At 36.7% G+C, this 144179-nt stretch overlaps 1 protein-coding gene across 2 annotated transcripts; it reads right to left on the reverse strand.

The window, feature by feature from the left end:
* Positions 1-29197: 29197 nt before the first annotated feature.
* Positions 29198-107902, reverse strand: Slc7a11 (solute carrier family 7 member 11). 2 transcript variants are annotated; one of them, XM_063260773.1, is made up of 13 exons: positions 107133-107902; positions 103320-103406; positions 99406-99532; positions 95831-95946; positions 87480-87605; positions 84208-84307; positions 78488-78532; positions 48012-48135; positions 46127-46230; positions 45211-45307; positions 43589-43738; positions 42228-42405; positions 29198-36282 (listed from the first exon to the last, which is right to left on the reverse strand). In XM_063260773.1, the coding sequence occupies exons 1-13, from the start codon at positions 107419-107421 to the stop codon at positions 36215-36217; spliced, it is 1611 nt and encodes a 536-aa protein (XP_063116843.1). In that variant the 5' UTR covers positions 107422-107902; the 3' UTR covers positions 29198-36214. The 2 variants fall into 2 exon arrangements, with proteins under 2 accessions (XP_063116843.1, XP_003476846.1); XM_003476798.5 differs by lacking the exon at positions 103320-103406 and having other exon boundaries at positions 107133-107897.
* Positions 107903-144179: the final 36277 nt, after the last annotated feature.

The following is a 144179-nucleotide window of genomic DNA, read 5'->3' on the forward strand; positions in this document are numbered from 1 at the left end:
CTGTAATACTGAGCTATATCTCCAGCCCTTTTTTCATTTCTCAAATTTTTGTTTGAAACAGAGTCTTGCTAAATTATCTACTGATAGGTTTCTTTGTTGCAACCCCCTTGACTCAGCCTCCTGGGATTACTGGCAAAGGACCCTGTGCTCAAATTCTTATCTTATCCTAATTATTTTTACAAGTCAAAAGTTTTTAAAAAGTCTTAAAGTTTATAGATTTATAAAGTACAAAAGTTACAATACTCTAAGGTTAGTTCAACATTGAAGAAATAGCATTTTTTTTTTCAGTTTACAGTTGTCTATGTCTCCAGGACTTATAAAGTCCACAACAGCTGCAGCAGCAGCAGGGTAGGAACACACTGGGTTGTCACATTCATCACTCACTGACTCCCCCAGAGCAAGTTGCAGTCCTGAGAGCTCCATTCCTGGTGAGTGCCCCGTACAGACCATGTTTTATCTTTTATTCCATGTTTTATCTTTCATATTTTACCTGTGCATTTTTCTCAAGTTTCTATCATCATGTTACATTTTGCCTGCAATATTCAGACAGTAATCCACTGGACAAGTTAATAAATTATGAAGCATACCACAGCTATTAGGTGTATAGTATTCCAGAACACCTAAATTTGTGTACAGACATTCTATGACGTTTACACAACTGACATCTCCTAACAATACCTTTCTGGGAATGCAGCCTGTTGTAAAGTAACAAATGACTGTGTCAGTAGCTGATCAGAGTTGTTGACAATTACAGGAACACAGACAATAGTGGGAAAAGGTGAGAAGTTAAACAAAGACTCTCAGCTTTTGTGATGATCTACGATCACCTGGCTTGCCCATTTACTCATGAATCATGTGCATTCAAACTCTTTCATAGCCATCGCTTCAAAATAAAGTTATTTTGATAGTAATCTTCTTGAGTTTTTTTTAATGTAGCCCTTGAGTCCCAATTATACATGAAGCATTATGATGTTTTATTATAAAATTTTGAAAAGAATGGATTGGCATTTTCAAGGAATTCAGGAGTTAATCCTTTATGAAAGTAATACACTTTAGAAGAGAGCCCAAATGAGCCCTCCCTGCTCCCAGAGGACCTTGGTGGGCTCATGAGGGAGCCAATGACCACTTCTCCCACCCAAAGAAGCTCTGCAGGCTAGTGAGAGAGCTGGTACACTTTTCTCCCACCAAGAGGACACTGGTGCATAGGCAAGAAGATGGATGAGTCCTCCCTCCACACCTGGAAGATTAAAGTCAGCCAGAAACAGTACAGGTGAGCCTTTCCTCCACCCAGAGAACTCTGGGCATAGCTGATAGACTCCCAGTAACACAGTAGGGCCCCAGGTGGGATACACACCATGGACAGGAAGGTCTGGAAGCCTGGAAAACTCTGAAGCAACAGTAACAATATGATCCAACATTATGATTCACATTAATACTTCTAGGTGAGTCAGCCCAGAAAGACTAGGACTCCTCCACAGTTTCTAGAAGAGAAATTCAGCTCACTGGACCCTTCTCTACATTGTGGGACCTGGAAAATGGGTGAACACCAATCACACAGTAGGATATTGACTAAAACACACACAATAGACAGGCAAGACTAGCAAAATTGAAAAGATGGAAATATAAACCAAGCGATGAAAATTACAACACAAAAAAGCAAAATACAATGTCAGATCTCTAGCACACCTAGCAAGTAGAGAAGACACCAACATAGAAGACATTGTAAGACACACACCTAAAATTTCTGAAAAGATAGCAAGTGAAGGAAAGCCTACAGAGGAAATTGTATCAGAAATAATCTCTCTAGTAAAAAAAAAAAAGAAGTAACAATGAAGGAATTGCTCATAGATTGAAAAGTATAGGAACATATAAAATGATGGAAATAATGAATAAACAATATAGGAGAGAAATAGAATGCATGAAACAGATTTAAAGAGATATTCATGAAATTAAAAATCCCATTGAAAGCTGACAAAACTGCTTAAATGAAGCTGAAGTAGACTTTCAGACCTAAAGATAGTATCATGGCTAGCAATCGCAAAAGGAAAGATCTTTTAAAAACAATAAGGGAGTGTAAAATAGCATTCAACAGATCCAAGTTGATGCAAAGAAAAACAATATGATTGATAGATGTCAATGAAAAATCAGGATTTGACACAAATGTCATAAAGAAAAAACTACATGAAGAAGTAATTATCAGAAAATTTGACAAGCATGGGAATAGAATCTAACATACAGATGAGCAAGGCACATAGGATACCAGATAGTCATATCAAAATAAATCTACATCCAGGCATATAGTAATCAACATCACAGAAATTCAGCACAAAAACAGAACACTAAAAGCTATTAAAGAAAAAACAGATTACCTATAAAGCAAAACCCATTGGAATCATAGTTAGCCTCTCAAAACCAGCCCTCAAGTCAAGATTGGAGTCAAGTATTTCAAACTCTAGAAGAAAAAAACTTCCAATCCAGACTGACTTAAACTGAAAAAAAGTCTTTTAAAATTAATGAAGAAATAAGATATTTCCATGCAAAGAACAACTAAAGAAATTTATGTCCACCAAACTAACCCTAAAAGAGTAGTGAAAGATATTCTAGATAGAGATAGAAAAGACCACAATCCCCCAAACAAAAACAACAGGCAGGGCAAGCAGTTAAACAGAGTGGGAAAGCAGGGAGCCAGCAACAACAACAACAAAGATAACATAACAACAATAAGCCAAAACACATCAGATATAACCATCAATGTATATGGCCTCAATTCACCAATCAAAAGAAACAGATTGGCAGAATGAATCAAAGAGTTGATTCTTTGAAAAAATAAACAAAATTGATAAACCCCAAGCCAACTTTACCATGAAAAGGGAAAAAGAAAATTCAAATCAATGCAATGAGAAATGAAAAGCGTAAAGTCACTATAGATCTTGTGATAATCTGTAGTGATCTTGTGGAAGATCATCAATCCCTACTTCAAAAATCTTTATTTTATAGGATGGAAAACAAAGAAAAAATGGACAGATTCCTAGAAATGTATGAATTATCAAGGCTGAATCAAGAAGATATAAATCTTCTGACTATCCCAATATCAGTTAATGAAATTGAAAACATAATTAAAAACTTGCTGACAAATAAAATCCCAGGTCCTGATGGATTCACAACTGAATTCATCAAGAAATTTAGAGATTTAGTGCCAACACTCCTCAACTAATTCCTTTAGGCAATTCCTTTAGGCAACTCCTTAACTAATTCCTTTAGGCAAGTATTACTCTGATAGTAAAACCACAGAAAGACTCAACTAAAAAACAGAACTATAGGCCAATCTCCCTAATGAACACAGATGCAAAAATTCACAGTAAAATACTAGCAAACAGAATGCAGCAAATCATCAAGAAGATTATATACCAAGATCAAGGGGATTCATTTCAGGAATACAGGGATAATTCAATATACACACATCCATAAATATAATACACTGTATCAACAGAGCTAAATACAAAAATCTCAATAGATGTAGACAATGCTTTTGATATAGTCCAACACTCATTCATGTTACAAATCCTAGAGAAAACTGAGATAAAAGGGCTCTACCACAATCTGATAAAAGTCATCTATGACAAACCAATGGCCAACATCATAATAAATGGACAAAAACTGACAGTTTTCATTCTAAAATCAGGAACAAAACAAAGATGTGCACTATCACCACTTCTATTCAATATAGTTCTGGCAATTTTAACCAGAGAAATTAGACAAGAGACAGAAATTAAAAATAAGGATAGGAAAGGAACAAGTTAAACTACATTATTTGCGGATGACACGATATTCTTCATATAAGACACTAAAAACTCCACCAATGGAGTTGATAAGCAAATTTAGCAGTGTAGCTGAATACAAAGTCAATACTCAGAAATCAACACCATTCCTTTACACAAACAACAAACTCCTTGAAAAAGAAAGTAAGGAAACAACACCTTTCACAACAGCATCAAAAAAAAATGGAATTCTCAGTAATCAACCTAACAAAGGATATAATAGACTCTCAGCCACCTTATTTTGGATAAAAGGGCCAAACATATTCACGGGAAGAAAGATAGTTTCTTTAACAAATGGTGATGGAAAACTGGCTTTCTGCATGCCGGAGACTAAAACTAGGTACATGTCTATCACCATGCTCTAACTAAAATTGAAATGGATCAAAATTCTAAATATTAAAATAGAAACACTAAATCTACTAGAAGGCAAGGTAGGTAGAAATCTTGATGTAATATAATGGCAGGAAGAAGGTGTGTCTTGCTCTCTTTGCTGGTTCCTGTTTGCTGTTTGCAGCTGCCATGAACTGCGGCCCTGCCATGCCACACTGCCTTGGGGCCAACTGAGTGTGGACTCAAACCTCCAAAAACTGTAAGAAATAAACCTTTCCTTTCCCAACTTTGGTCATCAGATATTTTGTCTCAGCGACAAGCATAAAGTAACTAAGACAGTAAATAAGATCCAAAATGTACAATAGCTATTGTGAAAGTAAAAGGGTAAGAAACTGCTCAAAAGGAAACAACTTGAACAGCGAAATAGAGAAAAGAAAGGGAAAATTGTATGTATGTATATATATATGTATATATATATATATATATATATATATGTATGTATGTATAACATAATTATACTGCTAATCTGTTAGCTCATCAAGAAGAATGTTTTTGCTTTCATTTACTCATCATTTTTTCATGCCTATATCATGTAATCTGAGCAACTACTTTAAAGATAACAATACAAAATATATCAACCATGGCTAATCACCTATTGTGGGTTTTTTTGAAAACCTGTATCATCATTTTAATTCCTTTGTTTTAAAATAAAAAAGTACACTTAAAGCTCAAAAAAGTGTACACACCACCACAAACAACAAAAAAGTAATATACTTGAATTGTCGATACTGGTAGTAAGATAAAAGTGTGATAAGAAAGACAAATATGGGCCAGGGATGTAGCTCAGTGGCGTAAGCACCTGCCGGGCAAGTGTGAAGTCATGAGTTCGATCCCAGGTACCAAAATAATAAATAAAAATAAAGACAAATATGTCTAAGAAGACGTGGGATAGAAAGGTAAACCAGCAGGAGAAACAGAAAAGACTGCAGAAAAGAAGTGGCATTAGAAAGGACCTTAAAAACTCACGAGTGAACCCACTTCTGGTTATACAACCAAAGGAATTGAAATGGACCTCTCAGAGATACCTGCATTCCCATGTTTATTATTCACCATTGCCAAGACAAGGAAGAAACATAAGTGTTCATCAGCAACAGCTAGATGTTAAGGAAAATGTGGCATCTATACTCAATAGGATATTAATCATCTTTTAAGAACAAGAAGGAAATTTGATAACTTGCAACCATATAGGTAGAACTGGAGAAAATTATGCAAAATGAAACAAGTCAAACACAGAAAGACAAATAAAATTTATGTTATTTGATGTTTCAGCAGTGTACTCATAGAGCAAAACATCACATTGTACTCCATCAATACACAGTTACTGTTTGTCAATTTAAAAATGAATGACGTTTTGAAAATTGTGAGCACAAAATACGTGAATCTGACTTACAAGACCCTGTAAATTGCTGCCTTTGCCTTATCACCTGAGGTACCATGATGAAATTTGGAGTTCATGTTTCTATTCTACACGTGGTGAGCTGTTAGCTAGACTCTTTGTCCCAAGACATACATTATGTCTGATGTTCTTCCATTTCTTTAAAACAAATGACTCAATTTCTGGGAACATACTTTCTTAAAGTTTATATATCCTTATCATTCCATTATCTTTTAGTCCCTTCCAGGACCATTTAGAAGTTTTCTAAGTTCAGTGAAATGCATGCTCTTGACAGGGTGCAGATATAAGACTTAGGGAAAATCAAAATTCACTCCACTTCTCCTCTATGCTGTCTAGTTGAAATAAACATTGAGAAAAGTTATGAGACAAGTAAACAGACAAGACCTCAGCTTGGTGAGAGAACTGTTACCAGGAAAGAGTGAGGACTTTGGCCACATGCGTCTCTGCCACCTTCTCTCCCTTGGGTTCACAATGTCTACAGACACAGCCAAACCTTGGCATGCATCTAGATAGAAAACACAGAGCTGAAGATTTAGCTCAGTGGCTTTAGCACCTGCCTGCCAGGTCTGAGGTCATGAGTTTGATCTCTAGTACAGGAAAAAAAAAGAAGAAGAAGAAGCTGTGAGGTTGGCAAGAGTCTCACTACACATAGAACAGACTGCAAATTCTATCTTCACTCATCACACACTCACCCGCTTCTCCCCCATGGTTCACCAGCTCTCCTACAACAACACCACAGGACTTTAGGCTGTGCCACTTCTGTTTGTTCTGTTCTCATTTGCCCAAGTGGACTTTTGTTTTTAATCCTCCTCTGGCTTAAAAAAAAAATAAAATAAAAACACAGAGTCATGGAAAGTTTAGTAGACTCCGTCTTCAGATGCTTATTGAAAGATTGACAATAATTATTCCTACAAAACTCTTCCAAGGTGTCAGAGAAGAAACATTCTACCACCCAGAAGTAGAAACAAAAGCAATTTTCTTGTGATTTCAAATGCAAGAAAGGAAAACTGTTTATTGCAGCATTGGCAGGAAACTATACAAACAATAAGTTGTTTTGAAGATTGATTACACTCCCAAGAGTTGCTGTGACTATTAATCAATGCCATCAGCAACTTACTACTTTACATGTCATAAACAAAATAATTGTAAAAAATCCACACACAACTAAATTTGCTTGTAATTTGTTCAGGCAGTCTTAGAAAAACCCATGGAAATTGAAAGCAAAGCAGGTATTCGATGGTATAGAAATCTACGTTCTGATTTTTAATATTGCCACACCAGCAGAGTTTCATTTCAAACTGCAAAATGTTATGATAGATTTTGACTCATAATGTGTTCCAGTTTTAAAATACAAAGTTTGTTATGTGAAAAAGTAGCCTACAATTGCTGTAAAATTTTCCATCTTTATGTATCTTTGGGAAAATATACTTTATTTCACCGCTCTTCACACTCGTTATTTTTCTGCCTCCTAGAATAAATTTGAGCTGAATGTTTAACCTCCCTACTTTAGTAAGCAAACATCATTAAAAAGCTAATGTGAAGATAGCTGAATCTGACCTGTGAAAACATAATGGAACTAAAGAATTACTAAAATTTATGCCAATCTAAAGCAGAGGTCATCCTACTTTTCCTGGTGTTTCCTTCTTTAATACATGGCATCTAGTACATTTTCAGAATTTCTGGGTATAATTCAATAAAGGTGAACATTTTTATGTTTTGTGGATATATTAAACTGTATTTGTCACTTGCTTCTTACATCATGATCTCTAGGAAAGCAAGAAGCCATCTTGGCTCTCAGAACTAAGCTTTCAAAAGTAGAATTGGTAAGGTAAATGTCAATAAGGCTAGTTGCAGGATCAAAGAATGTTAAAGTGTGAGAACTTCTGGGTAGTTTAAATCCAAGTGTTCAAAGAGGAATGAATAGGAGCGGGAAAACACTAGAATGGGAGTTATCCGCTAGAATTCTAATATTACATTGTGTCGCACAATCGTATTTACATGAAGTCAATTGAATGAATTTTTAGGCCTCAATTTACTCATCTGTAAAGTGAAACAGATTGAAATCCAAAAATGTTCTACTCATATCAGACTGAATTTTACTAACCTATTGCTTTTCAACTAGTAAACAAATAAACATGGGAAATACAACAAAACCTTCCAAAATTAATCCTTAATAATTATTTAGTAGGTACAATTGAAATAAAATCATAGTGAAATAGGACATCTTAATTCACTTATTCACCAAGCCCTTATCTTTCTCCAATGCCTGTTTTTTCTGCTTTCTCATGTTGTTAGAATATGCTTGCATGTGAGTGAATGGGTGTGCATATGTATGAGTGTACGTATGTATGGGTGTGCAATCTCACTTAAGCTACTGGCCTGCTTGGCTTCTTGAATTTCCCCCACCAGACTGCAATATTTCATGATCTCTTAATGATGATTTCTCCAATCTTTTAATATCCTTCATTTGCTTGGCTTCCTCAACAAGACCCTATATTATAACTCATTGAAATTCTTGCACGGATTTGGATAAATCCCTTATCACCATGGAATTGTTAGGGGCTCATTCTTTTTAATCAAAACCAGTGTGTTCTATGGCATTAGGTAATATATTGAGCATCAATTACAGTCTAAATTTTTAACATTGTGTTTAGCCCTCACGTTTACTTTGAACTTTTCTGAAATACTGAATAAATACAGAACTTCTACAGATACATATAGCTGTTCTTTACCTGGCAGAAAAAAGTCTTAAAGATCACTTTTTCATAAAAAGAATTCTTTATTCTATGAATAAGGAAAGAAACAGAAGTGTTTCCAGGCAGTTTTCACTATAAGGCCATTTGTAAAACTAATCTTGAGGAAAGGATAAAGGAGTAAAAATGATTATTGGGTGGAACTCCATCAGTTGCCCCTGAGATATCTACATATTTTAAAATCCATCCTTTCTCTTCTAAGGAAAATTTGCATAAAACACAAAGAGAAATAGAAAATTGAAAAGCACGTGTGAGGGAAATATTTTGTCCCATGAAACTGTATAAATATACCTACAGTATATTTAAAATAAAAAGAAAATTGTATTTAGATTGACAAGTAGATTTAAAGTTGTTGAATTACATGGGAAACATGACCACTGGTGGATGTGTGGGAAGACATGATGCTTACTATGTACTTTGAAATGCACTCCCTGACTCCTTTGTCCTACTGTTTTTTGAGTCCATTTCAAAATGGTAATGGTCTATCAAATGTTCAAATGCAAAAGCTCGAGCTCAAATAATTGTCAGCACTCATCTAGACTCTTTTTCAATCCCTCTTACGTTTTTAAATCACATTTATTTCATAACGTTAAACTCAAGCTAGATGAAATCCCTTGACAAAAGAATCGAACAAGTCCAAATTGATCTCTTAAGTGGATCAATAGAAACTTAACTGAAATGGATTGGGGATTTTATCAAACTTGATGTAGTAGAACACTAATAAGATCACTTCCAATTCACACATATAGAACTAAATTTTCAGCACAAATTGATCTGATTACTAAGGATGAATGGTCACCTTTAATAATGGATTAAGGCAGTAAAGAATTCTTTTTTTTTATACATAAATCCTTGAGGGTTTTTTTTTTTTTTCTTTTAAAACTCATGTAAAAGGCTCTAACTTTTTTTCTAATACTGAATTTTATTTACTTCTCACTTGGTCAAGTTTGACTTTAGACTTGTTCTAATTTTCATAATTTGACCTTACTTCTATTTTTAAAAGTCAGATATATATTTTAAAGTGTTTCAAAGGGGAATTTTGTAGCAAAGAATCCATGATGATACAAATATATTGCTCCAGTAAAGTGTGATATCCCTAAGAGCCACTTGTAAAATAATGCAAATAGTAGTAGTTGACCTGACAGAGGATTTACTGAGGTGCTTGCTTTATTCATTTTGTGACTATGAATTTTATAATTCATATACATGTTTCTTAGACAATCTAGTTCTGTTAAATTTGTTAATATTATTTTTAAAATTTTTGCATGAAAATTTGCTGAAAAATCAAACATTAAGTCAAGTTAAAAATTTAACACAGTGATAAATGATGACCAAGTGTCACTAACCTCAATAAACAAACCCTAATCTACATTTGAAAGATTAGAAGATTCAGCCAATCCAATATCCTCCTTTGTAACGCGGCATGACTAACTCCAATTAATTCGTTTGGCTACTGAATGCTCACAACAAACTTCCCATCTGCAACATAGAACACACAGCAATGAAGTTTGCAGAACCTGGATCCTGATTCATGGTTAATGAATCTGTGTGAATGCATACTAATCTTTTCTCCCTAGCAGTAGTATCTCTCTCTCTCTCTCTCTCTCTCTCTCTCTCTCTCTCTCTCTCTCTCTCTCTCTCTCTCTCTCTCTCTCTCTCTCTCTCTCTCTCTCTCTCTCTCCTTCTGTCTGTCTCTCTCTTAATCACTACTTTTTGAGACTGACTCTACTGACATCTCTCTCCACCTTACCTCTGTTAAGTAAATTGACCCCCAAACAGAAAACTTTTGTGCACCTAAGAAAACATTCAAAATGACCAATTAAGATTTGTAGAGTATCTTATTTCTGTGCTCTCTTCTGCTTATTGGTAGGTGTGCGCTGAGTTAGAAATCCTTAAATATATTTGTATTTCACTACAGGATTAACAAGATAAGGCACACAGACTCTTTTGCTTCTAGTTCTCAGGTGTACTTCATCCAAAATTTTCTATTCTGTGTAAAATGTTCTGATTGTTCATATCTCAGAGTAATTCCAAGAGTTGTTGTCTGGAATATGAGCCTAAGATCTTGGGAATTCAGGCAATGTCTTTTCCTTTATGTTACCTTTTCTGTTCATATTTGCTGAAAACTGCAGGAAGCAATGACTTCTCTAATATCTATTTGGAGATATTTGTGGATCACTAGAACTAAACCAGCACAAACACAGTCATGTTAACACCTTTCAACACGAGGGCTGTGAGAAATATAAAATGAGCAAAGCATTATACAGACTATCAAATGGGATGAAATTATTCCTCACTTCCCTGAAACCAGTCTATCCTACTCAATGTCTTTACTCTTCCTTTGCTAACTTTCTTAAAATAATTGTGGTTTTATCCTAAAACTCATTTGGAACTAGAATAGTCCTAGAATATCAAGAGCAATTATGGGCAACAAAGGAAAGGCAGAGTTACTGTGATAAAAACAGCATGGTGCGGTGGGGAAAAACACACCTGAAGATCAATGGCACAGGTCAGAAGATGCAGAAACAACTTCAAATACACTCTGCCACCTTATCTTTGACAAAGGGAACAAACACCTTCACTGGAAGAAAGATGGTCTCTTTAATAAATGGTGCTGGAAAAACTGGTTTTCCACACACTGAAGATTGAAGCTTGGCACATATCCTTCACCATATACTAAACTAAAATTGAACTGGATCAAAGATCTAAATATTAAAATAAAAGTGCTAAGTCTACTGAAAGTATAGGCAAAATTCAGAAGGATTTTATGAACAAAACATCAACCACACAGGAAATATTACAAAGAATCAACAACTAGGTCTCTTCTTCTGTACAATAAAAGAACCATAAACAGAATAAAGAGACAACCCACATAATATAAAAAAAAAAAAACTTTACTGTTTTTCATACAGAGGACTGTTATCTGGAATATATGAAGAACTAAAAAAATTAGATTTTCTGAGTGTGGTGGCATATGCCTATAATACCAGCATTCATGAGGCTGAGTCAAGAGGATCACCATGAACTCGAGTCCAATTGGGCTACATAGTAATTTCAAAGCTAGCATGAAGTATATAGTGCTAACATGTCTCAGAAAACTAAGCAAAACAGAATCAGACTTCCTGATAACAAATAGATGCTTCTCAGATGAAGAAGTACAAACAGCAGATACATGAAAAGATGTTCAACATCACTGGTCACTTGAAAAATATAAATTAAAACAATATTGAAATTCCATCTCATTCTAGAAATAATGACTATTATCAAGAAATCGACCAATAACAGTGTTGGCAGGGCTGTGGGGAAAAAGAAACCCTTCTCCACTGTTTATGGGAGTACAAATTGGTAAAACCAATATGGAAATCAGTATAGGTATTCCTTAAGAAGCTGAAACTAGAGGTGCCATTTGACCCAGCTATTCTTCTTTGTATCTTTCTGAAAGAGTTAAGAGCATCATATCATAGCAGTATATGCATACCCATGATTATAGCAGCAGTTTGAAGTAACTAAATCCTGGAAATAGCCCAATGCCCATCAACAGATGACTGGATAAACAAGATGTGGTTTTTATATAGTATAGCACTAGTCTGCCATAAAGAAGGATAAACTTGAGACATTTTTAGGTAAAGCAATGTACCCTGAGGTCATATTCTTAAGTGAAATAAATTAGACAAGCATATTTGAATATGTAAGTTTATCTTGTATGAGAAACCAAACAGTAAATAAGGGCCTGACGGAAGACAGGCATTGGGAAGTAAAAACAAAATATTCAGATGGGAAGGGGAGCTAGGCAGGGCAGAAAGGAAAGAGAAAAGGAAAAAAATTAAAATGGAAAAAAATAGAAACATGGCTTTTGTAAATAAAGACAGAAAACCTGGTTGAAGAGAGGGGAAGAGACTAGGGGAAAAAGAATAATAAAGATATACAACGCATGTGTACAAGTTCCATAGGATGAATATGATCATTATGTACAAAAGTATACCAATGAAATTAATTTTAAATAAGAAAAACATAAACAATTGTGTTTTATTTCTCTGATTAAAAAGGTAGTATCTTCATTGTAAAATATTTAGAAAATTATAAAAATAAAATAAATAGTAATTTGCATGCAATTCCATGAGTTATATAAAAACTTGTAAGTATCATTTATTTTAAAAAGAAACTACTTTATGTTGAAGGTTAAAAATTTTTGAACTGAAGACGAATTTTTTTCAACTTCTAGTTCAAAGCCCAAATAATGGTCAAATATATTTGCCTATTCATGTAAAGAAAGAACCACTACCTCAAAATTAAAAAAGCACAGGAGAGAATATTCAAGACACAAAAGAAAATGAATGTTTATTTCAATTTTTATTGAGATAAGCGATCCTATTCTAATGCTACTTGGATATGTGGGAAAGGTTAGAAATGGAGAGAGATATTAAGTATAAATGACTCCAACACCTAAAAGAAGGATGATGCTCAAAGCACCAACAGTACCAGACCAAGCCAGCTCAGACTGAGAAAGTCATTTTCAAGTGGATGATAATGTGTCTTTGAATTTGGGCAGCACATCTGCTAGAGAAAGGAAGGAGTCAGGAGGTTGTACAGGGAAAACATAAACTCTTTTGAGAAGTCAGCACCATAGTACAAGATATGACATGGGTATGAATAAAGAGGAAAGAGCAATGGCAGAAATTATGTAATGTACAATAGTGGAGAAAATAAGAAATGAAGGTGGTTGTCTCTTTTTAAATCAAATATTTTTACTTCTTTTCTTACAGTGTTCTTTCAGGGATGTTTTTACCCTGCTGTCTAACCTGGTAACTCTGTTGAGTTTGGGAGTTGATCTGTGGCTTATTTTAGCCTAAGAAATGTTCATGAAATGATGTGAGGTGATAAAAGCCAGATGCTTTAAGAGTCTTTGTGATATCTTCTGTGTTTCTTTCTACAGTGACAATGCCCCAGAGACAGATGGTTGCATTGCTCTGTGTACGACATACTATACAACAAGGCAAGAGCTCACAAGTGACGACATTAACACCAAAGACAAATGAACACTGTCATCACTAGTCAGTGGTATTTTTGAGTCATCCGTTCTGCCGTGTGGTATACCCTGTTCTGATGGAGATAAGCCAGGTGCCAAAGTTTTACAAACTGGCAATTGTTACAAGAGATGACACCAACAAAATGTGTTCGAAAGCTGTATGTGTTAGTACATACAGCTGAGAGAACTATGATACAAGGGAGACTAGGTTTTTAATGTAATCTTCTTTGACTCTTACAGAAGTCAGAGGATGGAATAATTTTGAACAAATATTTACAATGTAGTAACCTAACTACAACAAGCATTTCCATGGCACTTATAGGAAGGCTGAGTGTAACATCTGAACTGGGTTGATTCTTTTATTTAAATGGTCAGGCTCTCAGCAGAGTTCTTTAAAAGACTGCATAAGGAAAAATGTAAAAAATCTAGTATTTTGGTTTATTCAGATATTATTTCCTTTCTCCTGAGGAAGGAAAAACTGTTAAATACCATAAGATTTTACAACATCAAGACTGATGGACCCAGATGTGAAACATAAATATCGGAAATGAAAGAAAAACTATTATGTATGTATATCTGAAGATGATACACAATTCTGTGACGATCTATGTAATTCTAAAAAAAAGTAAAGGCAGTGACCCTAGCATCATTTACATTATCATATGTGCTACACAACTAGATTTTTAACTCACCAAATGTAGTGTTAGTACAAAAGTTTGGGGAATGATTGAGAAAGACAGACAAAGTTCTCCCTTGTACAAGTTGTTAATGTAATTCTCTTCGGAGAAAAAAACAAGTGGAGAGACTGAATTGAAGGGAAAACTCTTATATAAACATGAACTGTGAAAATTATCAGACTGGGTTGTTTAATATGTAGATATGTGTTTATCCATTCATTAAGTGTGATAATTTCCCACACTTAACAACCTGTTTGGTGTAGTATCTAATCCTTTTTATTAGCTAGTTATATTCTGTGATTTAAATTTACAAGAAACAGAAAAGCAGTGGAGAAATGGGAAAATATTTTACCAAGGCAGTAAACTAGTGAAAATAAATGCTTACAAAATGATACGCTTTAACTCATTTGGAGTAAGTGCTGGCCATTAAATATAGTCAAAACAGATATCATGCTGTGAATTACAGGGTCTTAAACATCCCTTTAACTGATATTTGACTTAGAGTGTAATGGTGGGTGGAGAGAGGAGTATCACAGTAAATAATAGAAGACAAATTCTAGGCCTGTCAGCAATGATTTCTTATGTGTTATTTTCACTTAAACATTGAAGGAAATGACAAAGGCATAAATAGAATGAAAGCCAACTTAATGAAGTCTTTTTTATATAGTTCAACAACACTGCATCTAAACCAGTTTCTAGAAAAGATAATTCTGGCATGTACATCAGACTTCAGGACTGGTTTTCTGGAATTAAAACACAGGTGAACTTCTAGAACTATTTTTGCTAGATGAGTCAAAAGGTCATGTCATCTATTCTTGCATTATTTTTTTTCAATTTGATAGTGTTGTAAAAATCTTTCTAAACTTAAAATATTTATTCTGTGCTTGAACAAGATACGTTATAGATTAATGTCCACTTAGTCACTTTGGATTTTTGAATGTAGCGATAAATCTAAAGTAAACAAGTATAATGTAGCCAAACTAAAATAGCCTAGTTCTGTTCCTAAGTTTCCGGAGATTTCATTCCCAACAATCAGTAGATTGCATAGGTGCTCCCTGCCAGGCCAGGTATGCCTTTCAAAATATCCCATAGATAAAACTCTGCAACTTCTAAATACTGTAATTTAAATGTTTATATTACTGATAAGACTTTACTGGGTCACCGTTCTTTCTTCTTGGAGGTATTTTACAGGAAAAGGGAAGAATAGATTAAAGACTTGATGTTTAATTTCTTCTTACTGTATGCTCGCTAGTGCTACAGTGATTCATCCAGCAATTAGGTAGCTATGTTACTGGTTAAGAATCTTCAAGGGGAAGATCTTTATTTGATCTAAGTTTTTCAACCCCACATGACCACTCAAATATACAAGCTTGCCTGGGCATGGTATTGCATGTTTGTAATCTCAGGAGGCTGAGGCAAGAGGATCATTGCAAAAGCAAGGCCAGTCAGGACTACATAGTAAGTTCAAGTTCAGCCTGAACTATGGAGCAAGACCCTATCTTGAAACACCTTAAAAGAAAAGAAAATATTAATATTGAACACAAGGGTTAGGGATCTACAATGGAGAAATCTAGACTTTTAGTATTGTAAGGCAGATCCTTTAATGGCCTTAGTAACCCTACATCCTCTGCCCTTGCAGTAGATCTTGGAATAACTGTAAGAAATGTGGAAACCAACATCCTGAGACAAAAAGGGGTGGACTGAAATAGCCTAGTTCTATTCATATAACCTTAAACAGGAAACCTGTAATGCATCTGCTTAGTGAATCTCAGAGCCCCTCGGAGTGTCCTTCAGGGTCACTCAAGAATGATGTCACATGAGGGAAACACAGGAGATCCTCCAGTCACCATAGACAGCTTTCTGGAGCCTGGAAACACTGATTCTCCATAAATCCTAGGCTTCTAGTGTCTCTTGCTGCTCATCAGGAGTAATAAAGTTGCTTTGCTTAATTTGTGTCAGGGGTACATCTCACTGGACTCATGAGCATGGAGCAATACCCATGTGTGGTACTGGTCAGGTGTTCACCCCATACTAGGACATGGTTTGCCTACTGTACACATGTCCAGTATGGTGGCCACTTAATGCATGTGGCTATGAAATGCTCGAAATGTGGCCAGTCCACATTGAGAAGCATTGTAAGCATAAATTACATACCTGATTCTGAAGACCTAGCCTAAAAAAGGAATGTCAAATATTTTATTGACAATTTCTGTGTTGATTATATGCTATGATGATGGTTAGGATATACTGTAATTTGAAAAGATTATTAAAAGTAATTGTACCTGTTTGTTTTTACTTTTTAGTGTGTCTTTTGAATATTCTAAATTATATACAGGGTCTGTGTTTTGTTTCTCATATTAGATTTTTCCTGGGTACAACTGGTCTAAAAATTCTTATTTCAAACACTTTTCACCTATGAAGGTTGAAAGCCTCTTATGATCTCTTCAGATTCCAGAGTACTACATTCCCGGGGTATTTTCTTCAAATATCTATTCTTTACACACAATCTATTTTTCTCTATATGAACTCAACTAAAAGTTCAGACCCTCTGCAGGTTATTACTTCAAAGAAGAGAATTTGCATTTGAAGAAACACTACATACAATTTGTGAGTCACACAATTGCATCATAAAATAAGCCTCTTTTGTTACCTTTTTTATCCCTTTATTCTTTATTTTTTCTATCCCTCCTCTTTCTTCTCAGGTACAAAACAACTTACCGCTTTCCTCAGGTGTGGTAGTTTAGCAAGCATATTTTGAGGCTTCTGTTGATATCTGTCTCTCATTTCGGAAGACATGCAGTTTTCTCCTTAATGAGAAGCCTAGTGAATAAAATTTTCCTTATCTTCTTACTCCTGCAATACAAAGATGAAAGTCACTGGAGAGATTTTTCATGTGTTCACAATCTAGACAGAGATGCAAAGAGGTGAAAACAAGAAATGAAAATAGAATATGAAAATACCCTCCAATAGAGCAATATAGAGATGCTATGGAAAGACCAGGAGAGCTGGTGTTCATCCTTAACTGTGGGAACTGATCCACATAGTCAGTGGCTACAGCCTTTTAAACGTATTCATGCTGGGCCCCAAGAAAGAAACTGGGTGATTTTCATTATCCCCTTTATATCAAATTGCTTACTCAAGAGGTTTTCAAATTTTAAATATAGATTTAATCACAAATCCTGTAGTTAAATAAAATTCTATAAAACTATAAAAGGATAGCTCAAATAAAGGCATAGTTACACTGATATTAGTGAGAGGTGTGGAATCACATGCCCTGCCATTAGAAAATGTGTTAACTCAAAGGGAGACTTTGGGGAACATGTAAAAAGCACTGCTGTGTTTCCTCAGCTCCCGTGTAGTCTACACTCTCAGTTTTCCATTTTGGACAAGTCTTCTTGAGTCAGTGTTCAGGGCATGCTCACTCACAATGGCTGACTTCCTGTTGCTCTTCTCTTTCTGTGTTTTCCTGATTGTTTGTTTGTTTGTTTGTTTGTTTGTTTTTGTGCAACATGATTTCAACTCTAGCACACCCACAGGAAAGCCTCCAACACGATTTTCATGTAGGTGTCAGGTTCAGAGAGCAGCACAACTGCTCGATGGCTCCTGCTGTTGAGGTGATGGTTAAGATTAAAGGCGATCTCTACGTGCCCAAACAGTGTATTCCTCATCCCTAAAGGAGTCTTCCTCCAGGGGACCTCATATCAGCTGATGACATTCATTTTTAAAATCAACTAAATTAAATTCCTGGGAGTTCTTGTTTTTTTTCTTATCATCCCACACCATGTTCATAAATGTTCAAGCTCTCCCAAATATTTTTGCATTCTGTCTTCTGTGATGGCCATAATAATGGCCTATTAAAGGTCTCCAACATCTGGATTCCTCCAAAGCTGTATGTTACCTTAGCAGATGTGATGACATGGAACTCTAGTGATAAGGAGATTATCCTGAGTCATTTGGGTGAGTGAAACCCAATATAATCCAAAGATCTTCATATAAGAGAGGCAAAAGGGTCAGAGAAGATCTGACAACATAAACCAGGGCCAGAGTGAGGGAGGGAAGAGGCCATGAGCCCAGGCTTGCAGGAAGTTGAAAAACAGAGGCAATGAATGAGTTTTCCCCTAGAGCAGAAAAACGCAACCCAGCTCTGCTGACTGGATTTTAGTCCCATAGGCCTAGACAGTAAGTTTGAACTCTATTTAATCACTAAATAGAAGGGTAATTGAAACCCATGGTGAATGTTATAAAAAAGCAGAATTATTGCAGACACATTACCAAGAATGAATGGATAAGGGTGTTATGAGAGAGGACCAGGTTGAGTATTTTGAGGCGGACAAATAGCAATGTGCTTTTTAGTATAATAGCTTTCTTAATTTAAACATTGGCCATATTTTGTAATCGGAGCTTATTGATCAACCTTTGATGGCACTTTCCCTCAAATTAAAACCCTGCCTATTAAAACCTCATTTACCTTACTCACCCACCAATATGGCATGTGGTGACTTTTGTGTTTTCCACAATGTCAAAATGATCACACAAGCTATCTGCTTAGAATCAGTTCAGGACATCCAGACAGCTGCCACAGTACAAGCCAAGGTACTCATGAAAGTGGACTTCCTGCATGGTTTCAAAAAGTGGCAAGAATGTGGGCTAAGTGTGCTAGAAGTAAAGGGGAGCACTTTTAAGGGGAACAGCTAACAGAGTCTTTTACTATGTCATTTTTTAAAAAATGTATACATTCATTGTACTTTTCAATCACAACTTTTTACCATAATTTGTTACAGCAGCAATAGGAAATCACTACATTCCTTTATCTTGGTCTTTATGTCCATAGCCTTGGTTTGGGTCTTAGCATATTTCCCTAAAACAACTGCTACAACTCTTTATTGAACCGTTCTTACATATTGATTTTCTATAATCTATTCTCAACTCAAATAGGGTTTTCTGAGCACTTTGCCTTGCTTACTACTCAAAGCAATTGCACCACAAGCCCTCACTGAGGACTATGTGGTCTCTCATGAACTGCTCTTCACCCACACTAGCAGTCTGTGTCTTCCCTTCTTATCTGAATTGCTGCTTGGGGGTCCTCGTGTATTCAGTGTGACCTCTTCCTTGACTTTACTGATGTTGTACCTGCCAGCTAGAATGCTCCCCATAACCCCAATCCTCTCATAGCCTTTTGCCTGGTGAGACTTTAACACTTAGTTGTTGAGTCCATCACACTGGAATCTCAGGTCTGCGTCTCTTAGATGGATGAGATGTTAACCATTAAATGCTTCCAGAATGTTCCATATGGGTATCCACCAGACATGCAAAATGCTGCATAAACTATCATTACATTTGTATGACACATCTGTTCATGTATATTTCTGTCATCAGACTTTAATTACTTGAAAAAATGTGTGCTTTATGTTTGCATGTATAGCACTCAACTGGGCACATAGGAGTTGCCTATATTTTGTTGAATGAGTATTGAACTAAACTATATAGTATTATGTGTCTATAAAATCAGTTTCTAGCAAAGGGAAGGTATTATTTAACAGTAAATTGAAATAATATTGAGAAGCTATGATAAAAATGTGTCTTACAGTGAAAAAATTTTAATGCTTGCTATAAAACATCACAACTCATTCAGTTTCTTACAACCTGGAAAATGCATCTGTGATAGGAAATATTCTACAAAGCAAATCAGGATTGCAATGGTAGATTTCCAGTTTAAAAGTGTAAATTATCATTGCATTTGTATGGTAGATAAGGCTCATGTTTGCTAAATGAAGAGAAAAGATTCTATAGGATAAAGCAGTAATTTAAAATCCATATTCCTATTGGAACTCAGTGAAAATCTCTGTAATGATCTTATAGCGCTACATTCATCATGTGTGGCTAAAAGGTTAATAGGCCCATCTTAAAGCTTCTTTTTGTTGCTTCATTTACTGTAAAGCTAAAGGTAAATTGTGGAAAATATCTTACTTGAAAATTACACTACCTGGACAGTGTAGATTATTAGGTAATAGATTCTACCAGAGAAGCTGAAAGTCTGCTCTATATGGCTTTTTCTCTAAAACATAAAAGAAGAAAAAGCCCTGTGCGGTGAATGACTAAAATGATTACAGTACATTATAACCTATATTGACAATGTTTTCTTTAGTATGTGCATTTATGAACCAGTCTAGCTTGCAGTTAAATAATTCCCTTTTCTTTCTAAAAATCGACTTTAATGGTATATGTTATAATTGCATTGAATTCATTCCAAAATATTGACTTTTAAAAATATTAGTAACCAGTTCATCAGTTTGTGAACTTCACCTTGACCTACTCGTAGCCTTTCTGTGGATTTATTGTTGCTACTCTTGCTTTTCCCCATTCCCATACCTTCATTATCCTTGCCATCTAAATTTCCCTCTATGAATCTCTTCAGTTGTTGCCTGACAATGCTGGCTTGGTGTCTGCATCATTATCGTCTATCTCTAAGTACATTATGATTGTCTTCCTAACCAGGAGTTTCTTAAACTTCATTTTTGTTTCAGTTATTGTGAATTTGAAAAACTATTTGGAAGGCAGGGCAGGAAGATTTCAAGTTTGAGTACAGTGTGGACAACTTAACATGATCCCATTCAAAAAAATAATATTAATATTTGCTTTTAAAGAATTGGAGATATAACTCAATGCAAAGATCCTGGACTCAATCCCAAGTACCAAAAATAAACAAACAAAAAAATAGCTACTCTTGTATTTAATTTCTAATTTTTCTGTATGATTGCCAAAACTCCCATGATATTGAATCCTTGGGATTTAACTGATTTTCATTGCGTATAGTTTATGAGCATTCAAAATTGTGTTTGTTTTTTAGTCAATAATTTTATATTCTATATATTAATATGCTTAATTATATATCTACTACTGAACCATTATTATATATTTTCATGTGTCGTCAGTTTGATCTACGCAAATTCTCAGAATGTTTAAGCCTCCAAATAGCGTTCGCAGTTCATCCTGTTGCTCTGCCTGCTGCTCATTTCCTTTTACTCTTACCAGCACAGAAACTTCTGGAACCAAGAAATTAAAGGGAGTATTGAATTAATCAAGTTACTTGTTAATTAGAAGTAAAATAATTTTTCCTAGCTATCATGGCAGGCCTCATGGCAAGACTGTAGAAATGAAGCCTACACTTTGATTTCAATTACTTTACTGCCTGCTTGATTTTCCCATGGTGAGAAAACCTCTTGTTTATAACTTCAACCTTAACATCGCTCCATGGCTAATTAAAGCAGTGTCCTCATAGACACTAGTGTGTCCTGTGACAGACAGATACTCCACATACCAGGGAAATACTATCTCTAATCTGCCAGTGGTGAAAATTTCCTCTGCTTTGGCAAATCAATAAATAAGTATTTTTTAAAATCCAATAGTTATGAATAGACTAGCTATAAAACATTCAATGGTCAGAGAAGACAAACATTTTTCAGATGCTTTTGTTCTAAGACATTTAGGATGTTCCAGACACTGTGCATCTTTAGACAAACTATTTAACTACATCTTTCCTCAGATTCTTGATTAGAGGTTATACCTCATACATCAACATATGGACTAAAAGAGATTTTAATTATATATCAAATTAGAATATAGTTAGTCTTTCAAATGGTGCTAAAAGCACATACTGTGCTTTTGATAAGTATTAGCTATTTATTTTTCATTGCTAATTACATTAAATTTTTGTATGTTTTCCAATTTCTTGATTTCTGTGCGTGTGCTTGTGTGGATACAGAAAACCTTTTAGTTTCTCACCTAATCAAAACAATTCACTTACCTACCTGTGCAATGACCTTTGGCCACTATTGAACTCCAGTTGGTCTTATAATTGAGTGCCTGTAATTATGGCTGCATGATTTGAAACTTTGGGTTCTTCCCTTGACTACAAGAGATTTATAGCCTAAGGCATTGCATACAGGAGCCAGAGTGTGGAAGAATAGAAGTATAACAGAGTCACATAAAGACCCAGATAGGAAACTGAGAGAGAGTTTTCTAGTTTCCTATCACTTTTCATTTCCAGCTTTGGGTTCATTTCTAAAACCAGACTGCATTTCTGACAGTTTTTCAAAATATAACTACAGTAGCCTTATCATATACTTCCTCTTTTGCTTCAGTTACTTGGGTTTGTTTCTATTGTTTGCATTGAACTAAACAATATCACACAATATAACACAGGCTTGTTAAAAGTGACAATTGTATCTCAGACTGCTTCTGGGATCAGAAGATAGTGCAGTAATCATTGTTTGACATCTTTTCACTTAGCACTTGCCTGACCCACAAAGCCAGGATGGCTGCCATTCACCCGACTGGAACAAAATACGAAAAAGAAAGATGACTTCAGCGGAAGTGTTTTGAAGGTACAATAAACTTTGTCACCATCTAAAATAGACATTCAACTCAGAACCAAAGATTTTCAGTGCATACCAGTGCACTTTGCCTTTTAACTCTTTTGCCTCATCCATCTCTCGTCCAGCTCATGGGAATTTACTTTTAATCCTGTTATTTTCTAAAATACTGCTTCCAACCAGAAGCCATCCATTTATATAAGTTTTAACTGTCACTTTCATCTACCCACATAATCAAAATCTATGTATTGAGAATCTAATATCTTCTAGGCACCATGTTGGAGTTAGATTGCAGATACAAAGTACTGAAGATTGTGGATAGGAAATACTAAAGTTGTTTAAACCCAAGAGTCTTCTCTATGCAGGACACTCCTAACTGGGATGGGAGAGAAAGAGATGGTTGTTTCCTGACCCTGCTTCTACTTCCCTTTACAATGAAATACATCAGAGAAACACTTGATCTAACTTAAGAAAAGTAGTATCATATTTATGAGTTTGGGAGGAAAAAAAAGCCATTGCCTGCCTTTTCTCCTTGGGAGCCAGCATAACTACTCCATGCCCTGTTTTATAGGCCACACCTCTGAGGGAAGAGGCTTAATGACAGGGTGTCTGTGATAGAATAAGCAAATCTTTCTAACCCTGGAGTTCAGTACTAGAAAGCCTCCTTGCCCAGAGTTATGAGTTACATTCTCTTATGTCAGCTGTTATCAGCTGTAAGTGTGATACATTGTTTTCCTACCTGCCTTTCAGTTTTGATATATGTAATAACTGATTTTTAGTTAAATTGGGGAAGACAGTGTACTTAAAGCCTGCTTAAGAGTGTTAACAATGTATATTTCAAATTCTGTGCTCTCACCTGAGCCCTCGCCCTGTGATCTAGTGATCAAGAAACGCATCCAGACCAAATTTTTACCGTCTCAAACTCATCACTTCAGAAATAAGAATATGACCCAATGCATAATTATAGCACAAGGAAAATTGGAAGTTTATTTGCAAATATTCCCTTTTCAGCTACATACTTCCTTATTCAGCCCCTTCCAGCTGGAAACCCCTCAATGACAGCTTTAACTGCATCCTCCATGGTAAGCCAGGCACAAACTCCATTGTTTTGTCTCCAAATTTTTCATCTACCTGATCTTTTATTTTTTATCCCAAATTAGACTTCTTTAAGACTTTTTTCTTTGCAAAAACTCATCAACTAGATTTTTCAATTTTCAGAGTTTCTTTATAAGCCCTCTGACATAGCTAAGATGCTAACTTTCCACTCTGAGCTCGTCATCTCCTTCAGAAATGTCTACAGTCGTATCTATCTCAGATCAAAGTTCCTTTACCCAATATGATGCCTCTCTCATGAGTAGACCAACTTCTCTATGTGTGTTGCATACTGAATTAGTTTATCAACGAAAAACATACTCAGATGAGAAGCATGCATGACACCATCATTCAAAATCGGATTCTGTTCATCTAATTCTTCCAGATATTTAAGATTAATGGAAAGACCAACATCCCCTATATTTTAATGGATTTGAAACTATGACTCAATGACACAATTAATTACACATTGTATTGATGTTCCTGTGGTTTATCATAGGTTCATCATGATAAACAGAAGCACCATGAGTTCTTATGGATGGAGAACTGTGATACATTTCTTGTATCATGAGATCCATTATTAATCATATAGCAGATAATAAGCACTTTAATGGCTAAGCAACTTATAAATAAAATAAAGTAATTGTCTTCTTCCAGGAGCTTCAATTCAATTTAATACAAAAGTCTGAAATTTAGAGTGATTTGATCATCAGAATTCTATTCTGGTCTCTTTGACTTTCTCTGTTGCTCCAGGAAAGTCATTTTAGTGATTTGGGATTAATTTTCTTCATCCAAAAGTGGAAATTAGCCTCTATAAGTGGATAGCTGCCATCTGTTTTATTCTCTGAAAGTGGGAGGAGCATCCTAGTCAACTTCAAGCACAGGCTTAATACAAAGTTTAATAAAAATGATAAATGACATCAATTATGAATTTGAACCAGTGTTCAATTCCTTTTGCCCTTTCTTCTTTTGATTCAGTAGTCTCTCACTGAAACCTGAAAACTTTTAATTTGAGAAAGTATTTTACTAATAATCATAGATTTTATTCATTAAGCTTTTCTTACCATTTGGTACACTTGGATGATATCAGATTACTCTTTTAAAGAAACTGATGTATCACTCCAAATTCAGAGAAAAATATCTGACAATAGGACCTCAGGTTTAGGAAATTTGAGTGCAAAAGTATTATATGCGAGAACCCTCTTTTCTGTGGAATACCTCTCATGTATCCTCAAATAATATCTTCTTTATTTCTCTAATCCTTAGGCAAAATTCTTAAATTCATCTTACTAGAAGAGCTAATTGCCTTTCACTGCGAATTATGGAGTGGAAAAATGAAAAGATCTTTTTTCATATTTCTAAGAAAGCAGGAAAACCTTGAAATAATTTTATTGTAGTGAAAATGTTCATAATGGAGTACTAGAATCTAATGAATAATATCTTCTTGTGATGACATGTTGTGTGAGGTAGGTTTGTTTAATATTTTGGGTTGGGCCCAAAAAAAGAAATTGTGAAAGTTAAGATTAAACGATTAGGTACAAGAAGAATAATTCTGAAAAAAATCACAAACCATCCTGGAGATGATGGTTGGTGTCTGCTCCATAGACAAAATATAATCTAATTTGCAAGGAAGAATAGAAACATACTAGCAACAGACAACTGCAAAATTCTTGGAAGCAAGATTTCCCACATTTTTGATTCTATGATTCTTCCAATTACTTTCTTTTCAAGATAAATATCTTAAAGCCTGTTGCAGTTTACAAACAATTTTGGGAGTGTGAACTAATTAGGTAAAATATAAGAATAATTTTTAAAAACAAATGGCTTTACTACTTGAAAAATTCTATTAGGGATGTCAGGAGAGGGAACAATTTGAAATTTTACTGAAGTTCAGTGTTAGACTATGTGTGGGAATCATTTGTCTGCACCATCTCTGTTATACTGAGTATGGACCAAAGTCTAGAAAGTTCCCACTGAACTCCTCACCTCTGCTCCTCTTGAGAGATGTGATCCTGCATTGTCCCAGTGCTTCGGCCGCACTGCCCCCTCGCTTATTTTTGTAGATAAACCTTGCTTTTTCTGGCATAGGGCCTTTCATTCTCCTTCTAACATTCACTATGCTGCCTCTTTTCACCTGGGTAATTGCATCTATTCTTTAATATCAACTCAGATTATATCCTTAGAAAAATCCTTCCCCATAACCCAGGTCAAATAACATCCATTTGGTGACACGGTTATTTTAAGACACCTAAGAATTACCCTAATTTGCAAAACACATTTGAGTGATTTAGCAAAGTAAATCAAAGTAAATTTGGTAAATTCATGAAATAGACTATACGTAAATTATTAGCCACATATCCATAGCACTCACTGCATTAAATAACACAGTGGAGGTACTTAGTATGAAAACAGTATGACAATGATGGAATAAGAAGTAAACATAGCTGAGTTTAAGGCAGACTTCAGAACATGAAATAAATTTTCTATAGGCTTTAGATTTTTAAGAAATGGAATATGTGATAATAATGACATTTCATATAGTTACAGCGCAAATTAGTATGGCAAAAGTAAAATTAATATCTTTAATTTTTAAGAGCAAATTTCAGTGAGAGGAAAATAACTGACTTTCCACATATTTCTTAGGTTTATATGCAATTATATTAAGCTATTTTATTATAGCTAGAGGGGATTTCAATCTTTGTGAAGTTTAGCCTGCATTAACAAATTTTGTTTCATGCCTTTCAAGAGGTTACTAAACCTTAGAAGCTAACATTTTAAAGGACAGTGAGTCTTAATTATCTTTTATTTCTGAATTCTTTCAAAACATCAAACATTTCTTAGATCATAGTTTCAGCCAAAGCCCACCAGTGACCAGATGTTCTTAAGCTTAACACCATAAAAACAATAATAGGACTGTGAAGGCCTGCCCCTCAAGGTCAGATCTTTAGAGGGTCTGCAAATATAATTTTTAGAACATATGGAGGCAAAATCAAAAGCTCGCTTACCCACCTCACCCCTGGCTGACCCACCGCATCACAGTATACCTTATCATTTCAAAACTCAACCACTTCTTGAAACGTGCATGTGTAAACATCATAATGTCTCAGTAAAAAACTGAAATGTAAATAAGATCCAAAACATACAATAGATAATGTGAAAGTGAAAGAGGAATAAACTGCTCAAAGGGAAATAATAATTGGGATGGAGAAAAGGAGAAAAGACAGAAGGGAAAAGATTACATATGTATATATGCACAAGATAGATAATACTATTAGTTTATCCAAAAGAATGGTTTGTACTTTCATTGTTTGGTCATTGTTTCATGCCTATGTCTGTTAATCTAAGCAACTACATTGAAGATAACAATATGCAATATATTAACCATTGTTAATCTCCTATTGTTTTGAAATTCTGTATTGTTTTTATTCTATGTTCATTTCAAAATTTAAAAAAAGCTCAAGCACTTTGATATAGGCCAACAAATTCAAGTACAAAGTTTTTCTGTATATTCTGGTGACAACAATTTTTGTGAATTGGAACCAGCATGTTTAAAAGCCCAATGACAGACAGTTCCAAAAGAAATCACTAGATATTTTTATGAAACACATATTCAGTCATATTCATTAATTTTAAAATAAGTATAGCTATATAGCACATCATCTGTATTTCTTTTTAAAACTGTCCCAGGTTTACATGTGCCAGAAGTTATTAGTTTCCTTTGTCATTACTTATCCAAAACATACACAAGAAAAAAATTTCAACTTAATCTCCCATTTCTGTTTCAAGACGTGAGATTTATTCACCAAAAAGTTAGGCTTTCTTTTGCTCTAAATTTCAGATTATAAAGTTTTTCAGGACATTAATATAGAGCCTTAAAAGTGTTATTTACAGAAAAGACCCATAACAAGTTTACTCTTACTGATGGAAGGAAAGACAGAGAGCAAGAGAGTGAGAGAGAGAGAGAGAGAGAGAGAGAGAGAGAGAGACAGAGAGACAGAGAGACAGAGAGAGAGAGAGAGAGAGAGAGAGAGAGAACTTTCCAATCAGCTCACTTCTGTTCTGAAGAGGTATCACAGAAGTTTTCTTTCCATGGAGTCTAAAGGGTAACGTGATCTAGAAGGCCCCTGAAACTCTTCTGTGCTCAAAGGTGGAACTTTTGGAAGGTGATTGGTTCATGGAAGTGTTATGCTGTTCAGTGGATTCATCTACTAATGCATCTAGTAGCCACATGTGCTAGTACTAGATGGGTCACTGTGCAATGGTGAACAGTAATACCAAATGCTGTCTAGGATTTGGAGGCAGATTTATTTACGTTGCCAGGCACAGACTGAGATCATTCCTAAAATATCAGACCTGATCTCTGGTGGTCTAGAGCTTATATGGGATAAGCGAGCAGGAAGTACAGAAGCAAAATGGCTTGTCAATTGGGGATTGCTTCTTACAATATGCATCACATGACCAGCCATTTCTAAGAAACAAAAATAGCAGCAACTGGAACAGGAACTGTTACCTGGGCAACTAACAGACTCAGGTATGCTGGGGGGGGGAGGGCATCTTCTCCTGCAACTGAGGACATGACTTTCCTCCCAACACCTCCCTTCACTCCTTTCTTCCTGGTCACCATCGCATGAGTGGCTTTCCTCCACCAAGCTATTTTCACCACATCCTTACTACTTTGGAGCCTGCTGATTATGAACTGAATCCTTTGAAACTATGAATCAAAATAAACCTGTCCTCTTTTAAATTGCAGGTGTCAGGTATTGTGCCCCAGGGATTTGGGAAGTGATTAAGACAGGTTGCTTGAATTTGGAAGTCACAAGAACTGCCTCTACAAAGATCATAAAAAACCTTTCAAATTCATCCATTGAACTTAGGAACGTAATAAACAACGAGTACCCACTGTGCTTCTGTCTGTAGCACTGAGAAAGTCCGCAAAACAAGCAGAGACTTGGGACCACTCAATCAAATATAGCATTGTATGCTGAGGTATACGAGGATGAGCCCTAGATGGAGAAAGAGGTCAGGGATCAGGTCCTGAACCAACCTGGGGAAAGCCAGGAGTACTAAGCTTTGGACTTGGTTGCATGGTACAAGTCTGCCACATCTGGTGTAAGGAGATGGGAGTGAAAAAGGAAATACAGCTCTGATAAGAATCTGGAATGCAAAAGAAGTAATAATAATGGCATCTGCACTGAACTATTGAAAAGACATTTAATATGGTTACAGAGAGAAAAGGGGCACTTCTACTAAAAAGGAATTAGGGTTTCATCTAGAAATAAAAAAAGGATTAAGTAAGTATGAAACTGCTGAATTTTGTGCTAACTTCGTTTGTGTCAGGATGATCATTTTAAGGGAGCATGCAAAGGTTGAATTACAGGAGACAAGATTCCTATTAAAGGTAAAAAATGGAAAGATTCTGTAAAATAGCGCAGGTGAAAAGAGAAATGAACTTAGATATCTCAGGCCAGAGGATGGATGAATGCGGGCTGTAAGGAAGAGGAGTGAACACAGGACACTGAATTTGCTAACTCTTCCCTTTTCAGTGCACAAAACTGGACTATGAGGGATGCATCAGCAAATTTACAGAATCTGTGATAGATAAACCCAACCGTTCAAACCAAGACCTTCAATTTAAGGGAATATGCAGTTTTAAAAAGACAATAAAGCACTACATTTGTTCTGTAAACTATCAAATGTTTATTTAAATGTCAATGAAATATTTTCAAGTAAAAATATGTACAAAAACCGATATACAAAGTAGAGGCACCTAGAAGCATGAACAGGTATTCATATACATAAGTACAACTACAATTAAATTCAACGCAGATTGGAGTGAAATCATATTGCACCAAAATTCATTCCATACCAAAGCGCGTGCGTTGCGTTCCCATCAGACAAAAGCTCACTTGTTTCATAGCGTCTTACCACTTACACAAATAGCCCATAAACACCATCTGGCAGAGTGACTGCTGCACCAGGGCTCTCCCCAGAGGGAATGCGTTTCGCTGTAGAAAGATCTATTTTATTTCACAGAGCACATATTGGTACAGACCTCAGTGCCAAAGAACCCTAAAAAAACAACACAATCCACCAAGGAAATTCTCCTTGCACCACTTAAGTCCTCATAGTTTAATACCTCTGTATTCCTAAGGCAGTTGGAATATAGATGCAGAAAAGCAATTTTGCTCTTTAAGCATATCTTGGTCAATATAAGACACTGAATTACATTTGTACAAAGTGCAGACCATCGTCTTTACCGTGTTTCATTATCACAGTGTCAGAATGAAGAAATAACAGCCAGGATGAGGCCCACGCAAGGTACTGAGTGTTATTTTTTTCTCTGCTGGGTCTTTCTAGTCCTGCATTTTAGATCTCTAGGCCAAACCCATCATGCTGTCACAGTTTGGGGAATGGCACAAGGTCATGACAAACACAGTGCAGATCAAACGTCAGGGCTTAGCTGTTCTGTCAATTATAATTGAAACACAGATCAAAGGGAAGACTTCCAACATAAATAAACCTTAAGAGTAAGCAATCACTTTCTCATTGAGTTAAATTGATTCCATTGATGCAAATTATTGCCAAAGACAAAAAAAGGTATTTAAATATATTTATACATAGTACCTAACAATGTTAATATGAACATATACAACATGTTTCTATCCCTTTACAAGTAAAAAAAGGCCATTAACTGGGTCAAATTTTAGATAAATACAACCCATGTTTTATAAAGTAAATCCAGATACACTCACAATAAAAATACATAAAAGATTCATCATGAGATGAACTATGAACTAATAACTAAAAATCATCTACCAGTGCATTACTACCATGTAATCCATTCTGTGATAAGCGAGCACCAGGCTCTATGAAATTTAGACTTAAATCCTTGTCAGAAAGGTAAGACAGATGAAGATCACCACACATCAGTACAAGAGGTCATTTGTCTTGACTCTTCTGGCACATGCTTACTATAAAACCATAGGTAGTCAACACTTAGCATCTGTAAAATACAGCTACACATTTATTCACTGGTTTGGCATAGGAAAAAAAAAACATCTGATCCTTATATTTGCAAAGTTTCTAATGTTGAGAAGTATTGTATTCTGAAAACATTACTAGTGAACTGCAGTCCATCTGTAGAGAGGGAGAAATTCGGGGCCAATGTCTGTGCCCTAAATAAGCAAAATTTTAAAGCAAAGTATATCTTACTATTGCCATGGATTCTAGAATCTTTTAAATAGTGAACATGGATAACATAAAAAAAAAAACCCCACCAGGGTACAGTGCTGCACACATGTGACCCCAGTCACTTAGGGAAGAGGCTGACACAGAGTATCACACATTCAAGCTCAATGTATGCCACTTAACAATACTATCTAGAAAATAAAAATTAACAGAGGGTCTGGGGACATTGCTCAATATTCCTTGAACTTAATACTCCAACCAAAAGAAGAAAGAGGAGGAGGAGGGAAAAAAACAAGTTTTCAATAGGTTTTAAAATTTTAGTTCTAGATTTATGGCAGCAGTAGTAAGATTCACAAGGAAAACTATTAAATAAATTTTTTTCAATGAAAGGATCAGATTACTTAGAATTGTTAGAGGGTTCTGTAAAACCATGGGTGTGTGTGTGTGTGTGGTTGTTGTTCCTGTGTTTGCATTGTTTGCTTTCAAGTACTTTTTTATAAACACATAATCATTTGAAACAAGTTTAATTTCTCTGAAGTATTTTGCTACATTAATATATTTTCACATTGTATTAGTGAGTAAGTAGAATTTACAGTAAGGGAGAAATTCTAGGAAAAAAATTAATTTAGAAATCCTTTGAAATAAGACAGTTCAAGCCACAGGCCAGGAAAGAACATTGCATTGTATTTCAGTGTGCTATGTAGGTATTTCCTAGCATGCTTCTAATAAGGTTCATTAGTAGCAGTATGTGAGGTCTAACTTCACAATCACATTAAAGTCTGACCACTCACTTCCCAATTATATAGCTGTAACATCCAAAGACCTAACACATTTTCACACAAGACTCTGTGTAAAATACCCTGTCACAAAAAATATTCAAAATATAGCAACCACTGCAAAAGAAATAATTACACTATTCTCTTATCTCTTCCCCTCTGTCTTTCATCACGGTCTTTTAGAAGTTTCAACAAGAGGTAAAAAGGACTTAACAAGGAAGTCTTCTAACCAATAAAGTAGGTAGTGTAGATATTGAGAGCAGAAAAAAAAAGTTCACTTTCAAATTCCTGCAGCAGATCATAATCCCAGCACTCAGTAGGCTGATGCAGGAGGATTTTTGAGAGTTCAAGCCCAGTCTGAGCTACAAAGTGAGTTTAAGGCCAGTCTGAAATTCATAGGGAGACTTTGTCTCAAAAAGACAAATAACAAACAAACAAACAAAAAAATCAAATCTCTGCATCTGTTTGCATGTTTCTCAGATGCCTCATGCACCCTAATTTCTTGAGAGAATCTTCATCTATAAAATCGCAAAGGACATTATTGATACAATAAGTGTACCCTGAAATGAGCAAACATATGCACATAGAGAAACTTGGTATTTGGAGTCTGTAACAATACTCTGTGTGTTTTAACCAAATGGTAACAAAGAAGAGTGTAGAAAAATCTCTCAAGAAAGTAAACCTGTGTGGTAGATTCCAACTAAGAAAATCTAGATAACTGAATTTATACAAATTAAAACTCATTTCCTAACTTAAGGGTATAACACAAAAAAATGAAATAAAGGGCATCATTAATTTATACAAATAAACCAAAACTAGTTCAAAAATACCAAGTTAATATTGGTATAAGATTATAAGGAAGATATCTCACAACATAAGGAAAATTGGCATTTTCTGTTAAGACCATGATTCGTGATTTTTTAATTTGTATGTATGGTAAAAATACATATAACATTTAGTTTTAGATGTAAACTAACTTGAAAATGCAATAAAAGAAGGAAAGGATAACTTTCAAAAATTTATGGTTAAATTGTTTTTAAGTACAGTTCTAACAAACTGTGGCCTAGAAACAGGTGGCATTTTTAGATAGTTACATATATTGAGATAAATTTTAAAATACTGTTTTGGGGGAAATTAAACTAAAGTACACATATAGGTAATCCTTTATCTACGTTTAAGTAATGTAAACAGAAGCTACAAAAACTGACCCTTTCTCTATTTTAATTTACATCCACTATGAGCTTCTTCCTAGTTCCACAATACCGTGATTTAATTGCTGATTTCAAATGGTTTGGAAAATAAGAAGTAACTGGAAACAATATCAGCACCAATATACTGCTTATTATGTAGAGTAAAATGAAGCACTATTATATTCAAGTAAAATCATCTGTATTAAAATTCCAACTATTTTTTCTAAACTAAGAAAAAGAGCTACAATTTAAATTCCATTCATTGTGTTTCTTTTCTTCAAAAATCAACTATTTTCTTATCACATATGACACTACCAATTAATAATTAGATATAAATACATCAGTTAATGGATAAGGTTAATACCTAAAATATATATTAAATATTCCATCAAGGAAATTATTTTACTATACAATGACAGATGTGGATTTCATGGGGCCAGAAATATATAATTTTACTTTAAGAAAATGAATATAAAATTCTTAATCCAAAGTTAGGTACAGAATATTGGAAGGAACTTAAGTAAGAGGCACTGAAACACATTTAATTAGCTTCTTAGGATATCTGCTTATACATTGCAGACAAATCCAGTTATCTAATCTATAACACCAAAATACACACTTCATCACATACTGCCTTTCATTTTCTGTTATTTCGGCCTTCAGTTTTCTATCCTTTTATGACATGCCTGAATTATAAGTGATCAATATTAACAAAGGTCAGAGTTGCTCCCTTTCTTAGCATCACATTCATCTGCAACCTGAGATAGAATAATGAGTTTCTTGAAGGTTGATCACAGTTCACAGGGAATTCTGTTATGTGATTATACTCATGGCGACCATCTGTTGATATATCAAATATCAACTGACGTAACAGTTTCGATAGGCACATAAGACAATCTGGAAATCAGTTTTGACATCCACAGTGTTAGTGAAAACACCATTCATTACTAGTATAACCTAATAAAGTGTTCTAATTTTGTACTACCAGAGCGGGCGAGTATTAGGAAAGGTGCATGCTTCTTTATGTTTGGAACAACCGTCTCCCATCTTTCTAAGACAAATCTTTACGTTCCCATACAGAGAAAAGAATAGGCTGACTTCCAGCTAACAAATTCACCATTTATAAGTGTTTAATTTTTTTCCACCTAAGGATAACGAAACTACTTGTGATTAAGGAGAATCATTCTTTACGTAAAAAAAGTTGTACTTCAATTTAGAAGTCTTTACTTGATCTTTTGAAATCATAATCAAATGCTTTGACTCCCTGCACTAAAAAAGAATTTTTGAAGCTAGTACACTAGTTATAATGCGTGGCATTTATACTTTTAGTGTTATAATAAATCCATAATGTTTATGTAAACATTTGTCTATGTACTCCAGATCAAATATAATACATGTAACAGTAAATACATGTGAGTCTATGCATATATATCAGTCTAAAAAAAGGACTTTCCTCTGTAGGAAAAAATGCAAACATAAAGTTTTTGAGCTGGAATCTTCTTTATATGCTACCATTTTAATAAGAATTATGAATATTAATTCACTAATTAAAGCCTGTGCTTTTTCATGATGTGGCCTAAAAATAAACTGAAACACAAATTAATCATCATCACTTTTTAAAAAGTCTACTGGCACCGAGTGTTTAGATCTTATGGACCTAGAGATTGTAAAAATAGATGTGTAAAGGAATTTTACTTCTAGAAAGAGACAGTGGTAAGAGATGTGACAAATCAAAAATTGACAAAATAAATCAGAAAAAGGTTCTACAGAACAAAATTTGAATACTTTATGCCATGAATAAACAGAAGGCATTATAATGAATTTACTTAAGAGACTTAAGCAGTTAAGTTGGGCAAAAAATCAATCTTGCATGCATATTAAATGTTATTAGTGAACTGGAATTGCTCCAAATTATAAATCATTTCTACTTCATCAATTGTCTATGAGTTCCATGCCTGTTTTAATGTTTTAATCAGTGTAATTCTTTGAACATTTCTTATTTTACAATGGGAAAAACCTAAAGAATGAAACGTTCTAGATTCTGACCATTTTATCTTAGAGATATTCAAATAATAATTGAAATTTCCCATCACTCTATTACTCTTACTTCAAAATTCTGCAATAGTTCCAAATTCCAGCATAATTAATAACACTTGTCAAAACATACACTCGTGCAGTTTCTCTTTCTCTCAATAAACTTGTGATCAGTTTTTGGTTTTTTTTTTTTTTTTTTTTTTTTTTTGCAAGTAGACAAAGAGAAATCACTGACAAAGGCTGGATTTACAAGTTGAAATTTTTAGAAACATGTTTTAAATCTTATTTAGCAGTATCATTTCTTCCTCAATTTCTACATAAATATATGTCCTTTCCTAGTCATTCTGGACTGTTTTATTTGTATAGATATTTTAACAGAATATAAAATATATAAAGAAATTCATAAATTGTCAAAATTTATCATCATACAAAAATACCATAGAATTTTTTAAATGTTCAGAATTATTACCATTTCATATCGACATACAAAAATGGGCTGGATATTCTGAGTATTTTCTTTATTGATGATGTTTTTCACCTCAGTAGTGGAATGTGAAGTTTTAAATGGGTAAATTGGGGCTGGGGATTTAGATCAGTGGCACAAGTGCCTGTGGGGCAAGTGTAAGGTCAGGAGTTCAATCCTTGGTACCAAAAAAATTTACATGGGTAATTATAGACATATTTCTCAAGGGGTAAGTTTTAGTGAAAGAGATGATGATTCTTAATTTGAATACCAAGGCAGACATAACTACTTCATAAAGTGACCTGGCATGAAACAGCATGGCACATTAACACTGGAATATCTAATAATAACTGAGAAAATCTCTAACATAAACTATGGCAGACTTTAATAAGATAATTCCTGGATTTACTTCATAAAGAATGGAAGTAGTGGAGAATAGAAGTTCTCCTCTTATGTATTCAACAGAATTATGTATCGGCTTTACTTTTGTTCAAATGCTCTTTGTATAATGCAGTAAACAATGATATTCAAGGGGAAGCAATGCAATACCAAAAATATCAATATAAAACTTCTTTCCTCTTTGTCATAATAATGACACATTATTTTTTCAGAAGAATAAAAACTACTTTTCACAGTTTAATCATCTACAGTATCTAAAACATGTTCACAAAACCCATATATACAGAAAACATGTTTACTCTATGATTTGAAGGTTCTTTGTCATAAGATATATCATAGAGAATGACTACCCGACTAGTGGTCTATCTCCACAGTCATTTCCCTTACCCTCAACAGTTAGGTATTAGAAACCTAAGACAATGTAAATTTATGGTTCAATCTGCGCATCAGCTTTCTACAAAGACATAGTATTATCACTGTTCCTCAGATATTAGTGTGACTACACTAGAAGATGTGAACAGAAATGCATGATTCATTTAGTCCATCACCAAAGTTGCAATTCTCTGGATTTGAAGAAAATGGAGTAAAAATCCATACTATATTTCTGTGTTTCAGCAGATTGTCAAAACAATGCATTAACTTATAATTTCTGACAATCTTCTTCTGGTACAACTTCCAGTATTATCTGTAATGTTCTGGTTATCATGTCTGCAAAGAAATTCAGAAACAAAATTAAAAATGCATAGAAATCAGAAATGCACAAATCACTAAAATTTGAATTATTTCAGTCTGAGTACTAAAAATACACAACCACTCTTTTATGCATCGCTTTCAAGAATTAGTTACTTCCTTAGAACCCTATCATGTTGAACTAACTTACTAGTCACTTTTACAACTTCACAATGGTCTTCTCTCAGCAAGAATGCATTAATATTTTACATTCAAAGGAAGAGTTTTAGCCATGAACCAGGAGACTGAAAATACTGTGAGATAATCTGACAAAGATATAAATAAATGTTCAAAAATATGCTTTATATTCAATTGAAAATTGGATTGGTCTTTTTGCACCTGTGAGACCACAATCAATTATTCAGAAGAATCCAATATATTTTCCAGTCTCTAATGTGAAATGTATATTGAGCAAATCATCTCATCTGCCAGAACCTAATTTGTCTCAGAGGTAGAATGTGATACTAGAACTAAATTACTGGTTCTTAGGGTGCGCGTCTACATGAACCAACCACATGAAGCAGCAGCATCAGAGAAAAGTGAGTTCAGTTCTAGACTTACTGAGAGTTGGACCCGCAACCAGTGATTTTGATACAAGCTAAAATGTAAGAACTTCATCTTAATAGTCTTAAAAACTTGTGACTCCAATTTGAAGAGACTTTGAGTTTGTTTTCCTCTTTGTCTTAAACCCGCATAGAACCTGTTCATATTTCACATAAGCCAGGAGCAGTCTAGAGTCCATTCTTCTGATGAATCTTTTATCTGGATATACTGTCTTTCTTCTCATCTAAGCCTTGTTACTTATAATAACTTCTTGAAACCACTACTTAATGATATTAAGAAAGATACTTCTTTCCTTTGCTTTCAAATTTTGTTCCCCAAAATTGTTTTCTTCAGTGTACTACTCCTTAGTCCACATTAGTTATACATGGTCTAGTACAATGCTGGAAAGTGATAAACTCTCTGAAAATGTTTCTTAAGTAACTGCATTTTGTTACAGCCCACTCTACATGGAGAGCATAATACAGTACTCAAGAGCTGTTCACCAAAAAGCATATTCACAGAAAAGGGAAATGGTAAATTTATCCTACAAAAATAGACTTTAGTGAGAAAAGTAAGTTTATCGATAGTAACAGAGATGTGGCTTTTGTAAGCAGATAAGGGACTGAGGCTCTCTGATAGCAGGTTTTTAAGAAAGTAAGATGTCTTAGGCATTTACAATGGGCAAAAAGCAGGGACATTAAGGAAACATCCTCTGAGCCAGCTCCTCCTCCTTGGAGAAGTCCTGCCCTTGGCTCCTGAGTTAATCCCTGCACAGCTGCCTTTCTTCCTCAACTTCCATTCCTCTATACCCAACGTCAAATCTTTTCCAAAAGAGGTAGCCTATATTCTAGGACTCCCAGCCCTTTGCTTTGCAGACATCTTGCTTCCTACATCTGAACACTGCATCTGTCCCAGACAAACAGGGAGCAACTTGGACCCAACCTCTCTAACAATGGATATCATTCTGTTTCTTTCAAAACATAATTTGGATTCTTCGTTCAGCACAGCAGCACAGAGAAGGCCAAAGAATCTTTTCTCTTCTGCCTGTCCTCCATGTTCAATCAGTTCTGTTCATTCATCCTGCCTCTTTTCACGCTGTCTCTTGGGATCTCAAAAGTTGAATAATTATCATCATAATGGAGCACGATGCAGAGTGATTGATTTTAGCCTGGACAATTTTTCTTCCTTGATTTTCTTGTAACGGTGGGGTCAGACAGGGATGCTCAACAGAGCCAGCTAAGCCTCTGGGAAGCTTCCTGCTTGCCCAGCAAAGCTGCAGCATATGTGGCACTCCAGGGTCATGTTCACATGCATGCTCACGACAAGGATTGTGGGTCTGGAACAATCAATCCCATGTTACCACTTCTGTAAGGAGAGCCAAGGAGTCTACATTTGGAGCTTTCGGTAACTGCAATTTGCAGGGCCCAATAGCATTTGTAATATTTTTAGCTGTACCGTTCATGTTCAGTTGTTTTCCTTGAAATAATTTGAAACACAACCAACTTGCAAAAATTTGATTTACTGAACCACACCTGGTACCAGGATGGGAGCTACAGCCAAAATCAAGTCTTTGAATTAGCACAAGGCCAACATGTCCAGGAAGTTAGTTAAGAATAATAGTGTTTTTAAAAAAAAAAGAGTAACAGTGTTTTTAAAGCCTTCTAAATCTTTTTTCACTACAATGAGGATCATTTGGGCCCCTGAGAATGTAGGCAAACTTAGTGAACTTAAAAAGTTACACTTCAGACTGTGGGAAGTCTGCAAATACTTTAACAAGCTTCCAACCATATGTCAGAAAGGAAGCTGACTTGACACAATGTGGGCAGTTAATGTTTTGAGAACCCTAGAGTTGCAAAGCCTTTGTCCACGAATATGTTCCTTTGTTGGCATTGTTCGGAATGATTTTTTATTACAAATAACTTTGTACAAAGCAGGCTGTCCTCCCTATCTAGACTAGAATGGCCACACTTTCAGTGGTGATGATATGGCTTAGCTGATAAATAGAAGCAGCCATTCGAAACCATGATGCAGTCCCTGGCCAGGTCCTGCAATCTCTGTGTATCCATGTATGTCAGTAAGGTATCTGCCCCTTTTTCTTTGCGTGAGAAGCTTGTGTGTCTATAATTAAGTGAATAACATCAACGGCCAACCAGAAGAATTAACCACTCTGCTCCAGATGGTAGGAAAAAAGCTTTTTATTTATCTGACTATCCCCTTAAGAGTGCATTTTCTTCCCACCCTGGAAATGCTCTCACACAAAAAGTGGTTCAATACTGGCATCCTGTGGCCAAATAGATTCATCCGATCTCTGAAATCTCAGCTGCTCAGGTTCTGAATATCCCTGGCTTTCTGTACCTAGCAGCCTTTCACTCTTTCCTGAATGTCGTTTGGTTGCCTAGCATTCTTCATGGAAATAGCCAGGTAAGATGTATTTTGATGAACTCTCATTCTCCTTTCAGGCTGATTGACTCACATATATTAGAGCAAAGCACAAATGATGGCATAAAAGCTAAAGAATTTTGCCAAACAAAACAATGTAATATTAAATCACTGAACACAATGCTCCAAGCATAGGCTCTCTGGATCTCTAAGTTCACTGCCGTTTCTCTCTAACAAAATGTACATCTTTGGGAAAGGATCTGGTAGCAGTTTAGGACTTCATTGTTTTGTGTCTGTGTGTTTTGTTTTGGCCAAAGGCTAAGAAAATATTTGCTATTGCAAGCAATAAATATTATGAATTTCCTTTATTTTACTACAAGAATGCTGCCTAAGAGGGAAATCAAACAAAATTACAGAGGATTGTTGCTTTCTGCTACTCTCTTTCAAGGCAGCTATAAAGATAAAGAGTTACAATAATCACAGTTTAAAGGCAGGATGGCCATGCTCCCTAGTAAGACTTAATGGCATTTTTAAGCATCAAATAGCCATTCTGGGACTACTCCATGGCTGCAAGTTTCACCAATGGCTACCACTAAAATAAAAGCAATCTCCCAAATTACATGAGCATAGATAGACAACAAAGAATCAGCAAAGAATGATCAATTGTGAAGACTGTATGTTGGTATATAAATGACAAAGAGTTGGCATGGAATACACACATGTCAACAGAGGAAAGAACTCAGGAGTTGGCTGACTGCAAACAAGGACACAATGCCTACAGAGTAGGACTGGGTAAGAAATTTGCTCTTTCATATGCTTCTCCAGCTTCTCCTTCAGTTTAAGGGGTGGAGCTCTTTCTTTCTACGTGTTATTTTTCCACAGTGCTGAGAAGTGATCACTGTCTTACACATGGATCTCACAGTGGTAAGCACCATCCTGTCTTAATCATTATTGAATAATAAGTTATGCAATCTTAATGATAAATGGTCCCCATGATTTTCCCCACCTCACTGCAAAATAGGCTGAATATTGAGTATCTTCAACAGAGAAATCTGACCTAAAACTATTCAAAAAACTAATACAATTTAACAAGAAACAGAAATTAAACATTTAAATCAATCAGTGCGCTTGTGTTCGCCTTGAAAAACACCTAACTTGCACAGTGATGTTGCTTTGGAGAATAGTGTGGCAAGCTAGATTATAAATCCAGGAAGAAACAGTGGTCTAACGATATTCCAATTAAAAACTAATAAGATGTAGTAGCAAAGCTGTGTTTTAGGTGATTGGCTTCCAGATGAGTTTGAGTAACGTGTTAGAGACTCTAAGTCTACACTTCACAGAGATAAGCACTGATCTGTTTGCTGTCTCTCACTGTTCATGGAAACACCCAGGTTTTCTTGTTTGTTTTTCTTTAAGCACTTCTATTATTTATTAACAATTGTGTCAGAAATCTCCCTGGATTTTAGCTGGGATTTTAAAAATTAATGATGATAAACTAAGTACATTAAAACAAAGAACTACAAAACCAAAAGGAGGCCGTTTTCCAAGTTCACCAAATTTAGGAGCCAGGCCACAGGAGAGGGGTTCCCCTCTGTCTACATTTTGTCCTTCCCAACCCCTAATTTTCTCTAACACCAAGCACCTAACTTAGAAAAAGCATGAACTTTGAAGCCCAGCAAGCATGGGTTCAAATCCTAGCAGTTAAAAATGGGTGCAATAAAAAATAAACCCCATCTCCCTGGGCTCTGGCGTCCCCTCTGGACACAAGAGGCTTGTTGAGAACTCAGATGGTGACACAGGGAAAGGCATGAGGATGCTCACCACCCTTCTACCCGGTGATCTATTACATTTCCTGTGCTCACTTTAGCGGGTCTCAAGTCCTACTGGGTTTGCACCTCAGTGTTTGCCCTTTCCCTCAGCACAGCCTGCCGCCATAGCCTGTGTTCAGAGTCTCCACCACATTTCACTGGGAGTGCCCCAGAGACCATCAAATTCAGTTCAGTATCGTCAGCCTCAACCCTCTCTAACCCATGCTCACAGCCCCCAGGTGAAATATCTACCCTGAAATATGAAACTGCTTGAGTTTGGATTCTCTCCTACTTTATATCTGTAGGGCCTGTGTACAGTGACATGCATGCTGCCACGCTATGACTCAAACCTATGAATGGGGTGATTTTCCCTAGCTCAGAGGACTGTCACAGTGACTAAAGGAGGTCACACATGTACAAACACATAGCAGCAGCACTATAAAAGGGAGTGCTTATTCCTTGCTGCTTTTGCTATTATTTTGACCCCATTTCTAACAAGGCAGTGCTTACCACTGTAAAACTGAAGACCTTGTAATCTTCTGTAGAACTCACCAACAAATCTCACATCACTCATCAAGTTATATGTTATGATATAAAAGCACAAAACTCCATTCAATCCAGGAAAATAATTAGGTTACTAAAGGATTCAAAAGAGCAATTGGGTGGCATACAGAATGTCTGATAGAATTCTATCAAAAAAGCTTTTCTTTTAAGAAGTGATTAAAGCAGCCCAAATTAAGCAGATCCTGAAAGGATTCAACGCTGTATCCTCAATGTCCTTTCTGCTTTTTTTTCTCTTAGTCCTAATTAAAATGCAGTGATGTATTCCAGAAAGCAACTGTGCCATTTACATATTTTAACTGTGAGATACGCATGCTACATATGCACACACCAGACGTAGTGGCACACACCTTTAGTCCCAGCACTTGGGAGGCTGAGGCAGGATTGCTGCCAGTTTGAGGTCAGCCTGGGCTACAAAATGAGTTTAAGTTTAGCCTGAACTACACAGCAAGACCCTACCTCAAAAAGTATCTATATCTATATTTCTATAGCTGTATATATCTATATATCAATCTCTATCTTTATCTCTAGATACCTGTATCTTTATCTGTAGAGATAGAGACCAAGACAGATAGAGACGTATCTTTGAGTTTTCCACCACATGGTCTGTCACAAGATTCTGGAAAGTCTTACCTGATGTTCTTCTAAACCAGTTGGGTTTCTTGTCCCAAATAACAAAGAGATAGTATGCAGGGACCCCAGTCAGGGTAATGACAAAGCCAATGCCAGTGCTGAATGGATCAGAATAAAGGGAAAGGGCCACCATGAAGAAGCACGTAAAGGAAAACAGTGCAGGGATGAAGAGCGGCACCTGGAACACAGCACAGAAGACGTTTGCTTCAGACAGAGTTCAGGATTCAGGAGCTGGGCTCAAGATGGCATCCACCATGCAGTGCGCTTCAGTGACGCATACACTTCAGCCCTGTGATGGGCACCAACCCACTTGGCAGCAGAATCTCCCATGTGGGTACACAGAATGTATTCAGCACAGTTATCTTGTTTTAATTTGAAATGTCTTCACATGGAAAGGTGTGTTTCATTAGAGATGATCTAATCGAGTTATTTTACCAGGGAAGTGCCATTATGATTTATTTTTTTGATTTTAAAAGATTGGCTCTTTGATAATTATGATTAGGATCCACTCTTAGGTGGCATCAAGAGCACCAGCAGCTTGTTACATGTCCAAGCCTTTCAGTGCATATTGATTTTCTGTTGAGATCCACAATAAGGACTGACAGGAATAAAACGGGCCAACTCCCATTCAACCACTGATAAAGATGCTGCCAGCATTAGGCAATGAATACATTTAGAAACAAACTCTGACACATGACTGACAACATTATCTGTACCATTTCTTAAAAGCAAATAAATGGTGAGGTCAAATCAATCCATGAGCATTCAAGACTGAAGACAATGGCAAGCACTTTCGAAAGAAAATGCTAATTATAGTAAGTGGATATTCTATTAAGTGGTAAATTCATAGGTCTTCTCTTACCTTGTGTATTTTACATTTCCGTTTCTTTAGGATACATAACGTAGATAAACAGAAGTGTAACAACTCACAACACCTAAGTGTTTAAAATGCCTATTTCATAAAGCAGCATCCTTTTTATTGTTTTAATTAATAAAGCATCTGCCTCACTTTTTCTCAGCACAGCCTATTCATGACTACGGAGCATGAAGAGAAAAGTAACCCATCCTTTGACTAGCTCAGGTCATTGGACCCATTTGTAAAGAAGCAACATAGCAAATATACAAACAAACATACTTCTTTTTGAAAAAGAGGTATACAGAGTTCAGTACGTCACATTAAAAATGCACAAATGATTCTTTTTTCAAGTTAAAATCCTACAAAGTCACTCCACGCAAGAGTTAAACATTTCCTTCCACAGGACACTGCCCCCACCAACCACCCCATCATCCAGTTATGACAGAGGGAGGGCTGGATATTAGGAGAAAGATTTATGTAAACCCATCAAGATTGCTGAGGTTACCTTGAAAGGACGATGCATATCTGGGCGTTTGTATCGAAGATAAATCAGCCCAGCAACTGCCAGCCCAATAAAAAACCACCTGGCAAAACTGAGGAAATTCAACAGACTGTAGAGGTCTCCAGAGAAGAGCATTATCATTGTCAAAGGGTGCTGAGGGAAAAGAGAGAAGAAACAAGTTTGGTGAATTTAAACAGGAACACACAGTAGCAAACAGTCGTATCACTGCACATTATGATTATTATTGTCATCGTCTTCAAATGATTACTTGTACTGATAAACTATTATCATGATCAAAACCCAGATTCACTAGCTTCTTTTCTACACTCTGCTCTTAGAATCCCTTTACACCAGTGTCGTTATCATTACCCTTTATTAGAGTGGAATTTTAAATGGATGTTTTGTTTTTAGTTCCTTTCAAATTCCAGAGAAGAGAATGTGTTTTCAAAGGGCAAAAGGCAAGATATTCAATCATTCAAGATGCAAAGACCCAAAGATTGAGATGATTAGGAAATAACCAATAATAAACATTAAGTGTGAGCCTAATTAGAAAACTCCAAAAAATAAAGCTCTGTGAATGTTTTCCGACTTGGCTTGGCTATCCACACACATGAACACAGCCACTTCTAGGTGAAGCTGCTGGTTCTTGAATGCAAAACGTTGACCTTTTCTTCCTCCACAGTCACTGTCCCCGTGTGCTTGCCATGTGTGACCCTCAAGACCTCGGAAAGGATGAAATGCTGAGAGCAGCAGAGCAAAGCACACAGCTGCACATGCCAAGGACGGCATTTTCAGTACACGCTGAAAATGAAAGCCTTCTTCACGGAATAACACATTCTGTTCCCACAAGTGACGTTAACTTCCAGACTCCTCACAGAGAGTACGCAGTACTTTAAAAAGAAGCTTCAAGGAAACATTGTGAAATAAATTAAATGTACAAGGAGGGGAGGGATAGTCACTGTATTCTGTGATACCTCTGACAGCAGATTCCAGTTGAGAAAAATGTTACGGAATTGTAGGTAAAAATGACCATAACATCCCCCATGGCTACCTGAGGACTTTCACATCTTTTAAAGTCTTTTGTATCCCATATTTCACAAATACTTTTCTCTGCACTGAGAATTCTACAACTTAAATGTAACTGTTGGTGCTTTTCTTTCTTTCCTGTATTAAGCATCACTGTGCTATCTAGGATTTCATCGATTTTCTCATCAGTTCTTTGTGTGCATTTCATTATAGGGGATCCATAAGAAGACGTAGAGGTATTTATTTTTGGACAGTGGATTTTAGCTGTGTCTTCTGTGAGTAGTTAGGACTTTCACGCTCTATCCTTTCCTTTGAGGTTCTCTGTCAATAAAAGGAGCCACACTAATTATTTTCCTCTGCCCTCAGGAATTTCCACAAAGGTAAAAGAGAAGTGATAGAGTTCATGCCCTAAAGCATCAGAAATCCATCAGAAAAGCCAAGGAAAGGGAAGCAATGGAAAATATCCTGCCTGCCAAACTCCACTGAGACACACGGAGAGCCAAGGAGAAAGTAAAGCACCGGCTAAAGTCTGTTTGAATTTCTCTTTGCTACTTTGTTATTTGAGGTTTTATCTAGATAAACTTGTTAATATGCATTACCAAAACAATAACAGCTGGTAGAGGAGTGTGCTTGCGGACATGAATCATGGAGAGGATTTCTGGAAGGTGACCCTCTCGAGACGCAACATAGAATAACCTGATGGGAGAGAAATGTGGGTGGAGTTGACTGTATGATTGATCATTTCACAGGGAAAATCCAGAAATCCCAAGAACACTCACATCTGTCTCAAACCAAATGGTTTGGCATGTCTTAGCTGATTACTTAGGTTTCACTTTTCAGATAAGATAGAGAACATCTATGAACCCTGAATTCAATTTATAAAATCTGCCAACATCTTACGTAATTCTCGGAGGAGAAACGTAGCAGCAGGAGATTCAGCATGGTTCTCCTTACAATGTAAATAGCTGAATGACAATTTAGTTCTAGAGTCCTAGTTGTGCACATTTTGCATGTGTGTCATCAGTACAATCCAACACACACACACACACACACACACACACACACACCTACACAGAGGCAGCATTCCCATCTATCTGATCAGGTTTTAATTTTATCATGTTGAAACTAAAAGGACTTCTGCATCACACAAAAGAAAAGGGATACAGATGGTGATTTCTGGTGTCTCTTACTTTACTTTTTTTTTTTTTTTTTTTCATGGAGCTTTTAGAAAAACAAAAGATTTTATCACCAGAAATAAAACGCTGTTGTTAGGCTCTGTGGACATACTATAAAAAATGCCTTGTGCCTGTCTTCAGCGTGTGCTCTGCACAGACAAGCAGTGCCCTCTAACGGGCAGAGAAAACATGCTGTTGATGCTCACACCGACTATGAATGTGCCTGTCCCTTTAAAGACACCAGGTTTGGAGGCACTGTTGCTTTCACTTTAAAGTTATCCTTATCACATCCAATCTCAAATACAGAAATGCGTTTCTGGAAACACACGAACTCACTCACCTGGAGACAGCGAACACACCACCATTCATGGAGCCAAAGCAGGAGAGGGCAACAAAGATGGGAACTGCTAAGGAGAAATTCCCCAGTAGCCGCTCAGCAAATGTCTAGTGAAAGAATGAATGAAGCAAATTAATACTTTTCCAGAAAGCATAAAATGAAACAATTTAGGTCAACCGTGCTCTGTGACTTTCTATTAGCCCAGTGATATGCGTGTGGTTTATAACCTTTCTGTTTGGTTCGGGTCAGACTCACTCCACAGACAATAATCAGAAGCAGGTACCATGGCATTTCTCGTTGCAAAGCTATGGCCAAAGGTCTAAACAAGCACCTTTCTCCACCTTCATGGGCAATGATCCATTTGCTGAATCTTTATCAACCATAATGTATCATCTTAGACTCTCATAAATGTAAAAAGCTTAATTCAGACATTCTACTTTTGAAGACAGAAATTCTTCTGTCCAATATCCTCCCTTGAGTCTAGAAAGCCATACTTTTATAGTGAAGTGTAGATATACATAGAGAATTACAGACATTTGTTTCTTATACCAATCCCATACTAGGGGATACGTAAAACAATAGATGATTCCATTGCTTTCAAATTTATGCATGAATAGCTCTGCACACAAGCTGAGCCTCTGTGTATGGAGTCACTTTCTCATTCTCCAATAATTTTGTGCTTTCCTATAAAAAGGCTAAGACACCAACACAAATCCAAAAAGTCAGAGAAAATATATAAGACAAACAAAATTCTAAAATCTCCTTTTATACATAACATTGTAAGTTTCCCTAAAGGATTTATTGTCTCAAAACATGTGGGACTCTTTAGTTGTCCTTGATGCAGCTGGTACTATGCAATTAATGGACAACATTATACCCCAAAAATAAGTGCTGCCCTTTGTCTAGAAAGATGAGACAACTGACCTGACATCAGGAAGCTTTGTACATTTGATTTTGTGATAGGATATATGGCAGTGGACAAAGCCTTTTTAATACCGTGAACCCACACATGGGTTCACCCAACATGAGCTAATTTATTCCCTGTGGATGGTGCTATCTGAGGTAATACAGACTATTTTAAAAGGACTTGACATTCAATGATGTGAAGTTAATTTTTCTCCTTTCATTGTTAGGAGGTCAAGAGTACATATTCTCTTACAAGCTAAAATTTTATGCAAAGTAAAAGTATTTGTCACAGAATAGCAATCCTATGACTTGATCTTTGGGGACAAAGACAGCCCTGGTATCAAACTTTGGAAAATGTTGTGAAATTATATGTATCCACTTCTGCAAGAGTTCAAACACACACTAGCATTTTTAATATTCTGAGAAGTACTAACAGCAGCAACATCTACTGAACATTTAATCATCCAAAGTTTCCCAAATTTATTATTTTCCCAAGACAAGTAGTCAAAGGCTATAGGGGAAAACATAAATACCCACGGTTCACCCGAAAATTCTTTAGTGGTATTTTCTTTAAAAGATTTTAAACCAGAAATTGAAAAGTTTACAAACAGGAAACTGCACAATAAATTGCAATTTGCATATCCAAAAAACCACATTTATTTAGACTCAGTCTACCTGTCCTTTAAAAATGCGTTAAAGAATACCACCTTTAATTTAAAAGTCTTTGACATATTTTTAAGCAGGTATATGTGGAAATGTTTTTACAAGAAAATAAGAGTGAGAGAAACTGTTAAGGGCTTCACCTGCACTGGTTAAACGGGATATGCAAAGGTATACTCTCATTTTTTCAAACAGTTATTATCATTCAGGTCAATAAAAGATAACTGAATTCCAAAACACTTTCTCCTGGAGGGAACTACTATAAAATTGCATCAACTCATTAACCTAAATTCAAATTGGCAGTTTTTCAACTTGGACTTACCACTGCCACTGCATTTGAAAGCAACAGCTCCTCGGCACTAATGGTTGTAAAGTAGGCCACATTTGTTAGCACGTAGCAAATGGTAACAATAACCATAGATATACATATTGCAAGGGGCACAGTTCTGAAATGCAAAAAAGAATCACTTATTAGTTGTGTATTGTTAGTTATCTTCTGATACCAAAGAGGATAGCAGGCTCATTCGAATGAAGAATATAATGGTATCTATGATAATTACAGGCTCTGCTAGGATAGAGATAAACATTTCATAACAACAAAGTACCTCATCTTCTTTTGTAATTTAATAAGGTCCACAAGGGCACCTGTTTCACCTGTTTCGTCTACTGCTATATCCCCAGGATATGTGCTCCACAAATGCGAGAGCAGGGCAAACTAAGCATGTGTCGGAATCACCTGAAGACTCGTTAAAACACAGCCCCATGCTAGTTTCTGATTCCCTAGGTTTAACATTTCTCACAGGCTCCTAAGTGAGTCTGAGACAGCTGGCCTAAGGAACTGCACTTTGAAAGCCACTGTAAATTACATACTTTTCTAATACTAATTCACTGCCTTGACACCTTTCTAAAATAAGTCCTCAATAACAGAATAGAGGATACAGAAACAACTCCAGGAACATTCAGCAGTCTGATCTTTGACAAAGGGGTCAAATGCACTGGAGGGAAGATAGTCTCTTTAACAAATGGTGCTGGGGAAACTGGCTCTCCACACGCAGAAGACTGAAATTAGAGCCATTGCTCTCGTCACATACTGAATTTATATGAAAATAAATTAAAGAACTAAATGTTAAAACAGAAACATTTAACTTGCTGGAAGAAAAAAATAACTCTCTTGAAGACATAAGCATAGGCAAGGATTTGCTGAATTGAATCCCAATTATACAAGAAATGGAACCCAGAATCAATAAATAGCATCATATCAAATTAATAAAAATTCTTCATAATAAATGAAACATCCCAGAGAGTGTAAAGACAGTCTATAGAATTTGATTTTTATATTAAATATTAAGAATATATATAAAGATTTCAAAAAACTCAATAGATGGCCAACTGAAATGAACAGACACCTCTCAAAAGATGAAATACAAATGGCCAATAAGTACCTGAAAATATATTCAACATTTCTTGCTATTAAAGAAATGAAAATTAAAACAACCCTGAAATTTTGCCTTACTCCAGAAAGAACAGTTACATCAAGAAATCAAATTAATAGCAAATGCTAGAGAGGCTGCTGGGAAAAAGAAACCCTTCTGCATTGTTAGTGGGAATGTAAACTAGTAAAAATGCTATGGAAATCAATATGGAGATTTCTCAGAAAACTAAAACTAGAAATTTCATTCTACCCAAGTATTCTCATCCTGGATAACATCCTAAAAGAGTTAAAGGCATTGTATTACAGGGATACACGCACACCATGCTTATAGCAGCACAGTTCATAACAGTGAAATTTTGAAAGAAGCCTCTATGTCCATCAACAGACAAAGGAAAACTCTGGCATTTATGCGCCATGCAGTGGTTTTATGCCATAAAGAAGGATACACTTTGGTTATCTGTAGGAAAATGGATGACTCTTGAGATCATAATGTTAAGTGAAATAAATGAGGTGCAGAAGGTTAAACAGAGCACAGCTTGTCTTATTTAAGAACCCAAAATATAAACAAAGATCAAAATAAAAGGAAAGGGAGGGGGACCATGAGATGGAGGAGAAAGGGAAAGGTAACCAGGTGAAAAACAGAATTGAGATGTGGTGCACACATTTCCCAGAGGAATGTAATAATTATGCATTGCAAAAATGTACAAAATAAAATAAATCCTCAAAAGCATCTTTGTATTCAGTGTTTTCCCTTTCGGTGGCTTCTCCTGCCAACAAGTACGTGCACACTTTTGGAAGCATGACAGCCAGACCTATCTACCTTTCTAAATGATAGCAATAATAATTTTGTATGTAGCACCAAAAGCACAGAAGTATTCACAAAAATGACTTTGCATCGCTCTGCTGTGAGTTCAAAGGAAGCTGAAGAGCATGAGTATCTAATAAAGCAACACTGCAAGTAATCCCATGAAATTAGAGGTGACATGCTGTGAAGTACGGACGCCCAGACAGTGCTGACACTGTGTGGCATCAAAAGGTACACGGCACAAATGCAATATTACATCTTCATTTAATGCACTGGGAAAGCCAGGAAGTTACTGACCCTAATAATTTGATTCCATGTTACCGAGACACATTACTTGCTTAACATAATCGCCTCTTCAGACTCTTTCCGGTTCAAGCAACTTAAACCTTCAACTCCAGGCACAAAGGCTGATCATTTTTTAGCCCTAGTGCTTATCAGCCTTCGTGAAGCCTTCCCCCTGCTGGGTGCCACTTATGAAGACCTCAATATAATTTCTTTCAAGATGAAAATGTAGTTCAGGACCCAGGGAGAAAAAGATACAGCCCGCCTCAATTTGATATCCAAGCTGGTTGTGTTTTGCACACCAGTGCTAGTTCATTACACGGAAGAGCAGGATCCCCTGATGAGAACAGGCAAACCCAGCCAGTCAGCAACTGCTATTCATTATGCTGTTTGCAGCCTGATGCTTCCCCCGATCTCCACAGCCTTCAGCCTTGACCTCTACATCCTAGAATTCTAACATGAAAGTAGCAGATGTTCCCCTTCCCCAGTGTGAGTGGGTCCTGTGGAATTTTCTGCTAGCATCACAATATGTCTTGCTAGTTGTTATTGATAAACATTAAAGTTAAGCAAAGAAAATGTCTGGGCCAATGAAATACAGGGAGGGAAATGGCACAAAGCAATTCAAGATGAATTCTGTTTCTCTGCAAGCAAGGCTAAATGTAAATGCACAAGCATAAGAGAGTATGAGGGCATACACACCACTTTTCAACCAAGCACTTTGTGATTTTAAGCTCGAATCTTCCAGTTTTTATGATAGCCCTAAATGGGAGTTAATATATTCTATAAAGAAAAGAGGCAGAGGAAGAGCAGGAGAGGAAAATTCCTTCTATTCCTTGCAAGTATATAATTAAAATAAGTAAAGGTTCCAATAATTAAAATGTAAACATTCTTAAATGCAGTAAAGTAACCAAACCTGTTCAGGACAGGCAGTACTGGCATGGCACACGCTGCTGCAAAATAACAGAGAAGGAAGCTTGATATTTGGAACCCTGACTTTGAAATTTGGAGCTGTGACTCTCCCAGCCTTGAATTCAACCTCCTATCCCAGTTCATCCAAGCCAGCATCTCTGCCTTCTTCCTGCCTGGACACGATCACTCCAAGGGTGGTTTCTCCAAACTGACTTAGTAGAACACACCCTAGAAAATGTAGTCTTCTAGATTAGTAACTCTCCTTACTCAGTTTTCTCTGAAGGAAGGTTAGCATCTGTACTTCAGTATTTTTTAGTCATTTTTCATAGTTGTCTCATTTTTGCTGGGAAATTTCTGAGTTGGGAATATTAGTATCATTTTATTTGGTAAGATATGAGATCTTAGAGTTTAACTATTGAAGAATATACAACCAGTAAGTGGAAACTCAGCTTCCAGTTCCTTGTCAGCCCTTACCTTAAAATCCCTTTAAAAAAAAATCTATGACATTTTAACCACTAAAGTGTATTTACAACCAGGTATGGTGGTGCATGCATGTAATCTCACCACTCATCAGGATGAGGCAGGAGGAATGCCATGAGTTAAAGGCCAGCCAGAACCACCGTATGAGCCAGAACCACCCTCTAAATAAATAAGTAAATAAATGTTTTTAAAAATAAAGTATGTTTGCTTTCTGTCATGTCTATGAGTTTCTGAACCTTACTGCTTTTCAGGGAAATCACACTTATTGAATATAAAGTTTATCAGAAAGCTATAATCAAGATTATATTTCTCATAGATCACTGAAAATATAGTTTAATCTATTGTAAAGGGCAAAACACTTATTCTGTGATGCTTATCATCTTCTGTATAATATGAGTTATGATAGTAAATGAGAGTTTTTTAAAAGTTTCACTATTTAATAATTCCTATTATTAGTTAATATTTAAAATAAAACAGCTTCACCTAATAAATTTCCTTGACATGTTTTCCTACAAAAAAGGAAGAAAATAAGTATGCTTATAAAATAAACTGAAATAAATTATCAACAATTTTATTTTCAGTCAATTGTTCTATATAGATATTGGGCAGAGAAATCGTGGGAGTTTAAAATATGAAACCAGAGAGAGAGAGCAAGGAGGGATTTATCCTGTTGCAGTGTACAACACACCTAGTGATTCGCTTGAGTTAGATAAAATGAAACCATGAAATTAGAGAAAGCACAGCAAAAGAGCCACTATCTTCTGTCCGTAGGGTGCACTTCACTGAAAAAGTGAAGGGGTGGAGCAGCCACAAACATAAACAGCATCGTTCAAACAGGAAAGTGTTCAGAGGAGCCTGGCATCATGTGATTAACTCTTGGCTTTCTAGCATCAAAATACAAGAGTCACTGGGTGAGCTGATAAAAGCTATTAGGCCATGCTATTACCAATCTTTCTGGAGGCTTTAGATGCACAGGCCAGATAAGCATGCTTAGCAACCCAAGATGAAGGCAAATAGCACAGGACAACAAAAAGAATTAGGGGACGGGACCAGCAGACTGCTGGTGTTTCAAAGCTTCTGTGTTATTGTGAGGTATCTACCACTCCTGACTGCAACAAAAGCATAGTCCTTAAATTGAAGAAAAGTGACTCATACCTGAGTTCTGCTTTGTCTCAAATGTCTATACATGTTTGTTATGATCAACAAGACTCATGCTAGCTGAAAAGTCACTTAATCTTCAGGAAATTTTTATCATTATATTAACAAGCATTAAGTGAGTCTGACACTTTTATTAGTTGCAAGCTGTCCTCAGTCAAAAAGGTCTTGGACAGTCTTCTTACAGGCTTTTTTTAAAATGTGGTGCCAACAACAACTTTACATTGGAAATGGATAAATAGTTACTTTATTTGAAAGTAGTAAAAGCAAGTCTCTAAAATATCTGCCTAGAAACACTTTCATGCTAAAGGATAGACTTCTCTAGAAATAGTCCTATTGGTGATGGCTGGTGTTTAATATTTGCAAAAATCCACAAAGCCCTGGAAAATACATTTTTATTTGCATATTATTTCAAATCTCTGTAGAAGAGATATTGTATCAACAGATAACAAAAATTCATAAAACCCACTGAAAGAAGAAGGTAATAACCCCAATTTTTAAGCAAGGAAGCCAAGATCCAGAGAGGTTAAGTGACATGACCAAGATCATCTAAGAACTAAGTAAGTGGGCTGGAACAGGAGCCAAGATCTTCTAGCTCTTGGCTGCCAGCATCTGACACATCACATGATACCCAGTTTGTTTTGTGCCTGTGTTAACTCTAGATATAAGATTTCTGGAAATCTAACATGATGGCACATGTATATTCTATTTTGTATGTATGAACAACCCAAATAGCAGACAGCTGATTGTTTCAGTGTAACACATATTAAGTCAGTCATATTTCTCTATGTACCTAATAATCTCTTCAAATAAATTTGCAAATAAGGCAGCAAATGACCTGTTTTCCAGCATGCTTGCTACTCTGTGTTAAAGCATGCTTCTAGTGCTTTATTTTGACTGAAGGTGACTAAAGTGTTTTTCTTTGGGGCAGGGAACAGTTAAGACAGGGTCTCACTGTGTAGCTTAGACTGGCACTGAACTCACAGTCATGCTCCTATCTCAGCCTTCTTAGTGCTTGGATTACTAGCATGAGCCACCATGCCTGGCATGACTAAAATTATAAACACAGAATGAGTAAACCCAGCTTGATCTTCCAGATAGTCCATATCTTAGCTACTTTCTCATTGCCAAGGCACAATACTCAACCTCCCAACAGCAAAGAGGTGAGGTTTACTTTGGCTCACAGTTTGTGGAGGTTTCAGTCAATAGTCAGCTGGCTTCAAGGCAGGGCACCAGGGCAGGGAAGCCTGGCAACTCTACTTGGCAGTGGAAAGCAAAAAGCAATCAAAGGAGGGAGGGAGAGAGGGAGATCCACCCTTCCAGGCCATGCCCCAACTCCTCCCAGTGGATTAGTCCACTGATAAATACCAAACTCCTATGATCTCCCAAAAGCCCCATCTAGGAGTGCATGCCACATGGGTGGGTTGGGGGGCTCCAGATATAAACCTTAACACTCAAGAAAGCCTAAAGATTAGAAGGCCCTCTGATATTGGGAACACTGAAGTAATTTTCTAATCACTTGAATTTAGGATATTCCAAGATCTTACTATAACATGAGCAAAATCTTTTGAGGAGACTGGTATGAACCAAAATAGTTTTCATACAATCCCCTGTGTTAGGTGCCCACATTGTGGGCCACAGAATTCACGAGAACCCCAGTACCAAGGTGTGTACAATGATGTTTATGACATGGCCCTGGGAAAGATGGCAGTTAGTTCTGGTGAAAGCTACTCTTGAATGTTCTAGAACCTTTCACAAGTTAATGCTTTACTCTTCTATTTAAAAAGCATTAATATTTCAACACACATTTTTTGGCATTCAGAAGGAAAGGAAAGAAAAAAAGGGTTAAGGGAGGTAGAAAAATGGTAAACTTTTTAACATGCAAGATGAAAAAAGAAGAAGAAAGCCCAGGGTATCTTCAAAGATTTTTAAAATTCTCTTGGTAAACTGGAGACTATTTGCTTATATATAATTGAAATGAAATTATGATTCATCTCAACGTAAAGTATTTATAATTAAGTATTTTTGATTCCAAGAATTTATTTTAGAATCATGCTTGTTTTGCATCTTTTTTGTAGTGACCCTGTGGAGACTTGGAAAAATTTTATATAAATGTGACCCAGAAATGCCTTGAATATCTCTTACTTCTCTCTTTTTTGATCCACTGTCTTTTTTTGCAGACTTACTATTTATTTTATTACCACTGCTGTAAACTTTATTCTACCCTTCAAACTCGAGCCGAGTGTTACAGACAAAAGTGAGTATATTTCAAAGAAAAGTTAGCCATGTCTTGCATTTTTATGAGTTTTTGCTCAATACAGTTTTACACCACTTCCTGGACACTTGCTTACAACAAACTCTCTAGTAATCCCAGAAGATGAAAGTGTTCCATCTGGCTGTATGATTTCTGATATTTCTACCAACTATTGAATTGCAAGTACGTGCTGTTAACTGTTTTCCAAGCTTGAAGAAATATTCTACTGTAAATGACTAGACACATACAAATTCTTTGCGTATTTAAGTGATTTTACTTCAGTATCATTTAGAACTATGACTACGTCTCTAGTTATCCCCTCTGAGTCAGAATTAGGTTATTAAAAATTATAAAAGAAACACATTTGAGGAGACATGGAAAATCTTTATAATTGATGAAAGGTGTTATTGAAATGAAAATAATACAGCAACAGGAAGAAAACATCCAACAAATCCATTTATGAACATTCTTAAATGTCCCTCGTTCATGTTCTTGCTTAATGACAATTCTGGGCCAAGGCTGAACACAGTGAGATGAGACAAGTATACTGTCACATAAGTGTGCACAGTGATCCCCTTGCTTTTAGTTTGCATTAAACACCTGCCCTCAACTTCTCACTAAACCATGGCAAGGTCATGGGTGTTTTTAGTGAAGCATTTTAAATTTCAGCACCATTGATATCTAATCTAAATCTCACCATTCTCTGTTGTCCACAGATGAAGAACTCCACAAACAGAAAAGAGAAGACAGAGAGACCTGGAGGGAGACGTAAGAAATAAGCAGACACAGATTAAAAGATTGCAAGGCTGAAAAAGGATCATGGGGAGTAAGCATAGGCACGCACAAAGGAAGGAGGAAGTGCTGCAAATCACATAGAAAAATGGCTGACAGTGACTTTCAGGCAAAGCCACATAGAAAAATGAGCTAAAATAGAAACTTACAACTCAGAAACATAGGGTAATAAGCAATCAGAAACATAAATATAAGCATTTTTGTCCCTTAAACACTTTTTTATCCTACTATTAAATTCTTGACTAAAGAAAATTATTCAGCAAAATGTAGCTTGAGCATAAATTTGCATTCGCTTGCATTTCATACAATATCCCAAAATTTGCATTGTCTGCATCTCATTTTTTTTCATTTTCTGAAGATTTAGTATGTGTCTTCCAGATGTATTGTAGTTATCCATACTTATCATGGATAAGCAAAAATATATTTGTAGGGAAGTTCTAGTGTACAAAATTCATTTCAAATAAAATGCTAGCAATTTTAATATTTTAATAGTAATAAATTTCACACTAATGTCCAGTTCTTATTTTTGTTATGTTGGTCTTACAATATTCCTCTTAAATTTTTATTATTTCCCTCAAGGTTTGGCCTAAGATATACAAACATAAACATCTCATTGAAATATTTTATAACAGTATCCCTGAGATTCAGATTTGTGGCTAATATATCTACCAAAAATGTGTGATATTTTTTCCCAATCACCAGGTACTCCTGAGAAGTAGTCACAGAGACGGAGGCCACATTTTCCAGACTCCCTTGGATCAAAGTGGATAATGTTACCCTTTCTTGCCAAGAGAATGTGATTAGATGCACCAAGCAAAGGTCACTGAGAGTAAGTAGAGGACCTTGTTTCTCCTGCACTGACTGAGAGTTAATTGCAAAGACTTATGTTAAAAAAAAATGTTCCATTGCTTTGATAAAATACCCAAGATAAGCAATTTGTAAAGATAGAAGGTTTACTTGGGCTCCTGGTTTTGGATGTTCTCTCCATCACTGACCAGTATGGTTGCTTTGGGCCTGGGGTGAGACATCAGGGCACAAGTGTGTGGCAGAGAAAAATCATTCACCTCATGGCCAGGGAACAAGAAAGAGGAAAAGGAGCCAATGTCCTATAATCCCCTCCAGCTGCAGACTCCCAGTGATCTAAAGACCTCTTACTTGATTCTACATCTTTAAAAGTTCTACCACTTCCCAACAGTACCTCCCTGGGGACCACACCTTTAACACTTGGGCCTTTGGGAACCATTTAACATCCCAACTGCAGCAGGACCTGCAGCCATAAAACTATACCACTGAAAGCCTGGGTCACAGAGTCAACATGCAGAAGAAAGCCAACCAACAAAACAGGACCCCAACAATGGACTGTCATGTTTTGAAACACAGACTTAGATTGTTTAAGCCATTGAAATTTTGTGGTTTCTGGTTGTAACAGTAGCACAGAATCATAAACAATAAAAGATTTAAAGGTTCATATTATAAGACTTTTTTTAAAAATAGCTTGTAGTTAATTTGTCTATATAAGACTAAAAATGCACCCCTTAATTGGTCTATAAGACTATGCATCCTTTAAATGGCCTATATAAGACTAAAATGTACCACTTAAATTTTATTTATAGAATATATAGTAATTTGTTTTATAAGAGAGCAATATATGATACAAAATTCATAAAATAATGTCAAATGATATCAAATAAAAGTGAATTGTCATCTCAAAAACCTAGAATAGAAAAAAGATATTTAAATGACTCAGAAATAGAACAAAGATGGATTTCATTCTTCACTATTTTGAAATACAAAATTTCTCCTATTTCTGATAATTGCTACCAATTCAGCAAAGACCAGAGCACATTGGCCGCTTTTCTCCCAAGGAGACATAATAAAACATGGAGTGTTAAGTAAACAGACTCTCACACTAACAACAAAGCAACATATAGGAAATATACTCACTTTCAGATTGTATATGGGGATTAGAGTCAAAACTCTCTTGGGCTATGAATTTATATCTTAAAAGAAACTGATGACATACCATACACATGTAAACTCGGACTACTCACATTTCTGACAGCTATAAACAAGAATTGGAACTGATGAACACAGTCACATTCAATCACAACAACTGTATGAACAATTTTCCCAATAAAAATTTGTTTCCAACATTTCAGACCAACAATGGTAGATAGAATTAATAGCAATCATTTTATATTCATATCTGGTGATCAAATAAATAACTAGTTTTTAAATTGGGTTCTCTGAGAATCAAAATAGAAGATGGACAATGGAAAAAGGCTCTGTCTACACGGTTTCCTTTACTTCGGCCTGGTAAATCTGATTTTATTAGTTTTAATACAGTATTCCATAGAAAGTCATGTGCTGCACTGCTCTTGGATAATTTTAAAATTACTGCTCTAAATATTGTAAGTCTAGTTGTATCTTTGTATCTCATTCTAGACCCGATCTGGCTTCCTAATGTTTACATTAAAATACATATAAATTCATTTTCCAAAGTGTCTCTATATGAATGAGAATATAGATCTCTGTGTATGTATGTGATACTCTAAAGTTAAAAGCAGTGCTTCACTGAAAAAAATTCTTATGGCAATAGAACAAAAATATATTCCAAAAGTATAAAGTTAGCAGTAGAGCCAATTGCTAGGGCCTGCCTTTAGGAAAGGTGGTGAATGCACACCCACCAGGGCCACCACGGATGTGACATGGTGGCAGACGGGTGCAGAGGGAAAGGTGGGAAAGAGAGAAAAATAGAGCTGATGGGCTAAACACCCTGCTGGTTCAGAGGAAGCATATGTCATTGTCGAGAAAGTCATGATGAAAACTCCTGGTTGGAAAAGTTGACAGCTCCCTGAAAAGGTCACAAAAGCCCATAGAATGGCAGGGCCTCCTGCAAGCCCTGCCTCTCCTCTCCTCAGGCTGTCCATTTATACAGATTCATACTCCCAGCAGAAATGAAAATGTTGTGATCTTTTATCTTTCGGCTAAAAAGTCCAGTCTTTTGAAAAATAAGCTTTTGTCCATTCCTTGTATATTTACTAGTGTCTTTTCTTAGACTACAAAGATTCATGGGCAAACTTCTCTCCAGGGACACTTATCTCAAGTCAGATGCCCTGTTCCATGGCTCAGGGAATATCTGCCCAAGGGACAGAGAAGGGTGCACACGTGCATCCAGCCCTTAAATTCCTTCCTCTTGCTCTGTATTTCCCATGGCCCCACGATGCCAACTCCTATCACTGAAAAATTTCTGTATATATCACCCCAAATGAAAATTATCTCTAAGTGATATCTTTTTTCTGAAGCTTTGCCTTTGATGTTTATTTCACAGAACTCTGAAAAAGTCTCTGGACCCTAATCCAAAAACTCCGTCAAGTCATAGCCCCATCACTAGAGAAACAGAGGTGACTACTAGATCTCTCTGGGCTTACATTTTCTTAGCAGCTGAAGAAGGAGGTTGAAGGAAAGGAATTGAAAGTGCATTTCCCAGAAGATTCTTTTTAAAAAATAATTTTAGAAAATAAAGTTCATCAGTAAATATTTTGAACAAAATCCTCTAAAAACTCTGGTAAGTACTTGCTCATAAACCAAAGCATCCTAAGCATATCTCTGCCTTTGCTTTGCTCTGTCTTCCAGAGGCAAGGAGAGGTTACTAATTTCAGTCTCTTCTCCTGTCCTCTGAAGATGTGATTCTGTCCTTAGCCAGCAATACAGCACATCAAAGCACCTTCCATCACTAAAACTTCAAAGTGTCAGCCTAGCTGAAAAAAAAAAAGAGAGAGAGATCATTACAGAAGATAATTTAAAGGATAAGTGATTTGGTCACTCTTTAGCATTTTAAGCAGGATTTCTGTGATCATGCCAGAGTTCCGGGATGCCACATACATTGACCACACTATCACAGATGCTCAGAGATGTCTGTATAAGTCACTTCAACTTTTATCAAAGGTTTATTGCACATTTTTTTATAATCTGAACTTCAGGAGAGCATCCATAGTAAAATTATAAAGGTTATCATTAATCATATTTATTGTCATTTAGATAGAGTTCATTCATTTAACCAGTTTTGTCAAATACCCTGTATAGGATAGGTATTATTATAAGTCAAGGGAAAAAGGTACTAAGCGCACACACACAAGATTCATCTTCTCCTGGAATCTAAAATTCAGACAGGACAAGACTCGGAGGCCCTCTCTCTGAAATGTTGCTCATCCTGAATTTTCTCCAATTCTGTCTCAGATCAATGTCACCACCTCCAAGAAAATGAGAAGTCTTTCCCCATTTCCTAAGTAGGTTTCCCACCCCAGGACCCTCCTTTCAAAACATCCTCTGACTCTTAGTGGTCTTTTTAAGTAGGCTTATGTATTATACATTAACACTCACCAAGTTCTACAAAGAAATTGAGAGCATTCACCAAACATTCTAAAGTACTCCCACAATAGTTCCTCTAAATCTCTAGTGCAAACATTTTCAGGAGGGGGTCATAGGGACTGCGTGTCACACTCAAGGATAAGGAACTATGCCAACCACAGACGGGAAGGGTTTCTGGCCTTCTTAGCCTTTGTTAATTATTTGCTGCTTATTAACTTTTTATTTCCAGGACATCTAAAAGAAGCGGTTCATTAAACAAGGAAGAAGTGATAACTTCTTTGAAAGATGTAATTTGCATTTTTAAAAATCAGTCAATTAAACATTCACATACAAAATGGGTCACATTTAAGTGACTTTAACCAAACTATGATATCGCTTTGACTCTTTTATTTTCGGATACATCTGTACAAATCTCTTAAAACAGTGCTTTAAAATAAAATAAATGGAAGAAGTAAATAAAAGAGAGGAGGGAGAAAGGAAAGTTAAGACACAGCTTTAACAGAGAAAGGAAATGTTTATCCCAGTAAACTCTCATGTGAATTCTAAATTATTAAATCTCTAAGAACACCTGATTTATGAGCAGGATAACACTGCCCCTAGCCAAAATCACTTTTAATAAAAAGGAGGAAACCTCCTGAAGTTCATCTCAGATTTAATATCAAACACAGCAGCCACACATGAACATTTCTCCATAAAACACAATAACAGCATGGCGCACACGGCTGGAGCCACCAGCGGGGAGCCAAGGTACAAATAAACAGGGTACCAGAGCCCTGGTAGGGATCAGGTCTCGCAGACCTCAAGAAAGCAGCCAATGAAAACGAACCACAGGATGAACTGTGTCAACACAAGAGAGGGGAGGGCCCACAGGGAAAACTCATCTCTAAACACCCTCCAGCAGCCAGCCCAGCCCATGCGGCCTGTCAGACTAGTGTGCTTCCTGCGCGCCTACGGGGTCAAAAAGTGCAACGCATCTGTGTTTGGGTTGAATTTTTGTGCGTGATTTAGAACATAACAATTCATGTGAAGCTACTATGAGAAAACAAAAATTAGTAATAAGAGAAGCTAACAGGGCCATTTGCTTTATAACAAAAGTTGTAAATATTCAAGAGAATCATAAAAATATGATTTATATATTTTCTATAGATAGTTGGATCAAAGATAAGATGTCGAAGAGGAATAAGTATATATATTATTCTTTCATATGCATATTAGAATAGGAACCATGTTTATTATTGTTTTATAATACATGGCAAAGAATTATTTTCCATTATTATGAAACAAAGTGGTGGATACATATAAAATTAAATGTACACTATTGTGCAATCCCATATAAGGGAAATTTTAACAATTACAAGAATCAGAAAGAAATATTCTTGCAAGTTTTGCTGATATTTGTGTTAATATTTGGGCATTTGTTACTTTGTTAAAAATATTCTGAGAAGTAGATAATCATTTTTAAAGTTGTTCTTTTAAAAGAAAGCTCAGGGATCAAAAAGACTTAAAGTAAAAAAGAAAAAAAACTAATGTTATTTGCAGAAACTTTGAAAGTCACTTTAATTAGTTAACAGTTTTTTTTTAATCTGAAAGAAAAGGAAGCCAAATTAATAATTAACTATCATAATAGAAAAAAATTTTCTGGAAATTATGTGTTTGGATATCAGCCACACACATATAAACTATATCTTTACATAGCTCAGGTTATTATTAGAGACTACACTATCAACATAATCTAAAAAACTATGAGCTTTAAATTTCAAATCACTGTATAGATTAACTTAATATGCATAGAAATCTAAGAGTAGAAACTGTCTCCATGCCAATATAAATTACATTTACTGTGAATTTATTCAGAAACAAAACTAATAATTGAAGTCATCTTCCCCTCCAGTAAAAAGAGTACTATAAACTTATAATAATAAAAGAGTATTATAAACTATGTAGTAGTTGACTGATAGACTACTAAGTGAAGAATGTATTTCCTTGAAATCAAGAATCAACACAGTATCATGCTTAAAAAATCCATTACAGGTAAAGTATTGAATGTAAAAAAGAATCTAGAGAAAAACAAATAGCATAAATGAAATTTAAGTGATTTAGGGACACAGAAAAATTTTATTATCTTAAACACAGTATTACTACATTAACGACAATTCAAAGAAACTGTAAAGAAACTTAAATAACATGAAGAACGGGGACAAACTTTTTGCAAACAATATAGTACAGAATTAATATTACAACACACAAAAAAATTCTGTGGAACTGGCAATATTTAAAGCTCCAAAATGGGCCCATGTATAACTACTGAGGGAACATGGGGTAAATGTTTATCTCACTAGTGATCAAACAAATGCAAATTAAAACAATATAGATTTTGCTTTTTAATTAGCAAAGACGTTTATAAATAACAACATCCAATGCTGGTAAGTATTCTGAACTATTAGTATTGAGAGGAAAAACTGAAATATTCATTTTGAAAAACAATTTGGCAATAGGAAGAGACTTTTTAAACTTCATTGCCTGTCTTAGTTACTTTTTACTTGTGGCTGAGACAAAATACCTGAAGCCCAAAGTTGGGAAAGGAAAGGTTTATTTCTTACAGTTTTTGGAGGTTTCAGTCCACACTCAGTTGGCTCCAAGACAGGTGGGCATGACTGGGCTGCTGTTCATGGCGGCTGCAAACAGCAAAACCAGAACCGGCAAAGAGCAAGACACACCTTCATCCTGCCATTACATCACATCCTGGCTCCACCCCTAAGTGGGTGTAGCACTAACACCATCAATCTAAGCACTATATAATGAACTATCACAAATGAACAATGCAAACTCATGAGGCCTGGGGGACACAGACATAAACCATGACATTGCCTTTTTAAAAGTTTTCTCCTATACAGGGCATGGTGGTGCACCCCTGTAAACCCACCATTTGGAAGGCTAAGGCAGGAGGATCACCCTGAGTTCAAGGCCAGCCTGCACTACATAAGCAGGTTCAAGGGCAGCCTGCACTACATAGTGAAACTCTGCCTCAAAAACAAACAAACAAAAATAAATAAATGCTCCCCCGGTAATCTATCTTAGGAAAATAATTGGACATGTAAGGACTTATATACAACATGTATAATCTATTATTGCATTAAGAAAAAAATTGGGGAAGTTTTCAATGCCTATAAAATTTGATTGGCATATTTATCTAAGGAAATATACCACTTGTTATGGTTCATACCTAGATGGCCCCCATGGGAGGAAGAGAGGTTGGGAAGATGACTGGTCATGGGGACAAGAGTCTCATCAGTGGCTTAGCCCACTGATCCACTTGTAGCTAAATATGATGTTAGGAGGTGCTGGTCAGAAGAGGCGAGTCACTGGGGGATGGTCTGCAAGGGGGTACCTTTCCCTTGGTCTCTCTCTGCTTCCTGCCTGCCATAAGCGAGGCTCCTCTGCCGTCTCCCTCTGCCACACCACCCTGCCGGAGAGCCTGCCATCTATGGACTGAGCCCTTTACAAACTGTGAATCTAAGTAAATCTATTCTCCGTTAAATTGTGGGTATTGGTATTGCGTCCCCGCAATGAGAAAGTCGTTAAGGCCAACATTTAAAGTGAAGTTTCCTAAGATGTTAGTGACACAGGGAAATCTGCTGACATGATAGGAAAAGATATGTAGAAATCTGCAGCCGCACAAACATGAAGACCGGGATTTGAGGTTGAAATGGAGCAAATCTTGACAGAAAAATACCCTTTTAGGTACCAGCCATTGCGGGAGCTGGAGCAGCAAAAATGCAGAGAAGGGCCTTTTCAGAAGGAAGTAGAAAATAAATAAGCAGCAAGTAAATATATAACGTAATGCCTAAGATATGAAGAGAATTGCACAGGCATATTTAACAAGCATGTAATGCAATAGGTATACGCAGTACACATCCGTGCACACCTGAAAGTGAGGGCAAAATGTCAAACACGACCATCAGTGTTTTCACTTTATGTGATTTAGAAATTATAGACAATGTGGAATTTCTTACACATAACTTTTTAGCATTTTAAATTTTCCATCTTTTAACAGGGAAGGCTGTATCACAGAATATTGAAAAACCCTACAAAAATCATTTCCAATGATTGAAGATGTTATTGTTACTTCTCATAGTAGGGTAAAGAGTGCAAAGGAGTTTTTCGTTCTGTCACAGGGTTAAGTGGATCCTTGAATCACAACTCCTACAAAAAGATTTCAGTCTCACCCATTTAAAAATGGAAGGAATAAAATATGCACATGGAAAAAACACAGAAGAAAAGACACACTGGGCCTCTGGAGATCTTTGAAACAGAGGCCTGGAGAAGAGAAAGCAAAGTCAAGAGGTGAAAGAATTCCACCCATGAGGCCCTCTACAAAAGGCAACAACAACAGAAGTATCATCACCTTCTGGGAGAACAGAAAATAGCTACTCCGCCTAACGCAGGCTTGCGTCATAAACTGGAGGCTTTAAGAAAGCACCTATTATCCAGACTGAAGCTTCCCCCTTGCTGAAGTTCCCAGTTCAGGTTGTGGCTTGGCTTAAAGACAAACAGCTACGGGGTTCAGAGAGCAACACCTCTAAGTCCAATCTGAAGTTGCTTTCTCTCAACATTTGCCACCTGATCACCTCTGACCTGCAGGAGGACGCTGCACTGTGAAGCTCAAATGGCTAAACACAGATTTAAAACGTATTTAACCTTTCATACCCCGCACCCCGAGCTGCTGCAGAACAGTACCTAGAATGATGACCTCCACTTAGCATCTATCTAACTCACTTCTTTTGTCATTTTCTGGCTGAAAACAAAAGTTAATGATGTTTTCTATATCAATTTCTCTTTTCTTGCCTCCAGTCAGGATATAGGAAGTAGAGGTTTGACAATATCAATAACAGAAAAATTAAATATTGCCCCCAAAGAGATGTCAAACTATTTTTAGAGTCAAAACATTTGTAAAGATATTAAAGACAATGAAAGCAGCTATTCCCATCTAACATTCTAACATTTCGGCATTTAAAGTTTCTATTTTAATCTTGTAACCAAATGATTTTCGGTAAACGACCTGGAATAGATTACTTACTTCCACTAGCCTAAGACCCTCTCTCATTATCCTCTTAAATAACAGTGTTTGAAAGCTGAATGTAAGCAAATGTTAACGTTTTTGCACATTTCTAAAAGCAGTTTTATTCTATTCTTAAATGCCATACAGGTCACTCCTAATGATGACATTTCTGCTCCAGCTAATTCCAAGGCTAAATCCTGCTGTGGCCATCTCTCTTGGATTTGTATTCAATACTGCTAAGTGTTTGGAGAGAAACCCACAAAAGGGATCAGGATTTTACTTGTAAATATAGGCAAGTTAATCAATTTCTACGGCCTCTGTCTTTACAATGCAAGTGTTGAACAATCTAATGACTACCTTTCTTTTCAAATTAGCATTTCAGATCTTTGTGATTTAGTCTCTCAAAATCAAGTTTGTTTTGGTTTTAACCATGACAGTGAGTTGGTTTAATAAACTAAATCACATCAATATGCAAATGGAATAAGGTAAATATGTATAGAACAATTTTTGGACACAAGTACTATGAAAATTGAAGATATTTTGAAACTTAGAGGTTTTACACTTGGTCTGCCAGGTAGCAATGAGAAAATGACTGTATCACTCCAAGTAGGATGCGAGGGGGGGAGGATATGTGGTGTCATGAAAATCCACTAGAACTGGCACTTTGAAGGAGGTAAGACTTGCTATACCTATGAAAATTATCTGTGATGGGGTGTCCACCAAGCCAGGGAACTAAGGAGGCTCCTAATGGCATGTAATCTAATCATTACCCTCTCATTTTGAATGATATGACTACATATAACAAGCTTTAGTTATTTATATATTGTAGCATATTTCAGTACTATACCACATATTTAATTTCAAAAACAATTTTCTATATAGTATGCACAGCTTACTGGGTAATATAGTGCCCTTTGTATTTGATCTTGGCATTCTCAATTAAAATGCAGTAGTATGGATCATTGGCAAGCTTTTGTTACAGATAGAGTTATCTAGTCCTTTCTATAATTTTAAGTAAAGTGAAGAGAATATAAGAAACAAAGAAGATACTGTACAACTGTAAATAGGCAGGAAAACCATGTGATTTTTAAAAATATATGCCCACCTTTTTTTCAGAAAACCAATTACAGAAATAGTATATGTTTGGTTTCAAAACAATTTTTTTTTCCTTGTTATAATGCTTATCAAACCCAACCCTCAGGAAATGAAGAAAAGAAACAGCTCACCCAAGTATACTAACCATGATCTAGTTATCTCTAGAAGTTTACAAATGAGCTGGTAACATGATATTTAACAACAAAAATAAAAAATAGTCTGCCATTAGAAAAGTGTCTACTATAATCATGTTATTTCCATATGATCATGATATTTCCTGATTTACCAGTTTATTATCTCTAATTCTCAATATACCTCTATAAAGTAAGCATTAGGATACTCCTCTAATAGCTGGGAAATGACATACTTGTGAACACTTTAACAAAGGTCTCTTCTTCTCTAACTTTAGGTACCCTGTATAAAATATAATCCATACTGTATAATTGAGAATGTTGAATTCCTTTATTTATTAAATTTTTTTGTGGTTCTTGGGGTCAAATATAGTACCTTCACACTAAACTACACCCCAGCGCTTTTCTTACTTTTTATTTTGAGACATGGTCTCACTAAATTGTTATGCTGCCCAAGCTTGACTCAAACTTGTGATCCTACTGTCTCAACCTCACAGAGTGCTGGGATTAGAGAAGTGGGCCACTATTCCTGTCTGAGAATTTTTTTTTTTTTTTTTTTTTTGGTACCGGGGATGGAACTCACAACCTCCCACTTGCCAGGCAGGTGCTTATGCTGCTGAGCTAAATCCCCAGCCTGCCTGAGAATTTCTCATTCTTAAAGATAGCAGAACGTTCCAAGAAGATACCTTTCTGCAAGTGTCTATGTTCTTGAGAAAATAAAACACATAGTAAAAAAGTAAAATAAATCATCTAGATCTTAAAAGTTTACAGACTACTCTATACTTTTTATGGCCACATGAGATGTAAAACATAGTAAATAAAATCAAGGATACATTAAGAATCCCTTAAAAAGTATTATTAACACCTGTGTGCTTCGGATGCATTCCATAGATGCCAAGACCCTGTACTTACGTTGACCCTAGTTACACTGCATGCCCTAGATCTGACCCCAGTTCCTCAGAATATCTAACTCTCCACCATGAGACTACCAACCTGAACTCACTTCCTCCATCCACCTACCTAAACTATTTCCCATTTTATAATTTAATTCAGGAAGAGAAAAGTCAGCACCTCCCGGGAATCGGCCATGCTTAGACTCGAGGACCCAACAAGAAGCCAACTAGCCAGGCTCTCTAGTAAGCCATGCAAGCAGTGCGGGTTCCAGGAAGAGAAAAGTCAAATAGCACCTCTAGTGACACTACTGGCACGTGGACTGAGAATCAAACACCTCCTCACCCCACCCTACTTAAGTGACCAGCAGGTTTGGAGGACAGGCTGAGTTTAGAGCAACTAAGGTACATAAAGCAAGTAAATGCTTGTATTGTTTGGTTGATTTTGCGGGGCTGGTCCAAAGGTCTGAGCATCTCTTAGGAGGATGACAGTATGCAGTATAGCGAATATGGGGGATTTCCTTCTATCTTGTCTTTAAAATCTAAAATTGTTTTCACTGTTTTGCTTTGCTCTGATTGATTGGTTTTGCTTTATTCAATATTCTGTTTTGATTGGTTTTATTCTGTTTTGTTTTTAGTTTGATTTTGGTATACCTGACAGAATGGACAACTATTGTGAAGATAACAAGATCTACTATGTTACCTATTGCTGTTTTCCTAGTATCCTGCTTTGAAGTTCTGTACAAATTTTGCTGCTTTGTTTTGATCAGCTTTGTTCTGTTTTTGTTTTGTTGGATTTTACTGTCTTTAAAATTAAAACATTTTAAAATAAAATAAAATTTTCTCAGAAAACTCTGGTCCTGCTTGCTCTCCTAATCATCACAAGCTTGAGATGTGACCACGGAACACCTTACCCTTTGCCTTTCCTTCACACGTTTCTTAAACTTCTCCAGATCTCCTGTTCACATTTCTACCCCTAGACTTCACTGCCATGGTGACGCAGTCCTTGTCACAGCTGGTATTTGTATGTCACTGATGAGAATCATAGAACTGGCCAGAGTTGAAAAGAAACTCAGACTGGGACAACTGCTCATAAACCAGAGGATCAAAAGGATGCAGAATGTAGCTAAGATAACAAAATTAACTGTTTCTAGAACTAGATGTAGAACCTTGACTAAAATGGTCCACTTCCAGAACTACCTCCATCGGCCCAGTGGGAATCTCACTGTGCTAGCAGTGCTGGCCTCACTCTGGTTCTGTCCTAGCATGATAATCCACCAGTCACCTACAATACCAAATCACCAAAATACACACTCTGACCTAGAATTTCTATTTGGCCTTAAAATCTAACCTGTGGTTTCTTTTATCTTCCTGGAACATACTGACAACACAAGTCTTAAATGTAGTATACACTTGTATTGGTCCCCATATAATTATTAATCTGAAAATAAAATCATGATATTATCAAAACCAAGATGAGGTAATAGCATGTTCTTTTTTCAACTTAAATATAACAGGAATTGCTGCTATACAGTAATTCTTCATATTTCTATTTTGAGAATTCCGATGCCTAACCAAATTCTCTCATTTGAATACTTTTGAAATATAAACTTTATGTTAAAATAATTTTCTCATTAATCCAATTTGTTCTTCCACTGGGCATGGAAAACAAGTGATCATCCTTTTAATTTAATAAATAAAAAAAGACAATCCTACATTTTCAAAGACAGAATATAAACAAAACATTAATTCAATTCTTTCCTGAGTAGTTTAAACCACAGCTTCCGCTGGGACAGTGCCAAGATTAGGGTGCTCTTTACCACTTTCTGCCACATGCTGTGTCACCTTGTCTGTCTTTAGCAAATTGACAAACCTAGGAAGCAATTAGCTTGTTTAAGAACACTTGCATTTGTTAGAAAATAAACATGCAAGAGAAGGTTGAAATGTCTTCATGGACTACAACTGTCTCTACATATATATCACAAGGAGAAAATCTCCTGAACTTTCCACCAAGTTAATTTTCCCCAAGCACTGACTGCCATGCAAAAAAATGTTATCAGAGGCACACACTCCCACTGGACAGTTGCTAAGGCCCAAAATTCACGTAGTGGAAGCTAAGGCTCACCGAAGCCTAAAACCCACATCCCACTTCTATCCCATCGTCAGCAGGACCTCCTCACAGACCCCTGCTTCAGCAGAGGCAGTCCACATGTCATTGCTTTCCACTAACAATGCTTTTGTGGCTCTGTACACCCACTGCCCTGTCTAAGATATCTTCATTTCTCCGTTCTGCTTTTCTAGGCCCACACCTCCTTTAACTTCCTCTTCTGCAGCAATGTTACTTCCTTAATTAGTTACTAAACACTTTGTACACTCATGAAGCACTTCTACTTTACCTCCCAAGGAGACCAAGTGGCGTGTTAGAAACAGTGTGAGCTCTGGATCCATTGAGCATTGGTTCCAATCTAAAGCTGCTCATTGGCTAACCATCTGACCAAAAGAAGTTATTTTACCTCTCTAAATTTTAGTTTTCTGTACTACCCAATGGAGATAATGCACATTATTCTATTTTAAAAAAAATATGACACATGACCTTTACCCTCTAATCCATTGATGAGTTGCAGAAAAGCTTTATATTTTAAACTAGGCAAAATTTCACAAAAGCCCACTGGAAGTAAACCTGTTCTGCATTCTCCTGTTTGATAGCAATTCCATAGCTTTTTTTCTGGGAAAAAGTAAAACTAAAAGGTTAAGTATGTGATACCAGACCCTCAAATCAAAACCTTGTTCGTCAGAGTTCATGAAAGCATTTCTGGTAAGATGGTGAACCTGCGTAGCCAGACATGGTAGCTCATGCCTGTAGTTCTAGCACTCAGGACGCTGAGGCAGGAGGATGTTTTGAGAGTTCAAGACTAGCTTGGGCTACAAAGTGAGCTCAAAGCCAGCCAGAACTGCATAGTGAGACTCTGTCTCAAATACACACACACTAATAATAATAATAATAATAATAATAATAATAATAAAGATGGTGAACTTGAGAATAAATGGCTGTAGTAGAAATGGAAACAATCCAGCCATTGTATCGTCACAATCAGCCAGCAGTGTCACAGTGATGGCACAGATGTGGGCATACAAATATCTGGTTTAGAGGAGGAAAAGTCTGCCAAAGAAATTCACTGACACCATGATGAGTGAACATATGTCACCTGAGGGAGGTTACAGACTATGAAACAAAAAGCAACTCTTACCTTCTGAACCTTTAACTACTAAATAATTGGATACTCTGCTGATGATGCACAGCTTTTCAAGCTGATTAATAAGCTCCTTGTTCATAAAATAGCCATCTTAATCTTCTCATTTTTCCCAAGATTATGAAATATAATCTTTGAAGAATATAGGTTTCGGTTGCAGATGTTGTTTGTGCACTATTTGTCAAGTTCATTAACATATTGGAATTTTCTATATTTTATTCTTACAATCCCAAGAGAACCATAGCACAGAGTCTTATTACCTTCCTTTTAAAAATGGTAAACAGCTTCAAAAGCAATTCAGAGGTCTGTCCAAGGTCAAGCAGGCAGTTAAGAAGAAACAGGGTTCAAATTTTGATTTCCTGAACTACTATTTTCAGAGTTAGTAAATATATATAGTTTATATCTGTAAGGAAAATATTCTCTTCACTGTGATGTCTCAACTTTACTTGGTTAATTTAGATGGATTTGTTGATAATAATGTTTTAACTTACATGTGTAAAAGTTCAAAAGTCACTTTTTTTCCCCAGCAATCAAACTCACAACTTCACGCTTGCCAAGCAGGTGCTTATGCCACTAAGCTAAATGCCCAGCCTACTTATTTTGTTGAGCAGAACAATAAACCAAATTAATATAAGAAATGGTTAGAAAGAAATGATCAGAATGATTCTGGGCATGACATGTGTGCACATAATGACCTGGCTGCATTTTTGTCTCTGCCCTCAAAGAGCAGCAATACATTATTCTACGTTAATACGAATTTTAAACAACACTGAATCTGCATGACTGTCCACATAGCAGGAGGCCAGAGACCAGATTTTAGTAGCTTAAGGTGTTCTTCACCAACTATGACTCAGAATGTAAAGTGAACCACTTCCGAGCCACATTGCAGGCACAGTCGCCTGACTGTCAAACACATATACAGAGAAGAATGCAGGGTAGCTAATTTGCATCCATAAAAATATGGATGAAGTGGCCTTGCAAAAATGTAAATTTAACAGCAAAAGGTGATCCAACCTGATTTAATCCTTCTGATTACAGAAGATAGTGCTTTCTAAATAAGAATAGACTTAAAAGTTGAGTTCATGTTTAAATGTGATGGTAGCACAATCTGTTAGACACCAGAGATATAACTGTAACCTGTTTCCCCTTCACTTTATACCTACCATAGCCAAACGATTGCCCATCCTGTTTATGCCCCCAACCAATAATTTCTCTACGGTAGAAATGGTCATAGAAGTTACAATGCTGGAGCTCAACATAAGCAAGTGACAAACACAGGCAGCCAAGTTCAAGCCAGTTATAGCCAGTTCTTTTTAATCTGATCTTACATGAATTATTGCTGTTTAAAGATGACAACACTTGGGCATCTACTACAAACGACATGAGATAATCTCCAAAACCTCCTCCAATTCTGAAATTCTGTGGTCTATCATTCTCATACTGCCGCTTGTGGTCTCTTATTGTTGGCTAATGGGAAGAGAAACTGTTCCTAAAACATGAGTTTATTATTCTAGGCTCAATTTACAAATCTCAGTAAGATTAAAATTAGAATTTAGAAACAGCCAGCATAAAAAGAAGTAAAACAACTCAAAGCATTGTCCTTCAAATTTTGCCTCATGATGGTATTGAGACCCTTAAAATTGATTTAAAAAGAAAAAAGCTAACTGGCTGCTGCAAAGCAACATCATGGATTAACACACATCTTCGTTGATTACCCCACTATAAAATATTAGAATATAAGTCTATAATTTCTGCACCACTTACTTGACACCTTAGCCTTACATGAATAAACCATCTCAGAGCCAAATGTATTTTTTATGCATATGCACAGCTGAGAAATGCAAGAATTTTGATCCCAAGGTACATCAACCACATGTTCTATCAGTGAGAAAGTTTTAGCCTGAATAAAAGCAAGCAAGAGCACCTTGTTCTTGGAACACAGTCAGCACTTCTCCGTGACATCTGGCCAACTACTGGCCTTTGTCTGCCTTGACTGCTCCTCCCATAATTATATCCCTATTATGAAACACATTTTAAAGTGAATTCACCAAATTTATGCTTATTTCCAAAGAAAAAGCACCAAATAAAGTTATTTTAATTTGGCCTCAATTATTTTAGCAACTGAAGAATAAGAGTATCACTTCAAAGATCCTTCCAGCAATGCCTGTTTTCATTAGAAAGAGAGGCTTCATTTTGCTAAAGGGGAGAACTTTGTGATTTAATTTTACTTTAATTTATATTGCTTGCTAAGCTCATTAACATTTTTCAATTTCATATATTTTATCTTCACAACCTCTGGAGAACTATAATATAGGGATTATTACCATCTATTTGAAAGTAGTAAACAAAGATTCAGAAGCAATTTGTCTCATAATGGGGTTGAAAACCTCAAAATGCTCTATCAGGAGACCTCAGTTTTAAAGAGCAACTTGGCAAATAGTTTTATGAATGAAATCAGTTTAATAATCTAAATGTTCTCCTGATTGACATGTTTTGAAATTTGGTTTTAGTTTTTTTCTTCTTCTTTTTTTTTTTTTTTTTTTCTTTTTCTCCTTGAAATAAAATGGGTTAGGGAAAAAATAACCTAAATGTCTCTATATCCATTTATTTTTAGTGTGGTAACTTTCTATAAAAATTATGTTATATGACTTAAGAACATGCATCACTTGAGCCCTTGTAATAGAAACTTTGTAAATATTCTAAGACTATAGACTATCATATCATGTGCTAAAAAAAGATTCACAAAGTGTTGGTATAATCCACACATATATAGGAAAAACATTGTGTGCACTTTTCAAATAAATTAGAAATCTACAAAACATATGAAAAATATCTGTCATTAAAAAAATTGCATTCTTAAAATACCAAAAAGTATGATAAAGAAGCCTTAAAATCAACATTTGGTCTCTTATGCAACCTGTCTAGGATACATTTAGGGAAGATTGTTTTGTTTTGTTTTGCTGCATTTTTAATGAGGTTAATAGTTGTCTATGGCCTATAAATAATAGACCATGGAAGCAGCACAATTAGGAACTAAACAGCCAATAAAGTACTCAAACACGTTTACTAAAAATGTAAGACTGCAAAATCTCAACCAAATGCAAACAACATGATTGTCGGGGGCGCTTGTGAGCCAGTCGGATGGATTACACTGCCTTAAGGAAGTCTGGACATTTTTCCCAAACCAAGTTTGTCTTCTTCTAAGTTATCATTGTACAAGGTGTACTGACTTTGAGGCATCAATTAATATAAATTGGAAGCAGGTAAAGTATTAATTAAACATGACACTCTGATTATTTAAACCTTCTATTAAAGTTGATTATTCAGAGCATGTTGATAACCTGTTCTTGAAAAATGACTGATGATAGCAAGCTCTACTGACTTGCTCTGAGTTTACTATTTCCACCTCTTCAGAACAGAAGGGATAAATGGAGTGAGAAGAACACAAGAACAAGTCTAATAGACAAACTGACTAATGTCAGACCCCAAGGTCAAAGCAAAGCAATTCATTTCTTAGCTTTCATCAACACCAGACATGATTTATCAATCCAGGAATAGGATTGCAAACATTATACATCTCAGTGATATGTTCACTGCACTGTGTAACTTTTTGAACAATGACAGATTATTCCCTGCAATCTGCAAAAATAATGACATAAGGCAAAACTCATTAAATGTGTGAAAACACTTTGATTTTTATGTACAGATTATTAGCCACTATTATTTTGCATGTCATTTAGGGGACAATAGCAACTCAAAACTCAGGTATTCCCTCAGAATTTTATGACCTTCATGATTGAAAATGTAAACATGCTTGTCCCTCAAAATACCATCCTTGTTCTTACAGATTCATTCATGGAGTCAGCCACCATGCAGCAAGTATTAAAAGCAGAATCTTTATATATATATTACAATGGAAATGATTATATTTGAAAGATTCCTACTTTAATAAACCCAAAGCTACTCTTAAAGAGGAAATCATTATGCAAAAAGTATGGAAAAATACCTCAACATGATGAATGTAATTACATAAACAGAGATTTTGTTCAAAGTTTCTTTCACACTCATTACAACACTTAAGGAAATATTCTATAAGGCATGTCTATGGAAGCAACTCTGAAATTATTTAATAGATTAATATGAGGTAACTAGATTTCTCAAATAAAATTACACACAAAGTACAGTCAATTACTTTGCATTTTGAAACTTCACATTCTGCATATTTTATGGCAGCACACTGCTATTTTCAATGAGCCAAAATTAATTATCATCTTTCCCATTATATCACAATTTCAAGAAACTTTTATTGCTTAAGTGGAGGAGGATAGTAAAAGGTATTGTAGCTTTGACCGATGAGTCATTTCACCAACTGCCAAAAAGCTGTGTGTTGTGGTACACCTGGACACACATATCTTGGCAATCGGGAAATGCATTCATCTTGGCATGTCGCAAAGGGGTGCGATCCTAATTACCCTCTCTTGTAACTGAAAGTATTTTGGAACTGTGTCTTCCTTCAAAACAATACAAATTATACATCTGGACTTGATCCATGTAATTGGACCATCTGTTCTCAGTATTCACTCCTAAGTACTTCCCAAAGAATTATCTTAGTTGAAGAACTAAACTGGTTATGAACATTACCAGGAAATGTCACTTAAAAAAGGGAAAGCCAGCATTGCGTAAAACCCTGATTTATTTTGGTTGATAAGTATATAATACAATGCTAGCCCTAAAAAGAATATTTTGTGGGCCTCTCCTATTTTACTTTTGAGAAAGTAAATGTCTCAACTGAGTTTCACACAGAAATCTCTGTGTAATAATTGACTATCTGGATATCCAGTGTGAGAGAACAAAATGCTTTTAAAAGTTTCTTCAAAATTTAGAGTGCATGTGTTTTAATTACTTTCCTGGTAGCTGAGACACGATCCCTGCCATTCACATCATAAAGGAAGAGTTTATTTTGGCTCAGTTTCTGAAGTTGCAGTCCATGGCTGTTACGTTCAAATACAGAAGCAGCCTGCTGGAAGGGCCTGGTGTGGAGGATTACTTCCCAAATCACAGTGGTCAGGAGGCAGAGACAGCTAAGGCTGGAATCTGGTGGGAGATAGTCCCTTCCAGGTTATGCTCTACGAGACTTGCCTCTCACCAGGCCTCTCACCAGGCCTCACAATCCAATCACCCCTCAAAGCACACTTCTGAATGCACGAGTCCTTGGGGGTCTGGGGGGAAATCTCTACCTAAACCATAACGGTAAGTTTCAATGACATGCAATGATTTTTCTTATTTCTTTCAAAAGCACTGAAACCTACAATATATATATTGAAACCTACAAAACACTATTATGTAAATAACAGTTTACCTTGCTCTAAAACAAAGAACTAACAGAAGCACTAATACCAGTCTCCAAACACTTATGTAAAGATTAAGAAGTGACAGCCAGTAGTCTAAGTACTTTATACATACTAAACTCATTGACACCCTCCTATGAGATACATGCTGTCATTTTTGGTTTAAGAAAATTTCTTCTTTGGCATAGAGAAACAAGCAAAACAACCACACTGAATCACTGTTTCTTCGTATTGGCATATACACTGAATCATAGACATTATTAGTTTGTGAAACTAAGAAATGAAATTAAATTAAGGAAGAGAGGCAGGAGCAAGAGAATCTCTGACTAATAAGCCATTCTGGTGAAATATATCAGAAATTCACGTTGGTGTAACCATGGCAATGTTTAAAGATACACTAAATATATATCACATTAATGTATATATGCCAAATAAAAACAGGTTTAAACTTAAATAACATTAAAAGAGAGGAAAGATATAAGCTAAGAATTATACATATACCACCGACATATCATATAATAAATATTATGTAATGGGTCTGTCTACAAACCTACAATTGCCTTTTTTTTCTTTGAGAAATATTCCCTTACATGTGAGTTTAGAAATTGGTCTCTTTAAAATGTTTTCAGATTCAGAAGTCACAGTCATAAACCATAGTTATTTCTTTCCCATAATGGAAATTCAATAAATGTTTTATATAAAACCTAATAAGAGCTGCTTTTTCTCTGCATTGTCACTTAGGTACTAATTAATCTCAAAAACTAACAAGACAGGGCAACCTATTTATCTTACAAATGGGTTTTCAGTCATAAGGTATCTCATCATTTCCAAGTAATATTAGACCTAGTTCCTGGTAAATATGTGTTCTCTGCCTCCGATTCCAGTTATAAATATGACAATAGTGTTACTACTTGGTCATATTTCTTAATAGAATAGCTTTCTCCATGTTGAAATTACATATTGATTTGCATAGCAGTTGAGTCAGATACTATGAAACATCATTTTAGCATCCATTGCTGGCTTGCATGTTCTATACTCTGACATCCCTCATATACTCAGCCAGATCTAATCAGTTTCTTATCTCCCAATACACGTGGTGCCAGAACTTCTTAGTCTATCTTAATTCAAGCTGTCAACCGATAGGCATGTGCTCTGATTGTGCAGGCCATTTCATACTGGCTCGCCTTTTACCAGGGGTTCCTCTTCCTGGAAGTCAAGTCTCTCTCTCTCTCTCTCTCTCTCTCTCTCTCTCTCTCTCTCTCTCTCTCTCTCTTTCTCTCTCTTTCCTCCCTCCTCTCTCTCTTCTTCTTCTCTCTCTCTCTCTTCCTCCCCTCTCCTCTCTCTCTCTCTCTCTCTCTCTCTCTCTCTCTCTCTCTCTCTCTCTGTCTCTGTTGATATTTATTTGGAGAACACTTACTAACTTAGCCTTTTAGGAATCTATATAAGGAATATCTGCCTGGATAAAGTCTTTCCTTCTTCCTTTTTTGCCCAAATGACTCAATAATCAACTGTGGTATCAATCAAATTCTCAACAGAAATTTGTTTATCCATTTCAGTCATCGAATAGACAATAAATCAATCAAGTACTTGAAGACACACCCACTTATGTACAATATGCCTATCAAAATGGTTGGAACATAGCAGATGTTGAATAAAAGTGAGGTGAATTAAATAACTTTATATTTTACATTATTTTAAGTTTTTCCCCTTTAGGCTACACAGTTTTGTGTCATTTCCTGACAAAGAGAAATGTTATAAACAAATCATAACACATAGTAACAAAAATTTTTTAAATCATTTTTCCTAAACTGTTTTAGAAACATTATATATATAAAACACTACACACACACACACACACACACACATATATATATATAAAACTATCAAATCATTTAATCATCATACTGTTATCTAGAAAGAATATGTAAAAATAAGACTCAGTGGTAGGGTACTTTTCAGGCATATATGAGACTCTGAATTCAATTAGTCATACAGAAAAAAAGAAAGGAAGAAAGAAATAGAAAGGGAAGGAAAGAAGAAACAAAGGAAATACAAAAATTATCATCATTCAGCTGCCCAAATTTACAAGCTTCTCTAAAATTCTGTAGTTATTTTTCTAACTAATGTTCTATTAATTATATTTTTCTCTTTAATTGCACAATATGAAAAAGTAATTATATTATATTATTAGAAATAGTCAAGTATTTGAGTTCAGGCTGCACTTGTGAGTAGCTCAGAGTCCATGTCAAGTAACAGGTTCCTGTGAATTAGGATGCTTAAAATATGAATTTATTCTTTACTGTTTTCTGATGAAAAGGCAATTTAGCCTGAAGTATAGAATATATAGCTAAGTATTTACATATCATTTACCCAAGAAATTGAGTGAATTTCATCTATGTGAAACTATAACAACAATGATGAGAACAATATGAGACAGTAAAGTTTAGTGACACTCATGGAATTCCTTCTCCACATCTACCTTTTCAGCTACATAATCTTATACTTTACTCCTAATAAAGATTCAGAGTAAATGAGACCACTTACTTTTCAGGGTTTTCTACTTCTTCTGTAACAAAGTTGAGGTAAAACCTAAAAGCATATACATAGTTACTAGATATTAATATATTTTATCACTACATTTCAAAGTCTTACATTTTAAATATTTAATAATGAAGTCAAATTATGAAAACTTCAGAAATATACTTATTACAAGATGAAGAAACTCTCATGTGTCATTTTTCCATTAAACCATATTTGTGCTTATGATGTGGCACTAGGTGTCTAAGTGGGATGAACCCCACAGTCTCTCTGCACACGAGGAGCCCAGAGTTCATGGGAAGCAGCGATGGCGGAGGCATGTGGGAAAAACAGTAGAGCTAGCCCAGCCGCGCCAGGAGTGAGGGGGATTGCTAGAAGCATCATTTCCCAGTTTAAGCTTCCAAGAACACATAACATTTAGCTCTAGTGAGGTCATTCCAGGCCAAGTACAGACCATCGTCACAGAAACCTGGCAGGGATGTATGCACAGGGCAGCATTCTACCTTACGGTGGTGAGGAACAGGAAGCAGAAGAATATTAAGAATAAGAGGATGTTTGCCTCTTATGAGTCCAAACTACAGGAGTGGAGACAAGCAAACCAAAGCTCAGAGGAATATGTACATGAGACAGCAGCATTTCTCTAAGGAACTGTTGTTGGTTTGCCACAGTGAACAGTAGGAAAAATTAGTGGTATAAATAACAATGAACATTTGAAATTCACTAAAAGAATACATTCAAAATGTCCTGCAAATCAGTAAATATTTGAAGTAATGGATACATTAATTAGTTTGATTTCATTATTCTATATCCATAAGTCATAGCATCACTTTGCACCCTATCAATGTATACAACAATAATTTTTGAATTTAAAAAATTTAAAAATGAAAAGATAGTAAACCTTCAATTCACACTTCTTCCTTTAGATCATTGTTTTCTAATGTGTATCCCAAAGGACCTCAAATCAAGATTAGGAAATTCCCATTTCTCAGTTTTGTATATTTAGGCAGTTAATCTTAGACATGATACCTGTCATTACATTTAAATCAACAACTAAAGCACAAGAAAATGTGAACTCTCAAGCCCACCACATTTGGGGGAAAATTATGTGACAAGAAGTATTCTATTAATGAAATAGTTTATTCTCAAGTTCCATATGATTGCAATACCCTAGTGTCAGGGGCTAGAGAAATCTAGATGTTTCCAACATTTTGCGCCTCTCCAGTCCCACCCAGGCATGCCTGGGGCTTTGAATCTTTACTTTGTTTGCCAATTTATCAGGAAGGTTGGAGACCCTTTATGACTCTCACAGATCTTTCCTAAGTTTCTACAATGTAAACTTGAGGCAAATTCCACCCTCAAATAAGCATACATTGAAAACTGAATTATGAAAATGAAGAAACTCAGGGATCATGACAAGAAGCATAAAATATTTAAAGACAAAGAACTTGCTACTTCTGCATTTCACGGACTTAAATTTTTGCAAAGTAAAAAGGCTGTATTTCAAAGTAGTCTTCAATTATTACTCCTTAGAAAGTTAAAAATAGATTTTCCCGTGGGTGCACAGGTCTGTACATACAAATTCTCTACAATCTAAAATCAAATATGGTGGAATATTAGGCCATCAGCCTATAATATGCTTAAAAGCACCTCCTAGCCTAAAAGAAAGATGAGGAAACCTATCTTGCTTCATCTTCATGAAAACTATCTAGTTTCATAAACAGATATTTGATATTTAAGGTTAAGTTAGCTACAATTTTAAGGTCTACCTTTTAAGTGAGTACATGGGAGAATGGTCAAAATAAAAATAATATGAAAAGTAAGTAGCCAGTGATGTTTTAAACTGATTCAAAAGTTAAGTTTCTGAAGATATGGGTTATAACATTTCACTAGGAAAACAATCAACAGTCAGTACTTGCAGCTGAAATATGCCTGTGAGACAGTTGATGTGTTCTATACGTGCCTCAAAAATCATACGTATCAGGAAATATGTCTAGGCTTCTCATTCAAAGACAGCTCTTCTTCACAGTTGTTTTAAAGATTGATCTTTTTTAATAATATCAAAGCAAGGAGGAAAATATTTATGAAAAAGGTGCATAACTTCAAATGTTTTCCATGGCACCAAAGAATAGTGGAATGGAAAGGGCTCCAGGCAAGGTGGGGGATAGGAAGGAGAAAACTCCTTATTTTAGTTCAAACGTGCACACCCTGTGGAAAGTACATCTTTAAGCCCAGCTAGTCTCCAGCACTGAGTCCAGGCTTTCTCTTTGCTTTACACCTCCTCCGGGCCCCTGGAGAATGTTCACAAATGCACTGCTCTAGCTCTTCCATGATGATGCATAAAAGGCACAGCTATGCTAGCAGTGTATTCCAATATGCAACATATGAATTCTTCCAAAAAGAAGCTTATTCTTTAGATTAAATTTGACCCAATGGTACAAAATAATCCCACAGGTGCTTTCAAAAGACTGAATCCATTGAAGGCAAGAGTTTAAAAGGAAAAAAAAAAAAAAAAAAGACACTGTCACATAGTTTTTTTTTAGTTTCTTTTTTTAAGTCCCACCAAGCAATGTTCAGTGTTGGATCAGGATACAGGACTGAAATTGGATGACCTCCCTCGGCTCACCAGGGAACTGGCAGATGTATTTCTCTAAATACAGACAATGATAAAATATTATAGTGGTTCTGACCCAGCTGTGTGAGCTGGCTGGGTTAATTATTTCTTTCCCCTTAGTCATGTTTCTATGAAAGAGTCTTCATCATATTGCCAGGGTTCTGTGCTCCCCCAAAGCCAAAGTTTATTCAGTTTCTCCAAGGTTCAGTGGAAACTTTTTTTTAATTCAACTGCAAGGACGTGAATTACTCACAGAGCAGAGGCTCTTGGACAGCAGTGGTCTTGCTGCTTTTCTGAGCAAGCTCAGTGCTAGCCAGTCAGTCTGATGACAATGGCTGCTTTGTTTCTGTGTTTCTCATTTGCAATGACCTAACTTGCCTGTTTGCCTTTGTGTATATGTGTGTGTATGTGTGCATGTGTGTGTATGTGTGTATGTATGTGTGTGTGTGTATGTGACATCATTGTCCTGGTAGCAGTGTAGGGACCAATGATTCCACTACAGATCTCCATTCATAATTGTACAGCCCAGTCTTATAATTGTATCCTGAAAGATGGAGCAATCCAATACACGGGGTCACATTTGGAAAGTAAACAAATGCCCCTCTGTTGGGGAAATCTCTTTTCTTCCACCTTGAACTATTTACATCCAGATAACTTCTCTGGAACTTCAAACCAACAGACTATTTTTCTCTAAATCCAGTTTCTAAATCCTTTTTTCTAAGACTGATGGTCATAGATAAATAACAGACGATTTCCACCTCTTCACAAAGCATTCAGGTTGTATAACAACCACTTAAGAAACAGTTACTTATCTGTCCCCTATGCTAACCACTTGTATCAGATAACATCCCTTTTAAAATCCTGGACTTATTTTCCAATACTGTGATGAAACCCTCAAAAATACAAGGATATCAATGGTTTATGGATATAAGATGGAGACTAAATATGAGGATTATGTGGGTGAAAGTAGAAATAAAGCATGCACACCCCTTTTACCCTGTTAACAGAGTAACATTTTGGATTTAGCACCAATAAAATTCAATATTAATAAGATAATTAAAACTGAAAAGTCTTTATACATGGAGAAATCTGTCAGCTCTCCCAAGCCTCAGAAGTGGAGAAAATTGGCTCTACATCAAGCAGATGACCTGAATATTCAGTGCAGATTTCAGCAAAGAGGAGGGCAGAAATATTTTAAGATTCCGTGGGAACAGATGCATGGTACTCACAGGCAAAGGAAACTTCATTCAACAGAATTAATCAAATCTCCCTTGTGAGGATCTTCACATTCCACATTCCTGATTGAGCACAGAGAGGCTCCCAGAGCCTGACTGTAACTGAAAGCTTTCTCTACTCCCTTCTTTGCTGTGGTGGCTCCCAGCGACCCTCGCAGTAGCTTGGCTGCTGCCCCAGGGCTAGAGCTGTGATCCGGGCTGAATAGCCACAGAAGAGTTGATTCTGCTTCTCACCCTGTGATCACACTCAGTTCTTTTTCTCTGCCCAGCACCACATTGTGCTTTGGACAAAAGTAAAAAGACTTCAAAAGCATTGCGTGATTGAAAACTAATGCTTACACACAATGGCTGTAAAAATATTTGGGGAATACACAAATATTGCATCCTGATCTCCTTGGAGCGAAAATCTTCTAACAACCTTCAAACATATTTTGCTTCAAAGCCATGCTAAAATGTTAACTTGCTGTACTCTTAATTCTCCTCTAATGCAATGCTTTCATAATTCAGTGATATTAACAGGATACCACTCTATTTACTTTTGAAATATATCTTTAGAGGCCCTGCAGAAGCCTCTAAGTGCATTACCTGAAGGTGAGATTTTAACAACTAAAGGAAATTAAATTTGTATTAGAAAGGCATTTACATACAGCTCAAACTAGTGAAGTTTCCCATTATTATTTTTTGGCTCATAGAACATTCTACAGCTAAAGCCATATTAGTTTTATAAATACATTTTTAAAATTGTCAATGAAAGTTAATCTTGTTATAATGACTTTGATGTTTATGTACTACTTTGGACATAGTGGACTTTCTTGAAATATTTATCTCAACTAAAACATACTAGTTCAATAAAGTTAAGTTAGGAAAAGTTCTATTCTCCTACAAGACGACTGTTATTGAAGCTACTGAGCAGTGCAGGTCTTCAGTGTAAAAATCTGATGTCTGTCTGTTGGTATCACAGACAGACATTCTTCACAGGAAATATGCCCCCATTTTGATCTTTGTGGCATATTTCAGGGAAATTTTAAAAACTTTTAAAATCTTACACATGGCCTGGTACAATTAGTTTTATTATCTTTTTTTCCTTATTTCCTGTATTTAGAGCAGTATTTTAACCTGCTGTGAACACTTTATTTTTTTCTAAGTTACTTATTTCTCATGGGAAGTAGAAAAAAAATCACTCTCTAAAATATCCTTGAAGCTTCACTGAGAGAACTTTTGACAAGCTAAGGACTAATTTCTAGGATGAAATGACACTATTTTGTCCTTACTGTTACATAATCACATATATATATATATATATATATATATATATATATATATATGTAAGCTACTTTCCAATTCTGGAGTTATAGTGTTAAGTATGCACCACCATGCCCCAGTCAAGCATTTGTTTTTATGATACTAAGCTCAATCTAGCACTTGTCTTCATTGAGCTGGACTCAGAAAATGGGATCCCAAACTCCGGTGTCTTGGCATACTAAGTACTTTGAATTAATGGAAATTAAGGGGCTCGGAAGCAAGATCTATCTCAAATTTTTCTGCCTTTATTTCTCAAGTTCTTCTCTCCTGTTGTCCAAAGGAAGCCATTAAAAAATTTTCTTCTTCCCAAAAGTTCATAGAAACTGCCTTTTGTTATAAGAGTGTCTGCTCTGACTCTTAGCACAGATGAGGAAAAATATCACACCTTTCTAAAGTTATAATATTAGATTTGCAATAGCCTGGTAGAGGGGGCTACCCCATATTTCTCATTTGAATTACTGCATATTACTCTGGATTGTACCTACTCACATGTCCCTAGCACCTTGATTTATACTGAAGCAAAATATTTCAAAAGAACTAATAAATCATTCAAACCACCAGATCTAGACATAACTTACCAGCCAGCATATGCATACATTCCATAATAAAAGGCCAATGGCAACCCCATAATACTAGCATCTCTTCCGGAAAAGGCATCTTTAAAATGCTGTGTTTGCCCTGCAATTAGAATGCAAAAAGCTTAGAGCTTTCCTACAGAACTGGTTATTATTCATTCTAACCATAAACATAGGAATGAAGGAAACGAACCAGTACTGCCTTAGGTCTGTATTCTTACTGTCTGCTCACTAGCAGCTTCATAGAGTAATCCTGTACCCATTCTAGAGAAAAAGTTCCAAAAGTATACTGATCACTGGGCATTTTATTTCACAGTTCTGTTTTAATAAAGTTATACCTAGGATGAAAATAGCATTTTAAAAAGCAGTCCCTCATTGGAGCATGACTCTACTTTGACCACGAAAGAAGTTGTCATTTACAGATAAAATCAAGTTGACTCTGTCCTGGGGAGGGCACAGTTTTCTTCTTGGAACACTAAAGAGAAATTACACTGAATTCTAAACTAAGTTTTAATAAAACTTGCATAAAATGTGGATTGAGAATTTTGTTCATGTTACTTTTTCTTTATTTTGTGGATGGCAGTGGATCTTCTGTGTATATCTTTTGGATAGTTTAGACAGCAATTAGATCAACTCAGCCAATACTCAGATTGCCTCAGAAAAAAGGTCTCTATGTCCCAAAGAAAACAGCAAGTGAGATTACTCAAATCAAAAATGACTTGTTGTATAATTGGTCAACAAAAGAAGGGCAGGAGGTCGCTGGTGAACATGGTAGACACTGTCTTCCAAGTCTGATCTCAGCTGCTGCGTGCAGTATTTGCAGTGTGCACAGGAGCCCAAAACTGGACAATGTTGAGTTTTTCCTTCAAAGTAACTAATCTTCAAATACATATAGTTCATTTTTTTAAATGATACAATGAATTAGAAATGCAATCTCTTTGTTCTTATACAAGGAAAACATAAATACTAGTTCTCAAATAAAACCATCTCTTGAGTATCATTTTATCAAGATTCATGGCCAAAGGACTATTATTCCTTAGGGAGAAGCACTAAATAATCAATCGGGGATAAGAAAAAAATCTTTGTAAAGACTGAGTCATAAGCACGGATCTTCAAAAATGCCACTCTGTGAGTAATACAAAAGAGAAGCACTTTGTATCTAAACTTCAAGAATATTTTGGCTGTATAACAAAGGTCTCAGGAAGATGAAAGTCTAACATTCAAAGGAAAGTTCAACACATATTTATAAGTGAATGCACAACATTATCAGGATCTGATTAGAGTAAAAATAGATGTGCAATATAGATTAGTGAAGTCTTTCTCTTCCTGGCATCTCAGATTAAGACAAAAAATACATGGTCATATTGTAAGGAAAAGTATAGCTTCATCTCATTTTTATTAGAAAGGAAGAAAACTACTAACAATGCTCTCCAAAATATTAAAATTTACTTTATATGTGCCAGAATGTTAAGGGAACTTCTCTGTTAGGTGAGATCTGAGAAGGAGCCTGGTTACACTAAGCACTGATCTCGTAAGTATTAATTAAAGGTCACTCCACTGTAACCTCCCAAGGATCCAACACCTGTATCAAATCAAAATCTTTCATTTTAAGAAACTTAAAATACAGTACTTATCATTTGGGCAAACAAACTCACCTCATACACATATATTAAATCATCATGATCTGAATTTAGTAAGGATTCCAATGCAACCAACAATGTCTGACATTGTATCAAAATTAAAAATAAAATTTTATCTTAGTTTCAGGAGATAGTATATCAGTTTTTTGGAATCTAAACTGAGACTTAAGAACAGTCAGTGACCCAGAGGTTCTACATGTTCCAAATACTGAAGACCTTGACAGAAGACTAAAGACTTAGCCCTTAAAAAGGAAGTACTAACAGAATAGATGATTCTTCATACATTTCTCGTGAATAAAATAGAAGATAAGCACGCCAGCTCTGCGGAGGGCAAGGTGAATTAGAAGGGCAAACTCAAACCTTCCTTTCAGTGCAAGCCTAATGTTCGAGATCTTCATTGTGTTTATTCCAACTTGGCTGAGGTTGCTGGACTTGATGAAAGCATTTTGCCAGCAGGCTGTGAGATCTCCCACTAGGCTTATTAAATGGACAACAGCATCTCCTTTTCCCAGCTACAGAGCGACCGATCTTTCAGTGTTTGTTATATTGTTTAGTGCCTCTACCAACAGCGATGATTTTGCTGAACTTTGGCATTTTCTTTGCCTTGTTGTAATTCGTTTCTTGCAATGTCATTAAATTTCTCTATAAATTCCCTGTCTTCCAACAGACAAAATCAATGTAAACATTAAATACTTAACATGCCCAAGTTATAAGTCACTTTACACTTCTTTCTTTCCTATTATTTCCTATTATTATATACTGGCATGCCCATTGGCAATTAAATAGATCATGTAGACCTCCTCCAACCTTTTCCATGGAATGGAAGCAAATGCAGGCACATATTTCCTAAAACATCTAGAAGTCTAAATGTCTCTGCATCTCAACTTCTTTTGTTATAAAACAGTAAGTGCTGCAAGGCAAATAATTCAGGAAAATGATTCATTTTGATAGAAATGCAAATTTTTTTTTGGTACCAGGGATTAAACTCGTGACCTTGTGCTTGCCAGGCAGGCGCTTACACCGCTAAGCTAAATCCCCAGCCCCCAGAAATGCAAATTTTACATTGAAAATAACGTAACAATCAAAGTTAAGAGATTTTGGAGCTATTTTTATAAAAAATAAATATTTGTTTTTTTCCAGGAATGTTACTCCCCTATCTTACTACTCTTTTGAAGATACTACTCTCAAGATAAAAGAAATGATAACCAAAAAGTAATAGCATTATCAACCATCTTTATTTTCCAAATATCTTTTTTCTTTTTAAACTTGATTAATCCTATTGAAAAATGTTAAAGTAAAAATAAAAGAACATATTTATCTGTACTGAAAGACTTTTTTAAAAATAGTCTTTTTTTTTCCACTTTTAGTTTTCACTCCAAGCAATTTATATCAAGAGAATTTACTGATGCCTTATTTTGTTGGTTGACCCAGTCTTAATCCTCTTGCTGCCTCTCAACTGTAAATACCAACTCACCCTCCATGTAGCAGCTTTCAAATCAATTAGATGACAGTATGGAGGTTAAGTTCCACAAGCAGGGACTAATTAAGGATTCTGCTGGTACCAGCAAAAGTCAGTGTTAGGAGAGACCAAAAGCAGATACGTATTTTAGAAAGCATTTACTTTTCAGTCCATACCTTTAATTAGTTGTATAACTCCAGGGACTATAATTATCAGAATTGCTGTGAGCTTGCAAAAGGTTAAGAAAATCTGAATCCGGGCGCTCCAGCTGACACTCATGCTATTTAGGACCATCACTAGAGCTGCAAACAAACAGATGAAGTTATAAAAGGCAAACCCTCATGGGCACAAAGACATCTTAGGTTCTTGTTACTCAAAGTGTAATGTAAAAACCAGCAGTGTTGGCACTGCCCGTAAGAGTTTTAGAAATGCAGAATCTCAGGCTCTGCTTCACACCAAATGAATGCAAATCTACACTGCAACAAGCTCTCCTAGTTATTTTTATGCACATTATAATTTCAGAAGCTGAAACAGTTACAATTTCTCCTTTCTTTGTATATGTCAGTAAGAAAGGATATATAGTGTAGGGCTCTAAGATGCACATAAAAATATCTTCTAATCAGATGCTGAATTCAACACAGAATGCAAATTCCTGAGCTTGTCTCTGGCTCACATGCTGTCTTCCCAGCCTCGATGACAGCGCCTCCACCAGAATGGAGCGTGCTCGGGAAGAAACAACAAATGGGCAAGTTAGCTGAAACCTAGTTCTTCACCCTCAGCATTAGTTTAACCAGCACTTTTTTTATGGGTCACTTCTCTATTTTTCAATTAGCATGTGAAAAGTTGACTTCCAACTTACCCTACAAGCAGAAGCTTCCAAGGTGTGTTCTGAGACTTAACAATTTCTGGGTTCAAATACAAATGGGCCCAGAACTAACAGAATTTCCTATGCTTAATGATGCTGCCCACTGCTTCCCAAGAAGCAGTAATGATCTAATCTTCCCATCTTGTGGAACACAAACATCTCAAGTGGAGAACAGAGGTTGCTCCTCTCTGAGTAGACAATATCCAGCTTCATGCCTGGCCCAGGCAGGCAACTAACAGTTTTGTTTGAATAAATGAGGGAACTAAATCCTCTATTAGGAAATCCAAAACACAGGTGAACAGTGATTCTCTAAAGCCTTCTTCTTCTATCCTATAGAAATGACTGAGGATATCCTAGAAAAGAATCTCAACCATATGGTCTTTTCAAAACATTATGCTTAGTGTTGACAAGAGGGACAAAAATAGTTACTTTATTTATTGATGGTTATTATTTATAAGCTTTATTTTGACAGAAATACATTATCCCTAAATAACAAAAAATAGGAAGATACTTCAGGGGATAAAACAAATCATAGAATTCTTATAATTCAAGTTATAATTGTAGATTCCCCATCTGTGGAATAATAGTATTGATCCTCATACTTCCCATTGTCTGATGTAATTGTTAGCTCATTTCAGTATTTAACTATACTATGTTATGAACACATAATATATAATGGTAGAAATTTTAACAACATAGACCCTTAAAGAAAGGCTAAGATGGATCTTATTTAATGCCTTTATATAGAGATAGTCAATTAAAATCATGATGCAGTTAAATATTTATTATATGATACATTACTGACCAATAGTGATGGATAATGGCTAGGTATATAAAGTAGACAGAATTAGATAGATAGATAGACAGATAGAAAAACAGATGATGAGAAAAGCAGGAGATAAAGATAGAAGTAAAGGAAAACACCTGAAGAGATAATTATCAAACCACTAACAGCAAGTTATCTATAGATGATAAAATACCAAATAATTTCCAATTTCTGATATTTATTTTTCAGCAATATTTCAATAAATTTTATAATGAACATGTAGTGCTTTGTAACAGGAGCTAACAGCACTGAATTATATACTTCAAATTTGTTTAACTGTTCTCACCACAAAAAAATGGAGATAAATAAGGAAGGTGATATTTGCATTAACTGACTTGCTATGATAAACGCTTCATAAAATATATGCATAGTAAATCAGCATAGTAACGCTAACATAATACAACTTTATTTGTCAAATATATCTTAATAAAGGTGGAAATGTTTGAAAGAAATAAAGAAGTCAAATTTCATTTTTAAAATATTTGAAGTGGGGAAGTCAGGAAACCAGTGACCACATAAAAAGTGAAATCAGGGGTAACTAAAGAATTTTTTAGAAGAGGAGTCGTAAAAATGATTGGCAAGACCAAAGCCCTGAATCAGCTACATGGGGGCCAAGGGAAAGGGACAGCATTTTACATATTTTGAAGCTGAAGATATGAAGACAGGTCCATTGTCAATGGAAAAGTGCATTATTTTATCAGGTATGATAAAAATATGAACTTATTTCTCCCTCTTTCATAGATATTTTAGTATACTAAAAATAATTGAGTGCAAGCCTGCTCCCATCTTCATCATCCTGTGAGTCTTTTCTTTTTCTATGCAAATGACTGTGATAAATGAGCATCATGTGAAAATGATTATGTTTTAATTAAGGAGGCTCCATTTGACATGAAAGAGGGGGGCGGGGAATGATCTCATGGTGTCATCAGCCACACAAGAGCACTTCTTTCTTTTAAACAGATCTCTAAAATCTAAAACACTGGCACTGCAAGTCCTCCAATGGAAACTGGGCCCTGGAAGAAGGAGGAAGAAGAAAGAGACAAAGGAAAAGATATAGTAGACAGGGAGAAAGTGAAGGAAAGCAAACGGGGACAGATATCCTATATTAGGAACATCTGGCCATCTTTATATTTGAAAAGGGAACAGAGGGTTTGTTATTTCACCAAGAGTATGCAATGCATATTGACATAGGGGAAAGTTAGTATTTAGGATTTTCTTTTATATTTTGTAAAGTTTTCCTAAACAAATGAAGACAAAATGAACCAAACACCATGAATTGATAACTTTATCTTGCTTTCCTCTTATACAACTGAAACAAAAATTCTGATTAAGACCAAATTTTTCTCGGTTTCTCAAAACCCTGCTTCATCCGTGCACCCAGACATCGCGCTCATTATTTGGTGCACCACATTGCAGCTGAGAGGCGCCTGCATGACCCCAAGGTGCTGCTTAACAAGGCGCAGAAAGCCGGCGCTGAGGCCCAGCTCGGGCTCTCTAAGGCTGCTGCTTCATGTGGCTGTACGGCAGAATTTAAGGCTGTGTTCACTGCTTATCCAACAATATTGAAAAGGGATTTGGGATTCACTAAATGCAAGAGCGTTCTGAGTTTCTGAAATAAACAGAAACTATGTCCTTTTGTACATATTACTATCTACTCATTTTGTAACAATAAGAGATCTGAGCCAGTTCTCCCACCCTAGTTTTAACTTCCTCTGAGTGATTGCTAATTTTACACATGAGGAAATAATTTCAACAGTATGGATTCTTTTCCTGGTTCAAATTTTTACAGAAATGAAAATACAGGACCACATCACTTTTATTTACTTATTTATGATACAGTTTCCTAAGAACTGAAACTCAGCAATGAAAGCAATATCTATAAATCCTGGAGATAAGAAATACATATTTGAAGGGAGCTGTATTTGAAGAGGATGTTTAGAGGAATGGTAAAGAGTGGGGCTCTGATTTAAAGACTGGCAAGTATTTCTCTCTGCACTGTCCATAATTCAAGACTGCCTTTGGCTTTTGAAGAACGAGATTAAAGTCTGGATATATTGGGTTTTCATTCAGGTTCAGGTTCTTTCTGGCTTCTGACTTGTAGCTGCTTCATGCCAAACCGATAAAATATATGGGTGCTGTGGTATGTGTTACATGGTGAGATAAAGTGCCTGGTTCTGCTGCTTTTGGCAATGGCTACCTGGGTTCCCTTTATCGCTTTGTTAGAGTTCATTTCCTGGATGCATTAATTTCAGAAAGGATATATAGCAGTAAACACTCTCAAAAGCAGAAACTTAGTCCATGTATACAGTCCTACTATTTGGAATAAAAATAGCAATCATTACATAAATGTAAACTACTATTTATGGCAAAGACATTACATGGGTAATGTTATTCAATCCTCCTATGCTGTGATATCATTGTTGGCCTCATTTTTAAGATAAGCAGTGGAGACTCAAGATACTACTTAACTTGCCTGTGTTTGAATAGGCAGTAAGTGTGAAGATAAGGTTGTAACCTAGATGCAGTAAATTCATAGATAAAACAATGAGGAAATAGCTCAAAAAATATCTATTCCCAGTTCCTTCAAACTCATGTCAGTGGCCCTGCCCTCTATAAAGGTTCACGTTTATCTTAGCTTGGATCTCAGGACACTTTGATTTCACATTTAATTGATTATCCTCCTAACAGACATGGCTGTTGTTCTGTAGCATCTGTATGTTTAACACTGTGCAGATCTATCTAGGAAACGGTTGTGCTGGTGATTTAGTCATAGGAGAAAAGGAGTCTTACACCAGGCTTCAGAAAATTCAAACAAAGGCACTCCATGAGCTATATTTGAAATGCTAGTACAGAACCAGTTCTAGATTTTTCTTTTATAGAATTTAATTCTAGGAAAAGAGTTTGAAGGGGGAAAATTCAGCAACATATCTGTAAAGTCCATCAATTGGTTTTCACAATGCAATACAAATTTTATTTTGTTTATTCCTCCACCACTACACCTATGAGATGTAGCGTGCAGTTCATTTATATAAAATAATTTAGGAAAGGATTTAGAACTTAGAGTAGCTCCTTAAATTTGAACCTAAGAGGACAGCTCACATTTTAAGTAAAGCATTCTTATGGTAATGAGCTAGGAGAGTAGGGCGTGGCAAAGCAGGTTGCGGAAGTGAGTGGACCTATTAAGAACAAGATCCCAGGCGCATGCCCAGAACAGTTCCCCTCTATATCTCAAAATCTGTGTGTAGAAATTCTGCAGGTTTCCTCCAGATCTGGACAGCCTAAAGGAAAGGCGCCACAAGAGTTTGCCTTGGTGGCTCTTCCTCAGGAGCGACCTGTCTTTCTCCAAAGGGTTCCTTTTATCTCGCTTTTTCCTTTTACTCAGCCGAAGTTTGCTCTGCAGAGCCATTTTCTTCCCCCATTTTTCACTTTTACTTTCTCCAGTAAACTTTGCTACGTGTTTTTATGTTTGTTTGTTTGTTTGTTTGTTTGTTTCTCACTTTGTTCAGTTCATTGTTCCAGACAAGAAGAAAGGTTTGGTGATAGAGCCCTTTTCAGGAGCAGGCTGCCTGGTAATAGTAATATCACACCATTCACGGGGACACACATAGAGGGTCTAGAGTTAGGACACCAGAACAAATGACTAAATTTTTTCAGATCTCAAACACACTTCAGTGTTTAATTGAAGGTAGAATACCAGTCTCTCGTGGAAGATAAAGGAGAGCAACGAAATGTGAACACACAAAATTCTCCGGTAAAAGTTCTTGACATCATTATCAAAATACACAGGATCTCAGCTGAGCAAAAACTTTTTATACTTATGAATCTGGTAGAAGTGGAGAACTTTTTTTGATGGAGGCAAGTTAGCATTTAGTTAACTATCCTCCCCACAGCACTATCATCTCTCAAAGACTAGGTCATATTTCACAAAATTTTACTCTGTGATACAGCAAGATCCTTCAGGAGTGACCTTTTTCTACACTCAACTAGAGATTTTAAACTCCCTGATTCCCTCAAGAAACACGAGGAAGCAATTCATGCAATTAAACTCTATTTTCTACATCCCAGTAACCTTCCAACCCTACAGGCAGAAAATCCCCATAGTCACTTTGAAAAATAAAGGCTGTGAGAATTTTGCCCCTAGGTAGATTTCTCTGTCTCCATCTTCATCTCCACCCCCCTGTCCCTCCATTAAAGCTAGATTCTTCTTAAAGACAGTTTGACTTTCCCAATTAGGCCATCAATTTAAATTACTTCCCATTGAATCATAAAATGATTCACTTTTCTTTTTAAGTGATTCTGATTTGTGGGAACACAGTGCCTTTTTTTTTTTTTTTTTTTAATCTGTATTGGGGATTGAACCCAGGACCACGCACTTGCAAGGTAGGTGTTTATTCCACTGAGCTAAATCCCCAGCCCTAGCACAGTGCCTTTTCAGAATCTCAGGCTTACAAAAAGAACATGAAAATGTATAAACTAATATTGTAACTATTATGAGTTATAATATGGTGGCAAAAATAGAAGGAAATGTCTAATTTTATCCAAGACTTACTCAGACTCTTTATGAACAAGTCCATCATCAACTGCTACAACACATTTTGCAAACAGTTTTTTTGTTGTTGTTATCCTTTCTCATAATTGCTTTAAACCATTGCTTTGAACAGTTTCTATTTAATCACCTAAAATATAAATTTTTCCTTTAAAAACTGGAAAGTAATGTTACCTACTGTTATAAAGACAGAAATATCATTACCCATCTAATTTCAAGTCTCATGCAAAATTTATAGATTTCAGGTTTACATAGAGAATGTACTTAAAAAAACTTCTGATTAAAGCATTTAATCTATAACTTATATTATTAATTCCAGAGTTATCAATAATATCAATCAGTAATCTTATCAATTTTGATAGTATCTGACATGACTGGTCATTGCAAGGAAAAAATATGGTGAATATAAAAATGGCCACTGATTCAATCCTTTAGCAGGACATTATGTATTAATTGAGAATTTTCTGTTCAGAGCCCTCTTGTAAAGGTCTTAAAAACCTGCCATACACTGTCTCATCTCTCTGTAGTCTTCAAGATAAATTACTGGTTCATATGCATTTCATTAATAAATAAACAGGCTAAATGAGGTTACTTATTAGCCAAAGAGCACATAAGACATAAGAAAACTAACTTCCAATCCCAGATATTTTGCCTCCACTGAGTTATGTCCCACGAAAACTCATGGCATCAGATCTGAACATCTTATCAAACAAACTGTATTTCACTGTACCACTAATTCCTCTCCTAGCTGAGGAAACTGAAGGTATATAGTCCTCCAAGTTTAACAAGTTCACAACTATAGACTTTTCTTCTGCAGAAAAAATTCTTAGATGTATTTTTATAAAATCAATCAGTAAGAAATCATTAGTGGGCACAAATAACATTCTAGGAACTATATGAGGAGCTGAAAAGACTGCAAAGTAAAGGTCACTAGTTTCATTGAAATTCCAATGTTTTCCCACAAAATCATAAATAGCTACCATTTGTGTTCTTTATAAATTATTACCCAAAACACTTTCTACTTATTATTTCATTTAAAAATCACTTAATACTTCCAACTCCTTGTAACACTGAAATGATTAACTGAGAATACAGTGGTACAGAATGGCTAAGTGACTTGTTCTTACATCTCATGTCTTCCCTAGGTCTGGTATCTGTGAACGTGTGTTAAGAACAAGATGACTTAAGTAGGTTGTACATTATTGTTCTCTAGAACTTGGAAATGTCTACTTTGAGTAATTTTCTTTGTCTTTTCAAAGAATTCTCAGAATAAGTATATGTGCTTTGATGGAGAAAGTAGAAGAGCTAGGCTAAATTTAAAGAAGTTCAGAAATATATGTAACTACCACTAGACATATTTTATACATAATACCTAACTTTTTCCTACAGTTTTACAACTTACCTTTCTACTATCAAAAATATTTTTTATTGTTCTACTCAAACACTTTAGAACAGCCTGCAAAGCATTTTTCTGTAAGTATACAATTCAGTTATTCTTATGTTGTTTTCTATTTCTGAGTTGTTAATTAAATCAGAGCCTATGAATTCTTAAACAATGATTTGATTGGCATGTAGAACTGTTATACTTTCTTATGACCCTGTGGAAATTTTTAGTAAGTCAGAATGAGATTTGGCTTCACAGCTTGTATAACTGTGTTCATGTTCCACATTTTTTATTGACACTTTTTTCAATTTCCAAATCTATGTCCATTAATAAAAAATGAACCATATTTTAATTTGTAGCCCATGAAGAAAATTTCCTAGTTGAGAAATGTTATTAGTTATCAGATCTTAAAAGACAATTCTTATCATGGCCAAAAGAGACAGCCAAAACTGTAATAGAATGACAGTACTAATAGTATAAATTGTATGACACAACATACAAGCTTAACACATCAATTTAAGTCCATGACCACATACAAGATATAATTCAATATATCACTGAGAAAGGATAATTTTCAATTTAGAAAAATCACAAAATAATTAAGTTTTCACTCTAACTAATCTCTCTTCATATATAATCTACTTAATATGTTATCAACAAAATGCTTTTTGTGTATTTTAAAAGATTGGCCATCGGGTCTATTGACCTCATGCAAAGCTGACATGGGGTAAATTCCAGTGGCTATATAAAATCTGTATTCTTTCTATATTTTCCAAAACAAATTTGGAATTCTAAAGAAAAAGAACCTCATTTGGTGACTGATACCACCATGCAAAAGCTCTAAAGGAACACATTTTCCAATAACTATTGCATTACTTCCCTTTCTTTTATGCTTGTAATACTCACTTATGCCCACAGCTGTGATGAGCTTGATTGCAAGTTCAGGAATTTCACACGGCATAAAAAATGGCTCCAACACATAACGTCCAAATGCCAGAGATATCACAGCAGTAGCTGCAGGGCTAAAAGAAAAAGAAGAAGAAGAAAAGAAAAGAAAGAGAGAGAAAAGAAAGCAAAACAAAAGGAAAAATTAAAGGGAAAATTTGTATCATCACTAAAATTTTTCTATCATGAAATATTAATACTTAGCACATGGAATATGTGCAATAGTAAAGTCTATAATTTTAAAATTCCATATTTAATTAGGCTGCCACAGATATTCCAAAGGAAATATTGCCTATAACATTGTTGGCTAGTTGGTAAATATCATTGGAAATAAGTCTGAGAACTACCAAGCTGACCCCCACTCTTAGTATTTGACTTTTTAATTCCTTAAAGTTTGCATTTATTAAATGAGATCCTGACATCCGTAGGCCTTACCAGAAACAGTTTTCTTTCTCAGTAAGTTAATAACTAAGCTCCAGCCACAGCACAAATTTGTTTATGGTACAGATCTAATGGAGTGTGCCTGGTGAAGAAAAGGAACACGAAAGTCAATCTAAAAAGTTAGTAATAATAAGTGTTCCTTGCCAACACATGCTTGTTCTTCATTCCATAAAAATATTTAGATGCAAATATTTTATACAACTAAGAAATGCATAGAAAAACTGTTCAGATGTGCAGCAACACAGCTAATAAACCATTCTACTCTAATTCTTCAAATACTCCTGTTAGAAAATTTCACCTCTTCATATATACATACTTTCCATTCATAATAAAGTGCATAGAATTGTCTACTTTCTGATGCCTGGTTTTTCTTTCAGCTTCTCTTCCTTCTCATGATGACCCAGCCCTCATATCTGATTCCTAGATTACCAGAAATCCAACCACCATTTTGTGTTGCCAACGATGGCCTGCTGGTACCAGAGAGCACCTTTCATCTTTCCTAAAGGCCTTTTTCTCTTTCTTCCAAATGAGGCTACATTTTCTGTGCTCCATCATTTATAGAAATTTTAAATAGATAAATTAAAATCTAGCCATGTCATTCACCATTTTCGAACTATGCTCTGGATATGTTAGCAACTCTCACTTTGCATTCAAAATTCTATGTGGTCCAAGTTCCCTCCATGTCTTCAGTGGCTTGCTCCCACTGCAATAATCAGAATCCTGTGACTTCACCTTACTATTTTTAATTCTTTAGGCTTCAGTGCAATCCTCTTTGGTTCAGAAATACTTCTCTAGCACTTGGACTGGGCCACCATCTCCCAGAGTATTCTGTTAAAACGCCCTAGCTTCCCTTCCGCACTGCTTTCCACAATCACAAATTTATTCACTTAGGTGATTCCCTGATTGATAACTCTTTCTTCCAACTAGACATTGAATTCCATAAATCCATCATAATCATGATTTTATCACCAGCTTTTAGTGTCTTCTAAGAAGTAGAAACTCAATACATATTGAATATATGGTAAATGAGTGAATTCAATTTAATGATCTCTGTTACGTACTACTGGAGTTTTCTCTCCTTGAATGTGCTTTACAGATTATATCCAGCAACAGTGACTCAATCAGAAGATATAATTTTAATGGAAATATTTAGGTATTACTTGTATAAGTAATAGAAGGGAAACAGTATTTTAATACAGTATTTTAATACTTCCCTTCCCTTAAAATACTTAGGTATCTTGTTTCTCTTCAAGTATCTGAAAGATCAAACCAGCAATATGAGTTCAGTTAAAAACGTCTAGAATTTCTCTAGGGAGTTTCTCTTGTTAACACACACATCATTAAAAAGTGCCTTCAAAATTAAAGAAACAATGAGTTATCAACTCTTGGAGGGCAAGAACTGGGCAAGATCATGCAAGTTCAGATCTCTTCACGTTGCCACTCACTGTTTGATGGCAGTTTGTGGAATGAATAAATTAATAAACGAGCACTTGTCTGTATAATAGCAAGTAGAATGGTCATGTTCATACTAATGCCTTGCAATTAGTCAAGGTTAAAAATACATGAATGAAGACAGATGCAAGTCCAACTATACCCAACACCACAGTCCAGCAGTCTGACAGACCAGCACTTTAATTACTTAATTAGTGCATTTATTTGAATGTTGAGTATATTCCTTTCAAAATATTATAGTTTCTATCATTTATTTGAAAAGAATTTATATCCAGAATACATAAGGCACTAGTATAAAGGTTACAAGAAATGTAGGATCTGATCTTATGTCATTCAAATGCTTGCAGTTTGAACAGGAAAACAGAACAGACACCTAGAACATTAAATAAAAATACAAGCTGTCAATTTCAATGTCAAATGAGAAACAGAGACTATATTTTTCAGAAGAATTGAAGGTGAAAGAAATGTTAAAAGCTAGAATAAACAAGTAATTAACTGAAAAAGATAAGATTTATATTGACCTTTGGAGCATATCTAAGATTCACATAATGCAAAAAAGAACAAAAGATACATCCCATGAAGGGAAACTTAGAAAAGGAAAAAATCCTCCTTTGTCATTATTTCATTATAATTTGTTCTAAGGAACCCAGAATTGTTTAAAATGAAAATAGAGTTAACAGGGAAACATATACTATTCTCAGGTGCTTTGAGGGAAAGGAACTCAACACTGTAAAACTCATTAGTGTTAATGGATATTAATTTGCTCTGCATTTGCCAATTCTGTGAATGACAGAATAAAAGTTCACCCAAGTTCTCAGCTGTGCAGGTCTGATAAGTTCACAATCACAGCAGGTTTCCCTAGGTATTTGGATTATATACTGTAACTAGAAAGTGCAAGTCACTTATCAGGAAACTAGCCCTAAGGGACTATGCTATTCTTAAACTACTCATGTGACATCATAAATTCACCACAAAATTGAAAGAAAATTGCTATTCAGAGTGACTTAGCACTATCCACTGCCAAGATCAGGAAGAGGAACATTCTACAACAATAAAAGCAAAAGATTTTCACAACTCTCTTTCCCTGACTGATTCAACATGAGGAAGTGAGTCATTTATGGTATGTAAACTTGATTTTTTTTTTATAGAGTAGACTTGATGACATATCAGGTTGTTAGGACAGGCATGCCTTAGTCACGAAAATGGAGTAAAGTTAAATGACTCAATGACATAATCTTCACTAAGAGAAAATTCTAGTTGTTAGTATAGTTTCTTGCGTCTAGTTAGTCAATGTATGTAAATTATCAAGGTAATTTTCATGCTTTATATTCTAGAGAAGTTCAAAAAGAAATGTTTAATGTACATTAAGTAAAATTAGTTATAAATTTAGGTAAGCATATTTCTCAGAAATATGAAAGAGAATAACTTAAGATTAAAGAAAAGCAGTACTCTAAAAAGTAGAGCATATTGGGGAATCATTGCGAATGATAATAATTGCACTGAGAATTTTAATCTGGGAAAGTATTGTATCACACTTTTTACATCCATGTTTACAAGAGAGTCACTTGATATGCACATTTCTAATTAGCTAAAAATAATCAATTGCAAAAGACTAATGAAATTAAGTTTTCCCAGGTTCTTACCGTATTATAAGCAGTTCCACCCAGACTCGTACAAAGGCTAGTAATGGCCCAAAGACTTCTAGGATGTATGTGTAATGACCACCAGATTTCTTTATGCTTGTTCCCAATTCAGCATAGGACAAGGCTCCTGTGAAATGGTTAGGATAAAAAGATACACATTTAATGTACTATCAAGCAATCGTATCGCCTTGGCTCAATGATATTTATGTTGCATGAAATGTAACAACTTCCTCTGGTCTCAGTGGCATCCTTATTTCAAAACAACCAACATCTATCGCTGAGACCCACTGGATCCTCTCCTAATTTCCTCACATCTGAACCCTAGTTCATTCTACTCAAACAATGTCCTTTTATTTGAAACGGTAAGCACAAAATTCTACACTATTCAGTGTTTCAGAGTTTCGAGTTAGAAACCAGGAAGCAAAGGGAAAAAGAGAAAACATATACCAGTAATGCTGACCTGTTATTGAAGAACACAAACTTACTGTGTTGAGAACTCTTAAAAAATACATTTCTCTGGCAAATCAAAGTAAGTTCAGTAATATATGGACTACATGCCATGAAAGACTTCATTTAATTTGCAGTATATTTTGCACCAGAAAAATGAATTCTGACATGTTATCATGTTTCTAAAAAGGGTACAATGGATGTTCTGCTTTTTGAAAAGAGAAGCTATAATGTATGTTAGGTGAAAAACTACTTTTTTAACATGTAGAAACTCATGGAATTTGGCAAGCTGTGTAACCTTCCAAAACCTATAAAATAAAAATTTTAATTTTTATCTTACAAAGGAGTTGTGGATATGAGTGACAATCACTGCCAAAGCCAGTACTGGGCCTGACACACAGCAAGCATCACATGAAATATAGCTATACTTATTAATCTGAGCAATTAGTAATCAAGAAAATGAACAATAAACTGAAGATCATGTAAAAAGTTCTATACTGTTAAATGCTCAAATGTAACCCACAATTATTTCCCCAGCTATTTGAAAGGCTGTGTATGAAAAGTTACTACTAATCAGTGATATTTCATACAGATTGGTTAATGAAAGTGTAACTTAGATACACAGAGAAATCTTAGTAACACTTATCTGATTCCTGAGGTTAGTATTACATACGAGCTACCTAGATTTTTCACTTGAGAAAATTCAAAGGAAAAACATTAAAAAACCATACTCTAGACTGGCCAAGCAAAAGAATCCAAACTCTCCAAACAGGAATAAAAAGGTTTATAATGTTAAAATTCCTGCAGAGAAGTCTAAAGTAACTAGTGTGCAGATGAATATGTAGAGAATATATGATATACTTCTTTTATTTATCACTAATTATAATTAGCTGCAGTTCATCCTTTCCTGAAAAATGGTCTCCATATTGGTAGGCTGTCCAGAAAATAATCCAATATAAAATGCTTTTGGAAACAGTTTTAAATACCTCAGAATTTATTGCCAGACAATCGATATCAAACCTCAGTATGGTCTGCAGAAGCCTCAGGATGGCCGCCCTAACTTTAAATTGAATTCTGGGGAAAGAGATTTTCATTTAAGGCTCTCAAGCTCTATAACCATTTTACACAGATGAAAAAGTTCAAAATAGGTTCTAAAAGTCTAAGTATTGACCCTGGCTTTTTAAAGAAGGTCATAAATCAAATATGTTCCTTCACTTACAGTGGCATTACATTTCAAAAACGCCATCATAAACTGAAGATATTGCTAGCCACTTATGTATCTAAATTGCAGAATATGATAATATAGTCTAGCCTAACTTAAACAAGCTAGAACATTACATTTGCCTATAATTAGGCAAAACCATCTAATGTTAAGTTTATTTCATAGTTAAGTGTTGAATAAGTTATTATTACTATTATTATTATTATTACTATTCACTATTGTGGAGTTTTAAAAAGTCTTAGGTCAAACCATTGCAAGTCGGAGACCATCATGTTTATAGATTCTTGACTCTTAGGTTCATAGTTCAAGAGTTTTAACAAAAAAAGTTTATCTTCTTATAGTTTGTGCTTCGTTCTCTCAGGGTTAGGGTAAGGGTTAGGGTTTTGAAGCTGCTCATCCTTAGATTTCACAGTGTCTGGTACCTCTAACTGTTGCAACACAATTACAAACAATTGCACAAGCATAAGCTTGAAAATGTATGTGCATCATCTGTCTGGCTGTCTCCTAGTGGACTAGCATGCACACTTCATTAGAAGTAGCTAAAAAACAAGTAACAGAAACAGGTGTTTGAGCCTCAAAAAATTTGCCAACATACATAAGCTTATCCTGGAAGTCACAGGTATGATAAGATGTATTTTTCAGTTTTGCATCTTTGAAAACCCGTGTATATGGGAAACATAAGTATATAGAGTATACCATGCACTTATACTGATATATGATATCATATAACTGCAAAAATTATATGATAATTCTTATCATAGCTATGTTGGAAAGTTTATACATATTTACTTAATTTTTACTCTTAAGGCAAAACTTAGACCCCTTTAATGGGTTTTACAGTGACGGTGTAACTGTACTGACAAGAATTAAAGGACATCTACTGGGCATGTGTATCCATGCTTGTAACCCAGCATTTGAGAGGCTGGGCAGAGATTGCCATCAGTATGTCGTCCACTAAATGAAATAGCGAGACCTTGCCTCAAAAAAAAAAAAAAAAAAAAAAAAAACAGAACTGAAAGTACCTCTTTAGAGCTCTTGGTGTACATTTAAGAAATGGTGTTTATGACCATGAATAGGCTTATTAGCCAATATCTAAGTGTAACTCATTTAGATAATAACAAAATGTTTGTTTAATCAAAGCCAATAAATGTAGATTAAGTTTTAAATGGCAAGACCAAATTTAAAAGAAGCCACACTATCTCTAAGGTCCAGATGTATATTGTATAAAAGAGAGCACCTGTCAGTTACTTCAAATGTCTTAAGTCTATGTCATTTTAATTATAGAAATAATTTCAGAGCTTAGATGTGCAACATATCTTGTCTTCAGATGTATCTCCAGTTCCAGATATATAGGTTGTATCATAAACTAAAATAATAGTAATTGTTAATTTAGTCATTAATTGATTATTTTATAAGTCAATACTTAAATCCTCTTTAAGACTTAAAGCTCAGTTTAAGTAACTAAAAGCCTAACAGTGGAACACATGAGAAATTGTCTTAATAGAATTTGGATCATTTGCTTTTAAATCTAGCTTTGTAAATTTAACCAGGAGCATCTCTTAATAAGAAAACCTTATTTTTTAGCTATAAAAATCTCAATCTTTTAATTATAACTAACTCAAGTACATTATAATAATTTGTTTAGTAGTTGTTGGGACATGATACTAAAGGATTCTGGGAAACACTGAACAATGTACACACTTTAAAAGTAGAACTATAAACAAGTACATTCTACTTAAATATCACTCTAGTAACAGAGGAGAGTTAAAAGTTAACAAACTAGGTAAAAGTTTCTTTCTGTCATTTAATATTTTTTGATTAAAGGTTACTTGATAGTAAAATGGACTAAAAAGTTATTTTGTAATAAAATGGAGATTTAAATGCATTTCAGAGGTAATAGCAAAGCCTAGTGGATTTCATATAACAATGTCACCATGATTGTCATGCTACAATGCTACGTTGGCCTTGACCTCAAATTTTCTCTGTAAAACTTTATAATCATTATCTGTTAACATTCTACAGGAACTTGACTTCTAAAATGACCATGACATGTTAAAAAAATCACAGTTCTCTGGTCATAATTTATATTTCAAGGTGTTTTATATCCAGAGAAGATAATTAAAACTATTACTGCAATACTTAGGTAACTAATTTCCTGGGTGTTTATCAACTCAAGTTTGAAGATCAAAGCTTAAGAAAGGATGACTGAGACAACAGGATAACCAATATTTTGGCCCAGGCTTACCAGAGTGAACAGGGACTGAGCATATAAGCAAAACTTTTCTACAAAATCCCACAGCTGGCTGGAGATTTAGCTCAGCATCATAAGCACCTGTGTAGCAAGCAAAAGGTTGTGAGTTCTATCCCCAGCACCAAAAAAAAAAAAACCCCAAAATTCCACAACTTTGGTGAGTCACTCAATCTCCTGGGCAGGAAGATGATTGAATCCCTGAGAAAAACCAGTGTACACTCTCACTAAAGAGAGAAATATCTCCCAGGCTTCCATAGGAAGCCACATGGTCAAGCAAGACTGTGACCTATCCTAGCAAATGACAATGACAGAGGAGCTAAGAGACTCTGTACATGTTTCCAAAAGTAACTTCTGAAGAGCCCTGACTTTGATATGTGCAACAAAAGATTAATTTTGATTAACCCAGATCTCACTTTAACTTGGTCTTAAATACCCAACAGAAAAGTATGACCAAAGATAAATAAAAATAATAGTGATATAGGCTAGACATTAATGGGGCTCACATTGCTACACTGACCCCCGACAGCCTCCAGCTATACCTCTGGCTAACCACTATCACAGTTCAATGAGACTAGAAAGCCACAGTAACTGCCAAGGAAGCTGAAGAAGGGTCTTTGAATTCTTTAGCTAAAACTGCTCTTCAAAACCACAGAACTCTCCACCTTCTTACAAGGACAACTACAGAAATCTGTGCACTAATAAGTAAAACTTGTCTTTAGATCAATAATCAAGAGACAAAAGATCTTAAAACCATAAAATAAATGTCAGATGTATAGATAACTTCCATTAACAGGCAGGTCTAGGATCCTAGTCAGTCGCTTAAACCAGTGTCTAACCTCAGCTCCCCAGTTTGTCCGTTCATCATGGTTCTATGGTGGGGCCATGCATCCTTAATCGCTTGTTAAAATGTGTTTCTTCTTGCCTAGAGGGTGTTAGACTCCAACTGGGCACACAGATGAAGCCAATGATGAATGTGGTAGACTCCTTTTCCTGGGGTCCACTAGATAGTCCTCTAAAGAAAGCTCATCCTTGATAAACCCAACATGACTTCTTTCCCAGGCCTCTTAGATAAGCTCTCTGGAGAACATTCTTGACTGCTGTCTCCCTCCATCAATCTCTTTCAACGTGAAGCAGCTATGTTCAGTCTTTGTTCTCCTTCATGGCGGTTAAGGATACTTCTTCAGAGAGATGAAATGTAGAAAATAGTTTTATTTAGTTTATGAGTAAGCCAGCCAGCCAGTGGAAGGACCTGAGATAGAGTGGAGTGACCAGCCAGACCTACTGATTAAAACCAAGAGAAGACAGTGCACTGAGACTTTGAACAAAGAATGAATTTCCTCAGGCAGCGTGGAATGCAGTCCATGACCCACTAAAAGAAGGTGGAATCCTTCCGCATTCAGATCCTGAAGCCAAGTGAAGCCACTCAGATCCTGCATTCTGAGGAAATTATAATGCAAATTAACAAGTTCCGAGATCCAAGTTTCCTATGTCCTTCTGATGTGTTGAAGAACTGAGTTGAAAAATCCCAGTTGATCATTTTAAATCCACATAGCCACCTGTGATAGGTGATCACTAAATGTTTAAGCAAGTCCTGTACACAGTTTCCCCTTGCTTAATTCTCAATTGACAGGCCACACAACTACCCAAATGGGACACCCTCCTGGATCAGGAGCTATTCTCCTTCTCCTTATTTCCAATAAAAACTCTAAGAAAATAAAAAGCTACTAGTAATTTAAGTGAAAAGTAGAATGCACATTAGTTGATAAGATGATTAATATGTGAACATATTCCCTTTAACTAGTAATCAAAAACATTAACTCTGGTGTAATTTAAGTGACACTCCTCTTAGCTCTTCTTTTTTTAGCTTCCACATAAGGTAATATACTTATGAATAAGTACACTCTCATCATACACATCAATTTAGTTCAGTACTCAGCATATTTTATTACATCTGAAATAATGTGTACAATTTATTTTATTACATGTTTGTGTGTGAAAATTGAATCACACAGTAAGAGCTACATCAATATAAGTATGCAAAGTCCAAGAAACTCACTGTAGTCTTTCTGATGACATAATTTTTTCTTTATATAACAAGATTAAAGGTTGAGGGTACACAATGTCACTGAAGAAGAGGAACAATTACATTTCTCTTTGTCAGAAAGCCAGGAGCATTTTGATATTAGTAGTGCCTGAGACTTCCATCAGAGTTTTCCATAAAGATACTACTCTAAAGTATTCTCCAAGGACAGAGAGCAGCTCTGGAAGGACAATGACACACCAGTGTTACTAAACATCTTATGAAGTACAAGCTATTTACATAAATAATAACACAAACTCCTCCTGCCTCAGCCTCCTAAGTGCTAGGATAATACATATGCCCCAACACACTTGGCTACAAACTGTTTTTTAAAAACCTAAAAATAAGGGGCTGGGGATTTAGTTCAGTAACATGAGCACCTCCCTGGCAAGTGTAAAGTCGTGAGTTCAATACCCAGGACAAAAAAAAAAAAAAAAAAAAAAAACTAAAAATAATTCCTCTATCCATCTTTCTCTACTGAAACTCCATTGTAACAAGTTTTATTTAAAACTTTCTTCCAAAAAAAGAAAGAAAGAAAGAAAAGAAAGAAAGAAATTTAAGTTCTTTAAGTTTCCCCAACCAATGAGTTAAAACATGGTGACATCTGAATAGGAAGAATGAATGGACCAGGGCTCTGGGCTAACAGTAAGTCCTGTAATTGGTTGCAGTTAGGACAATGTGTTGGAAACCTTAGAGGTAGCACCTTGAATCAAAGCACACTACGTTCCAGAGAAGATTAAAACTATCTTAGACATTTACTGCATACCATAAATCAAATTTGAGAAACAACTTTTTTTTAGACAATTCACTAGTTTGTGTCGCCTTTAGAATTAACTCAGGTAGCTTTCTAAGAAAGCTGATGAGAGGGCATTTATTTACTTTTCACTACCAATTCTCTAATCAATAGAAGAGATGCACATTTTGAAGAAAACATAGTGATCATACTTCTACCAATTCTTTTCCAATTCACTCAGTCAACAGTTGGACAAGTTATGTTTCCCTGGAGACCTAGTGAAATACAGATGAAAAAAACAGATCTGGGCAAGTATTAAAAAAAAAAAAAAAAAAAAAACTAACACTCAACTGCAGCTTTAAAACGCCTGTTGCAAAAGTTTATAGCTCTCAAGAAAAAAAAAAAAATGCAAACAAAAGCTTGATATAGGCTTGGGCCACTGCAATATTCCCACTTAGGTTTAAAATGGAGGTATGTCCCTGATATGTCCCTCCACGTCGAGGACTTTTAAAAGACTGGAACTGACAAGTTTAAGAAATTACAAGAGAAGGCTGCCACCGTTTGTCTTGCAAATGAAAAGTCAGAGAAACTTGTGCTGAGTTCTCAGCACTACAGCTGAACAGGCCACAGCGGTTTCACTTCTCAGGTGTCTCACCCAGCCGCCAGCTGCCAGAATGCCCCAAACCCCGTAACCAAACACCACCGCCCGGGGCAGAAAGTTTAACGCACGTTTTCATCAAAGGGAGCCTTTGCTCGGATCACCACCGGGAAAAGTGCGGCCAGTGGTCTGCGTTAGCGAGGGAGGAGAGGCGAGCCGCAGGGAGCAACCGCGGGGGACGCGGGCGGCTGCCAACAGTGTGCACCGCGTTCCCGGAGTCTGCACACCTCAACGAAACTTTCCCGTCCTCTTCTCAAAAATTCACCCTTTGCTTTCCCAGAAAACAAACTTGCCAGCCCCACAGCCGCACGCATGCCCCAGAAGAGCTGCACTCACCGAACAGCGACAGGATGCCACAGGCGGTCCAGACGCTGAGGGACATGCCCACGCTGCCCGTGTTCTGCAGCACGCCCTTCGGGGAGATGAAGATCCCTGCTCCGATGATGGTGCCAATGATGATGGAGATGCCCCTCAGTAGGGTGATTTTCTTCTTCAGCACCACTCTCTCCTGCCCCGCTGCCGCTGGAGGAGGCTCCTTGCCACCCCTGGCAGGCAGCCTTCCGTGGACATTTCCCTGCAGGTAACCTCCCTTGGAGATGGTGGCCACGACGGGCTTTCTGACCATGGTTCTGACACACGGGGGAAAAATAAAATAGCAAGGAAAAGAAAAAAAAAAAAAAGCAGCAACAAAACTTTCAACTTGAGTGTCTCTTTGGTGTGACTTTAAGTCTCTTCCTCTTTGCGTTCAGAGTGTCTCTCTCAGCGCACTGTGTTCACAGGTAAAAACTCAAAAGGTGTGTTTTAGCCCCCACAGCTCTCTAATTACTCCTCAGAAACACCTGTGCATGCTTGGTGCACTGGGTTCCCACCTCCCCGTCCTGTTCCTGAGGCTGCAGCAGCGGCTGTGCCCTATCATCACAAACCAGCTCAGCTTCCTCATGGGCTTGTATTTAACCTCCTGCCTGTCACACCAAGTTACTCCAGCTCCATGATGATGCAAATTCTCCAGGTTTGCATCAGCCACATGAGCGGGCTCCAGCATTACTCAGCTTTTTTCTTTTCTTTCTTTTTTTTTTTTAACAGTAGCAGCATGTTGCACAACTGACCTCAGCTTTGCCGAGAACAAAGCACACACTTAAAAGGGATCTTAACCAATCCAGAAGAGGGAAACTCAAAACAGACTTCCTAGAGATTGAAAGCAAACTCCTAGCGATGATCAAAAGCCCCTCAACTGCAGAGAAAATCAAAAGTGAAACAGGAAATGATTACTTCATTTTAAGGAGTTACTTTTTGCTTTAACTCACCTATAACAATGTTTTATGCACAACTCTTTTGACAAGAAAAAGCAACTCAAAGCTGCAGTGTTTATAACAACAAAATTTACATTTCGTAGTTTGTATCATAGTTTTACATTTTTTGTTTGAGTTTCCTAGCAACACAGTCAAAGCTAAGATTTATAAACCAGAAAGATTTTACACTCCAGGGCTGCTGCTGCTACATTTGCAATTTAATAACTAAGTCTTACTAAACTCTAAAAGATAAGATTATTTCTTATGGCCCATAGTCATCTGGTATTTAAAATCAACTAGATGTGATAAATTTAGAAGTCATGATGACTCCAGAAAAGTCATTTTCTGATTTTTGTCTGCACTAGATGGTTTCCTGAATGAAGCAGAAGATACATATTCCTCATCTGCATGTTCTTCCACACACCACCAAAAGTTCTGCTTTCAAAATGAAGAATAATTATAATTACATATAATCATATTTAGTCCAAAAACTTAAAAAAAGGAATACACAGAAAAGTAGTTGTAACAGGTAATATTATGCATCTTTTTTCTGGATTCATGAGCTATTGTTATGATTATAAATTTGCCATGCACTAAAATCACTGGTACTAAGTTACAGTTCAATAGGATCAATAAGTTCTAAAGTGTTCTTGTATAACACAGTGATTACAAATAACAATAATGTATTATACACTTCAGAAAGGTGAAAGAAAGAATTTTGGAATTTATCACTAAGAAGAAATGTTAGGTGTTTGAGAAGGTAAAACATGTAACCTGATTTAAACATCATTTTCTATTGCACTGAAGGATCCCATGTACTGAGACATCACATAACACACTATCAATATGTACAATTTTATGTTGCTATGTATCAATTAAAAACAAACTTGTAAAAAGATTATAAAAAATAAAATTAAAATGTGACCAAAATATAAGCTAAAATCAAGCTATTTACTTTGCAGTAATCAAAAGGGCAAAACACTTTTAGACTTCTAATTTTCCAAAGTATCTAAAAATCAAATGCTAAAAGAAAAAGAAATATTAGTGTCATTTTTGGCTGTGTTTGTATATGGTATTGAATTTAATGAGGACAGTTGGCTGTTCTCAGACCCGGAAGCTCAATTTATACACACCATTAAATATGCTTCTGAACTCCTGAGTAAAACAACAGAAACCTGTGTGAGAGAAGGCCAGGGCAGGTGTGGGAATGGACAAAGGGGATGATGTCCAGTTGACTGAAGAGAGAGCAAGCCATTAGAAAAGTATCATGGAAAATGTCAGTTTTCCATTAGGCTAGCATCTCAGCAAATTATACCACATCAGTGTTTAACCATCCAAATAGCCAAAGCTATGTAATTTGCTTTTCACGTTACCTACCTAAATTCTACGTAATTTGCTTTGAATTTACCAAGTTGGAACACTTATAAAACCAAAGTTAATAATTTTCTCTCTCAGGAGTTACAGCTTTCAAAAAAATGAAAATTGGAAGCTTTCCTTAATTCTTTGGAATTTTTAAAAACATAAAAGAAGCAAAATAAAGACTGTCCTCCTGCTCCCTACATGCCCTGCAATTCACACAATTCTCCTGATTAATGACCAGGCAAGGGAGAGGAAAAGTTTTTGTTTCCCCACAAGGGTAATGGCTCTGAAGAAATATGAGTTAGAAGTAGACTCCCTACATTCCCAGCAAGCAACTTTCTGTCTCTTTCTATACAGTGGCATACTTCTATTTTAAATTTTATTATAAATGACTTAGACTAGTAAGTTGAGAATAAGACCCCATTCAGACATGAAGTCAGCTAAATTCTAAAGAAGGAAAAATATTCCTTCAATATTAACTAACATTCTCTTCCTTTGCAGTATTTACAAAAATATTTGTGATGAAAAAACTTCACATTAGACTAATGATCAAAAAGATTATACTAACAGGTAAGGATCACACTCAAAAAGTGTTCAAACCTGTACAACTACTAAGACACTAATATATCTTTTCTAATCACATAGAAAATTTCAAAAAAATGCAGGTTACAACAAAAACATTGGGTTACCTTTAATGTTGATAATCACAATCACCAGTCTTAAACTTATAAATTAAATAATTGGATAGTCTTCAAATATGTGTGTCATACAAATAAATTCAAAACAAGTGAATTTATATTTCTATTGCTTTCAGACTTACTGTATTTCAGTCAAATTAAAGAGATTGTTCTTCAATATTTATTTAGGGCTTACTATATACAAGGAACAATTCCAATGCCCCCAAAGCATCTCAAGGATGAAATACACAGGGTATGTTGTGGTACTCATCATTTGGTAGAAATGATTTCCATCATACAATTATCAATATGAGCATATAATCCAAGCCTTATGAAAAACATAATCATCTGTCAGGCTGCACTCCTATCAGAATGTAACACAACCCGGGATATTTCTAACTAGGACTAGAATGACTATTTCTTATCTGTTGGAAGTTATAAAGGTGTGATCCCAGGGCCACTGGAGTAGCGTCCCCAGTCATGTTTGCCCAATTCTCATGAAAACTAAGAACACTCAGAGGTGAAGGATATTTACAAAGTCCTAGAGATTAATGCCTATTTTAGTTCCTAGGAGATCCAGGTTGACAATAGATCCTGAAAATCTACCATTAGTTCTATAAACTCTAGTTCCCTTGCTGGATGAGATCCTTCATGTCACATCTAAACCCTAAGTTGGCATGGATGGTGCAGATGGACATGAATAGCTCATCATTCAAACCTATAGAACCAGGTCACTCCACATGCTTCCTATCCATCGCATGTAGTTACCAACATCTGAATTGGGACTCAAATTTGGGACTCTATAAAATAGCTTCTCTAAGAATGGGCTTATTATTTTCTTCACAAAAATTTGTCACATCTTATCTATAAAAGATGAAACCTACTTTTGATTCATTTTCAGTCAAGGGTATTCTTGATATCCTCTTCTTAGAGAAGTTTTTCCAAAGAATGACGATAAAAGGGAAAACTGCCCAATTCATTTTTGTGAACCTAACGCAGAAGCTGACAATAAATATTTTAGGCTTTCCAGCTATATTTGCTAATTGACTAACATCTTGACTACAATTGGAATGAAGCAATAGAAAACCATTGAAATGACTTATGCAGGTGATTTTTGCAAATAAAATTTTATTACAACACATCCATGTCCACTTACTTGTTTACTGTGTAGGCTGATTTCATATTACAACAGTATTCAGTACATGTAAGAGACATCAAATGGCCCACAAGGTGGAAAATGTTTACAAGATGGCTTTTCACAGAAAAAGTTTCCTGATTCAAGCGGGAGAGAATATATAGGAACTGATAACACATTTCCATTTTTTGTTTTCTCTCTTAATCTCTCTCCTTACATGCGCAATTGTTTGTTATTCCTGAAGGATACGGATTGGTCAGCCTTTGGACATTTGAAATCATTATTCTTTATATCCCCTCTGCTTGAAATTGTATTTCCTTAAGAGACACATGCTTGGGGCTGGGGATTTAGCTCAGCGGCATAAGCACCTGCCTTGCAAGCAGGCGGTTGTGAGTTGGATTCCCGGTACCGATTAAAAAAAAAAGAGAGACACATGCTTTATTCTTTCCCCTCTTATAATATCACACTAATAATTATATTAAAGAGTTAGTAGCTGTTAGTTTTCTTTTCCTTCATTAAACAGCATCTGTTCATTTTTCTTTGCTGCTTGATCTGGGATTGCATTTTTATTTCTGCATCTTGAAATAACTAGCCCATTGTCTATAACAGAGTAGTGAGTGTTGAATATTTTTTAATCATTAACTCCCAATAATATTGACAAAATTATGATACAAATTTAATGGGAAAGTGAGAAGAGTGAATTAGAGGGAAGAAGAAGAGGAACATAAACTCATCACCTTTCACAGTAGAAAGTGGACAACACGAAACTACAACTATTAGCACCAGAAACAACACTTAGTGGTTTGGAGGCAAAGAGTGGGAGAAAATCAAGTTAGTAAGGAAAATGTTGACTCTGGGAAAAACAAAAATGGGTTCTTGGCAAAACAGAAGAGGCTATTAAAAAAGAAAGACATTAGCTCATTGAAGAAATATGATCTTACTCTTTGATAAAAATAAAACTAACTGAAATTAACACAACTATACCCAAAGTTTAGACAGCATAGCATAAAAATAAAAAGTGATCAAAATAATATTTCCAATATTTGCTGGGTTTGGGGACTTTGGAGTCTCCTTCAGGCTAAGTAAAAGTAGAGAAAGGAGTACACTCTAGAGCATGAGTGTACCACCGTGCCAGACAGACACGATGGCTAAAACCCGGCATGGACACCCTTGTATCACCCAGGCCTCATGCCTGCTTCCGCCCAAGTAGCCTTGCAGGTAAACCTGCAAGTTCACAGGAGAAGTCCATGCAGGGCTTCCATGTATCCGGGAATTCTGTAATTAACAGGCCACACCAGCTTTGTCAAGCCCTAATCACCTGTCTCATTAGAACCTTTTATTTGGAAATAAGAGAGTATAGACAATAACTTATTTAGATTATACAAAGCTATTAATTTATGTCAACAATTTAATGACTATCAAGAAAAAGAAAGGGAAGAAGGAAAAAAATATATTTTGAAAAATTGCAAAAACTTTTTTAAAAAGTTAAATTATAATGAAAGTATTTATAAATTGTTTTGTTTTGTTTTGTTTTTGGACCAGGGATGGAATTCATGACCTCATGCTTGCCAGGCAGGCACTATACCACTGAGCTATATCCCTGGCTCCTATGTTTTTTACATCAATAAAAAATTTTTCAGTGCATTGAATGTCAGTGTAAAATAGAAATAGGCCATATCTAATAGATCACACTGACTTTTCAAATAAGAGAAATTAGCAAAATCTAGAATATATAGAATATATGTGCAAATATATTAGGAAAGCAAATAATTCAAGAAATAAAAGAGTAAATCAGATTAGTAACAAAAATATTAAATGACCTTATTAGAGATAAAATATTTTATTGACATTTTTCTTTTCTTTTCTTTTTTTTTTTTTTTTTTGTCTTTTTCGTTTTTTTATCAGTACCAGAGATTGAACTCACAACCCGCCTGCTTACAAGGCAGGTGCTTATGCCGCTGAGCTAAATCCCCAGCCCCTTATTGACATTTTTCAGTAATGACATTGATTGGCAGACCGATACTGCTATGGAAATCAAATGGGATTCAACTGCCCTACAGCACCCAGAAAGAATCAGTGTCATCAAAGAGAGCCTGGCTGTTATCTTTCAACACATCTGGTGGTTCAAGTTCACCAGGTAGATTGCAACAGATGAAAAAGATGAGCAAAGTCTGGTGGGTTTCTGTGAGCATGACATTCTCCTCCCATAGCTAACCTGACATAAATAATGCTAAAGCAGTTTGCATGTAAACTCATCTGGGGATATCCCATTTGGACTTCTTATGAGTCAGCTTTATCTCATGCATCTCAAGAGTATACAATCTGCAGTTTGTTGAAAATTATAGTATGTTATACCTATATCTGGAAAAAAGCTTCTCATCTATCCATTTCAGCCTCCCCAGGTGAATATACATCATCCCAGTCAGAACTGGGAGATAAAAACACATTCTTCTCAGTCAAAACAGGCAAGAGTTGGCACAATGGACTAGATGCCAACATATATATATATTCAAAATACTTCAGTAAAGAGATACCATAGAGTTCATGTTCTCCAAAAGCAACACAATAAAAAAAAAAACTAGAAATAAGAAAATTAAAATCCCCATCAAAACTCATTAGTCAAAAAAAAATGGTAAAAACCTTTAAATCCTTAAAACTTAATAATAATATTGTATCTAAATTTAAGCATCATGGTTTGGACAATATAGAAAGGAATTTATAGCCTCAAATATAAACCCCAAAATAACTAAAATTAAAGAGTAAATGTCCAATGTACAAAAATTAGAAACAAATAACAAGCCCAAATAACGTTAAAAAGGAGATAATTAAGACAGTGAAATACAAATGCAGACAAACTAAGAAAGTTCAACTCTTTTGTTTTACAAAGCACAGCGAAATGAAACTGAACATTGGTAACAGAGGTATAATATTGTGACCTACAAAGGAAGCATAATATTAATGATATAATGAGGTTTTTTAAAAAGTGAATATTGTCAATAATTTTTTTCAAATTAGGTTAAGATCTTAGGTGAAATAACAAATGCACACACTGTTGAAAGTTAACTAACAACACTGAGTTGAGATGACAGAACCCCTGGGGAGATACTACTATATCTATTAAAGAAACTGAAAAATTATTAAAATCTAAGCACAAAATAAATACAGGCTTTAAATGCTTTTATTGGTAAGTTTTGCAAAAATTTTTCAAAGATCAGCACAGTGGAAATTTACATATCCTATATCTACCAATTCTACTTATAGCAGTTTGACTAAAAGTAATACTTATTCTTGTACTGAAGAAGGATTATGTTGACAAGAATGATCAAAAAGCAAAAAATTACTAACTACTAAAACTGTTTTCAGTTAGAGACTGTTGTGTGTGCTGTAGAGGGTAAGCTTGAAGTCAACTTGATTGACTTGAGAGTCACTTACGTGACTGGTGGGCACACTTCTGGGTGGGTCTGGGTAAGGCATAGGAGTGTGACCGCCGTGGGGACTAAATCTGGACCCTGGCCCCTTCTTCTAGGTGCTGATCTCCTGTTCTGCTTCCTTGCCACAATCTAAGCAGCTTTGCTTTGTCGTGTTTTTCTACCACAATGCTCTTGCCTGAAAGGTAGCTGATCACGGAGTCACTCCTCTGAACCCGTAAGCCACATAGACCATTTCTTTCTGTAAGTTGTGAGTGTTCAAAAAGTTACTTCAACTGGAAAACTCACTAATACAATTGTGCTTTATTCAAATAACAGAGTGTTAAAAGGAAGACACTACATCTGTATGGAAGAGCAGGGTGAAACTTAACATAATGTTAAATAGAATAAAACCTTAAAAGGCAAGGAAATGATACACACTTTAAAAGTCCAGGTGATGGGATGCAAAGGGAGAAGATTTGAGTATTCATGGGTACCCATGTCATTATTTACAAACAAACAACTAAAATAAATCCATAGCTATACATGGACTAATTATGATGTGATGTCACGAATCTAAGAGTATAAAGAATGTTAATGCTTTGTACCAGAGCTCCTAAAGGAAATAAAAAGCAATTTTATCTGCTGATTTTACAGAAGCAAAACTCAACCAACTCTTCTACACAGGGAAAAGAAAGACAAGTTAAAGTTTTACCTCTCAAACTGAGAAATATTTAAAATGAATAATATTCATATGTTTGTAATGCTATAGAGAAAAAGAAATCTAAATATTGACCCATGAATGTAAATTTAAACAAAGACTTTAGGGAGTAACGTGGAAATAGCCAGAAAAACTAAAACTGCATTTTCACTATGAGAATTTCTCCAGGCAGCTTCCTTAAGGAAATTCCCATCCAGGTGCTCAGGAGATAAACACCAACAATTCTTCATTATAGTAATATTTTTTTCTAACTGCAAAAATATAGAAACATCATAGGGGCATAGATAAACTGGCTTATTACTTTTGGTAAATTATATAAGCTAAATTTGCATGAATTAGCATCTCAAAAACATTGGGTTAAATGAAAGTAGCAAGTTGAAGAAGGATGCACACAGCATGATGGCATTTATGCCAAGTTTAAAAGTGCACAGTCTTCTGTATTGCTTCTGAATCCTTTCTGTATGTAATAAAGGAAGAAAAATACCCAGGAATTTACCAAATCTTGAATCATGGTTGCCTTTGCGGTAGCAAGAGGGCAAAGGGTTACAGGAACGAAGTTTCAGTTGTGTATTTAGTTTTAACTCTTTGAAACAAAAACAGGAGCTGGATGTAGTGGCACACACCTATAATCCTAGCACTCAGGACGTTGAGGCAGGAGCATCTGCATAAATTTGAGGCCAACCTGAGCTACATAGTGAGTTCAAGGTTAGCCTGGATTACATAGGGAAATTTTGCCTCAAAAACAACAACAACAAAAAGATGCAATAAAAATAAGATATGAGCTCAAGAAAATGTGTCAGAATGATTTCTGTTAAGACTTGATTTGCATTATCAAAAGATTATAGGCCTTGATTTCAATTGTAATATTGAGCATACTCTGCTGTTTTACTTTGTAACTTTTTCTCCTAAGGGAAGTGGAGTAACAATCAATGAAATGGACTTGACTTGAATTATACAATAAACAAGTCTGACAGCTCCAACTTTACGATAGCCCTGCGGAACACCTCCCCTTCCAGAAAGGACTGACAGCACACGCCAGCAGGAAATTGTTGGAATCTGGGGAATTGTTACATCTGTCCAGTCTTGCCTGTAATTATTTCACTCAAGTAGGCCTAAATTCTGAAGTGAAAAACAAAAATGATTTTGAGAAAAGCACTTAGTCTCCTGTTATACAAAAGTTTTTAATCACTGGGAAACACAAAAAGTACACTTTCAGAACACTGTTAATAACAATATAAAACTTTCAAGGTCATATTAAACAACTAAAATCACTCACAAATGAGCAATTTCCAAACATCTTGATACATTTGGTGCTTAACATCTTAAAATTTTTGTACTAGGATTTTTATGAGGTATGCAAACACTACAAAAATACATAGAAAAAAATGTAAGAAAAATTATGAGTGCAACTTTAAGTGTAGGTCATTGCACATCTAAACACCATAATTATTATGGTATTTCCATTTCAAAAATTCATGTTATTAAAGATTGTAGGCCTTGATTTCAACCATAACACTGAGTCATGATGATATAATGACAAACAAGTCTGAACTTGGATTTGCACTACTTGCTTTTTTGAGAACCAGGAAGTCTTATAATCTCTGAAAAGGATACTCCCTTCATTAATACTGACTCTATATGTACAATATGACTAATGCCAACATTCTCTGGAATAATTTGTACCAGTAAAGTGCTTATTGAAAGAATTTACTGGAAGAAAATAATGAAATGCTGCAGAAAGGAAGAAGGATGAGGAATTTTTGTCTCTACATAAGTTCATATATTTTATTGGTTAAACAAGACAAATAATAAACTCTTGGTTTAAACCTAGTTAAGTCCAATCATTACTTATATAAAAATCATAACATGAAATTTAAGGCCAGAATTCACTAAGCCATCTACTAAAATGACTAACTCACTATGGCAAGTATCTCAAAGAAGTATAAATAAGTTCTAAAGTCCAAAAACATGAAAGTATTTCCTATAATTGACTTATTTATGAATCAATTTATGTTAATAAATATTTGAAATAATTTAACTAAGCAAATTCTTCTTTCAGTTGAATATGCTTCCTTCTTTCCATGTCCCTGAGTATTACACCCAAGTGCTTCCCACTGAGATATCTTCCAAGTCTATTTCTTTATTTTTATCTTTATTTTCATTTCAAGAGCAGAATCTTGCCAAATTACTACATTGCCCAAGTTGTACTCTAACTTGCAATCCTGCTATCTCAGCCTTTCAGAGTAATGGGATCACAGGTGAACACCTCCATGCCCAATTTAAAAATCCTTTAAATGGTGCATAGAGTCCCTTTCTTTCCTCACCCTCAGATTAGTTCTTTTTCCTCTTTCTTACCCAGAAGATAATTTATTGTAGATGGAGCATTCATTTTGAAAGTGGTGGGTAGATTTCCTGACTGCTCTATCTTATCCTTATGCATCTGGGCAGGTGTTTCTTCCTTCAGCAAACGCTTAATGACTACTCACCATGTACCAGGCATCACGTAAGGTAGCAACATACAGTGGTTCACAATAGTGAGTACTAGTTATGTGCCTGGCGTTATATAAGATCCCTATGGTCCCTGCCTTCCTGAAGTGTACAGCTAATAATTTGATTACATTTGTATCATATTGTAAGAAGAAAACCTACAGAAATCTAAATAGCTGAGATACAGCCTTTTCTTTAGCTTGTATCCCTAAAAACATATAAGAATGTGACCAATTCCATCCAATCCCTCTTCCTTTTCTTCCCCAAGTTGCCTGATGCTGCTTTTCTCTAAAGATTCAGTACCTTGTAAACAAGGTACTTCTTTTTTTTCTTTTTCCCCTGTAATCTTGCCACTAAAGACCCCACACTTGGCCTCCACAAAAATTCCATCTCAGTGAACATAGAGACCTCCCTGTGAGTGCACACCTGATCAAATCCCTGCACAGTGTAGATGGAACCGAAGAGAAGGCAGAGCAGCTGATTAGACACTGCCTGTTCCCGAGGTCCTCACACTTCCCTCCTGCCCCAATCTGTGATCTCATTGTCAGGAGGAAAATGCAGGAGGGCAGGAAAAAAGGAGGGGATGAAGAAGGGGAAACGAAGGAAAAGAAAAAAAGAGAGCAAAAGGACCAGAAGAACAGGCACCATCACAAGGCTCATGGGCTCCATGGAGGGAAACACTGACAGCATCTCTTCTTCTCCTCACTTTTCCTCTTCCTTGCTTTCTCTTGCACCCCCTGCTTGTTTCTTTGTCAGCTCTCTTGGGTCTCAATGCACATAAATACAGAATTCAAAACTGATATCATGGAATATACACAGAGAGACCTCCTAAATGTATATTATATTAGAATGCATATGTTGTCCCTGGGTGTCGTTTTAAGTATTGAGGTCATTTTAAGTAAATCTGAATAATCACACTTGTGATTGTTTATAAGTTAAACATTTGGAGAAAGGAGACCTTTCTCCTGCATTTCTGCCTACCTCCCTGCACTTTTACTGAACTGTGTAGCATTACCTTTCTTCTGTTAATTGCTAATACTTCTTTTTTCCTTACCCCTGGACACACAGTGAGTCACAGAATTCAACCTTTTCACATTGGCTCAAGCAGCAACCACCCTGACTCATGTACTTGCATATGTCTGAAAGATAAGGGTGACGTTTTGACGCAATAGGTGTTGGAGGGAGGATGTCAATAAATCAGAACACAGAAACGACTTAAAATTGAAAAGTAGATACAGCTGTTGTTTTAATCCATGCTATGTAACTGGGATAGGGAACTTATAAAGAGATGTGTTTGGCTCATGACTCTGATGACTAGAGGGCCCAACCAACACTGCATCCAAGTCCTGGAGAGGCCCAGAGCTGCATGCTAACACAGCAGGGAAGCAGAGAGGCAACTGCTACGTGTGGGAGAGCCATGTGTGCAGGCAAGGAAGCAAGAGAGCAGAAAAGGCAAGGTTCGTTCACAATCCTGCTGTTTGGCAGCTAAGAGGCTCCTGCAAGGTCAGCATCGATCTGCTCTGAGGATGGAGCTTCTTTGACCTAATCTTCTCCACTAGGCGCCCCTCAAAGCTTCCATAACATCAACACTGCTACTCTGGGGACCAAGCTCCCAGCACTTAACCTTCTGGGGTACACTCCAGATATACCCAACCATAAGCACCCATTTTTAAAGCCTCTCATCCTTTTTAACACTGAAGATTTTTCCTTGCCACTCTCCTTCCAAAGAGTACCAAGCACTGCCTAAGTTTAGGTCCATCTTCTTTCAGTGGCTGGCACCTTCTCTCTCCTGCTCAGACATCTGAGAGAAACTCAGAATCTTATTACTTGCCTTTGCCTCACTCTTGGCCCAGACTCGGTCTATACTGAGAGCCATCTTTCCACTCATCTGCCATGGTACTTGTCTCAAGAAACACATTGGTTTATCTCAGAATAATAGTTCCCCAGCTCTCAGAATAATAGTTCTTTCTTTTTCTTTATTGCAGTTTTGAAAGCATAATTGTAAAATAAAGCAAAAGCAAGCAGAATAAAATCTACAAGGAATAATACTGAAAGGAAAAATATACTGTAATAAATTGTTTAAAACTCTTGACTAATGCTTTACGATAGCAGTGCTTCATTGAAGCTATTATAGTCGAATTCTCTCAAATAGCTTTTATCCAGTGTGTGTGTGTGTGTGTGTGTGTGTGTATTCATCAATTTGTAAAATAGTAATAAAAAAACCCTAAGGCCTATGATCCCAGTACCATGGACATCTGAGGCAGGAATATCTCTAGCTGAAACTAACCCAGGAGATTTAGTGATTTGGTGAGATTCTGTCTCAAAATTAACGAATTGATTTTTAAAAAATTTTTAAAGCTCAGTGTAAAGTTCTAGAGTCAATCCAGTAACACACATGCACAAACACACACATACACACACACACATATATATACACATACAGTCACTTTCCTGATTGCTGAAACATACTAATCAACACCCAAACTTAAAACACGACAGATTTATTTTGGCTCACAGTTTGTAGAGTCTCAGTTCATAGTCTGCTGGCTGCCAGGCAGAATGGCATGGAGAAAAGGTCTGGCAGAAGAAGCTGCTTGTGTCATGGTAGCCTGTTTTTAAAAGTGGCTTGCCTACTAACCTTACTGTGTTCTGGGTTGCTTGCCTTTCCCTCTGACGTCTCCAGGTTCTTTGCTCAAAGAATTGGACCCAAGGAGTAAAAATCAGTGACAAAGTTTATTGGTGAAAGTGAAGGGTCGGGGAGAAATTGGCTCTGTAGAGTGAAATGAGACTGAATAAAGAGGAAAAGAAGGTAAAAGCAAAAATAAAAATATACTTTGTTGGGAGCCGCAGCCCCGAGCCCGGTCGCCTCACTTGGTGGACGTGAGGCCTGTAGTAAAGAGTAAAGCCTGAGGTAGATTACCCCTCCCATCGAGCACGTTAGTTTCCTGCTTACCGCGTAAGCAACCCGCTCAACAATATAGTCTGCCTGGCAACTGATGATGTTAGCCAATCAGCTTGCCTTGCTTACTTTAACATGATTGGACACTGTATCCGTATATATACTGGTGCCACCCCTGGGGGGGAAGAAGAAGCCCGGAAGTAGAAGCCCAGAAGGAGCCGCGGGGAGCGGACCAAAGGAGGCTTCGGCTGGGAGCGATCCCAGGGCAGGCTGTACGGAGAAGGAAAATAAAAAGAAAAGGTTGTCCACTGCCAGACTTTGTCGTGTGTCCTTCCTGCCGGCCAGGAGCGACATCGACATTTGGAGGCCCGCACGGGGACTGATCACCCCCGAGACGTGACAGCGGACAACGCTCCAGTACAGAGCTGCGAGACAGGTGAGTTGGGGATAAGCCTGGGCTCTGGGTGGCGCGCACCTACAGGGCTTTTAGACTCCCCTCAGGCTCACGCGTAAGTGGCGGATTCCTTGGGCCTCACGCGGTGAGTAACATATTAAAAGATGGGAAACATGCTAGGTAGCAACACTAAGAGCGAGGGTGGTTGTGGAGAAAGCTCTCAAGAGCTTACAAAAGTACGCAGGGTATCTGAGCAGGCCCAGTCGGGGAGCTCCCGAGAGGGGCCCGTCAAGGGGAACAAAGATGCTAAGGAGAAGGACGGGGCTCTAGCCTCGGAGTCGTCTGACTCCGAGGACGAGGGAAAGTTGAATGGCAAGGAGGCCAAAGAGACCAGCTGTCAGGAGCCTAAGTCGCTCGATAAGGAGTCGCAGGGTTCTTTCCCAGCGTTGCGCCGTGAATTGCGCTCCGCTCAACTTGGTCTGCGGAGGAGTAGAGAGCTCCTGAGCGCTCCCCGGCGCGAGAGGGAGGCGAAGCCTTCCGCCCCACCTTGGGGGCTGTTCCCGGAGGCGATCCCTCGCCGCGAGGCGGCCGCCCGGGAGCTCCCTTCCCCTTCGCCAGAACAGGAAGTGATGCACGGGCCCCCATTTTCCGCCCAATCATGGCCGCCGTCTTATGCTCCGCCGCCGGCGTTTCGGTATTTTTACAGGCGGCTTTGGCAGGGGGGACGTTTGTCTCATGAGGTACATCCACCACCTGGGATAGATAGTGGCCCCTACGGGATATTTCCTGTACAAGTAGCTATGGGCCAGGGACGTAATGCATGGGAGCCTTTTGAGATAAAGCAGATTAGAGAACTTAAAAATGCAGTTACAACCTTTGGGCCGACTGCGCCTTACACCATTGCCATGCTGGAGAACCTGTCTTCTGGGCCCCTCACCCCCGCGGACTGGATTCAGCTGGCAAAGGCGTGTCTGCCCTCGGGTAGTTACCTGGATTGGCGAGCCTGGTACGCAGAGTTCTCTGCAGAGCAGGCTGAGAGAAACGCCAGTCGGGGAAACCGGGGGTGGAACAAGGAAATGCTTATGGGAGAAGGTCGGCACGCTGATGATCAGACTCAGTTCCCCGGCGCTGTCTATGAACAAATCAACGCCATAGGGCTCCGCGCCTGGAAGCAGGTAAGTGGTGCCGGAACAGCCTCCTTGTGTCTTTCAAAAATAATTCAGGGTACCACAGAGCCATTTGTTGACTTTGTGGCCCGAATGCAAGATGCTGCCGATAAGATATTTTCTGATCCGGGAGTGGCTCGACCGCTGGTAAGGCAGCTGATTTTTGAGCAATGTACAAAGGAGTGCAAGGCAGCGATAGCTCCTCATAAGAACAAGGACCTCAACGCCTGGATTAGGATATGTAGAGAGATAGGGGGGCCGCTCTCCAACTCGGGAGTGGCTGCTCTCCTGGCCGCGGCTGTACAGCAGAGGGGACCTCGCGGGTTAGAAGGGGAATGTAAGGCTAAAGGGTGTTTTGCCTGCGGGGAGCCAGGACACATTAAACGTCATTGCCCAAACAATGCAGATGCTAGGCCTCGCCCTAGGAATAAAGAACCATATGTTTGTGGGCGATGCAAGAGGGGATCTCACAAAGCTGAGGAGTGTAGGTCGGTCTTTGATGCTCAGGGCAACCGTATTTGTGGACGAGATGCTAAAGGGCCAAAAAACGGCCAGAGGGGGCCCCCTTCACAGGCGGGCCCCCGCCCCAGAGACAGGACAGCTCAGGATGGCAGCCTTCAACAAGGGCCACCCCTGGGTCAGCAGGTGTGGACCTCAGTGTCGCCTCCAGACTTATATTAGTGCCTGATATGGGTGTTCGAGTGGTTGAAACCACCTTTAAGGGACCGTTACCCGAAAATTCCGTGGGTCTGGTGATCGGGAGATCCTCCACGGCCCTTCGGGGTCTCATAGTAGTCCGGGGGGTCATAGACTCAGACTACACAGGACACATTAAAATTATGGTTCAATCTCTTGTGGGTACTATGGTAATCAATAAAGGAGACAAGATAGCGCAGCTCTTGCTGCTCCCCAGTCTCCACAGGAGATTTCCCTCAAAGCAGAAAATTAGAGAAAGTCAAGGTTTCGGTTCCTCAGGGGAAGTCTTCGAGGGACTCCATATAATACTTGATAAAAGGCCCATGCTCTCACTTAAGGTCAATGGCAAGAATATAACAGGGCTCCTAGACACAGGAGCTGACCGTTCCATTATCTCTAGAAAGGATTGGCCCTCCAACTGGCCCACCAACACTGCAGATAACACGCTGCAGGGCCTGGGGATGGTGTCAGCTCCTCAGGTTAGTGCTTCAACCCTGTTCTGGTGCGATGAGGAGGGTCATCAGGGCCATTTCCAGTCACTCAGCACCCTATAATTTTTCCAAAGGTTACTGCCTCTGAGCCATTAGTCCCAGCAACTACAATATACACAGATGGCTCCAAGATGGGGATAGGCGCCTATGTGATCCTAGGCAAGCCCCCGGTTACCATACAATTTGAACCTGATCAGCCTCAGGTGGTAGAACTGCAGATCGTTAAAATGATTCTTGAACGGTTCTCAGGAGCCATTAACATTGTCTCCGATTCTAGGTATGTGGTCAATGCTATGCAAGTGCTTGAGACTGCCGGTTTAATTAGATCCACTTCCACAGTGGCTGGGCTGTTCCTGTCTATCCAGACATTGCTTCAAAACAGACACCATAAGGTCTTCACCACCCACATAAGAGCACATACATCCCTGCCGGGGCCCATGGCACAGGGGAATGCGGCTGCTGATACTGCCACTCGCCCGTTATGGATTTTTACCTTACTAACACCAATTGAGCGAGCCCGTGCCTTCCATGATAAGTTTCATGTCAATGCCAGGACACTAGCAAACCATTTCCATGTTTCCAGAGCAGATGCACGAGATATCGTGCGACTATGTGACTCCTGTGCCACATACAAACCTGCCATACCGATGGGAGTAAACCCTCGAGGTTTGATCCCTGGTGATGTTTGGCAGATGGACATCACACATATACAGGAGTTTGGGACTCTTAAATATGTTCATGTTTCCACAGACACCTGTTCTCACGTCATATTCGCAACAGCAGAAACAGGTGAAAAAGTGTCTAATGTGATCAATCATTGCCTGGCGGCTTGGGCCGCATGGGGCAAACCAAAAATATTAAAAACTGATAATGGACCAGCCTATATAGGCCAAGCCTTCAATGAGTTCTGCAAAATGATGGAGGTTCAATTAAAACATGGTATCCCATACAATCCCCAAGGTCAAGAAATCATTGAGAGGGCTCATAGAAGCCTCAAAGAAATTTTACAAAAACAAAAAGGGGGAGTAGGCCAAGGCCTGGCCCCAAAGGCACGATTATCCATGGCACTATTCACACACAATTTTTTAAATTTAAATAATGATAATTGCTCCCCAGCCGTGGAGCACTGCAACCCTTCCCCCAACCATAAAGGGTGGGTGAAGTGGAAAGATGTCCTGACAGGACAATGGATGGGCCCGGATCCAGTGGTCAGCTGGAACCGAGGCGCGGTTTGTGTTTTCCCACAGGAATCGGGACGAAAACCACTGTGGGTACCGGAGAGACTGACACGGGCGACAAAGCCCTCGACTGAAGATCAGACCTGCCCTACCGGAGATCCATCACAGACCAACCAACAAGATGAATAGAAATAGTGGTAGCCCGAAATGGACAAGAAGATCCTCAGGCATATGCATGGCTCGCTCGCCTAGCTTACGACCGAGTCTAGGGGTGGTGAGCTTCCCACACTCCTCCTCTAAAAAATTATGACATAGCTGGGTAGGAGAGTCAATGACGGGTAAGAGCGTACTCCCCCGGTGCAACTCAACCTAAGCCAGGCCCTACCCCATCCTGCACGTAAGCCGCTGGACTGTTAGATGCTGCCCAGGTCTAAATTTCTCTCCGAGGGGATTTCTTTACGGAGAGGAAATGAGTGCAAGCTTGTGTGCATCCAGGTTCCGTCCAGTTTGTGCCTGGCCCTAGAAAAAGGACGAGGGCCTCAGGGCCTTGGCAGACCATGGGACGGCCGACCAGGGTCTAAGCCAAGGACCTACAGTGGGCCTACGCATAGGGCATAAGCCTCTGAACCCAGTCCAAAAAGGGCTACGATGCGCACATTCATAAAAAATAAAAAAGGGGGAGATGTTGGGAGCCGCAGCCCCGAGCCCGGTCGCCTCACTTGGCGGACGTGAGGCCTGTAGTAAAGAGTAAAGCCTGAGGTAGATTACCCCTCCCATCGAGCACGTTAGTTTCCTGCTTACCGCGTAAGCAACCCGCTCAACAATATAGTCTGCCTGGCAACTGATGATGTTAGCCAATCAGCTTGCCTTGCTTACTTTAACATGATTGGACACTGTATCCGTATATATACTGGTGCCACCCCTGGGGGGGGAGAAGAAGCCCGGAAGTAGAAGCCCAGAAGGAGCCGCGGGGAGCGGACCAAAGGAGGCTTCGGCTGGGAGCGATCCCAGGGCAGGCTGTACGGAGAAGGAAAATAAAAGAAAAGGTTGTCCACTGCCAGACTTTGTCGTGTGTCCTTCCTGCCGGCCAGGAGCGACATCGACAATACTTTGTCTGGGAAATGCAGTGCAGGCTATGGTAGAAAGCCATGATAGCAAGCTCCTCATGGTCCGCCTCTCCTTCTACATCCAAATCTCCTGAAAACTTCTACATCTGGAGCCACAGTAGTACCCAGGTCCCATAGCTGAGGCTGGTATCAGATCTGGCTGTCCTACGGATAACCTGCTCGAGTTCTCTAGAGAAGCCCACATGCAGGGCTTGGGGATCACGTTGCATATGTGTCCAGGATCTTCCAATTTACAGATCATACCTGCTGTCCTAGCCAGCCCTGCCCTCATCCCCTACCTCAATGGCAGTAGCAAGCAGTCAAGATGTGGAAAATAGTTTGTTTAGTTATCTTATAAGGAAGGCAGCTAGCTAATGGTAGGGCCAGAGACAGATAAGATAACCAACTATACTGAAAAATATTAAAAATAGACATAGAACTTGAACTTTAGACAAAGAATGAATTTATTCAGCCACATGGAATGCACCCCACTACCTACTAAGATCCTAAAGCGAGGTACAGCTAATCGCTACTAAAATTCTGATTTTTGAGGAAATTATGATGCAATTGATTCTGCTCCTTCTGAGATTCCTAGTTATCATAAACAGCATGTGAAAGAACTGGGCTGGAGTTCCTGAGTCCAGGAATCACTCGTTTTAAATCCACAGAGCCACCTATGGATTCAAATTAAGCAATTCCTGTACCTTACTTGCCTATAAATAATTCTAATGGAAAGGCCACGTGATCACCCCATTCATGACTCCTCCTGGAAATCCAGAAGCTCTCATCTTCCTCTTATTTTTCTTTTTTCCTTTCCTCTTCTCCTTCTTCTTCTTCTTCTTTCCAAAAAACCTTCCTAACTTCCTTCTTAGACTCAACTGTGTTCTCCAAAATCTTTGTGGAACTATACCCCAGAACACATCGTTAACAAAGGGCGGATCCGGGAAGGGAGATAGATACGTGGTTCCAGGTCACATCCACAATGACCTGCTTCTGTCAACTTGAGTCCACTTCCTAACAGCAAGTCAGATATTTTACCTAATAATCTAGCACCTTCTAAACACCTGAAGTTGGTGGGGGGCATTTTAGATACCAACAATAAAACACACACATGCACCAAACCCTAGCTGTCAGTCTAATGAAATGTGAGGACAACAGATAATGAATATAAAAACTTTGGCTGACAGGCAAACAAGAGGAGCAGAAATTTCAGAAGTGCAGGCTTACTACATAGTTACAACCCCTGAAGATAGATTGTACAGCTCTGTGCATGGGTTTGGAAAGGGGCAAGATTGAGTTGAAAAGGCAGGGAAGATGACGGTGAATGGTAAAGATGAGAATCTCTGAAAGAGCTGCTCAAATGACAAAATATATCAATATGGTGCATTTGTTTCGTCTTCCACTAAAGCTCTGAATTGATCAATCTGCCAAATAAATGAGCAAACTGAAACCCAGCAGTCTGTCCTACACAACCCCACAATGATCAAATGCACAACAGCTTGTAAAAGAACTAAAAAAAGGAAACCAGGCTGGAGCTAACCAACAACATATATAATATGCTGGGAAAGTGTCAATGAATATGGAAGTACATTTTTGGAAAAAGAAATGAAAGGAAAAACGACTTGACAGCTGCTCATAAGAAGCCTGGGAAGGAGGGGGAAGATGATAAGCAAAGCTGACTCAAAGAGCAAAGTTAAAATTTTGAAGTGTAGCAGGTAGTTATGCTATGCTTGGGGATAACATACTCAAATACAGCATAATTGACAACAACTCAGAGTTTGCAAACTTGTAGGTTAGAAGTGGGTTTTTAATCTGGCAGAAGCCTTTTTCTTTCACCAATCTCACTCTGGATGCATCAATTTCACTTAAATACCCTGCTGCAACACACAGCACTTTTGTCATAGCTAGTTAATTGACCACATTTTTGTGGCTTGAGTTCTGTGATGAGAAGGTAGTACTTTGGATGAGTTACAGCTTTGAAGTCTTGGTATTCAACATGCCAGTGAAATGAGGGTTCTACCATACCTATTAGTGTCATATCCCTTTTCCTAACAAGCAGAGTCAACACTGGTTTCAATTTTAAAGATAGAAAAGAAGCAGCAAAGAAAGGAAGGGAACAGGAAGAAAGGAAATAATTCTTTAAAAACGTGTGGTTAGCTAGAGGGTCTGAGGTCATCTGAACTTACACTGTGCTATAATCTGAATGTTTGTGTCCCCTTAAAATTTATATATTGAAAATCTAATCACCAACGTTAGAAGATGGGGCTTTGGGAGGCAGAGCCCTCATGAAAGGGATTAATGCCCTTCTGAAAGAGGGACCCAAAGCTCTTTCTCCCCTTCCTCCAGGGAAGGACATAGTGATAAAGTGCCACCTATGAAGCAGGAAGCTGACCTCAGCAGACTTCATACCTGCTTGTTCCTTTTCATGAATTCCCTGCTGGCAGGACAGCGAGAAATAAATATCTGTTACATATAAGGCACTGGATCTGGGCATTTTGTTATAGCAGCGCAAACAGACTCAGACTGAGTGCCATCAGAAAAGCATCCAATTACAATAACTCATGTTTATATTACACATTTTTAGAAATGAGAGGAAGAAATTTGAAGCCAACCATTTTTATGGATTTGACAGAACTAAAACATTTCTGCTGTTTTAAAAGATGGAATATGGGCAATCTGTGGCATGCAAAGGCTTCCAAAGACAAATTTTTCCATGGCACATTCAGGAAAATAGCAAATTCAGAAAAATGTATTTTGAGCACCATTTTATCATCCCCCCCCACCTTTTTAGTTGAATATTTTGTTATGGTTAGGATTATTCAACTTCCTAAGTGAATCCACTAAATATCCATACTACAAAACAATTCTCCAGTGAAGACATCTCTACCTTTATTTCTAACAACAACAAAAGAGAAATTCAGTTGGAAAAATTCATAGTAAGTGTAAATAGCTGATCTAAGCCTTAAACTCAAATGAGTATTTTGTAATGCAAGTCAATTGATGGTATGTGGAACAAGGTTTTTGTTTTTGTTTTTGTTTTTTTCCTGTTTGTTTGCATGTGTGCGTGTGTGTGTGCGCGTGCATTGGTTTGCTTACTTGTTTTGGCAAGAAAGCATACAGAATCCACTTTGTCTTTTATTTCATGAACTTTTTCAGTAATTACAATTCAACAACCATCAATGTTGTGCTGTTTCCAGCCCATGCTAAAACCTGGCTAATTCCCACTCCATTTGTAGCATGGTGGTGTCTCCCTGCTTGCATAATTTGGATTTACTATCATCTCTCAATTCCTCAGCCAGAGTACTGTTGAGGGTAGGGAGTGAATCCCCAGTGTCACTCAGTCGGGGATTAAGGACAAAAGGACTTGTCACCATTTCCCATATGGTCAGGATTCCTGATCACTCATATGCCCAGCCCACCCATTCTTCCACTGGGCATGCTGGCCCAGTCCATGTGAACAGGTTTCTTCCTCAATTTCTCCACACATTCTTTTCTACTTTGACAAGAGGGCACTTAGAAGGATGGCTCTCCAGTTCCCCCTATTTGACCCTTCACCTCCCCACCGATACAGTGAAGACACTATGATAATCAGAGTTAATCTCCCAGTTTTAAGACCCTTTGTTTAACCACATATGTAAATACAGATTGCTCCCAGCTTATGATAGTTAGACTCAGGAGGAGTTTTTGACTGTATGACTGTGTGAAAGTCACATACAAGCAATAGAAACTGCCCCTGGAATTTTCGTTGCCCTCTCTATAAGAGTAAGAAAGGTGGATTCTGAATGCATTCTTAACGACACAAAGAAATTAAACCAAGCAAACAAACAGACAAACAAAAACCTTCCCACATATACTATCAATTGATTTTCACTAGAAAACACTCTGTTAAGGTTCATATCAGTCATTCACACTTACCCTGAGTTTTTCCAATTAAATTGCTCTTTGTGTTTTGTTAAAAGGAAAGGTAAGAAATAAATTTCTGCGCCTTAGTAACAATAGTAGCTATAAGGTTCTCTCTCTCTCTCTCTCTCTCTCTCTCTCTCTCTCTCTCTCTCTCTCTCTCTTGTAGTCTAAGCAGTGGCAGTGAGCTGTCACTCCCCATCAGAGGCTAGGAGATCATAAGGTTGAAAAACTGGTACTCTAAAATGCATAAAGATGCAAAGTTCTGATTTTTCAGTAGGTTAGGTGTGGTAAATGCACTTTCAATTTATGATAATTTCAATTTAGTACAGGTTTCTCAGAACATGCCTCCATCATAAGTCAAGTAACAATTGGATAAGACAACGTATTTATAACTATCTGGGATACAGATAGGACATGTAGGAGTTCTTAAGGAGATAAATTTTGCATAAATTTTGAAACTCTAACCTAACATCTAAGCCAAGACACGATAAAGTCTGGGCTCTAGAATCAGGTTTTCTAAATGCCTCTCTAGCCCTACTCCTTTGATTTTAGACAAGTTACTTAAGATCTGTAAACTCATTTTCCTCTCAAAAAAAAAAATAGGAGTGATACATCTATCACCTCTTCTATTAGTTGAAAAGATGAAATTATATTATGTAAGGTTAAATCTGTACAGGTTTAGCACATAGAAAACTTTCAGAAAATATATGTTACTGTTGTTGTAGAATCAGTCAATAATAGTCCAGACTTTTGTGTACAACAAAGAAAAATTCCAAGTGTACATCCAATAGCAAGAGCAAGCAGCTACGTGTATTAAAGATCAGGGGAAGTTGTGCTTAGGACAAGGCCATGCCAACAAAGGATAAGGCACAGGCTAAGAAAAGGGCTTGGGTGACGGAAAACAAAAGCCCTGCCCACAGGTCAAGGCACATAAACCTAGTGACAGCAATAGAGCAACGAACAGCACAGATAAATCAAGCTCTCAAGACTTAAAGGCTCTCAGGACTTAAGGTCCCTCCACTTGGATATTTCCCACAGCATCTCCAGGTGTGACTGACAAGCCCCTCTCCCAATTAACATGGGGCTCAGTCATTTTAGAGGCTCTCAAATGCATCCTTACCCCAGCATTCGCTCTGATATTAATTATATTCATGCCATGTACATATGTATGAGCCTGTAATGAGGTGGGAGTAAGATACACAAGATCCAACACACACATGCTCTCAGTGAGAGCTTCAAATATCTTCTAGGGTTTTGTTAGCTTCATTTTCTATCCTTCCTAGAACAATGGAAGCTGGACTAACCATAGAGTACTGTTTAGAAGGCAAAAGGCTGACTCCACGAGCTCCATTGTTTCTAGCTGTACTATGACTACTTGCTGTATTTTCAGTGTACATCCCAAAAAGCGTGTACTAGAAACCTAATCCCCAGTGTAGCAGTGTCAGCATGTGGGTCACATTGAGAGGTCTTTCGGTCATGAAGTCTCCACCCTCAAGAATGGATTAATGCCAGTTATAAAACACCATGAAAGCAGGCAGTTTCTGTCTCTCGCTCTACCTTGTGCACATATTATTTTGCTCTTTTGCCTTCTACCATGGGATGATCTGTGTCCTTTTTTCCTACATCTTATTCTGTTATGCAAGAACAAAACAGACCAAGATAGAAACTTGATTCTGGAAGTGGAGATGTTGCCATAAGAAATTCCTGAACATGTGGAAGCAGATTCGGAACTGGGTAATGAGGAGAGGCTGGAAGAATTTGGACACGCAGACTATCCAACCCCTGCACTGCCGTAAATGGAACCTTAAGGAACATTCCAGTGAGAGCTCAAAAGAAAACCAGTGTGACAAGATCCTGGATCTTCCCAGAGATGATGCGAGTTTGCATGGTCAGAAGATCATCAGAAACATAGATGGGGGCAGGTGGAGATGAAGAGCGATGTACTAGAAACTGGGGTTAAGCAGTAACTTGTCATCTGTCTGCAAAGAACTTGGTGGAATTGTGTCCATGACCTAGAATTTTGTGAATGACAGAACCTAACAGTGATGAACTAAGATCTCTTCAACGTATCTACAGAAGAAATATCTTATATATCCAAGAGTTGGAGGCACTGCCTGGTTCCTTTTTTGTTTTATTTAGAGTAAAATGGAAGAAGAGAGAGATGATCTAAAGATGAAGTTTATCATTAGAATACAGAGTGAAATGATTTCAAAACAACTCCTAGCTAGGTAAAGAATAATAAAGTATGCTCCAGACATAATGCAGAGGGGATGACCAGTGATCACTCGCTAGAGATTAACCTCATTGTGGCCCCTGGTCAAGAAAAATAGTCTCTACTCATCAAGACAATGAGAAAAATGACTGAAATTTCAGAGGTTTTTGAGAAGTCCATAAGATTTCTAGAGACATGGTTTCTAGATCTCATCACTCACTGCTCTACCCTTCCTCAAGCCTCTGCTTCCCACAGGCCAGCACAGTGCCCCTTGGTCACCAGAGCTGTCACTGAGCTACCCTAAATACAGCTCAATCTGCAAGGATGGGCCGTATGAGCCTTAGACCTTGATGGTCTCCATGTGGATGTGACTTCACCAGGCTTGCAGAATACAAGAGCTGTAGAGGCCTGGCTTCCTCCACCTAGATTTCAAACAATACTATGGACATCCTGAGGGTAGAATGGCCTCCGAGAATCTTCCTGGAGGAACCACAGCAGTGGAGCTGCTTCTGACATTCCAGTATAAAGCTCCACCGTACAACTCCAGCCCTGGCAAACCAAAGGCAGAGGACTTCAAACTGCGAGAGCTGTGGAGAGGTCTGTGTCCATCAGAGTGAAGAAAGACTTTCTTGGAGCTCAAAACTGAATTTTGTTTTCTGTTAAGGTTAAGTTACCTAGTAAAACTTAACCACTCTTGTTTTGCTTGTTTCTCCCTTTTGGAATGGGAATGTCTATCTTATGTCTGTCTTATTATTGTATTTTAAGAGCAGATTACTTATATTGTTCACAGGTCACATACGAAAGGAATTGGGCTCAAGATGAATCATGCCTTGTGTCTCCACCACATCTAATTTGGTAAAAAAAAAAACTTTAGACCTTGGAGTTTGGAATTCTTGCTGGAAAGAGTTAAGATAACTCACATTGCAAAGAATCAGAATGCAACAGTGTTTGGAGATAGGACTTAATGGGACAGTTAAAGTCATAAAGGCTCCACCCTCATGAATGAATCAAGGGCAATTATGAAGGGCTTGAGGCTAAGTTACGTTCTCTTGTTCTATCCGGAATGACCCTCTGCCTTCTGCCATGAGATGGCTCAGCAAGAACGTGCTTGCCAGATACAACTCCCTAAACATGAGACTCCTCCGCCTCCAGAACTATAAGGAATACGTTCCTTTCCAAATCACCAAGTTTCAGGTATCTTGTTATAAAACCACAGACTAGACTAAGATACTATTTTAACATTTATTCTTCAATTTCACATTTGAAGATTGTGAGCAAACCATCTTTCTGATCTTCTTCACAGATCACTGAACACTCACAACCCAGAACCCTGAGTATCTTGCTTGGAGACACCAAGTCCTCCCACCTCTGGCTAAGTACGGGAAGGAAAATCCCTTACAACATCCCTGAAGGTCCCTCAGACCTCCTCTGACAGCACTGACTCCTCCTACCCCCTCTGCTTCTACTTCCCTTGTTGCCTTTCATGCTGTTTTAGGAGAATGTCACCTGCTTTCCTTCCCCAGGGCATTTACCTTGCTCTTCTGTCTGTCTACAGCCCCTTATGCCAAACACCTCTTTATCTCTTCCTCTTTTAAGTCATGGCAACAGGATATGGCTGATCACCTTGCATAAATTAGTTCTCTCCCCCATGGAGCATTCCCAATCACTGTTTGATTTTTCTTCAAAGCACAGATTCCTTTTCTATTTCATGTTATAAATTATCTATTCATTGTATCTATTATCTGTCTTTCCTGCCCATATATAAACTCTAAGAAATCTGGACATTTTGTCTCTTTTATTCATTGCCCTATCCCCTTTGCCTAGAACGGTCCCACAGAGATATAAGATATTCCGATGCCCTTGTTGAAATTGATGCTTTCGCTTTATTTCTATAGAGGGACCAGGAGCTATCATTCACTGCAAACCCTTCTACCATCCTGCAAACAGCCTGTTTCCCTCTATTAGTCTCCATTGTCAGGAACATATAATTTATTGGGCCTCCCTTCTAATAATTTTTACACATCCTTGACTCATATACTTTATTTCTCAATTTTCACAGGGAAAGACAAAATGCTACTGGAAAAATTACTGTAACAGGAACAGCTTTGAAGTCCCTATCATAATTTGATAACATTATCTTCTCCTTTATTTCAGTCATCTCTTACTATTAGTGTTTTTACATCGCTAATCACACAATCCTCCATTTAATGCTCATGATAACCCCACAGGCTATGTACTACAGTCCTTATTTTAGAGATGAAGGAACAGAATCTCAGAGAGTTTAAGAACACTGACACATGATATGTAGATTCCACGAGTGATTTGAACTTAGAAATGTCTCTTTCTAAAGTCTGGGTTTCCAGAGCTCAGCAACATTGCCCATTCAGCTGTGGAGGATCTGACATCGATTTCAAAGAGTTTTGAAATCTATAAGCCACATTCTTTTCTTGGATCCCCGGAGAAAAATTAGTAGTCAAAGTATACATGAAAATATTTCTACTCCATATAGATTCCAATAAAGACAACTATTTTTGATTTATCTTTCTCATAATGTGTATAAACTCCCAATATAGCTTTGCAGCAAAACATCTCCTGTGTCATGGTAGAAGGCAGTCATCACTTCTGCCTCAGAACCATCAGGATGTCCACTGAAGATTTACACTGGACTCTATGAAACTGACTACCTAATAGAAGAAAAACCAACCGCTTTCAAAATAATGGAATCTCTGAAAACCAAAGAAGGAGGGTTGGGAAAAACAGCAAAACATTTGACTGATTAATAGGTTCTCTGAGCTAGGAGAAAAATTAAAGTAAAAATGGAGAAAATATTCTGTGCAGGTGAAAAAAGGCATCTAGATGAGTAATATCAGATAGCAGATAATGCTTCCAGATTTAGAGTTGAACTGCTGTCAGTGGATCCTAGAAGGGCTCGTTTTCCTGACATATCAGTTTGCATTTTTCATCTTCCTAAGCAAAAGATGTACGCAAAGAAAGTGCATTACCTGGGGCCTAGCCAGGGTGCCTATATTTTATTGAGATCATTATTTTTGCCTCACATATATTTTGCAAAATCTATCCCTACCTATTTATTTGTCTTCAAAGTAACAGAGCTCCAGACTTTCGCTTTTATAATATGCTTTTTCCAGTTCAGCAGGTATCTTTCACAATTGAGTATAAAAGGTGTGTCATCTGATCAGAACAGAAAAATACAACAACGTTGAGTTGGATGTTTTGCATCAATAACCTCCAGTGACCTCTGGGGATATTTTGTAGTTGGAGACTAGTGTCATTCTATTTTTAAAAATACATTTAAAGTATATCCTCAATGTTTTTCAAGTCACGTACAGGTTCCTAGAGAGTGGCATCTTGTGCCTATTCAGCAAATTATTTTGTCATGTATTTTGTGCAGCTCTTGTAAATTAACAACTTTTAATTGACAAAGTTGCAATATAGAAATATGAGACTTGTAAACTAAGAAAAGTTAAAAATTGTAAGGTAATGATTATAATTAATCAAAACTCATACAATCTAACAAAAATATAACTCCATTTCTCATTGCCTAGGGTGATTACTCAGCTCTTTCCCTCTTTTCTCCAGATGCAATTGATACAAGGACCAGTATATGTCTGTAGTCAGTATACAAATTCTCCCTAAATCTAATAGCTGTCACAGACCAGGGAAATACTAGGACAAAATTTAAAGTTTTGCAAGTCATTAACTTCCAATTCCTTAAAAATCATCGTCTATCATAACATATTAGAGAACTTGGACCTATTTATCTTTACAAAGCTCTGTTAATAAGGATGAAATTTTTGGTGTCCTTTGATGCAATGACAAAAGCATTCAAAATTACTGTGAGTCAGAGATGGGAGTTATGAAAAGATTAGCTAAACTTAACCATGATTTGAAAGCTATGACAATCGATGGATTTTTTAAAATTGCATTTATTTTAACAGAACCAAATGGCCAAGGCCAAAAATGTATTCATCAGAAATATCCATCCTGAAGATACACTATGTTAGCCAACTTTCCATTACAATACCAAATACTTGAGCTAAACCAACTTAAGAAGAGAAGATTTTGTTTTGCCTTATAATTTTGGAGGTTTTAGTCCATGACTGAATGATCCCATTGCTTTGTACCTGTGGTTGTACAGCGCTCTGTGGCAGGAGCTCATGGTGAAAGGTAAGTCCCAGGCATGTCTCACAGCCAAGATGAAGCAGAGAAAAGGGGCAGAGCCCCACAAGGCCCTTTGGATTTAGAGGAACTTGCAAACAATTCCACATATCTAGGTTCAGTTAAAATAGGCACATCTTTAATGAACAAATAAAAATAGTTGGCCTGAAAAGACAAATCATTGCATGATGCTTTGTAGTGATTTTCAGATAACAAAATAAGGGCTGAATTCATGAATAATTCCAACTTATCTTTTTCATTTACTCTCTTGATATTGGTGGTATCATTATCAACATGGTATTCCTAGATTTTGATTAAACTTATGCTCACTGTAATTCAAAAACCATCTCTTTCAGACAATCTTAATTGCTAATTTTACATAGTTATGCTATGTTCGCTTGAAAGCTTGGCATTTGTTGGTCTATGTAATCCTCACAATAAGAGCATGGGAACAACCCCTGCCCCAGGAAATCATCTTGATGTCTACAGAGTTTATATATGTAAGATGCTTGGTTCCTGGCACATCAAAAGAATTTAATAAATGCTAACCATTTGACAAAACAAACACACTCTTATGTTACAGTTAGAATCTTTAAATTTTATTTATGTATTTTTTTAAAGTTTTTTGAAACAAGGTCTTGTTGTACAGTTCAGTTTGACTTTGAACTCACTATTAGCCCAGGCTGATTGCGAACTCACAGCAATTCTCATGTCTCAGTGCTTTAAGTACTGGAATTATAGGCATTTGCCACCAAACCCAACCAGATACTTTAAATTTTAGAGGTCCCATAATCATCCACTTGTCTACAATTTCGTGTTTAGTTAGAATATACACTCAAAATCATATGCATCAGAGAGGATACACATGTTCAGTGTTTGACTCTCTTCCCATACAGTTGTATTCCCTTGACCTCATGTCTCACTAGCCTATATTCATGTCCTCTTTGACAAAGCCCTTCCTTGCTTCAAAGGGGCCACTGAGCATCAAAGCAATCTATTTCTGACTTCTGGAACAACTTCCGAGAAAACATATTGCATCCAAAGTCTAATTGTTTATTTCAAGGTTTACCTACTTTCTAAAGCTGTGTTGGATTTATCCCATTTCTTTTCACTTTCTAAACTACCTATAAAATCGCTGGCCTCTTAATATTATTCAGTTTTCTCCTTTTATTGAGAAGTACGCTTAGGAACACATCTGTTGTTATCACTATTGGATTCTTGGGAAGTAGCAACCTTATCTGAAGTCTCAGTTGTTGTATTGCACAATGTTCCAGTTTATTACAAATTGTAAGCTCTTAGTGTTATTAAGGAGAATGCATCTCTGTGCCAAAATGTCCCAAAGGATAATAATATTATCAAACAAAATTATAGAAACAATTTGAACACAAAATTCTAATTCCTAAGTATGTTAATTATTGAAAAATTTTGAAGCATATCCCAAGTTTGAGAATTCTCCTTTTCTTCTGTTTAACAGATTTACAGTTCAAAAGTCAAAATGTACTTGTATCAATTAATCAACTGTACCCTGTGTATCAAACAACTAAAGCATACAATTATACAATTAGCCCACATTTTTCATGTTGGGTTTTAAAAATATGAATGAAAATGTTAATTAAAATGATAAGATATTTTATGTTTCATCATGTTACAGGTAACTGAGTTAGATAGAAATATTATAGGCAATCAGACAAGGCTAGACTCTCAAAGGAGCCAGCACACAAGGTCAGATGCCTTGCAGTCTTGGAGGAGACAGTCACCTTCTGCTGTAGGCCAGACCTCAAGACAAAAGATCCAGCAGAAACATCCATCCTAAGGACTGATGTTCTAAATGGTTCTCTATCACCCTGAGGAAGCCAAGAGTCACCATCCCAGCCCTCAGTGGAAGGAATCACTGCTCTTTAAGCATGCCCACTTGCTATGCAACTGCTTCCTCATTTGTCCCCAATTTAGTCAATTTTACCTGAGCAATTAATCCTACTGGCTGGCCACAGTTATGTCCTACCTCATGCCAGCCTGCTTTGAGAGTTCCCATGTTTTCCCCACTTTAGACCTGCCTCACTTTGTAGTTTTACTCTACAAAAGTCCCTAAAAAAAAGACAGAGTCCTTAGCAACCCACTTGGGACCCTTTCTGTCTCTCTCTCTCTCTCTCTCGGACAGAAGATTTCTTTTTCTCAATAAATATTGCTCTTCACCTCCTTTGTTCCTAAAATTTATTTTTTGACTTTAGAGAAAACAGACACATACTGGACATATAGGAGGATGAGAGTTTTGGTCTCCAAAACCAGTTGCAATCATGATGAAGCAATACATGTAGCTGTGTAGATCTTTTCTGTTATGGTTTATATCTCCAGTACTCAAAGGTGGGACTTCCGAGAGGTGACTGGATCATGGGGGCTTGATTCTCAGTAGTGCATTGATGAGTGCATTGATCCACTCATGAGTTTATAGCTAAATGTGGGTTGGAAGGTGAAGTCTGGTCTGAGGAGGTGGGTTACTGGGGCGAGGCCTACAAGCTTCTCTTTCCTTCCCTCCTCCATGATCTGTCTCTGTGCTTTCTGCCTCTGTCATGTTGCCCTGCTTTGGAGCCAGCTAACTGTGGACCTCAGTGTGACCAGGAAGTGTTATACAGGTTTTCAGTATGGAATTATATACCATTTCGTGAGACTAGATTTCCCTTAACTATATATTAATATGACAGTGTTACACTCTAGAAAGATTCCTACACAATACTGTGTGATAGGCTAAGGTAGCCCATTGTGTTCATTCTGTCTCAGCTGGAAAAGAGTTAGGCAAATAATCCATTTTATCTGGGTTTCAACGTTGTTATCTGCAAAATGGATGGGTTAACACAATCCTGACTTGATTTAAAATTCTATCAAAAATTTCTAAGTATTCCATAATTTTTAAAAGATTACATAATAATCACTCAGTAACCACATTTTATATTGAATACCTGTATTGTTCATACTTTATCATTGAAAACTAATGTTGATCAAATTATAAGCTATGTTACTGTGAATAGTTTCACAATTTATCTCACAACATTCCTATTGTAAATACCTTCTTGACCTGTACATAAAAAAAATCTCTAATGAGAAAGCATTAGAACAAAAAACTGATAATATATAAATATTGCATATAAATTTTCCATTAATACTTTTTTAAAAATTAACTAGTTCTTTAAAGTAATTGTGTAAATGGGGCTGGGGATTTAGCTCAGCGGCATAAGCGCCTGCCTTGCAAGCAGGCAGTCATGAATTCAATCCCCGGTACCGATAAAAAAGAAAAAGACAAAAAAAAAAAAAAAAGTAATTGTGCAAAGTAAATATATTTTCAAAAAGGCAGCAGTAAGGATGGAGTTATTTTAGGATGGTTTGTTCCTTTATTAAAAGGCAATTATTCCTGGCAAATTCTTCTTCCCCCTTTGCTTGTGATCTTCTGCTTTTCTACTTTCAGTTTAGAAATGCTAAGTGAACTAAAAGAAATAATCAGAAAGTAAATACAAACTTAGCATCCTAATAAATCACACCTGTTTTTCCAGTATCAACACTGCCATCACTGGGAAGGGTATGTTTCTTTATAATGATCCCTTTCTACGTCAACTCTGATTACGATTTTGTAGAAAATATATTCAGACAGCAGAGACATGCAACACTAAGGATCAGAATGCCAGAACAAATAGTGTCTTATTACAAATAATTTGTTTGGGGTAATAATGGAGATTTATTCAATTAGATGTTCTTGAGTTTTGCTGCCTGATGGCCGTGGTAGGTGCAGAAATAATACCTGCTTCTACAGTGTCTGTCACAAATAATAGCTTTTAAATAGTTTTCGTTGCAATGGCTTTTTGTAATGGAAAGGAAAATACCAGGAAGAGTGGAAATCAAATTATTTTTCACTCCTCCTTTTTAACCACTTTAAAACAGAGCTAGAGGTTGCCTTGCTAAGGAATTCACTAGCAACATACAAATAACTCCATTTTCAAAGTAAAATGAGCGAGAACGGTATGGCTATAAGCACATCAACTACCTCTCTTGATTTGTCCTGACTTACCCTATCATTCAGTTTTTACTTGGCATAAGCTTGATAAGTTCTGCTAGGACAGTTGAAAAAGAAAGCCAGAACAAAGATCTGGGTTATACTTTTCTTTTGCAGATATTGATTTTTTTATTCTTTACTTACAATTTTCAGAGCTGGAAAGGAAATGACACAATTCTCCAGCTCACCTCCCCATCTTAAAGTAAAGGAATTTTTATTTTATTAACAAAATTGCAAGAATCACTGCAGCACTACAGTAACACAATATTTCCTAACATGAATGTGTCTAGATCCTTTCTCTAATATGACTTTCCACTTCAAAAACAAACTTTTCAGCAAAATGAGCCTTAAAATTGATATGAGGAGAGTATAAATTTGGGTACTTTAAAAAAATGTATTTGCAAAACTTTGCTCACTTCAATTTAGATGCCCTAGACTTAGAGACACACGTGTAAGTTTTTAAAAGTTATCCAGTGACCTCAGGACAAGTCACACTTCATCAAAGTAGTTATGTGCTGTTCAAAGGCAAGTCTGCTGAATCAATTAGAAAAGATGTAAACTAAAATATGGGCTATGACTTGCTAGAATGAAAAATCAGATGTGATGTCTGTTTTTCTAATTTGATATATACCCTTGATCTTTAGCTGTCAGACTAATTTTGAGTGCTACTATTTTTATGGTCTAAAAAGTATTTACAGGTGTGAGACCACAACTTTGTGTGGCTATTCACAATTCAAATATTCCAATAAATTAAATACTTAGTCTATAATCTTATTATTACTACTGAGATAGCACATCATAAAATAAAACGAAAATCTACTATATTATGGTCATGTGCTAAAAATATGTGCATGTATAGTATATGGGTTTGTATATAGTATATGTAGATATATATGTTTATATATCTACTATAATGAAATGTGTGCTTTGTCACACAACTAAAAATAATTACTCAATGCCTATAAAGTGAATACAACATTTAATCATCATGAGATTACAAATGACCACAAGGACCAGAAATAGACATCTTTCTTCCCTTTCTTGTGATATTAATTCTGCGGAATTCATTCAAAACATCAAAGTAAAGTTTAGAGAGAAAAGAGAACTGAAGACTACTAACAGCTGTGACCTTTGTCCCTGTAGGAAAGAATAGGGAGAAGAGAGGAAACACAGGAGCTTACACTGAGCTTCAGTAGATGTTTGTCTTACATTTTATTTCACCGGATTTATTCGAGGCTGCCAAGGAATAGATCTTCATTTGACTATGTGTTTTTCCAGTAAATAATGGGTCTTCAAACATATCACTTGCTTAAATCTGCACTGTTGCAAAGAAAATAATTTTTAGAAAACTACATTGTACTCAATGGGCATAATTAGAACTATAAAGCTCTCAAGATTTTTAGAAATTTCCCTCAAATTTTTGTGAAGTTTTAAATTAGGAACCCCTGCTGTGCACACTTTATTGGGTCACTATTTATATTTAGTACAAACAGAATTATAAAACACAATATAATTATATTGGTTATAGCATTTTACATTCTCTGAATTGTCTTAATGTACTCTGCCTTATTTGGTTGTCAGCCTGTCTAGTAGGTTATGTAGTTATTATTATGCACACTGAGCATTCCCTGCCTACCAGTATTTCTGCTCTCATTCCACCTTTCATTGTTTTTTTTACTTTCCTCATAACAATTACAACAACAAAAAGCACCTGAACTTAACCTAGTAGGCAGAAAGAATTCATCTGAATGTATCTTTCTCTCAATTATAGTTGAAATATTAGCAACATAACACTGATCCTTTTTTGAAATATCTGAACTTTAAATATCTAAACATTCATTTGTCAGTTATAGGGAATACAATTCACTGCTGCAGAACCATTATTTTTTAATACTTTATATGCACATTGTATATAAGACACATCAAAATATGATAGATGTGATCATCATTTAAATTACAAATTCAAAAGTACAAAATAAGCAGCAGTAGAATTCAATACGATAAGGAATATTTTATCCCTATATTCAAAGACAAAGGACTTCTTGGCTTTAGTATTCTACCCATAACTTGGCAGAATGAAAAAAACAAGAATTTTAATCTGAAGTTCATCCAGTGCTGGCTTCATTTAACATTGCAAGCATTCCCAGCTCATTCAAGTGCCTTGACAATAAAATTGTCGGGAGTTCTAAAGTAATTTCAAGATTTAATTCTTCATCTAGATGATTAAAAATGAAATGCATGTTAATGCACAGGCAGAGTTTTCTGAACAGTTTCAGCCAATATTATTCTAACACATTTCTGAAAGTTTTCGAGTAAGTGGAGAGCCTGTGCAGGAATCCTGGTCCCAGGCATCCTGAAATTTCCTCTGGCTCACCGTATCTCCAGCTTTCCTGGCAAACCAAAGGCTGAAGCTCAAGTATGTGCAGTGTATTGGCACTTCCAAAGACCTGATAATGCATATTGATTTGCCTGGGGAGGAGATGGATACTGGAAGAAAACTCAAATGTGCCACTTTGTCTGTCTAAATATTCCTCTGGGATTGGAGAGGGGGTCAGAGGTGAAGGCCCTGAAATTCACCAAAAGACTTGAGTGCTGAAGAAGCACTCGGTCACTTGGTCACTTGGGAAGGACTCAGTGTGTTCCAGGATAGAGCTTTGGGTGACATTCTTTTGTCATGAAGCAGATGAAGCTTAAACTTCTGGATCATTTGGTGTGGTAAATAGTGTTTGTATGTCCACAAAGTTTTGCAAAATTAGCAAATGAAAGATAATTTAACTCCAGTCACTGAAGAATATCGAATTCTTCCATCCAGTTTCTGCTCTGATGCTAAAGTGAGATTAAGTAAGATCTAAATAGAATGGAGGATGCATTTATATTGGGCTTTGTAAGACACATTTCTGTGGTTTTCAATTATTTCTCTGTGTAATTATATTATTGCTAGCTGGGATAGGCCTCCAGACATGTGCTGCTACACAAACATCCCCAACACCGTGACACAACGGGGCCAATGGTAAAATCACAGTGCAAATGACTTTTGTGGCACCTGAAACCAGAAGCACATGGGTAGGAAAGAAACAAACTGTTAAATATACAGAAGAAAACGCTATACTATGGAAAATTTTTCCAGTTGTTAGACTCGGAGAAGTTGATTTATAGTGATACCTAGTGAAAAAGAACTAGCTGACTATAGTGAAGAATATACTTAATAGAGACATGCATATTCAATTACAAATGCACTGTAGAAATTTTGTGAATGTTATAATAATTCTAAAATTTAATAAGATGATACTAATAAGTAATGAAAATATCCATACAGACAAATATCAATCAGATATCCCATAGGCAGGACTGAAATATTTTTCTATAATTTGTAAAAATTGTAAAATATTTTGCCATTAGGAAGAGATGTTTAAAGAATGTATATCAAAAAAGGGAAGAAAAAAAGCGCTTTCATGTTAGGAAGATTTTGTGATATCCTTTGTATGAGTCAATGTTTTAGATCTATGTGATTTTCTAATTTCATAGCACTGGTGTCCTTCTTAGCTTTCATTAATACCTTTTTATCCTTTTCTTCAAAGAGTTTTTACAAAATTGTGCAAGTTTCATGATCCACAAAATCTATATCTGCCTCTCTATGGTATATTAATAATTTTGTCTCATTTATGCTTGAGTCAAGATGTTAAATAGGACTTTTCCAATATTTCCAGAACACTACTAAACTCCCAAAATTGCACAGGTTGGGCATTTAGTGTAACTCACACTCTAGAGGAATGATGGCAAATCCTTTAGAGACTGAGTCCCCAAACTACAACCCCTACTTATTTACTACAAAGCACCAACACTACAATTAAACCTAAATATCTGATGCTCAGCTGCTAGAGCAACTTGGTTGCATGCCTGCAGAGAGAGCTGTGTGTGCCCACTTTGGCACATGTGCCAGAGCTTCACCACCACAGCTCTAGAGAGTGTAAATGCCTCAGGCTTACCCCAAATTTCCAGCTTTATATAAAAACAAACTAGAATGTTTAAGGAGAGTGAAAGAAGGCAG

Source organism: Cavia porcellus, unplaced genomic scaffold (genome assembly GCF_034190915.1).
Source record: "Cavia porcellus strain 051 isolate PalLab524CR breed Dunkin Hartley unplaced genomic scaffold, mCavPor4.1 scaffold_14, whole genome shotgun sequence".
Lineage (NCBI taxonomy): Eukaryota > Metazoa > Chordata > Mammalia > Rodentia > Caviidae > Cavia > Cavia porcellus.

What these genes read in the sequence shown, in the direction of transcription:
- Slc7a11 (XM_063260773.1), bottom strand. Translation starts at nt 107,421, where the DNA reads ATGGTCAGAAAGCCCGTCGTGGCCACCATCTCCAAGGGAGGTTACCTG. An exon ending in TGGCATCCTGTCGCTGTTCG is followed by an intron (nt 103,407 to 107,132) that starts GTGAGTGCAGCT and finishes CTTGCTACACAG; the next exon opens with GTGCTTATGATGCTGAGCTA. An exon ending in TTTCAAATGCAGTGGCAGTG is followed by an intron (nt 46,231 to 48,011) that starts GTAAGTCCAAGT and finishes TTCTTTCACTAG; the next exon opens with ACATTTGCTGAGCGGCTACT.